The sequence below is a fragment of the Ranitomeya variabilis genome, chromosome 7 (assembly GCF_051348905.1).
Source record: "Ranitomeya variabilis isolate aRanVar5 chromosome 7, aRanVar5.hap1, whole genome shotgun sequence".
Classification (NCBI taxonomy): Eukaryota; Metazoa; Chordata; class Amphibia; order Anura; family Dendrobatidae; genus Ranitomeya; species Ranitomeya variabilis.
Window position 1 is genome coordinate 189,197,319 of NC_135238.1, and position 105,484 is coordinate 189,302,802.

The following is a 105,484-nucleotide window of genomic DNA, read 5'->3' on the forward strand; positions in this document are numbered from 1 at the left end:
GTCACATCTGGAGATCGGGGCACGTGTTCCAGCAGGTGGCTAATCTGATGTCAACTACCCCTACCCTTAAAGTTGTGAGGTTCGGGCTCCATGGATCAGACTCGTTTTTTCCTGCACGTCCCAAACACCCAATCTGATTGACATCCGGGAAGTTTGGAGCCCAAGTCATCACTTTGAACTTTTGTCATGTACCTGTCAAGTCCTCCTGGGAGATTTAGGGTTAGAAGATCCCTACGTATTGTGAATCGCAGATCTTCCATTTAGCCTGTGTATTTGTGTCCCATGTTAAATTAATTTGGTGCTGAAGAGGTTAACAACTTTTTCTATGTTGGTCAGAAACTTGCAAGCTCCATTTTCAGCTGCTTCTGATCTGGTCATTGCCTCTCCCTGTTAAACCTGGCCAGACCTTCTCTGCATTGCCAGTGAAATCTTTCCTTCCTAGCTCCTTGGAGACTCTGTGCTGAGTTGTAGATCGTTGTTGCTGCTGGAGATTGTTGCATGCTGTTTTTGGGTGTATGCTTTCCTCATTGTCCTATTCCCATTTGGTTGGTACATTCCTATTCTTCCCTATATGCCTCTTTACCTTTGGTGAGTGTTTGTATTTCTGTTGCTTAGGCTAGGTTCCCATTGCGTTAATGGGAGAGCGCTAACGGACAGCGTTGCACGGCGAAATTAACGCCGTGCACCGCGTCCGTTAGCGCTCCCATTGCCGGCAATGTTAAAGCGCATTGCTAGCGCGTGTCATTTTCGGCACGCGCTAGCGATGTGCCGGTCTTTTGTAGCGCGCCTCGGACGCTGCTTGCAGCGTTCGGCGCGCCAGAGGTCTGTTCCCCACTCTCGCAGATCGGGGATCTGCGAGAGCGGGGACGTTAACGCGACCCCTAAACGCGGCCCCGAAAAAGACATTGCGTTAGTGCAATCCGTTTAGCGCTAGCGGATTGCGCTAACGCAATCTGAACCTAGCCTAACTGTTATCCCTGTTTGGTCTTTGTGTCCTGTTTACCTTACATTTCTGTCCCAGAGTGGAGGAGGAGACAGAACAGAGTTTAACAGGAGCATAGTAAGGTTGGAGACTTCTACCTTCAAGAGTACCTCCGGGACAGGGAAAGTTAGGGTCCCAGTTACAGGGACAGTTTTAGGCCCCCCCTTCCTTACTGAAGACGTCACAACGTGACATGAAGTTTTTGCAGCGTGGTACGGGCATTATCCTGCTGAAAGAGGCCACTACTATTAGGAAATTCCATCACTGCAAAGGGGGCTACTTACTTTTGCTGTATAATGTTTAGTTTGATGGTACCTGTCACATCCACATCATATCATTGCTGGGATCTGAGGTTTCCCAGCTGAATGTTGCACATCACTCTGCCGGCCTGTCTTCTTACCATAGTGCATCCTGCACCATCCCTAGTAAGTGACGCTTGAGCCCGGCAGTCCACATAAGATATAAGAAAACATGAACCCTCAAACCAGGGCCCCTTCTTCCATTGCCTCATTGTATGGGTCTGATGCTGACATAACATGCCCAGTACTGATGCTTGCAGCAAAGGATGGGTGAGCTCGGGCACCATGACCTGTCTGTAGCCCCATACATACAGCTGTGCTGACTTAATCACAGCTGGAATTTACTTTTTTTTAGCAATTTTATCATTTTTGATCTTCTTGTGCACAACCATACCCCACGCCCCCCAAAAAACAAACCAAAACAAAACACCGACAAGTGTTTTCTTAAAGGTAATCTGTCATCAGAATTTTACTACCAATTTATATCCTCCTGTTTCGGGACGACCATAATGGTAAAATGTTGTGCTAGAGGTGTCACTAGTGAGCCTTTATCAAGTCTGATATTTTTTTTTTTTTCCCTGATTTTGGTTAAATTAACCCCTTCACCTCGAAGCCTGTTTTCACCTAAGTGACAGAGACAATTTTTACAATTCTGACCACTGTCACTTTATGAGGTCATAACTCTGAAACGCTTCAACGGATCCTGGTGATTCTGACATTGTTTTCTCGTGACATATTGTATTTTATGATAGTGGTAAAACTTCTTCGATATGACTTGCATTTAATTGTGAAAAAAACAGAAATTTGTCAAAAATTATGAAAATGTAGCATTTTTCATTTTTCTGCCCTCAAATTAGAGAGATATATCACATAATATAGTTAATAAACAACATTTCCCACATGTCTGCTTTACATCAGCACAATTTTGGAAACATAATTTTTTTTTGTTAGGGAGTTATAAGGGTTAAAAGTTGACCAGCGATTTTTCATTTTTGCAACAAAATTTGCAAAACCATTTTTTTTAGGGACCACCTCACACTTGAAGTGACTTTGAGGAGTCTATATGACAGAAAATGCCCAAAAGTGACACCATTCTAAAAACTGCACCCCTCAAGGCACTCAAAACCACATTCAAAAAGTTTATTAACCCTTCAGGTGCTTCACAGGAATTTTTGGAATGTTTAAAAAAAATTGAACATTAAACTTTTTTTTTTACAAAATTTTTACTTCAGATCCAATTTGTTTTATCTTACCAAGGGTAACAGGAGAAATTGGACCACAAAAGTCGTTGTACAATTTGTCCTGAGTACGCCGATACCCCACATGTTGGGGTAAACCAATGTTTGGGCACATGGCAGAGCTCGGAAGGGAAGGAGCGCCATTTGACTTTTCAATGCAAAATTGGCTGGAATTGAGATCGGAACCCATGTCGCGTTTGGAGAGCCCCTGACGTGCCTAAACAGTAGAAACCCCCCACAAGTGACCCCATTTTGGAAAGAAGACCCCCGAAGGATCTTATCTAGATGTGTGGTGAGCACTTTTAACCCCCAATTGTTTCACTAAAGTTTAGAATGTAGCGCCGTGAAAATTAAAAAATCATTTTTTCTTTCCACAAAATGATGTTTTAGCCCGCAATTTTTTTTTTCCCCAAGGGTAACAGGAGAAATTGGACCACAAAAGTTATTGTGCAATTTGTCCTGAGTACGTTGATACCCCATACATGGGGGGAAACCACTGTTTGGGCGCACGGCAGAGCTCGGAAGATAAGGAGCGCCGTTTGAAATGCAGATTTAGATGGATTGGTCTGCAGGCATCATGTTGCATTTGCAGAGTCCCTGATGTACCTAAACAGTAGAACCCCCCCACAAGTGACCCCATATTGGAAACTAGACCCCCCAAGGAACTTATCTAGATGTGTTGTGAGAACTTTGAACCAACAAGTGTTTCACTACAGTTTATAACGCGGAGCCGTGAAAATAAAAAATATTTTTTTTCCACGAAAATGATATTTTAGCCCCCACATTTTTTTTTCCCAAGGGAAACAGGAGAAATTGGACCACAAAAGTTGTTGTCCAATTTGAGCTGAGTACGCTGATACCCCATATATGGGGGGGGACCTGTTATGGTCTGGTGATTAAGGAGCGACATGCGACTAGCTCTGAGCAGGTGGTAACTATACTGACCGCAGTTCCTGATCTTAACACAGACACTAGCAGTAGCCGTGGGATGTTCCTGTCACTCCCTGGACACCTCGTCACAGCCGGAGAACTAGCTACCCCTAAAGGTAGAAGCAGGAAAGCTATCTTGCCTCAGAGAAAATCCCCAAAGGATAGGACAGCCCCCCACAAATAATGACTGTGAGAGGAGAAGGAAATGACATACGTAGTATGAAACAAGATTTAGCAAAGGAGGCCACTACTAGCTAGAAAGAATTAGTACAGGACAGAACACTGTGCGGTCAGTAATAAAAACTAGAAAAAGTCCACCGCAGAGAAATGCAAAAATCTCCACACCTGACTAAAGGTGTGGAGGGCAAACTCTGCTGCCCAGAGCTTCCAGCTTAGCTGACTAGATACATACTGATAAGCTGGACAAATGAGCAAAACATAGAAAGTGCAAAACAACAAAGTCCACAACAAGTGAACTGCAAAAAGACAAGCAAGGACTTAGCTTTGCTGAAATGGTCAGAGTGACAGGGAAATCCTCAGAGAGCCATGACTCCAAGCTCAACAATTGACAACTGGCATTGAATTAGGGAAAAGGCCAGACTAATATAGCAGAGCCAGAAAGACGATCAGTGAAAACGGCTGCTGATGCTAAATCCAAGAAGCAGCCATACCACTCAAAACCACAGGAGGGAGCCCAAGAGCAGAACTCACAAAAATGCTACTTATAACCACCGGAGGGAGCCCAAGAGCGGAATACACAACAGGGACCACTGTTTGGGCGCACGGCAGAGCTCGAAAGGGAAGGAGCGCTGTTTGAAATGTAGACTTAGATGGATTGGTCTGCAGGCGTCATGTTGCATTTGCAGAGTCCCTGATGTACCTAAACAGTAGAAACCCCCCACAAGTGACCCCATATTGGAAACTAGACCCCCCAAGGAACTTATCTAGATGTTTTGTGAGAACTTTGAACCAACAAGTGTTTCACTACAGTTTATAACGCAGAGCCGTGAAAATAAAAAATTTTTTTTTTTTCACGAAAATGATTTTTCACGTTTTTATTTTCCCAAGGGCATCAGGAGAAATTGGACCACAAAAGTTGTTATCCAACTTGTCCTAAGAACGTTGATACCCCATATGTTCGGGGGGACCACTGTTTGGGCGCACAGGAGAACTCGGAAGGGAAGGAGCACTGTTTTAGTTTTTCAAAGCAGAATTGGCTGGAATTGAGATCGGACACCATGTCGCGTATGGAAAGCCCCCTGATGTGCCTAAACAGTGGAAACCCCCAATCATAACTGAAACCCTAACCACAGCCCTAACCCTAGCCCTAACCCCGACCTTAACCCCAGCCCTAACCCTAGCCCTAACCCTTTTTTTACTTTTTTACTTTGCCCCAGGGGGGGACATCACAGATCGGTGATCTGACAGTGTGCACAGCACTCTGTCAGATCACCGATCTCACAGACAAGGGCAGAGGCTTGCCGGCGCCTGCTCTCAGCAGCTCTTGCAGGCGCCGGCAAGCCAGGTCAGTAAATGACCCGGAAGGAGTCCCGCAGCCATCTTGGATCCGGGGACTCCTTCCAGGTCACCGGAGCAGCGCGATCTCATCGCGTTGCTCCGGTGGTAGAGCGCAGGGAGCCCCCGTCCCTGCGCGATCCCCCTCTATGCCGCTGTCACTATTGACAGCGGCATCAGAGGGGTTAAATGCCCGTGATCGGCGATAGCGCCGATCGTGGGCATTGCTGCGGGGTGTCAGCTGTCATATACAGCTGACACCCGCACCCGATCACCGCGGCGCTCAGCGTGAGACCGCGGTGATCGGTCCGCCGTACTAGTACTGCGGCTGGCACAAATGCAGTGCCGGCAGCGCAGTACTAGTACGGCGGATGTCACAAAGGGGTTAATATCTGACATTCTTATCCCCCTGCCTTGTTAGCAAATAGTTTCAGACATGCTGTGTATTTACATCACATGGCCAAAGAAATTGGGTGGGAGCCACTGATTTACTATATATCTAACTCCAAGTGACTGTACATTTACTTAAAGTCATAGGAAAGGGTCTAATGCTCAAATGACTTTATACAATTGTTTTCTTTGCATCCACCCAAGAACTGGTTGCAAATTCATGACCACTAGGGGTCTCACTAATCCACTGTCCACAGTCTGCGAGGCGTGGTCCTTCTGGGCAGCAAAAACAGGAACTATGGGAGTGTCCTACACGATCTGATTCTGCAGGGGAAGTGCATGTCTTCAGTGCCATCTCACAGATCTGCGGAGCATCATTTCTCTCTGTACGATATACCTTGATTCAACTTGTCCAAGTGTTTTTGCAGTACCATTATATCTCCATCCATGATTTCTCAAGCACTTTTCCAAAATTGTGTAGTCAAGCTAAGTGAATTCACTATATACCTTTCTGTTATTTCATAAGCAGTTGCGATGATCGGCATCTTCTCTGAAGTACTGATGAAAACAGAATCATTTTACTTCTTTTCAAGAACAGTTTAGTGCTTCTATTGGTTTCTGTTCTATCTTGGCTTGTCCCATGACTTCTATCTCACTAAGGCCAGTCTCACACGTCCAGATAATTCCGGCACTGGAAAAATCGGTACCGGAGTTATCCGTGTCCGTGTGTCCATGAGCTCACGTGGCACATCAGTGTGGCACACGTGCGGCAGCCGTGTGCCGCCCGTGTGCCAACTGGGTACCACACGAACCGTGCAGGAGACAGCGCTACAGTAAGCGCTGTCCCCTGCTTTGGGTGCTGAAGCCGCTATTCATTTCTTCTCTCCAGCAGCGTTCGCTGGAGAGAAAGAATGAAAAATCATTGTTTTTTTATTTTTTTTTTCCGGTTAAAATAAAGTACCCTGTAACCAACCCCCTCCCACCTACTGTGCGCCCGCCCGCTGGAAATAAAATACTCACCCAGCTCCCTCGATGCGTCCTTTCAGCGCCGCAGCTTGTCCTGTATGAGCGGTCACATAGTGCTGCTCATTACAGTGATGAATATGCGGCTCCACCTCCCATAGGGACACACAGATGGCATACGGACAGCATCCGTGTGCGGTACGTGTTTTACACGGACCCATTGACTTTAATGATGTGTGATACGTGCGCTCCCACGAACACTGACATGTCTCCGTGTTTTTCAAACGGACACACGGTCCGTGAAAACACACTGACATGTGCAGAGACACATTGATTTTAATGTGTCTACGTGAGTCAGTGTCTCCGGTACGTGAGAAAGCTGTCACCACACGTACCGGAGCCACTGACGTGTGAAACCGGCCTAATGATACAAGGAGTTTTCCATTCTCTACCAATGATGTAGCAGCATGTCTCCCCAGTGTCAGACTGGGGTGTTTAGAGCCCAATAGACGAATGCGAAGGGTCACCCCACAGCTGCAAGAAAAGATTTTTTTTTTGATCTTATGCTCAAGGACCAAGTGTTCTACCATTCAGTACATGTGCAAAACAGGACCCTAATGTACATGCTCCAAGTTAAAAATTAGGTGTCCATCAAGCAATTAAAACCCTTTTTTAACAACTTCCACTGCCAATAATAATAATAATAATAATCTTTATTTATATAGCGCCAACATATTCCGCAGAGCTTTACAGTTTAACAGTTTCAAACACAGCAGTCATAGGTAACAACGTTAACAATACAGTAATAAAGCACAATAAGACGACCCTGCTCGTGAGAGCTTACAATCTACAATGAGGTGGGGAGATACAACGTACAGAAGCTTATTTACAATGATGGTCCAGCCATCTTCAGGGGGTGGGGGGTAGATGGAGATAGTGAATGGGCTACACACACACACAAACATAAAATGAGTTTGATTAGGGAACGTGACAGGCCGCTCTGAACAAATTTGTTTTGAGCGAGCGCTTAAAACTATGCAAGTTGTGGCTGGTCCTAATATCTTGGGGTAGAGCATTCCAGAGGATTGGCGCAGCACGGGAGAAGTCTTGGAGTCGGAAGTGGGAGGTACGGATTAGTGCAGAGGTTAGTCGAAAGTCATTTTGCAGAGCGCAGCGGTCGGTTAGGCCGATAATGGCAGGGAGTGCTGCTGTGTGCTGGAAAAAATCAAGGTAAAGTTTATTGTTACTGTTGTACAAATATGTATAAACCTAGATTTGCTATTTCTTTTAAAGTCTTTGCATACCCTTTCCACCTTTTTCATAACTCATCACAGTTTTCTCCTGTTAATTGTAATGTAGGCCAGCCTCTTGTCTCCGTACATTTCATAATACACTGTTGGGGGAACATTTATCAGGACCGTCATGTCATATGACGGTCTTGATATCTCCCTTGCAGGTGCAGGATGTCCCATAGGGTCACATGACTGATATTTTTGGTTCATGTTTTGGCAGTGTAGTGCGCAAGCTTCCTCCCTCCTTATTTTCTTCCTGACTTCTCGATGTATACATCCTGAATGCGCCCACTGGCATGAGGTACTGCACTATGTGTGTCTTACAACACAATGAGTGTTATAAAGAGTAAAAATACGCGTGGAAAATAAAATTGAGTTGAAAATATTGTTTGCATGCAGTTTCAGATCTATCCAATATATTTTTTTGCTGTGTTACACAAAAGCATTCCACCTCAAGCCACAAATATTAATTACTTTTAATAACATATTGTAAAGTAATATCTTATAAAATTAAAAAATGTATGTCTGTCTATCACCCTACCTGTTCCCTCTGTTCTGCTAATGACCTAAGGCCGACGTCACACTGGCATATTGCATCGGATGCGAGAGCACAGTCCTCTGCACAGTCAAAACACATGACCCAGTGTTATTGGGTTTTAGTAACGTCAGCTGATCCCCAGCTGTGTATGCGGCAATGTGTCCTGCAACCGCCACGCTGACACAACAACTGAAATTTAAGGGAACCTGTCCCCCCCCAAGCGTTTGTTACTGAAAGAGCCACCTTGTGCAGCAGTAATGCTGCACAAGGTACAGGTAGCTCTTTTAGTTTTGCTCCTTGCTCATGCTGAACTTAACACTTATACAATGTGTCCCCTGATGCCGTAAAACTGTCCCGGAGGTGGGACTTTCCTTCGTAACGGGACTTTCCCAGCCGTCATCCCTACCCCCTTGGCGCCGTGCGCCACCTCCTTAGCGTTGTTTGAATCTGTCTAGTAGCCTGTGCTGTTTTGTTCAACCTTGGCCATGCGCAGTCTGCGCTGCCCGTCTTCTGACATCATTTGGTGTCAGGCAGACTGGGCCTGTGAGGCCGCGCTGTTATGACCCCAATGGCGAGGGTCTCAGAGAAATATGTAAGTCTGCAAAGTACAAAATTCCAGCTCATAGGGCAGTGGTAACTGGGTTGACCATATATCTACTCCTAACGCCAACACTAGAAGTAGCCGGGGAACATGCCTACGTTGATCGCTATATGTCTCGCGCCAGCCGGAGGACTAACTACCCCTAGAAGAGGAAAACAAAGACCTCTCTTGCCTCTAGAGAAAGGACCCCAAAAGTAGGATACAAGCCCCCCACAAATAATAACGGTGAGGTAAGGGGAAATGACAAACACAGAAATGAACTAGGTTTAGCAAAGAGAGGCCCACTTACTAATAGCAGAAAGTAGTAAGATAACTTATATGGTCAACAAAAACCCTATCAAACATCCACGCTGGAAATTCAAGAACCCCCGAACCGTCTAACGGCCCGGGGGGAGAACACCAGCTCCCTAGAGCTTCCAGCAAGGTCAGGATACTGATTAAGTACAAGCTGGACAAAAATGCAAACAAAAAAAACAAATAGCAAAAAGCAAAAAGCAGACTTAGCTTAATTTAGCAGGAACCAGGATCAGTAGACCAGAGCACAGCAGATTAGCTCTGATTACAACGTTGCCAGGCATTGAACTGAAGGTCCAGGGAGCTTATATAGCAACACCCCTGAGCTAACGACCCAGGTGAACATACAAGGGATAACAGACATACCCAGAGTCAAATCACTAGTAGCCACTAGAGGGAGCCTAAAAACAAATTCACAACAGTACCCCCTCCTTAGTGAGGGGTCACCGAACCCTCACCAAGACCACCAGGGCGATCAGGATGAGCGGCGTGAAAGGCACGAACTAAATCGGCCGCATGCACATCAGAGGCGACCACCCAGGAATTATCCTCCTGACCATAGCCCTTCCACTTGACCAGGTACTGAAGCCTCCGCCTGGAGCGACGAGAATCTAAGATTTTCTCCACCACATACTCCAACTCGCCCTCAACCAACACCGGAGCAGGAGGCTCAGCAGAAGGAACCACAGGCACAACGTACCGCCGCAATAAGGACCTATGAAACACGTTGTGAATGGCAAACGACAACGGAAGATCCAGGCGAAAGGATACCGGATTCAGGATTTCCAATATCTTGTAAGGACCAATGAAGCGAGGCTTAAACTTGGGAGAGGAGACCTTCATAGGAACAAAGCGAGAAGAAAGCCACACCAAATCCCCAACACGAAGTCGGGGACCCACACCGCGGCGGCGGTTGGCAAAACGCTGAGCCTTCTCCTGTGACAACTTCAAGTTGTCCACCACATGATTCCAGATCTGCTGCAACCTATCCACCACAGAATCCACCCCAGGACAGTCAGAAGACTCCACATGTCTCGAGGAAAAACGAGGATGGAAACCAGAGTTGCAGAAAAATGGCGAAACCAAGGTGGCGGAACTAGCCCGATTATTAAGGGCAAATTCAGCCAACGGCAAGAAGGCCACCCAATCATCCTGATCAGCAGAGACAAAACACCTCAAATAAGCCTCCAGAGTCTGATTAGTTCGCTCCGTTTGTCCATTAGTCTGTGGATGAAAAGCGGACGAAAACGACAAATCAATGCCCATCCTACCACAAAAGGATCGCCAGAATCTGGACACAAACTGGGATCCTCTGTCTGACACAATATTCTCAGGAATGCCGTGTAAACGAACCACGTTCTGGAAAAACACAGGAACCAGATCGGAAGAGGAAGGCAGCTTAGGCAAAGGGACCAAATGGACCATCTTGGAAAAACGATCACATATAACCCAGATGACAGACATGCCCTGAGACACCGGAAGATCAGAAATGAAATCCATTGAGATGTGGGTCCAAGGTCTCTTCGGGACAGGCAAGGGCAAGAGCAACCCGCTGGCACGAGAACAGCAAGGCTTAGCTCGAGCACAAGTTCCACAGGACTGCACAAATGACCGCACATCCCTAGACAAGGAAGGCCACCAAAAGGACCTGGCCACCAGATCTCTGGTGCCAAAAATTCCCGGGTGCCCTGCCAACACCGAGGAATGCACCTCGGAAATGACTCTGCTGGTCCACTTATCAGGCACAAACAGTCTATCAGGTGGACAAGAGTCAGGCCTATCAGCCTGAAATCTCTGCAACACTCGTCGCAGATCCGGAGAAATAGCGGACAAGATAACTCCCTCCTTAAAGATACCAACAGGTTCAGCGACTCCAGGAGCATCAGGCACAAAGCTCCTAGAAAGAGCATCGGCCTTCACGTTCTTTGAACCTGGTAAATATGAGACCACAAAGTCAAAACGGGAGAAAAACAATGACCAGCGGGCCTGTCTAGGATTCAGGCGTTTAGCAGACTCGAGATACATCAGATTTTTGTGATCAGTCAAGACCACCACACGATGCTTAGCACCCTCGAGCCAATGACGCCACTCCTCAAATGCCCACTTCATGGCCAACAACTCCCGATTGCCCACATCATAATTTCGCTCTGCCGGCGAAAACTTCCTAGAGAAAAAGGCACAAGGTCTCATAGTAGAGCAACCAGGACCTCTCTGTGACAACACGGCCCCTGCCCCAATCTCCGAAGCATCCACCTCAACCTGAAAGGGAAGTGAGACGTCAGGCTGGCACAAAACAGGCGCCGAAGTAAACCGGCGCTTCAACTCCTGGAAAGCCTCCACGGCAGCAGGAGCCCAGTTAGCTACATCAGAGCCTTTCCTGGTCATATCCGTCAAAGGTTTAACAACGCTAGAAAAATTAGCGATAAAACGACGGTAGAAGTTAGCAAAACCCAAGAACTTCTGCAGACTCTTAACTGACGAGGGTTGAGTCCAATCATGAATAGCTCGGACCTTGACTGGGTCCATCTCCACAGCAGAAGGGGAAAAAATGAACCCTAAAAAAGGAACCTTCTGTACACCAAAGAGACACTTTGAGCCTTTAACAAACAAAGAATTTTCACGCAAAATCTTAAGGACCATCCTGACCTGCTCCACATGCGAGTCCCAATCATCAGAAAAAACCAGAATATCATCCAGATAAACGATCAAAAATGTATCCAGGTATTTCCGGAAAATGTCATGCATAAAGGACTGAAAAACTGAAGGCGCATTAGAAAGCCCAAAAGGCATCACCAAGTACTCAAAATGACCTTCGGGCGTATTGAATGCGGTTTTCCATTCATCACCTTGCTTAATGCGCACAAGGTTGTACGCACCACGAAGGTCTATCTTGGTGAACCACTTGGCACCTTTAATCCGGGCAAACAAGTCTGACAACAGTGGCAAAGGATACTGAAATTTGACAGTGATCTTATTTAAAAGCCGATAGTCAATACAAGGCCTCAAAGATCCGTCCTTTTTGGCCACAAAAAAGAATCCCGCACCAAGAGGGGAAGAAGAAGGACGGATATGCCCCTTCTCCAGAGACTCCTTAATATATGAACGCATAGCGGTATGTTCAGGTACCGACAGATTAAACAGTCTTCCCTTAGGAAACTTACTGCCTGGAATCAAATCTATTGCACAGTCACATTCCCTATGAGGAGGCATTGCACTGGACCTGGACTCGCTGAAGACATCCTGATAATCAGACAAATACTCCGGAACTTCCGAAGGCGTAGAAGAAGCAATAGACACGGGTAGGGAATCCCCATGAATCCCACGGCAACCCCAACTTGACACTGACATTGCCTTCCAGTCCAAGACTGGATTATGGGTCTGTAACCATGGCAACCCCAAAACAACTAAATCGTGCATTTTATGCAAAACAAGAAAACGTATCACCTCCCGATGTTCAGGAGTCATGCACATGGTGACCTGTGTCCAAAACTGCGGTTTATTTTCTGCCAACGGAGTAGCATCAATACCCCTGAGAGGGATAGGATTTTCTAATGGCTCAAGAACAAAACCACAGCGCTTGGCAAATGACAGATCCATAAGGCTCAGGGCAGCACCTGAATCCACAAACGCCATGACAGGATAGGACGATAGTGAACAAATCAAAGTTACAGATAGGATAAATTTAGGTTGCAAATTACCAATAGAGACAGGACTAACAACCTTGGTAAGACGTTTAGAGCATGCTGAGATAACATGTGTAGAATCACCACAGTAGTAACACAAGCCATTCTGGCGTCTATGAATTTTCCGCTCATTTCTAGTCAGGATTCTGTCACATTGCATTAAATCAGGTGCCTGTCCAGACAATACCATGAGGGGATTTGCGGTTTTGCGCTCCCGCAACCGCCGGTCTATTTGAATGGCCAGGGCCATGGAATCATTCAGACCTGTGGGAATGGGAAAACCCACCATAACATTCTTAATGTTTTCAGAAAGGCCGTTTCTAAAATTTGCAGCCAGTGCACACTCGTTCCACTGGGTCAGCACGGACCATTTCCGAAATTTTTGACAATACACTTCAGCCTCGTCCTGGCCCTGAGACATAGCCAGCAAGGTTTTTTCTGCCTGAATCTCAAGATTGGGTTCCTCATAAAGCAAACCCAGTGCCAGAAAAAACGCATCAATATCAGCCAATGCAGGATCTCCTGGCGCCAGCGAGAAGGCCCAATCCTGAGGGTCGCCCCGTAAAAAATAAATAACAATTTTTACTTGCTGAGCGGAGTCTCCAGATGAACAGGGTTTCAGGGAAAAAAACAATTTACAATTATTCCTGAAATTTCTAAATTTAAATCGGTCTCCGGAAAACAGTTCAGGAATCGGTATCTTAGGTTCTGACATAGGATGTCTGGTAACATAATCTTGTATGCCCTGCACCCGAGCAGCGAGCTGGTCCACACTTGTAATCAAGGTCTGGACATTCATGTCTGCAGCAAACTTAAGCCACTCAGATGTAAAGGGGAAAAGAAAAAAAAAAAATGAGAAAGAGGAAAAAAAACTCAGAATTTTTCTTTCTTATAATCCCGCTTCTGCAATGCATTAAACATTTAATACTGGCCTGGCAAACTGTTATGACCCCAATGGCGAGGGTCTCAGAGAAATATGTAAGTCTGCAAAGTACAAAATTCCAGCTCATAGGGCAGTGGTAACTGGGTTGACCATATATCTACTCCTAACGCCAACACTAGAAGTAGCCGGGGAACATGCCTACGTTGATCGCTATATGTCTCGCGCCAGCCGGAGGACTAACTACCCCTAGAAGAGGAAAACAAAGACCTCTCTTGCCTCTAGAGAAAGGACCCCAAAAGTAGGATACAAGCCCCCCACAAATAATAACGGTGAGGTAAGGGGAAATGACAAACACAGAAATGAACTAGGTTTAGCAAAGAGAGGCCCACTTACTAATAGCAGAAAGTAGTAAGATAACTTATATGGTCAACAAAAACCCTATCAAACATCCACGCTGGAAATTCAAGAACCCCCGAACCGTCTAACGGCCCGGGGGGAGAACACCAGCTCCCTAGAGCTTCCAGCAAGGTCAGGATACTGATTAAGTACAAGCTGGACAAAAATGCAAACAAAAAAAACATAGCAAAAAGCAAAAAGCAGACTTAGCTTAATTTAGCAGGAACCAGGATCAGTAGACCAGAGCACAGCAGATTAGCTCTGATTACAACGTTGCCAGGCATTGAACTGAAGGTCCAGGGAGCTTATATAGCAACACCCCTGAGCTAACGACCCAGGTGAACATACAAGGGATAACAGACATACCCAGAGTCAAATCACTAGTAGCCACTAGAGGGAGCCTAAAAACAAATTCACAACACCGCGCTGCCCGAGATCCCTCCTCGCAGTCTCTTCTGATTTAATCATACTGCGGGCCTGGGATCCATGGGCATGCGCAGTGCATATCTTCACCTCAGGCTCTCACTCATCTCCCTCCGCCTTCTTCAGACTGGGCCACTGCCGTGACGCGCGGTGCATATATTCGCCTCTCACTCATCTCCTTCCGCCTTCTTCAGACTGTGCGGCTTCACGGCCGTGGCATGTGATTAGGGATCAGCTACCGCCGCACAGTCTAAAGCAGGCGAAAGGACGTGAGTGAGAGGCGAACATATTTACTGCGCAAGGCCATGAATCCCAGCCCCACAGTGTGAATAAATCACAAGACACTGCGGGGCTGGGATTCATGGGCAGCGCGACCGCACAGGCTGACATCAAATGATGTCAGAAGACAGGCAGCGCTAACAGCGCATGGCCAAGGGATAACATAACAGCGCAGACTCCGGTACACAAAAAAGCAGCGCTCAGGAGGCTGCGCCCAGCGCCGAGGGGGTATTTTTAACAGCTGTGCTGCGTGTCATTAAGAAGGAAAGTCCCGCCTCCATGACGGTTTCACGGTATGAGTGGCACAATTTTAAAAGTGTTTCGTTCAGCGTGTGCAAGGAGCATAATTAAAAGAGCAACCTTTTCCTTGTGCAGCATTACTGTTGCACAAGCTGGCTCTTCTAGTTACTAAAGCCTGGGGGTTTAAAGGTTCACTTTCAATTTGCTCCAATTAGGCCTCAGCCTATACTCTGCTCCTCCTGCTGACCCTGGGCTCCAACACCGCTAGTTGCTGCCTGGAAGTGCTGAGAAAAACAATTGCTCCTGTGTTAGTGGGGTTCAGTAACGTCAGCTGCTCCCCTGCTGTGTAACCGACAATGTGTCCTGCGACCGCCATGCTGACACTCCATCAGATATTAAAGTGCCTCCAGTGCAGGCTTCGGCCTGCACTCTGCTCCTCCTGCTGACCCTGGGCTCCAACACCGCTAGGGGCTGTAGGATGACAATCTTGAATAGGCCCCCGTCCTGGTTCCAGTACTGTCAGCTGGTTCCAGGCAGAGCCTTTGGCTTAGGTGCCTCCTTCTGGGTATCCGAGTTCCACCAACGTCAGGTGGTCCTTGGTAGTGCTTTCTGGCACGGGTACATCCTGCTTACTAACCGGGTTCCAGTAACGTCAGCTGGTCCTCGGTAGTTCCATTGGCTCTTGGACCTTTGGGTAGCCATCCGGGTTCCAGTTCCATCAGCTGGTTCTCGGCATTTTCTCAGCCTTCATGTACCTTCTGCTACATTTCCAAGTTCAAGACCCTAAAGACGACGACCCTGAAGACCACCCCTAAGATGACAAGGACACCAGAGACAACAACCCCTGAGATGACGACCCTGGAGACGACGACCCTGAAGACCACCCCGATGGCAACGACGACCCCGGAGACGACGACCCTGGAGACGACGACACGGAAGACCGAGAAGCAGAAGAACAAGACGCTGCAGAACAAAGAGCAGAAGAACATTAAGCATAAGACTAAACATCAGAGCAAAAGATATTATCTAAATTATAAGCAGAAGAAGACTAAGCAGTGTATGGGGGTGAGTCCGTTCCTCCTCGTGGTGCCCCTGGATAAAGCCTGATGCTGCAGGCCTAACTGAACGCAGACAAATGTAACTCTTTTGTGACAGGCAGAACGGAAGGTGTAATCTTCAAACTTTTATAGACAACAACTACAGGAATGCCTGTCACAAATAAGAATATGATGAAGAAGTAGAATATGAAGAAGAATAATAGTTTAATAAAAAGAATATGAAGAATGTAACAAAAAAAATAATAGGTAGAAGATGAAGAAGAAGATGAATAAGGTGAAGAAGAAGTTGATGTCAAAGATGCTGCTGAGGATGATGAAGAAGAAAGTGTGGGAGAAGTAAAAAAGAAGGTGAAGGGCATGGAAGTAGTGAAAGATCAATATCTGACAAATTAAAAAAAATCTTAACATGGTCAATATCTTTGTAACTCCGAACGTCTTAAATTTTTTTTTTAAATTCCTGCTATTCTATTTGATTGGGCTAAACCTCTGTGCCTTTAATGTCTCCGCCACCTCCCCCAATACATCCTACATTATTCTTAGCTGTTTTCCTTCATGTAGAATGAACCTACAAGGAAAGAAAGGGTTTATTTTAATTCCGATATTTTGGTCCCATTGACTTGCATTGGTATCGGGTATCGGTATCGGCGATATCCGATATTTTTTGATTATCGGCCGATCCAATCCGATACTGATACTTTCCGATATCGGAAGGTATCGCTCAACACTAATTGCGACGTATTGCCACACGTCGCAACCGTCGTGCGACGGTTGCGTCGTGTTTTGGGGACCGCCGCAACAAAAAAATGTTACATGTAACATTTTTTTGTGCATCTAGTCCGCCATTTCCAACCGCGCATGCGCGGCCGAAACGCCGTGCCCTCCTCCCCGGACCTTGCAATGGGCCAGCGGAAGCGTCGTAAGACTGCTTCCGCTGCCACGTCGGGCATTTTTTTCACAGTATGCGTCGGTACGTCGGGCCTACGCAGTGCGACGACCCTGTACCGACGCTAGTGTGAAAGCAGCCTAATGCAACTGTTGCTGTATTGCAGGGTAGTCTGTAACCATGGAAATGAGAAGTGTATACTGCAATAGAAAGATGAGTCAACCCAACAAAGGAGGCAATGTGGACAATTACAAAATACTAGTAAGTGCCATAGATTTACTTTCTGTACACAGTCAATATCATTTATTAATGTGAAGCAGCCCGTTTAAGAAGCAAAAAAGGGACAAAGGAAGTTTGAGAAAAAAAGGGGAAAATAACAAAAGTTTATATTTTTGGTTTATCGCTTTCCACTCCCGCCATTCTCGCAGCCATAGCTTTATATATTCATATAGTTTTATGACCAGCTTATCTTTTTGCAGGACAATTTGTAAGTTCTAATGGCTGCACTTAATATTAGGTTCAAGTGGAAAGCAGAAAAAAAACAAAATGGGGTGCAATTTGAAAATTCAATTTTGTCACAATTTTATGGCTTTTATTTTAATGCCGTTCCCCACGTGCTCTGAGGAACCTGTCAGCAGGATTGTGTTCAGCAAACTACACACAGTGTCAGGTCGGCGCCGTTATACTGATTACAGTGAGACCTGGTGCTGAAATCCGTCTTGTGGTTGTTGTTTAATCTTTATTTTCAGTATTGAGTTAATGATATGCTTGTGCTTCGGGGCGGCCTGTGGGGGTCTTCATGTGATGCTCTGATTAGCTATTCATAATGCAAAATGCTGACAGGTCACTGATCCCTCACTGACCCGCCCCCTAGTTTCCATAATGAATACAATCACATAGTGAATAAAAAAAAGAAACGCTTTTGCAGGCAGATGCCAGCCTTGGCCCCTGCACTGCAGCATAATCGCATGGTTACTGTGCACTTAATCCCTTTTGCAGATTTCCTTGAGCAAAAATAAAATATCAATTTTGTCAGTGGCACTTGGGGCACCTGTGCAATAGCAGCTATCGGTTTGTATAGAGATCCGATAGCTGCAACTGCGCATGCGCCAGCGTCACCATCTTACTAGAGAAGATTTTAAAAATCCTCATCAAATATGGCGCCGCTCGCGCTTGCGCAGTAGCAGCTGTCGGGGATCGCCAAGGGATCAGTGACCTGTCAGCAGTCTGCATTATGAATACCTAATCAGAGCACCACATACATGAACCCCGTGTTAGGACTCGAGCATATCAGCACCACAAAACTGAGAATAAAGATTAAGAAACAACAAGATAGATTTCATCACCAGGTATCATTGTAATCAGTATGACGCCGCCGACCTGACACTGTGTGTCGGTTACTGTGCACAATCCTGCCGACAGGTTCCCTTTGACGTCCTTCTCCAGGTCAGTATGACTACAGCAGCACAACAATAAGTAGAGCTTTACTTGTGTTTACTAGAAAAAACTAAACGTGGGAACATTTTTATTCTGCTTGTTTCATTGCCATATTCTAATATATTTTTTTTATATTTCCGGATCTGTGTGAGAGCTCATTTTTTGGTGTCACAGCCTTTACTTTTTAATTATATGATTATATAGTGTGTATCACTTTTTGAATAATTTTGATTGGATATTTTCACAGATGTGACGTCACTAACCAAAAGGAGAATCAGCCATTTAGATTTCTTTTCTATTATGCTGTTTGCCGTATGGAATCCAAAAATATATTGTAATAGTGCAGGCAACTTCAGATGGTAGAACACTTGGTCCTTGAGCATAAGAGCAAAAAGAAAATCTTTTCTTGCAGCTGTGAGGTGACCCTTCGCATTCGTCTATTGGGCTCTAAACACCCCGGTCTGACACTGGGGAGACATGCTGCTACATCATTGGGAGAGAATGGAAAACCCCTTGTAGCATTAGTGAGATGGAAGTCATGGGACAAGCCAAGTTAGAACAGAAATCAAGAGAAGCACTAACCTGTTCTTGAAAAGAAGTAAAATGATTGTGTTTTCATCAGTACTTCAGAGAAGATGCCGATCATCGCAACTGCTTATGAAATAACAGAAAGGTAGATAGTGAATTCACTTAGCTTGACTACACAATTTTGGAAAAGTGCTTGAGAAATCATGGAAGGAGATATAATGGTACTGCAAAAACACTTGGCCAAGTTGAATCAAGGTATAACTTACAGAGAGAAATGATGCTCCGCAGATCTGTGAGATGGCACTGAAGACATGCACATCCCCGGCGAAAAAAAACGGATCCGGCGGAAAAAAACGGATCCGGCGGGAAAAAAACGGATCCGGCACAAAAAAAACCAGATCAGCAGGAAAAAACGGATCCGTCGGAAAAAACACGGATCTGGCTTGTCAAAAAAACAGATCCAGCGCAAAAAAAACCCCGATTGGCGGGAACAAAACGGATTCGGCAAAAAGAAAAAACGGATCGGCGGAAAAAAACGGATCTGGCGGAAAAAAACGGATCTGGCGTAAAAAAAACGGATTAGGTGGAAAAAAAGGATCGGCGAAAAAAAACGGATTAGGTAAAAAAAAACGGATCGGCGAAAAAAAAACGGATCTGGCTTGTAAAAAAATGGATCCGGCGCAAAAAAACCCCGATCGGCGGGAACAAAACGGATTCGGCAAAAAAAAAAACGGATCGGCGTAAAAAAAAAAACGGATCCGGCACAAAAAAAACGGATTGGCGGGATAAAAACAAAGTCGGCAAAAAAAACGGATCAGAAAAATAAAACGGATCCGGCGGAAAAAAAACGGATCTGGCTTGTAATAAAATGGATCCGGGGCAAAAAAAAACCGATCGGCGGAAAAACACGGATCCGGCGAAAAAAAAACGGATCTGGGGTAAAAAAAACCCGGATCCGGCGCAAAAACAAACCGATTGGCGGAAAAAAACGGATTCGGCAAAAAAACACAGATCGGCGGAAAAGAACGGATCCGGCGGAAAAACAAACAGATTGGCGGAAAAAAAAACGGATTCGGCAAAAAAAAACGGATCTGCGGAAAAAAAACGAATCCGGCGGAAAAAAAACCCGGATCCGGCGGAAAAACGGATCGGCGGAAAAATACGGATCCGGCGAAAAAAAACGGATCTGGTGTAAAAAAACGGATCCGGCGTAAAAACAAACCGATTGGCGGAAAAAAACAGATTCGGCAAAAAAACACGGATCGGCGGAAAAAATACGGATCCAGCGGAAAAACAAACAGATTGGCGGGAAAAAAAACGGATTTGGCAAAAAAAACCCGGATCTGCGGAAAAAAAATGAATCCGGCGGAAAAAAAAAACGGATCCGGCGGAAAAACGGATCGGCGGAAAAAACGGATCCGGCAGAAAGATAAAACCAATCCGGCGGAAAAAAAAAAGGATCCGGCCGACAAAAAATGGATCCTGCGTCTAGAGACTACAGCCGTCGGCCTTACCATTGCACCACAAGGTCAAGTGATCCCAGGTACTAATTTTTGCTAATTTTACTAATTTCCTGTATCAGAGTCAAGTATCAGACTCCGGTATCAGACAGAGTATTTCTGAGGTTTGACTTTCATTTGTGACTTTGATATGTGAAAGTCAGGTATCAGAATCAAGTATCAGACTCCGGTGTCAGAGTATTTCTGAGGTTATTTCTGATGTTACTGTGATTTGTGACCATGTTGCAGCGGTATACTGACTTATGTTACTGACTTTATGGCAGGTTCATCCTGCAGACACTAGATGGCGCTGTGGCTCCCGATGACGTCACGGCTCCTTGCAGCCTCTAGTCAGTAATAGCAGCACTAGACAATCGCCGGGCGCGGTGGCGTGCGCCTGTAATCCTAGTTACCAGGGAGGCTGAGTGCTGGAGCGCTTGAGTCCAGGTGTTCTGGGCTGCCCTGTGCTATGCCGATTGGGGTGTCAACATCAGGTCGGTATTTGTGACCCTGGGGGACCTCAGAACTAACCAGTGGTCCTGAAGTGGGAGGAGGCCGGACGCGGCCCAGGAGACCCCATGCCGATCAGCGGTGCGGATCGCCCCGTCCATAGCCCTCGTTGTAGAGTCTACAATGGGGAGCAGGCTGGACAACACAGCGTGACAACCACTTTTTATACACACAGAAAATATTCATTTTAGATCGGGAAATCATTATTAATGTAGAAAAGGATCCAATTTCTTAAAATTGTGATGTTTATTAGAAAATTCAATGCAAACATTCAAGACTGTCTATGTAAATACTATGCATTGAACTTTGTACTTAGTTTTCTAATAAACATCGACATTTTAAGACGCTGAATTGTTTCTACATTTGATCCCTTGGCTCCGTGCTACAATGCCCCTAGAGTCGGAGCTGTTTTTTCTTTTTTCACCAGATCATTATTAACCCTCAGTCACATCTGCAATAATTATTATTCGGTTGCTGCTTTGAAGGTAAAAATAATGAACTATGCAAAATATGAAAATGTAAATATATATATATATATATATATATTCCTCCTGTACTTTCTCACTATCTCCCCAGATTCTGATATTACGTCTCCTTATCTCTCTGTGATGCCGTTACACTGAGCGCTACTGACACCTACTGGCGAAACCAATAAAATGCTTCCATCTGTTGTGCAGTACTAGGTGTTACCAGCAGAGGCCACTCCAGCTCTAAACCTTCAGGACGAAACATGAATCACCTGCAAATATCACATTATAATGAGGTTACGCTGAAGGCCTCATGAGAAAATGACCTATTGTTTATATCAGGTTTTTTTTCTTCAATGTATTTTTTTCCATATAACAATCTGTATTAAAAATATAGTAGTAATATAATATATCAAAAATTATTAACACAAATAAATATATTAAAAAAATTACCAATAATAAGTATAAAATAAACAGACCACAAATCAACCCCCTAAAAACACAAGAAGATCCTAAGGGTGCGTGTCCACGTTCAGGATGGCCGGCGCTTTGGACGGAGCGGAAAACTCGCTCTGCCCTAAGCCCCGCCCCCTTCTGGAGACACGATGATGCCGGATGTGTTCATTGCACACATCCAAAAAAAAAAAAAAAAAAAAAAAAAAAAGAAAGCAGCAAAGGCCATAAAGAAAATGGGGATCACCAAACAGCAGGAATGTATACAAAAAATCACATTATTTTATTAAGGTATAACACAGGAAAACAATTTAAAAACATTTAAAAACAGTACATGCCCAGAATAGGGCCACATGCCTGAAAACAAAATACAAGGGGAACAATATATGAATAGGTGTACACCTGGTCCCAAGAATCCTATGTGGACAGCATATTGATGAGCAAATATGGTATGAAAAACACCCACATGGGCATAGTGGGAACCATAGATGGAAGCGTGGTGCTATAGAAGTATATATATAGATACATGCAAACCCAGCAAGTCACAAAAGGACGAATGATAAAACCTCAAAGATAGTAACAATAGAAGGTATGCCGGCAGTATTTAAAAGCACAACAATATATACATAGGTAGAACCCACAAACATATATATATATGCATCAATAAATAAATAGTCCTATTTCCAAGATGGTACACATGGACCAAGATTCAACCATCATTATTATCACACAGCTTACGCAAGCTGACATGAACACCGAGTCTATCACTCTAAGTGATCAAGCTGCCCATATACAGACCAGGCGAAAAAGTGGCACACCAAACAATCCCCCATAGACAAAAAGGATCAAATAGTCCTCAAATAACCACAAGCATGTAACAAAGTGAAAACCCGACGCGTGTCGCCATTAGGATGGCTTCATCAGGGGTATGATTTTCACTGACAATACCCATGTTTAAATACCTTACATAGTGGCATATTGATAGACGCAGCTGTAGAAGTTCTCCCACGTGTAACAAGGAGAAATCAGGCAGTGGCGTGCAACACGATCATTGCGCATGCTCCAGCTCATTCTGGCCGGAAAACACCGTTACCTAGCAGCAGTAAACATGAGCTAGGATAGGCTCACACTTCAAGTATACCAGCTGAAGATTGCCGTCAATAGTACACACATCGGCATCAAACAGCTCAGCAGATAGTAAACAGTAGGTTTTGTTTTACACATCTCTGAGTTTTCTGAATAAGACGCCGCCTATCCCTAGTAACAGTAGATCATAATTATACAGACATTTCGGCGGTAGAAAATGACATATTGCTCACCGCAGCCCAATGTGTGCAGGTATCGGCGTCCCAGCATAGAGCGATCAGCCCAGAGCACCAGTCTCTGGTAAATAATACCCACTGCGCAGGCGCCGGCGCCACCATGTTTAAACCGGGAAGCACAGTTTCTAAGCAACAGTAAACATAGGCGAAGATTCGCTCAGAGGTGAGGGCAGTATATAGTGATCACCCGCACAATGCTGCGCATGTATCAGTTTAAAGGTATAATGCACTGTATTCTGCTCATTCTGGCCGAAAAACCGTTACCTATCGGCAGTAAACATGAGCTAGGATAGGCTCACACTTCAAGTATACCAGCTGGAGATTGCCGTCAATAGTACACACATCGGCATCAGACAGCTAAGCAGATAGTGGACAGTAGGTTTTGTTTTACACATCTCTGAGTATTCTGAATAAGAAGCCGCCTATCCCTAGTAGCAGTATATCATAATTATACAGACATTTCGGCGATAGAGACTCACATATTACTCACCGCAGCCCAAATGTGTGCAGGTATCGGCGTCGCAGCATAGAGCAATCAGCCCATAACACCAGTCTCTGGTAAATAATACCCACTGCGCAGACGCCGGCACCAGCATGTTTAAACCGGGAAGCACAGTTGCTAAGCAACAATAAACATAGGCAGGAATTCACTCAGAGGTGAGGGCAGTGTATAATTATCACCCACACAATGCTGCGCATGTGTCAGTTTAGAGGTATAATACGCTGCATAGAACCGGATATTCCGGTACAAGCACCAAAAGAGATATGTAGGGGGCATAGAGGACATGATACCCATCAGGTTACGCGGTTGTCAGCCTTGCAGGGCTGCCACTAGAAATTTCGGGGCCCCATACTGGCAAAATTTTCGGGGCCCCCTTGAGACTCCGCCCAGGCTCCACCCCAGCCCCGCCTCCACTCTCCACCCCTCGAACTGTCCACGGTCCCACCGCTCTCTCTTGGAAAAACTCCACTTCTCACCAATCACACATTGAGGGTACGTATCCACCTTCAGGATGGCCGGCGGTTTCGTCAGAGCGGCAAACCCGCTCGGTGCTAAGCCCCGCCCCCTACTGTGACGCGATGATGCCGGATGTGTTCATTGCACACATCCGGGATCATCGCACCCCACACATAGGGCCCTGTGTTATAGCTTGCGGCGTCGCAGCTGCCGCAAGGAACACGGACATGCTGCGATCTTAAAAGAAGCACCGCATGTCCGGAGTCGCAGGCCCGCCGGGTGCGTGTTACCACGCATAGTGGAGACGAGATTTCCTAAAATCCCCTTCACTATGCTGGAACATCTGGACGCTGCGTGTTTGACGCTGTGGCCCCACGCAGCGTCAAACACGCAGCGTTTACTTAACGTGGACACATACCCTAACAGTTCCCATCACCAGATCACACATATAGCCGGCAGCTTTTGTAAGCCGCCACCATAACACGGTAGACTCTTTTGGCCGGGCACTACTCTGCTGTAACCTATTAAATATTTGTTAAAATATGCAAAACAATTTAGGTATATTTTTATTTATTTTTCAATTTTTAAAATGACCAATAATATCACATAAAAAGAACAAATACCGCTACACCATGACAAGATGACATATTACCACCACAGTGATCGAATAATATCACATACAAAGAACAAATACCGCTACACCATGACCAGACCGCATATTACCACCACAGTGATCGAATAATATCACATACAAGGGACAAATACCGCAACACCATGTCCAGACCACATATTACCACCACATAGTGACTGAATACTACAATTCTGATCAGTAATAAAAAAAAAGCACCACACTATCACCATAAGTGCCATTATACACAGGAGATCTCTACTTAGTATGCAGTGTCTGTGTACAGATAATACAGTGATCACTAGTGAAATTATACACAGGAGCTCTGTATATAGTATACAGTGTATAGTGTCAGTGTATAGGTAACACTGACTCACCAGTGACGTCTCTATGTGAAGTCCTTCATCTTTCATCCAGCACAGACCGCCATCATGTCTTCCAGCCAGGACTCGTTTCTGCAGGAAATAACAGTTATCTCGAGCTCTGCTTGTAGAACACATTACTTAATTTTTCCCAACTTCTACATTACACCACATAAAGAAAAAGAGGCGACATAGTGTCACTCTACACAGTAACAGGACCGCCCCCTCATTTAAAACACTGTCCTCAAAAAATAAATACATCACTGCAGTAATAATATCCCTTAATTAGTCCCTATGGTAATAATATTCCCCATCCTGGCCCCATGTGTCTCATTACTGGCGTCAGCCATATGTTCTCCCATCCTGTCCTCATGAGTATCCATCCTGCCCCATATGATCTCCCCATCCTGCCCCATCTGTCTCCATCGTATCCATCCTGCCCCATGATCCTGCACAACCTGTCTCCAATTCTGCCCCCAGTGTCTCCAGTCATGCCCCCATGTCTTTCATCATACCCCATATCTCCATTCTGCCCCTGTGTCCAGCATCTCTGCCCCTGTGTCCAGCATACTGCCCCTGTGTCCAGCATCTCTGCCCCTGTGTCCAGCATACTGCCCCTGTGTCCAGCATCTCTGCCCCTGTGTCCAGCATACTGCCCCTGTGTCCAGCATCTCTGCCCCTGTGTCCAGCATCTCTGCCCCTGTGTCCAGCATCTCTGCCCCTGTGTCCAGCATACTGCCCCTGTGTCCAGCATACTGCCCCTGTGTCCAGCATCTCTGCCCCTGTGTCCAGCATCTCTGCCCCTGTGTCCAGCATCTCTGCCCCTGTGTCCAGCATCTCTGCCCCTGTGTCCAGCATCTCTGCCCCTGTGTCCAGCATCTCTGCCCCTGTGTCCAGCATCTCTGCCCCTGTGTCCAGCATCTCTGCCCCTGTGTCCAGCATCTCTGCCCCTGTGTCCAGCATACTGCCCCTGTGTCCAGCATACTGCCCCTGTTTCCAGCATCTCTGCCCCTGTTTCCAGCATCTCTGCCCCTGTTTCCAGCATACTGCCCCTGTGTCCAGCATCTCTGCCCCTGTGTCCAGCATACTGCCCCTGTGTCCAGCATACTGCCCCTGTTTCCAGCATCTCTGCCCCTGTTTCCAGCATCTCTGCCCCCTGTGTCCAGCATCTCTGCCCCCTGTGTCCAGCATCTCTGCCCCCTGTGTCCAGCATCTCTGCCCCCTGTGTCCAGCATCTCTGCCCCCTGTGTCCAGCATCTCTGCCCCCTGTGTCCAGCATCTCTGCCCCCTGTGTCCAGCATCTCTGCCCCCTGTGTCCAGCATCTCTGCCCCCTGTGTCCAGCATCTCTGCCCCCTGTGTCCAGCATCTCTGCCCCCTGTGTCCAGCATCTCTGCCCCCTGTGTCCAGCATCTCTGCCCCCTGTGTCCAGCATCTCTGCCCCCTGTGTCCAGCATCTCTGCCCCCTGTGTCCAGCATCTCTGCCCCCTGTGTCCAGCATCTCTGCCCCCTGTGTCCAGCATCTCTGCCCCCTGTGTCCAGCATCTCTGCCCCCTGTGTCCAGCATCTCTGCCCCCTGTGTCCAGCATCTCTGCCCCCTGTGTCCAGCATCTCTGCCCCCTGTGTCCAGCATCTCTGCCCCCTGTGTCCAGCATCTCTGCCCCCTGTGTCCAGCATCTCTGCCCCCTGTGTCCAGCATCTCTGCCCCCTGTGTCCAGCATCTCTGCCCCCTGTGTCCAGCATCTCTGCCCCCTGTGTCCAGCATCTCTGCCCCCTGTGTCCAGCATCTCTGCCCCCTGTGTCCAGCATCTCTGCCCCCTGTGTCCAGCATCTCTGCCCCCTGTGTCCAGCATCTCTGCCCCCTGTGTCCAGCATCTCTGCCCCCTGTGTCCAGCATCTCTGCCCCCTGTGTCCAGCATCTCTGCCCCCTGTGTCCAGCATCTCTGCCCCTGTGTCCAGCATACTGCCCGTGTCCAGCTTTCTGCCCCAGCATGTCCAGCGTTCTGCCCCGGGCCCCACCCCCCTGGGATCGCCGCTCTGAAAAAAAAAAAAGCCGAGTTCTTACCTTGCCATGCTCCTGCGGCGGGGAACCTCACTTCCTCCACGCAGCCGCAGGTGAAGGACGCACTCGCCGGCGGCTGACAATGACATCAGACGCCGGCGAAGTGCGACTGCGCACTGCGGCCGCTGAAGTCAGCTGCCAGCCTCCGACTGGCTGGCGGCGACCGGCGGCTGTTAACTATTGACGTGCGGGCACGGGCCCGCACGTCAATAGTGTCCCGCAGCGCCGGCAGGGGGGGGCCCGCAGCGCCGGCAGGTGGGGGGCCCGCAGCGCCGGCAGGGGGGGGCCCGGTGAGCAGATTAGACGGGGCCCGATGCGGGCCCCCTCTGCTCACCGGGCCCCATACGCCAGTCATGGCTGTCATGCCCTGATGGCGGCCCTGCAGCCTTGCACTGAAGGACGCCAGAGCAAACCAATCGCTCCAGACTACCCAATGCAGAGAAAAGCATGCAACAGCCAGATTATGCCATAACCAAAAGTAATAATAATGATGAGTAAGTCCAAATAATACCTGTATTAAGACACCTAAATAAAGAAAACATTGCAGAGAAATCATCATTAAGTATGAGGCTTTTAATAGAGTCACACAACTCTCATGTTGTGAATTTATCCAATCAAGTTACTGTAAGGATCACAAAAAGAGATACCATTGAACAGTGTACATTTATACATAGTATGCCAAGGTGGATGATGAGGGCTTCCTCCATCCACATTAAGGAGGATAAGGGGTATACCGAAGAAAGAGAGTGAAACCACATAATTTCCAGGAATCACCCAGAAGTGGGGGGTATATCTCATTAAAGGCTTGGCAAACAAAGAGATTGTCCGCTAGCCCTATTAAAAATACCACGTCCCGAGGAAAGTAACATACTACTACTAAGGGACATGTATTAGGTGGAAAAATAGCATAGTGGGAATATCAGATAACTTATAGACACATCCTTTGAGAATCAGGCAAACCCCCAACACTCATTATAAAATCTCATCACTCAAGTAATGTATCATAATGGAGGTTATGCAAGCCGACCAAACAGATGGGAATGAAGGAACATTCTCTAAAATGAAGACCTCCTGCCTAAAAATGCAATATGCTGTCCATATAGGTAGAAAAAAACCTAAAGAGAAGGCCGTGTAGTATATACATAGCTCTCTTCCCTATAAAAGCAATATACTGACCATAAAGATATAAATAACAATAAGGACATCGTATAGGCATAAAATCAAGGCATGATCAAAAGTATGGAGACCAAATGCCCCAAATTGACAGAACTTGCACATAAACAAAAGATACAGATAAATGTATGTTATCCCTTCCCCCACACACGCATGGAGTCATATACATTTGTAAAAGCCAGTAAACAAAAGGTCCTCATTCAAGCCCATCGGGGCCACAGAGTTCATATTGAAAATCCATTTCGATTCCCGTCTGAGTAGTTCTGAAATTATGTTGCCACCTCTGATATTCACGGGGACCTTGTCCAAACCCAAAATCTTCGTTCCCTTCCATAGGGAGTTGTGCTCCACAAGGTAATGTGAGGCTACTGACGTGAGGGCCTTCCCTTTTATCTTGTCCTTCTTCGCCGTGGTGATGTTAGAGAAATGTTGTTGGATTCTCTTTCTTAGTTCCTGTGTTGTTTGCCCCACGTACACCTTTGGGCACGGACACACCAAAGCATACACAAGATTTTTAGTCTTACAATTGAAGTATGTTCTGGGGGCAACCTGAAATGGCAAAGAAGGTAATGTAACATCAGTATCTCCAGCCGTAAAAGGACATATGTTACAATTTCCACATGGGAAAGTGCCTCGGAGACGAAACCCACCATTGGTACTCACAGTAGGACGTTGGAAATGACTATGGCTGAGGCAATCTTTAAGATTCCTAGCTCTCCTTGCTATTAAATTAGGCCTGGACGAAAGATGTGGTACTAACTTAGATTCACTTAATAGTAATCCCCAGTACCTAGACAGAATATTTCGTACATCATGCCATTGATTGTTATAGGATGTAATTATCCCCAAAGGTCTACCAGGGGTCTTGACACGAGGGCATAATAACTTGGCCCTATCCTGATCCCTAGCATCTATATAGGCACGCGAGATTACCTTTTTAGGGTATCCTCTTTCTTTGAACCTTGATGTTAGTTCACGAGAGTGTTTCAAGAAGTCCTCCTGTCGGGTACAGTTTCTTTTGAGTCTATAGAACTGGCCCTTTGGTATCCCCTCTTTAAGGTGCTGTGGATGGAAGCTGTTAAAATGTAACAAACTATTCGTCGCGGTAGGCTTACGGTACAAACTTGTAGTGATCTTGGAATTCATCAAATTAAGTTTCAAGTCCAGAAATTCAATGTCCGTTTGTGACATATGTGAAGTAAGGCGGATATTCCACGGATTGTCATTCAGGATGCCGATGAAGTGTTGACATTGGTCCAGGGTGCCTGTCCAGAGGAATAAAATGTCGTCAATATAGCGTAACCATTTGACAATATAGGTGGAAAATCCCTCCAGACAGTACACCCTGGTTGCCTCCCACCAACCCAAAAATAGGTTGGCGTAAGATGGAGCACACCGGGCACCCATGGCAGTCCCCCTAACTTGCCTGTAATACGCACGGTCAAAGGTAAAGTAATTTTGGTCCAAGATGAACCGAAGAAGATCCAATAGAAAGGAATCATGTTTTCTATCCCCAGACGTGTTTTTATCGAGAAAATAGGATACGGCTTGTATCCCTAAATCATGTCCAATAGAGGTGTAGAGTGACTCTACATCGAGAGTCACTAACCACGTCCCAGCGGGGAGTGTCAAATCTTGGACTTGCTGTATCAGGAAGGTAGAGTCTCTGACAAAGGATTGAAGAGAGACGACCAGGGGCTGCAGAAAGAAATCAACATAAATACACGGTCTTTCCAGAAGTCCTCCTATCCCAGATATTATGGGCCTACCCGGTGGGGCTGCAAGGGACTTATGCACCTTCGGGAGCATATAGAAGGTGGGAAGTTTCGGATGACTATTGAACATAAAGTCCCTCTCCCGTTTGTTAATGATGTTATTCATGAAGGCGGCCTCTAGGAGGCGAAGCAATTTAGCCTGAAATATATTAGAGGGGTCAGAAGGAAGGGTCTGATAACACTCTTGATTTAGCAGTTGACATCTAGCTTCCTTCAGATATAAACCAATTGGCCAAATGACCAAATTACCCCCCTTATCCGCTTCCCGGATAACGAATTCCCGATTAGAACCTAATCTGGTGATAGCGGCCTGCTCAGCCTTACTGATGTTTCTATTTCTATTGGGGTCCAATCTCAACTGCTGTATATCACGAACCACAGCATTGAAGAAATTTTGTACCACTGGGAACAATGAAAAGGCTGGAGTGGCTTGTGAAAGCAACCTACCAGTAAATCTTTTTCTTCTAGGACAACTTTCGTCACCTTCCTCAAGTAAATCCAAGAGATCCCTAAGGACCAATCTATCAGCCATGGAATGTTCATCCAAAACGGAAGGTTGGTGGAATAGCAACTTAAAAGTGAGTTGTCTGCAAAAAAGATAGACATCTTTAATGACAGTAAATTTGTCGAGACTACTGGTAGGGCAGAAGGACAAGCCCTTCTCCAAGACGGTAATTTCCAATTCAGACAAAACATATTCAGATAAATTCAGAATTTGCAGCTTACCCGGGTCCACCCTTGACTCAACCGGAATATCCGTGGCTAGTATCTCTTGTTCGATCGGGTCTTCCTCCCATAACGAGGGGACCAAGCTCTGTAATTCCCGGACTGCTTTTTCCGTACCGTACCTCCTCCTGCGGCCCCTCCTATTGCGCCTTCGATGTCGCTTAGATCCGAAGATAAAAAATCGTCACTAGAGGGTTGTTCTGGTGGTGTATTGGTATTTCCTTCAATGGATGCTTTTTCACCAGTGGATCTGTTGTTGCCTCTGTGTACCCATTTAAAGGCCCGTCCTTGTTTGAAGTCAAGCTGATCCCTTCTAAATTTTAACTTTTTTCTATTAATCACATCTTTCTCAAAGATGTCAATAGTAGACTTCAACTGAGCCTGAAAAGGCTCCACCACGGATTTTTTATCAAATTTGTCCAATTTGCCTTCACATGTCTTGATCTTGTTCTTTAGGGAATCTAGAACTCCCCGATCATGTATCAACAACATGTCAATAATGATATTTGAACAAGTCAATAAACCATTTTCCCAAGTCCTCTGAAACTCCCCATCAGCCTCCCAGGCTGGGAAGATCTGTACTCTAAGTCCCCTAGGGACAATCCGTACCTTCTTATACTCTTCTAGTGTTTTTACATTCCACCATGATTTAGTGAGGGATTTATGTAAATTAGTCAACTCCCTAGCCACCTGTTGGAAATCACTCTCACCACCAGTATTACTTATCTCCTCAAAACCACCAGAGAAAATGCCACTGGCCTGGCTGCTCCATGCAGCCTCCCTAGCTGCCAAATCCATACTGTAAAAATTAAACAATCCAACTATATCAAATTACTAAGATAGAATACAAAGTATAGATCCGTGTGCCAACACCCTGAAAATGTAGTGAAAAAGAGCAACTACATATACAACAAGCACAAAATATATACATGTATGGGGGCACCACAGATATATAGTTTTGGGATCCAACCTAGGCCTTAGAATATGAAGATACAAAAAAAAAAAAAGAAAGCAGCAAAGGCCATAAAGAAAATGGGGATCACCAAACAGCAGGAATGTATACAAAAAATCACATTATTTTATTAAGGTATAACACAGGAAAACAATTTAAAAACATTTAAAAACAGTACATGCCCAGAATAGGGCCACATGCCTGAAAACAAAATACAAGGGGAACAATATATGAATAGGTGTACACCTGGTCCCAAGAATCCTATGTGGACAGCATATTGATGAGCAAATATGGTATGAAAAACACCCACATGGGCATAGTGGGAACCATAGATGGAAGCGTGGTGCTATAGAAGTATATATATAAATACATGCAAACCCAGCAAGTCACAAAAGGACGAATGATAAAACCTCAAAGATAGTAACAATAGAAGGTATGCCGGCAGTATTTAAAAGCACAACAATATATACATAGGTAGAACCCACAAACATATATATATATGCATCAATAAATAAATAGTCCTATTTCCAAGATGGTACACATGGACCAAGATTCAACCATCATTATTATCACACAGCTTACGCAAGCTGACATGAACACCGAGTCTATCACTCTAAGTGATCAAGCTGCCCATATACAGACCAGGCGAAAAAGTGGCACACCAAACAATCCCCCATAGACAAAAAGGATCAAATAGTCCTCAAATAACCACAAGCATGTAACAAAGTGAAAACCCGACGCGTGTCGCCATTAGGATGGCTTCATCAGGGGTATGATTTTCACTGACAATACCCATGTTTAAATACCTTACATAGTGGCATATTGATAGACGCAGCTGTAGAAGTTCTCCCACGTGTAACAAGGAGAAATCAGGCAGTGGCGTGCAACACGATCATTGCGCATGCTCCAGCTCATTCTGGCCGGAAAACACCGTTCTATATCCGGTTCTATGCAGCGTATTATACCTCTAAACTGACACATGCGCAGCATTGTGTGGGTGATAATTATACACTGCCCTCACCTCTGAGTGAATTCCTGCCTATGTTTATTGTTGCTTAGCAACTGTGCTTCCCGGTTTAAACATGCTGGTGCCGGCGTCTGCGCAGTGGGTATTATTTACCAGAGACTGGTGTTATGGGCTGATTGCTCTATGCTGCGACGCCGATACCTGCACACATTTGGGCTGCGGTGAGTAATATGTGAGTCTCTATCGCCGAAATGTCTGTATAATTATGATATACTGCTACTAGGGATAGGCGGCTTCTTATTCAGAATACTCAGAGATGTGTAAAACAAAACCTACTGTCCACTATCTGCTTAGCTGTCTGATGCCGATGTGTGTACTATTGACGGCAATCTCCAGCTGGTATACTTGAAGTGTGAGCCTATCCTAGCTCATGTTTACTGCCGATAGGTAACGGTTTTTCGGCCAGAATGAGCAGAATACAGTGCATTATACCTTTAAACTGATACATGCGCAGCATTGTGCGGGTGATCACTATATACTGCCCTCACCTCTGAGCGAATCTTCGCCTATGTTTACTGTTGCTTAGAAACTGTGCTTCCCGGTTTAAACATGCTGGCGCCGGCGCCTGCGCAGTGGGTATTATTTACCAGAGACTGGTGCTCTGGGCTGATCGCTCTATGCTGGGACGCCGATACCTGCACACATTGGGCTGCGGTGAGCAATATGTCATTTTCTACCGCCGAAATGTCTGTATAATTATGATCTACTGTTACTAGGGATAGGCGGCGTCTTATTCAGAAAACTCAGAGATGTGTAAAACAAAACCTACTGTTTACTATCTGCTGAGCTGTTTGATGCCGATGTGTGTACTATTGACGGCAATCTTCAGCTGGTATACTTGAAGTGTGAGCCTATCCTAGCTCATGTTTACTGCTGCTAGGTAACGGTGTTTTCCGGCCAGAATGAGCTGGAGCATGCGCAATGATCGTGTTGCACGCCACTGCCTGATTTCTCCTTGTTACACGTGGGAGAACTTCTACAGCTGCGTCTATCAATATGCCACTATGTAAGGTATTTAAACATGGGTATTGTCAGTGAAAATCATACCCCTGATGAAGCCATCCTAATGGCGACACGCGTCGGGTTTTCACTTTGTTACATGCTTGTGGTTATTTGAGGACTATTTGATCCTTTTTGTCTATGGGGGATTGTTTGGTGTGCCACTTTTTCGCCTGGTCTGTATATGGGCAGCTTGATCACTTAGAGTGATAGACTCGGTGTTCATGTCAGCTTGCGTAAGCTGTGTGATAATAATGATGGTTGAATCTTGGTCCATGTGTACCATCTTGGAAATAGGACTATTTATTTATTGATGCATATATATATATGTTTGTGGGTTCTACCTATGTATATATTGTTGTGCTTTTAAATACTGCCGGCATACCTTCTATTGTTACTATCTTTGAGGTTTTATCATTCGTCCTTTTGTGACTTGCTGGGTTTGCATGTATTTATATATATACTTCTATAGCACCACGCTTCCATCTATGGTTCCCACTATGCCCATGTGGGTGTTTTTCATACCATATTTGCTCATCAATATGCTGTCCACATAGGATTCTTGGGACCAGGTGTACACCTATTCATATATTGTTCCCCTTGTATTTTGTTTTCAGGCATGTGGCCCTATTCTGGGCATGTACTGTTTTTAAATGTTTTTAAATTGTTTTCCTGTGTTATACCTTAATAAAATAATGTGATTTTTTGTATACATTCCTGCTGTTTGGTGATCCCCATTTTCTTTATGGCCTTTGCTGCTTTCTTTTTTTTTTTTTTGTATCTTCATATTCTAAGGCCTAGGTTGGATCCCAAAACTATATATCTGTGGTGCCCCCATACATGTATATATTTTGTGCTTGTTGTATATGTAGTTGCTCTTTTTCACTACATTTTCAGGGTGTTGGCACACGGATCTATACTTTGTATTCTATCTTAGTAATTTGATATAGTTGGATTGTTTAATTTTTACAGTATGGATTTGGCAGCTAGGGAGGCTGCATGGAGCAGCCAGGCCAGTGGCATTTTCTCTGGTGGTTTTGAGGAGATAAGTAATACTGGTGGTGAGAGTGATTTGCTGATTTCCAACAGGTGGCTAGGGAGTTGACTAATTTACATAAATCCCTCACTAAATCATGGTGGAATGTAAAAACACTAGAAGAGTATAAGAAGGTACGGATTGTCCCTAGGGGACTTAGAGTACAGATCTTCCCAGCCTGGGAGGCTGATGGGGAGTTTCAGAGGACTTGGGAAAATGGTTTATTGACTTGTTCAAATATCATTATTGACATGTTGTTGATACATGATCGGGGAGTTCTAGATTCCCTAAAGAACAAGATCAAGACATGTGAAGGCAAATTGGACAAATTTGATAAAAAATCCGTGGTGGAGCCTTTTCAGGCTCAGTTGAAGTCTACTATTGACATCTTTGAGAAAGATGTGATTAATAGAAAAAAGTTAAAATTTAGAAGGGATCAGCTTGACTTCAAACAAGGACGGGCCTTTAAATGGGTACACAGAGGCAACAACAGATCCACTGGTGAAAAAGCATCCATTGAAGGAAATACCAATACACCACCAGAACAACCCTCTAGTGACGATTTTTTATCTTCGGATCTAAGCGACATCGAAGGCGCAATAGGAGGGGCCGCAGGAGGAGGTACGGTACGGAAAAAGCAGTCCGGGAATTACAGAGCTTGGTCCCCTCGTTATGGGAGGAAGACCCGATCGAACAAGAGATACTAGCCACGGATATTCCGGTTGAGTCAAGGGTGGACCCGGGTAAGCTGCAAATTCTGAATTTATCTGAATATGTTTTGTCTGAATTGGAAATTACCGTCTTGGAGAAGGGCTTGTCCTTCTGCCCTACCAGTAGTCTCGACAAATTTACTGTCATTAAAGATGTCTATCTTTTTTGCAGACAACTCACTTTTAAGTTGCTATTCCACCAACCTTCCGTTTTGGATGAACATTCCATGGCTGATAGATTGGTCCTTAGGGATCTCTTGGATTTACTTGAGGAAGGTGACGAAAGTTGTCCTAGAAGAAAAAGATTTACTGGTAGGTTGCTTTCACAAGCCACTCCAGCCTTTTCATTGTTCCCAGTGGTACAAAATTTCTTCAATGCTGTGGTTCGTGATATACAGCAGTTGAGATTGGACCCCAATAGAAATAGAAACATCAGTAAGGCTGAGCAGGCCGCTATCACCAGATTAGGTTCTAATCGGGAATTCGTTATCCGGGAAGCGGATAAGGGGGGTAATTTGGTCATTTGGCCAATTGGTTTATATCTGAAGGAAGCTAGATGTCAACTGCTAAATCAAGAGTGTTATCAGACCCTTCCTTCTGACCCCTCTAATATATTTCAGGCTAAATTGCTTCGCCTCCTAGAGGCCGCCTTCATGAATAACATCATTAACAAACGGGAGAGGGACTTTATGTTCAATAGTCATCCGAAACTTCCCACCTTCTATATGCTCCCGAAGGTGCATAAGTCCCTTGCAGCCCCACCGGGTAGGCCCATAATATCTGGGATAGGAGGACTTCTGGAAAGACCGTGTATTTATGTTGATTTCTTTCTGCAGCCCCTGGTCGTCTCTCTTCAATCCTTTGTCAGAGACTCTACCTTCCTGATACAGCAAGTCCAAGATTTGACACTCCCCGCTGGGACGTGGTTAGAGACTCTCGATGTAGAGTCACTCTACACCTCTATTGGACATGATTTAGGGATACAAGCCGTATCCTATTTTCTCGATAAAAACACGTCTGGGGATAGAAAACATGATTCCTTTCTATTGGATCTTCTTCGGTTCATCTTGGACCAAAATTACTTTACCTTTGACCGTGCGTATTACAGGCAAGTTAGGGGGACTGCCATGGGTGCCCGGTGTGCTCCATCTTACGCCAACCTATTTTTGGGTTGGTGGGAGGCAACCAGGGTGTACTGTCTGGAGGGATTTTCCACCTATATTGTCAAATGGTTACGCTATATTGACGACATTTTATTCCTCTGGACAGGCACCCTGGACCAATGTCAACACTTCATCGGCATCCTGAATGACAATCCGTGGAATATCCGCCTTACTTCACATATGTCACAAACGGACATTGAATTTCTGGACTTGAAACTTCATTTGATGAATTCCAAGATCACTACAAGTTTGTACCGTAAGCCTACCGCGACGAATAGTTTGTTACATTTTAACAGCTTCCATCCACAGCACCTTAAAGAGGGGATACCAAAGGGCCAGTTCTATAGACTCAAAAGAAACTGTACCCGACAGGAGGACTTCTTGAAACACTCTCGTGAACTAACATCAAGGTTCAAAGAAAGAGGATACCCTAAAAAGGTAATCTCGCGTGCCTATATAGATGCTAGGGATCAGGATAGGGCCAAGTTATTATGCCCTCGTGTCAAGACCCCTGGTAGACCTTTGGGGATAATTACATCCTATAACAATCAATGGCATGATGTACGAAATATTCTGTCTAGGTACTGGGGATTACTATTAAGTGAATCTAAGTTAGTACCACATCTTTCGTCCAGGCCTAATTTAATAGCAAGGAGAGCTAGGAATCTTAAAGATTGCCTCAGCCATAGTCATTTCCAACGTCCTACTGTGAGTACCAATGGTGGGTTTCGTCTCCGAGGCACTTTCCCATGTGGAAATTGTAACATATGTCCTTTTACGGCTGGAGATACTGATGTTACATTACCTTCTTTGCCATTTCAGGTTGCCCCCAGAACATACTTCAATTGTAAGACTAAAAATCTTGTGTATGCTTTGGTGGGTCCGTGCCCAAAGGTGTACGTGGGGCAAACAACACAGGAACTAAGAAAGAGAATCCAACAACATTTCTCTAACATCACCACGGCGAAGAAGGACAAGATAAAAGGGAAGGCCCTCACGTCAGTAGCCTCACATTACCTTGTGGAGCACAACTCCCTATGGAAGGGAACGAAGATTTTGGGTTTGGACAAGGTCCCCGTGAATATCAGAGGTGGCAACATAATTTCAGAACTACTCAGACGGGAATCGAAATGGATTTTCAATATGAACTCTGTGGCCCCGATGGGCTTGAATGAGGACCTTTTGTTTACTGGCTTTTACAAATGTATATGACTCCATGCGTGTGTGGGGGAAGGGATAACATACATTTATCTGTATCTTTTGTTTATGTGCAAGTTCTGTCAATTTGGGGCATTTGGTCTCCATACTTTTGATCATGCCTTGAGTTTATGCCTATACGATGTCCTTATTGTTATTTATATCTTTATGGTCAGTATATTGCTTTTATAGGGAAGAGAGCTATGTATATACTACACGGCCTTCTCTTTAGGTTTTTTTCTACCTATATGGACAGCATATTGCATTTTTAGGCAGGAGGTCTTCATTTTAGAGAATGTTCCTTCATTCCCATCTGTTTGGTCGGCTTGCATAACCTCCATTATGATACATTACTTGAGTGATGAGATTTTATAATGAGTGTTGGGGGTTTGCCTGATTCTCAAAGGATGTGTCTATAAGTTATCTGATATTCCCACTATGCTATTTTTCCACCTAATACATGTCCCTTAGTAGTAGTATGTTACTTTCCTCGGGACGTGGTATTTTTAATAGGGCTAGCGGACAATCTCTTTGTTTGCCAAGCCTTTAATGAGATATACCCCCCACTTCTGGGTGATTCCTGGAAATTATGTGGTTTCACTCTCTTTCTTCGGTATACCCCTTATCCTCCTTAATGTGGATGGAGGAAGCCCTCATCATCCACCTTGGCATACTATGTATAAATGTACACTGTTCAATGGTATCTCTTTTTGTGATCCTTACAGTAACTTGATTGGATAAATTCACAACATGAGAGTTGTGTGACTCTATTAAAAGCCTCATACTTAATGATGATTTCTCTGCAATGTTTTCTTTATTTAGGTGTCTTAATACAGGTATTATTTGGACTTACTCATCATTATTATTACTTTTGGTTATGGCATAATCTGGCTGTTGCATGCTTTTCTCTGCATTGGGTAGTCTGGAGCGATTGGTTTGCTCTGGCGTCCTTCAGTGCAAGGCTGACAACCGCGTAACCTGATGGGTATCATGTCCTCTATGCCCCCTACATATCTCTTTTGGTGCTTGTACCGGAATATCCGGTTCTATGCAGCGTATTATACCTCTAAACTGACACATGCGCAGCATTGTGTGGGTGATAATTATACACTGCCCTCACCTCTGAGTGAATTCCTGCCTATGTTTATTGTTGCTTAGCAACTGTGCTTCCCGGTTTAAACATGCTGGTGCCGGCGTCTGCGCAGTGGGTATTATTTACCAGAGACTGGTGTTATGGGCTGATTGCTCTATGCTGCGACGCCGATACCTGCACACATTTGGGCTGCGGTGAGTAATATGTGAGTCTCTATCGCCGAAATGTCTGTATAATTATGATATACTGCTACTAGGGATAGGCGGCTTCTTATTCAGAATACTCAGAGATGTGTAAAACAAAACCTACTGTCCACTATCTGCTTAGCTGTCTGATGCCGATGTGTGTACTATTGACGGCAATCTCCAGCTGGTATACTTGAAGTGTGAGCCTATCCTAGCTCATGTTTACTGCCGATAGGTAACGGTTTTTCGGCCAGAATGAGCAGAATACAGTGCATTATACCTTTAAACTGATACATGCGCAGCATTGTGCGGGTGATCACTATATACTGCCCTCACCTCTGAGCGAATCTTCGCCTATGTTTACTGTTGCTTAGAAACTGTGCTTCCCGGTTTAAACATGCTGGCGCCGGCGCCTGCGCAGTGGGTATTATTTACCAGAGACTGGTGCTCTGGGCTGATCGCTCTATGCTGGGACGCCGATACCTGCACACATTGGGCTGCGGTGAGCAATATGTCATTTTCTACCGCCGAAATGTCTGTATAATTATGATCTACTGTTACTAGGGATAGGCGGCGTCTTATTCAGAAAACTCAGAGATGTGTAAAACAAAACCTACTGTTTACTATCTGCTGAGCTGTTTGATGCCGATGTGTGTACTATTGACGGCAATCTTCAGCTGGTATACTTGAAGTGTGAGCCTATCCTAGCTCATGTTTACTGCTGCTAGGTAACGGTGTTTTCCGGCCAGAATGAGCTGGAGCATGCGCAATGATCGTGTTGCACGCCACTGCCTGATTTCTCCTTGTTACACGTGGGAGAACTTCTACAGCTGCGTCTATCAATATGCCACTATGTAAGGTATTTAAACATGGGTATTGTCAGTGAAAATCATACCCCTGATGAAGCCATCCTAATGGCGACACGCGTCGGGTTTTCACTTTGTTACATGCTTGTGGTTATTTGAGGACTATTTGATCCTTTTTGTCTATGGGGGATTGTTTGGTGTGCCACTTTTTCGCCTGGTCTGTATATGGGCAGCTTGATCACTTAGAGTGATAGACTCGGTGTTCATGTCAGCTTGCGTAAGCTGTGTGATAATAATGATGGTTGAATCTTGGTCCATGTGTACCATCTTGGAAATAGGACTATTTATTTATTGATGCATATATATATATGTTTGTGGGTTCTACCTATGTATATATTGTTGTGCTTTTAAATACTGCCGGCATACCTTCTATTGTTACTATCTTTGAGGTTTTATCATTCGTCCTTTTGTGACTTGCTGGGTTTGCATGTATTTATATATATACTTCTATAGCACCACGCTTCCATCTATGGTTCCCACTATGCCCATGTGGGTGTTTTTCATACCATATTTGCTCATCAATATGCTGTCCACATAGGATTCTTGGGACCAGGTGTACACCTATTCATATATTGTTCCCCTTGTATTTTGTTTTCAGGCATGTGGCCCTATTCTGGGCATGTACTGTTTTTAAATGTTTTTAAATTGTTTTCCTGTGTTATACCTTAATAAAATAATGTGATTTTTTGTATACATTCCTGCTGTTTGGTGATCCCCATTTTCTTTATGGCCTTTGCTGCTTTCTTTTTTTTTTTTTGTATCTTCATATTCTAAGGCCTAGGTTGGATCCCAAAACTATATATCTGTGGTGCCCCCATACATGTATATATTCATTGCACACATCCGGCATCATCGCACCCCACACATAGGGCCCTGTGATTTACCTTGCAGCGGCGCAGCAAGGTAAACGGACATGCTGCGATCTAAAAAGACGTGGCGCATGTCCGGAATCGCAGGGCCGCCGGGTGCGTATTAGCACGCATAGTGGAGAGACGGGATTTCATAAAATCCCCTCCACTATGCTGTAACATCTGGACGCGGCAGATTGAATGCTGCGGCTCTGCTCAGCGTTCAATCCGCTGCTATTCCGGATGTAAAACGGCCTGTGGACACATACCCTAAGACAAACACACTGACGAGCAAAAGAGTAACAATGTTTTGACCTTTTGACTTTCAGGCTCCATATCTCACCATCCACTACTGCTTCCAACGTGAGACTCCCATCATTTTATAGACAATCATCTTGGCTGTCTTATACACAAATGTATTGTTTATTGTTGATGCGTTTCAGATTCCACCGACTCCTTCCTCAGGATAACCATACAAAAATCAATCAATTGTCCTGCAGACGTTACACAAGTCTGGAAGCTGCAAATAAGGTGAGAGACTTCAACTTCACTATTGTGATGAGAAGCGTTGGCTTGAGTTTGCAAAAACGTATGACAAATGGACAGTATAAGATTGAAGATGGGTGATTTGGAGCGATGAGATGAAAGGCAACAGACTAGTCTCTGATGGGTGCAAATGGGTCTGGAAGAAACAAGGGAAAACGGGGCCAATGGCTGCAATCATTGAAGGAACTGTCAAGTTTTGGTAGAGGAAACCTGATCATATGGGGTTGTTTCAGGGTATGTACACACTTTCTGGATTTTTTGCGTTTTTTCGCTATAAAAACGCATACATATGCATCCCATCATTTAGAATGCATTCCGCAATTTTTGTGCATATGTCACTTTTTTTTCCCGCGAAAAAAATGCATCGCGGTAAAAAACGCAGCATGTTCATTAATTTTGCTGATTTTTTGCGGATTTCCCACCATATTATTGCATTTGGAACCCCCGGAAAAATCTGCAAAAAAATCCACACAAAAAATGCGAGAAAAACATGAAAAAACGCACAGGATTTCTTGCAGAAAATGTCCGGTTTTGGTCAGGAAATTTCTGCAAGAAATCCTGACGTGTGCACATAGCCTCACAGCCAAAGATGTTGGATACTTGACCAGGATCGATGGTGGTCTCACGGCTGAGCTATATGTGTATTTTGATCTGACGTTTAGATCGGACTCGGACATCACTAAGATGACAGTTCTGTTCGATTTTTACACAGACCCATAGACTTGCATTGACAATTTTGTTCTGACGTTTGGATCAGTATGGAACATATCTCCATGATTTTGTATGGACTACAAACAATCCCGGACATGTGAACTGCCCCATTCACTATTTTAGGCACAAGTGTTATCTGTGAAAAGCACGGATAGCACATCCCACCCTATTTCCTTATAGATTGTAGCTTGCGAGCAGGACCCTCACTCCTCCTGTACCTGCTGATCTGTGTCACTTTGTGATATATTTATTGTCTGTTCATGTCCCTGCTTAATTGTAAAGTGGTCAGAAAATGTTGGCGCTATAGAAATAAAAATATCATCATCACTAGTATAAGAAAATATAACGTGTGAATGAGCCGTTGATAATTATCAATTGTATTAATTAATTTAGTTCCAAGTTTATTAAGCTAATTTATAGATGAATGGGAAAGTGTCTAATATTTCTAGGGAAGACCACAAATGTATTACATAGGGCAAAAATGTGACGGGTTTGGCAGAGGTTTTAGGACAGTTAGGCCGGCGTCACACTAGCGAGTTTTACGGACGTATGAGCGCAAGAAAATACGTCCGTAAAATACGCATTACACACGGCCCAATGATTCTCTATGGCCCAGCTCCTATCAGCCGTATTTTACGGATCTGTATTATACGGCCGTAGAAAATCGCAGCATGCTGCGTTTGTCACCGTATTGCGCAAAAAAATCGCCAATGAAAGTCTATGGGGGCGAGAAAAATATGGATTACTCACGAACCAGCAGTGTGACTTGCAAGAAATACGCAGCGGTGTTATAGAGAAAAGCCGGCAATTCAATTGCCGGCTTTTGCTATCTCCTTCCCAAACCCGACAGGATATGAGACATGGTTTACATACAGTAAACCATCTCATATCCCTTTTTTTTTTGCATATTCCACACTAATAATGTTAGTAGTGTGTATGTGCAAAATATGGGCCCTCTAGCTATTAAATTAAAGGGTTAAATCACGGAAAAAATTGGCGTGGGCTCCCGCACAATTTTCTCCACCAGAGTGGTAAAGCCAGTGACTGAGGGCAGATATTAATAGCCTGGAGAGGGTCCATGGTTATTGGCCCCCCCCCTGGCTAAAAACATCTGCCCCCAGCCACCCCAGAAAAGGCACATCTGGAAGATGCGCCTATTCTGGCACTTGGCCACTCTCTTCCCACTCCCGTGTAGCAGTGGGATATGGGGTAATGAAGGGTTAATGTCACCTTGCTATTGTAAGGTGACATTAAGCCAGATTAATAACGGAGAGGCGTCAATTATGACACCTATCCATAATTAATCCAATAGTATGAAATGGTTAAGAAAACACACATTATTACAAAGTATTTTAATGAAATAAAGACAGATGTTGTTGTAATATTTTATTAGACTCTTAATCCACCTGAAGACCCTTGTCACCTGAAACAAAGTAAAAAAAAAAACAAACAACAATATTCCATACCTTCTGTCGTTCTGTCCCACGTTGCAAATCCATCTGAAAGGGTTAACTAATTTTACAAGCAGAAGCCTGTTAATGCAGCCGCACCTGCCTGTAAAAACCAGGGGAATGAATGGAAAGCAGGGTGACCTGTAGTTACCTTGAGTTGCGGTGATGCGCCCTCTGCTGGATGTCCTCATGAACTGGAGCCTGTGAAAAGTTCCCACGCTCGAGTTCATATGAGGACATCCAGCAGAGGGCTAGGTAGTAGGTAGGGATGTGAACGCTGTGTTCTGGGATGGGTGGGCGCAGAGGAGTCTGCGGGATGTGCCGTGGTGCTGTGCCTGGATTTGCCATTGTGCCGCGTCGGGATGTGCCGTGATGCTTGGATGTGCCGTGATGCTTGGATGTGCTGTGGTGCCGGCATGTGCCGGTGCCTGCGCCGGGATGTGTCGGCGCCGAGATGTGCCGTGGTGCCGGCATCTGCCGGTGCCTGCGCCGGCATGTGTCGGCGCCGGGATGTGCTGTGGGGCTACGCCGGGCGGTGCGGTGGGTCCGCTGGCCGTGCTGGGGTCTGCTGCAGGCGTCATTGCTGTGTGTGTCTCTGTGTGCAGGCGTCGTCCGATGGGACTACAAGTCCTATCGGACGATGCCTGCTACAGTGACAGTGAGTGACACATTAGCCAATGATGGGACAGTAGTAGTCCCATCATCCAGCTAATATGTTGAATGTAAAAAAAAACAACACACACACACACACACACGTACATACATACAGACATACAGTACATACAACATGCAGACACAGTACATACAGACATACAACATACACCATGTGACATGCAACATGTGGCGACATGAGAGGGAATGCGACATATGACATGCAAAATGTTACATGCAACATGCGACGACATGCAACATGCCACATGCAACATGCAACAACATGTGACGGCATGTGACATGCAACGACATGTGACATGCGTCAACATGCAACATGTGACAACATGCGACATGCGACATGTGACATGAGATGACATGCGAAATGCAACATGTGGCAGCATGCGACATATGACAACATGTGACATGCAACATGCGACGACATGCAGCATTCGATGACATGCAGCATTCGATGACATGCAACATGCGACGACATGCGACGACTTGCGACATGTGACATGCGGCGACATGCAACATTCGACAACATACGACGACATGCAATGACATGCAACATGTGACATGCGACGACATGCAACGACATGCAACATGCGACAACATGCAACATGCGACGGCATGCAACAACATGCAACATGTGACATGCGACGAAATGCGACATACAACATGCGAGGGCATGCGACATGTGACAACATGTAACATGCGACAACATGCAACATGAGACATGTGATATGCGACATGCACCATGCGACAACATGCAACATGCGAGAACATGCAACATGTGACGACATGCAACATGTGACATAAAACATGCAACATGCGACGACATGCAACATACGACATGCAACATGCCACATACAGTACATACATACAGTACATACATACAACATACATACAGACGTACAGTACATAAAACATAGAGTACATACTCACTATCACTTGTCACTTTGTTCCTCGAAGCCAGTGTTACCTGTAAAAAATATTAAAATAATAAACAAACACTATACTCCCTGATCCGCAGAAATCCAATTAAAACGAGTGTCCCTCGCCGATCTCCCGTGGAGAGCAGGAGCATCAGCTGATGCGACCGCTCTCCAGGGGCTCCAGGAATACAATGATGGAAGGTATCCTTCCACAATGTTTTCCCCACAATGTATTCCTACGCCCCTGTGAGAAAATAGTCCCTAGTCTCACTTTTGGCATTGCTGTGTGAGAAAGTTCCCACGCAGCTTTTTGCCATAAAGTGAGACCAGTGAACTATAGTAACCTCTCAGTGATGCACTGCAGGAGCCATTGTCTCCTGTCAGTGTGTCACATAGGGTCCTATAGAGCAGTGACATCACCCGATGTCACTGTTCTATAGGGGAGATCGTCATGGGACACTCGTTATTAATTGGACTACGGTGGACAGGTAGTATACGGTTTATTATTTTACATTTTTTGCAGGCGCCGAAGTATGGTAAGTATGCTTAAATGAAGAATATTAACCCCTTTCTGCCAGCTGACGGAATAGTACGTTAGCTGGCAGATCCCCTGCTTTAAGGTGGGCTCCGGCGGTGAGCCCACCTTAAAGCCGCAATATGTCAGCTGTTTTGTACAGCTGACATGTGTGCGCAATGAGCGCGAGCGGAATCGCGATCCGCCCGCCCCCATTAACTAGTTAAATGCCGCCGTCAAGCGCTGACAGCGGCATTTAACTAGCGCTCCCGGCTGCACGGCCGGAAGTGCTCACACCGCTGACCCCCGTCACATGATCAAGGGTCAGCGGTGCATTGCCATAACAACCAGAGGTCTCCTTGAGACCTCTATGGTTGTTGATGGCCGATTGCTTTGAGCGCCACCCTGTGGTCGGCGCTCAAAGTACACCACCATTTCTACTACATAGAGGTGATCTGTACTTCACCTCTATGTAGCAGAGCCGATCGTGTAGTGCATGCTTTTAGCCTCCTATGGAGGCTATTGAAGCATGCCAAAATAAAAAAAAAAAGTGTTTAAAAATATAAAAAATATATAAAAGTTTAAATCACCCCCCTTTCGCCCCAATCAAAATAAAACAATTAAAAAAAAAATCAAACCTACACATATTTGGTATCACCGCGTTCAGAATCGCCCGATCTATCAATAAAAACAAAGGATTAACCTGACCACTAAATGGCGTAGCGAGAAAAAAAATCAAAACGCCAAAATTACGGTTTTTTGGTCGCCGCGACATTGCATTAAAGTGCAATAACGGGCGATCAAAGAACGTATCTACACCAAAATGGTATCATTAAAAATGACAGCTTGGCATGCAAAAAAGAAGCGCTCACCTGACCCCAGATCACGAAAATTGGAGACGCTACGGGTATCGGAAAATCGCACACTTTTTTTTTTTTTTTTGCAAACTTTGGAATTTTTATCCACCACTTAGATAAAACATAAACTAGACATGTTAGGTGTCTATGAACTCGTAATGACCTGGAGAATCATAATGGCAGGTTAGTTTTAGCATTTAGTGAACCTAGCAAAAAAGCCAAACGAAAAACAAGTCTGAGATTGCACTTTTTTTGCAATTTCATCACACTTGGAATTTTTTTCCCATTTTCTGTTACATGGCATGGTAAAACCAATGGTATCGTTCAAAAGTACATCTCGTCCCGCAAAAAATAAGCCCTCATATGGCCATATTGACTGAAAAATAAAAAAGTTATGGTTCTGGGAAGTAGGGGAGCGAAAAACAAAAACGAAAAAACGGAAAAAGCTCTGGGGGTGAAGGGGTTAAAATACTTTTTTCCTAATGTGTGTGTGTTTTATTAATCCTTTAATACTATTGGATTAATAACGGATAGGCGTCTTATTGACGCCTCTCCGTTATTAACCCGGCTTAATGTCACCTTACAATAGCAAGGTGACATTAACCCCTTATTACCCCATATCCCACCGCTACACCGGAGTGGGAAGATAGGGGCTAAGTGCCGGAATTGGCGCATCTTACAGATGCGCCATTTCTGGGGCGGCTGCGGACTGGTATTTGTAGCTGGGGGGAGGGCCAATATCCATGGCCCCTCTCTAGGCTATGAATATCAGCCCGCAGCTGTCTGCGTAGCCTTTCTGGCTATGAAATATAGGGGGACCCCACGTCATTTTTTTGGGGGGTCCCCCTATTTTAATAGCCAGTAAAGGCTACGCAGACAGCTGCGGGCTGATATTCATAGCAGGCTACAAATATTGGCCCTCGGCTGTCGGCTTTCCCCCTCTGGTGCAGAAAATTTCGCGGGAGCCCACGCCATATTTTTTTTTCTTCGTTTTTTTTTAACTGAAACATATTGTTCATTAACCCCTTTCTGCCAGCTGACGGAATAGTACATCAGCTGGCATTATCCCCACGCTTTGAGGTGGGCTTCGGCGGTGAGCAACATGTCAGTTGTTTTCATTACAACAAAAAAAATTATGTTTTTTTGGTCGCCGCGACATTGCATCAAAATGCAATAATGGGCAATCAAAAGAACGTATCTGCACAAAAGTGGTATCATTAAAAACGTCAGCTCGGCGAGCAAAAAATTAGCCCTCACCCGACCCAATATCTCAGAAAATATAGACGCTACGGGTATCGGAAAACGGCGCAATTATTTTATTTCTTTTTAGCAAAGTTTTGAATTTTTTTTTACCACTTAGATAAAAAATAATCTACACGTGTTTGGTGTCTATGAACTCGTAATGACCTGGAAAATCATAATGGCAGGTCAATTTTATGCTGTGTGCACACGTTGCAGATTTGGGTGCAGAATTTTCTGCACAAAATCTGCATCTCCTTGCTGAAAACGCAGCTGCGTTTTTTATGCATTTTTTTCACGTTTTTTTCATATTTTTTGCGTGGTTTTCATGCGGGTTTTTTGTGTGGTTTTGATGCAGTTCTTGGTGCGGTTTTTGCGTGGTTTTGATTCAGTTTTTGCTGCAGTATTTGGTGCGGTTTTTTGCGTGGTTTTGATTCAGGTTTTTTATGCTTTTTTATGCAGTTTTTGGTGAAGTTTTGATGCAGTTTTTGATTCAGTTTTGATGCAGTTTTTGGTGCGGTTATGATGCAGTTTTTGGTGCGGTTATGATGCAGTTTTTGGTGCGGTTTTGATGGTGTTTTTGGTGCGGTTTTGATTCAGTTTTTGGTGCAGTTTTGATGCAGTATTTGGTGTGGTTTTGATGCAGTATTTGGTGCTGTTTTGATGCAGTTTTTGGTGCGGTTATGATGCAGTATTTGGTGCGGTTTTGATGCTGTTGTTGGTGCGGTTTTGATGCTGTTTTTGGTGCCGTTTTGCTGCAGTTTTTGATACAGTTCTTGGTGAGGGTTTGATGCATTTTTGATGCAATATTTGGAGCAGTTTTGATGCAGTTTTTGGTGCGGTTTTTGCGCGGTTTTGATTCAGTTTTTGCTGCAGTATTTGGTGCTTTTTTGCGTGGTTTTGATTCAGGTTTTTGATGCTTTTTTATGCAGTTTTTGGCGAACTTTTGATGCAGTATTTGGTGCGGTTTTGATGCAGTATTTGGTGTGGTTTTGATGCAGTTTTTGGTGCGGTTTTGAAGCAGTTTTTTGTGCGTTTAGGCCATGTGCCCACGCTGCGGATTCCGCTGCGGAATTTTCTGCAGCGGATTTGATAAATCCGCAGTGCAAAACCGCTGTGGTTATTACTGCGGATTTATCGCGGTTTCTATAGCGGTTTCCGCTGCGGATTTACACCTGCAGTTTTCTATTGGAGCAGGTTTAAACCCGCAGCGCAATCCGCACAAAGAAATGACATGCTGCGGAATATAAACCGATGCGTTTCCGCTCGTTTTTTCCGCAGCATGTACACTGCGGAATTCATTTCCCATAGGTTTATATTGTACTGTAAACTCATGGGAAACCGCTGCGGACCCGCAGCTGCGGAAACGCTGCGGTTCCGCAGCAAAATCCGCAGCGTGTGCACATACCCTTATGATGCCGTTTTTGGTGCGGTTTTGATGCAGTTTTTGGTACGGTTTTGATGCGGTTTTGATGCAGTTTTTGGTGCGGTTTTGATGCTGTTGTTGGTGGGGTTTTGATACAGTTTTTGGTGCAGTTTTGATGCTGTTGTTGGTGCGGTTTTGATGCAGTTTTTGCTGCAGTTTTGATGCAGTTTTTTGTGGAGTTTTTTCGCGCTTTTGTTGCATTTTTTATTTTTTTTTGGTGCGGTTTTTGCGTGTTTTTTGTGCGTTTTTGTATGCATTTTTGAAAGCTAAATAAAGATGTATTATTGAACAAAAAAAAGATTTGTGATGTCATTATTGTCCAACCTCCTCTTTTACATTTGTCCAACCCACACTCAATTACACACAGATAGATAGACATATAGATGATAGATGAAATGGATAGACAGAGCTACATATAGATAGATCAATAGATGCATACATCTATCTATTCCTATATCTATCTATAGATATATCTGGATAGATATATCTATTGATAGATGTATGGATAGTGTAGGGTGCGTGTCCACTGTCCAGATTACATCCAAATTAGCTGCAAATTGGATGCTGCGTACTTGTAGTCCCATCAGATGATGCCTGCACACACCCCAAAAGACCCCCCGCACAGCCCCGCACACACCCGAACAGTCCCGCACACACCCGAACAGTCCCGCAGACCCCGTCCGCACACACATACACGCACACCATCACCGCCCACACACTTCCCTCCTCCCGAACTGCAGCGTTTCTCGGACCCACATCCGCATCTAAACTGCAGCTCTTTTTTACATCTGCGGTTTTGCTGCAGATGTGCCCGACTCAATGAAAGTCTATGGGTACAGAAACGCTGCAGTTTGGCAAAAAAAGAAGTGATATGCTGCTGAAAAAAAAAAAGCTGCGTTTCGGTGTGTCTTTTTCCGCAGCATGTGCACAACAAGTCTGCTGCTCCCATAGACTTACATTGGTTGAGCACTACACTGCGGATTTGATGCAACTCTGGGCAGCAAAAAACCCTGCGGATCTGCAATCAAATCCGCAACGTGTGCACAGCCTTAGCATTTAGTGAACCTAGCAAAAAAGCCAAGCAAAAAACAAGTGTGGGATTGCACTTTTTTTGCAATTTCATCGCACTTTGACTTTTTTTTCACATTTTCTGTTACACGACATGGTAAAACCAATGGTGTCGTTCAAAAGTAGAACTTGTCCCGCAAAAGATAAGCCCTCACATGGCCATATTGATGGAAACATTATGGCTCTGGAAAGAAGGGGAGAGATAAACGAAAAAAGCTCCAGGGGTGAAGGGGGTTTAGAAACATGGATATGGACATATCTATGGAAATAGACATAGATATATAGATATATCTGTATGTATCTATCTATCCATCCTATATCTCTGTATCTATCTATCTATCTATCTATCTATCTATCTATCTATCTATCTATCTATCTATAATAATAATTTTTATTTATATAGCGCCAACATATTCCGCAGCGCTTTACAACTTATAGAGGGGACTTGTACAGACAATAGACATTACAGCATAACAGAAATCACAGTTCAAAACAGATACCAGGAGGAATGAGGGCCCTGCTCGCAAGCTTACAAACTATGAGGAAAAGGGGAGACACGAGAGGTGGATGGTAACAATTGCTTTAGTTGTTCGGACCAGCCATAGTGTAAGGCTCGGGTGTTCATGTAAAGCTGCATGAACCAGTTAACTGCCTAAGGCCGGCGTCACACTCAGCGTAAGACAATACGGTCCGTATTTTACGGCCGTAATACGGCCGTAATACGGAGAAATGTTCCCAAAATAGTGATCCGTAGTCAGGGTGTGTCAGCGTATTTTGCGCATGGCATCCTCCGTATGTAATCCGTATGGCATCCGTACTGCGAGATTTTCGCGCAGGCTTGCAAAACCGATATCTAATGGATTTATGTGCTCAAATGTTAGGGAAAACATATATACAGTATATATATATATATATATATATGTCATTGAGACACATATATATATATTCTGTATTTAGATTTCATTCAGCGCGATATCTGTGAACAGCCGGTAATTCAATTGCCGGCTTTTCATTTCTCCTGCACAAACCCGACATGATATGAGACATGGTTTACATACAGTAAACCATCTCATATCCCCTTTCTTTTTTTTTGCATATTCCACACTACTAATGTTAGTAGTGTGTATGTGCAAAATTTCAGCGCTGTAGCTGCTGAAATAAAGGGTTAAATGGCGGAAAAAATTGGCGTGGGCTCCCGCGCAATTTTCTCCGCCAGAGTGGTAAAGCCAGTGACTGACGGCAGATATTAATAGCCAGGAGAGGGTCCATGGTTATTGGCCCCCCCGTGGCTAAAAACATCTGCCCCCAGCCACCCCAGAAAAGGCACATCTGGAAGATGCGCCTATTCTGGCACTTGGCCACTCTCTTCCCACTCCCTGTAGCGGTGGGATATGGGGTAATGAAGGGTTAATGCCACCTTGCTATTGGAAGGTGACATTAAGCCAGATTAATAATGGAGAGGCGTCAATGATGACACCTATCCATTATTAATCCAATTGTTGGAAAGGGTTAAAAAACACACACACATGATTTAAAAGTAGTTTAATGAAATAAACACAGCGGTTGTTGTAATAATTTATTGTTCTCGCAATCCATCAGGAACACCCTCGCTTGGAAAAATAATAAACGCACAAGATACATACCTTCTGGTGAACCGTCTCGTCCCACGAAGTAATCCATCTGAAGGGGTTAACTAATATTACAGGCACGAGCTGCGATAAACCTCTCGCTCGTGCCTGTAATCCCCGGGTGCTGAAAGGAAAGCAGTGATCTGTACTTACATTGAGTCGCGGTGATGCGCCCCTGCTGGATGTTCTCATGAACTGCAGCCTGGGAACTTTTTCCCACGCTCCAGGTCATATGAGGACATCCACCAGGGGGCGCATCACCGCGACTGAAGGAAATGTAGGTCAATGACCTACATTTCATTCATTCGCCGGGGATTACAGGCACGGAGCACAGCTGCATTAGCAGGGCTCGTGCCTGTAATATTAGTTAACCCCTTCAGATGGATTACTTTGTGGGACGAGACGGTTCACCAGAAGGTATGTATATTGTGCGTTTATTATTTTTCCAAGCGAGGGTGTTCCTGATGGATTGCGAGAACAATAAATTATTACAACAACCGCTGTGTTTATTTCATTAAACTACTTTTAAATCATGTGTGTGTGTGTGTTTTTAACCCTTTCCAACAATTGGATTAATAATGGATAGGTGTCATAATTGACGCCTCTCCATTATTAATCTGGCTTAATGTCACCTTCCAATAGCAAGGTGGCATTAACCCTTCATTACCCCATATCCCACCGCTACAGGGAGTGGGAAGAGAGTGGCCAAGTGCCAGAATAGGCGCATCTTCCAGATGTGCCTTTTCTGGGGTGGCTGGGGGCAGATGTTTGTAGCCACGGGGGGGCCAATAACCATGGACCCTCTCCTGGCTATTAATATCTGCCCTCAGTCACTGGCTTTACCATTCTGGCGGAGAAAATTGCGCTGGAGCCCACGCCAATTTTTTCCGCTATTTAACCCTTTATTTCAGCAGCTACAGCGCTGAAATTTTGCACATACACACTACTAACAATAGTAGTGTGGAATATGCAAAAAAAAAGGGGATATGAGATGGTTTACTGTATGTAAACCATGTCTCATATCCTGTCGGGTTTGTGCAGGAGAAATGAAAAGCCGGCAATTGAATTACCGACTTTTCACTAACAGCGCTGCGTATTTCTCACAAGTCACACTGCAGGTCCGTGTGGAATCCGTATTTTTCTCGCCCCCATAGACTTTAATTGGCGAATTTTTTGCGCAATACGCTGACAAACGCAGCATGCTGCGATTTTGTACGGCCGTAGAAAGCCGTATAATACTGAACCGTAATATACGGCTGATAGGAGCAGCCCCATTGAGAATAATTGTGCCGTTTATTTTGCGAGTTTTACGGACGTAATTTCTGCGCTCTTACGTCCGTAAAACTCGCCAGTGTGACGCCGGCCTAAGTATGTAGCAGTACAGACACAGAGGGCTATTAACTGCATAAAGTGTATGAGAACATGATGAGAGGAACCTGATAATGTTTATTTTTATTTATTTTTTTATTTTTTTATTTTTTTTAGGCCACACAGGGATAGTTAGGTTAATGCGTTGAGGCGGTAGGCCAGTCTGAACAAATGCGTTTTTAGGGCACGCTTAAAACTGTGGGGATTGGGGATTAATCGTATTAACCTGGGTAGTGCATTCCAAAGAATTGGCGCAGCACGTGTAAAGTCTTGGAGACGGGAATGGGAGGTTCTGATTATTGAGGATGCTAACCTGAGGTCATTAGTGGAGCGGAGGGCACGGGTAGGGTGGTAGACTGAGACCAGAGAGGAGATGTAGGGTGGTGCTGAGCCATGGAGTGCTTTGTGGATGAGGGTAGTAGTTTTGTACTGGATTCTGGAGTGGATGGGTAGCCAGTGTAATGACTGGCACAAGGTAGAGGCATCGGTGTAATGGTTGGTGAGGCATATGATCCTGGCAGCAGCATTCAGGACAGATTGGAGCGGGGAGAGTTTGGTAAGAGGGAGGCCGATTAGTAGAGATTTACAATAGTCCAGACGAGAATGAATAAGTGAGACAGTAAGAGTTTTTGCAGAGTCGAAAGTAAAAAAAGGGCGAATTCTAGAAATGTTTTTGAGATGCAGATAGGAAGAGCGAGCCAGTGATCGGATGTGGGGGATGAATGAAAGCTCGGAATCAAGGATGACCCCAAGGCAGCGGGCATGTTGCTTTGGAGTAATGGTGGAACCGCACACGGAGATGGCAATGTCAGGCAAAGGTAGGTTAGTAGAGGGAGAGAACACGAGGAGTTCAGTTTTTGACAGGTTCAGTTTCAGATAGAGGGAGGACATGATGTTAGAGAGAGACATCTGTGTGTAATGGAGTGTGCGTTGGACAAATGTAAAAGAGGAGGTTGGACAGAAATGACATCACAAATCTTTTTGAAGCTAGAGGAGGTTCCTGCTTAGTGGCAGTGCAATGCATCATGGAACTTGTAGTATTAGAGCACAATAACTCAGGAGAAAGGAAGTTGTCGATTAACCCCATGAGAGCTAGATCCAGCACTGAAGATGTGCTGCTACAGCATGATAAAAGGTAATATTGCTAAAATAAAGACAGTGGATGTTTTCAGTAGCACATAATTGCAAGATTTATGGAAAAAAAAAAAATATTGTAGTGGACAACTTATTTAAGTCTGAAGTTCCAGCCTGGACTCACCGGACTCAAGTTAGTCTGCAGTTAGCTATTAGTTATTAGCTATTCGATTTTCATGTATGGCAGTTAGCTGTTAGTTATTAGTTAGCTATTCGATTTTCATATATGGCAGTTAGCTATTTGTTATTAGTTAGCTATTCGATTTTCATGTATGGTTAATTATGCATAGAGTGGATATTGTTTGGGTAAAATTTTGATCAGGACTTTGAGATGTTTATTTTGACTACTTGTGGTCCTGGGTTATTCACGTAAATCGCTTATGCCGCACATAATCAAACGCACTCAATCGTACGTAAATTCAATTTGAAAACAGGTACCCTTGACCACTAGTATTAAAAATGAACATATCAATGTCCTGAATAATATTTACCAAAAAAATTATCAACTCTGTGTAGTTCAGAAGTTATTCACGTAAATCGCTTATGTCGCGCATAATCAAACACACTCAATCATACGTAAGTTCAATTTGAAAACAGGTACTCTAGACCACTAGTACTCAAAATGACCAGCTCAATGTCCTGAACAATATTTGCCAAAAAAATTATCAACTCTATGTGTAGTTCAGAAGTTATTCACGTAAATCGCTTATTTTTGTATGTTAACAGAACCTTGGAAGAGTTTCACCAGTAACTTGCTAGAACTATCATCAAAATGTACTTCATGGCCAGAATGTTGTCAACTACATCCAGTAAGACATTAATTATTCACAGAATCAGCTTACCTTGAACCACAAGTAGTCAAATGAAACAAGTTCAAGTTCTGCACATAATCTGAAATAAAATATCAGAACTCTGTATAGTTCAGAAGCGAAAAGGAAAAATCACTTATTTCCATGTGTGAAAATAAACATGGTAAAATGTCGTTAATAATGTATTAGGTGTGTTTTCAAAATGTTTTATACCTTGTCAGTAAACAATGCAATCAGTTTGGGAGTTAGGCCGGAGTCACACACAACATATAAAAATACAGTCCGTTTTTGATGGCCGAGATAAGCAGAAAATTTCCTGAACAGTGATCCGTATTCAATGCGAGGATGCAATTTTTTCTCCTACAATTATCCGTGTGCCATCCGTGTGGCATCCGTATGGCGAAATTTTCTCGACGGCTTGCAAAATGGACATAGAATGGTTCCATGGCCTCAAATATTCCTTATAACATATATACAGTCTATATATACACTGTGTTCCAAATTATTATGCAAATAATATTTCCTCATATTTTCTCTAAATTACCTATCTGAATTGCAGTCATTGTTATTTTCCAGTCATCTACTATTCTAGTATAATTGCAATGTTTTGGAAAAAAACTGCCTATGAAAACAGTATCTTTTAAAAAAAAAATAAACACTCAAAATGCATGTTCCAAATTATTATGCACAGCAGAGTTTTCAACCTCTTTTTTTTATTTTGAACAAAAAAAGGTCAATTGTGAAGTTATAAGCATTATCAGCTTATTACAAAATGAAATCAAACAGTTTTCAAGTGAAAACTTTATTCTAGGTGATGTTACATTTGCACATAGGACCCCTTGTTCGAAAAAAGCTTCTGAACTCTCTCGTCCATTGAATTTGTCAGTTTTTGGATGGTTTCTGCTTCATTTGTTTTGCATGTGGACAGAATACCCTCCCAGAGCTGTTGCTTAGATGTGAACTGCCTCCCGCCATCATAGACACTCCTTTTGATGATGCTCCAGAGGTTCTCAATGGGGTTGAGGTCAGGGGAAGATGGTGGCCACACCATAAGTTTGTCCTCTTTTATGCCCATAGCAGCCAGAGATGCAGATGTGTTTTTTGCAGCATGAGATGGTGCATTATCATGCATGAAAATGATCTTGCTGCGGTTCTTCCTCTTGAACCATGGCAGGAAGTGTTGTTTTAGAAACTCCACATAGATTATGGAGTTCATCTTTACCCCTTCAGGGATCATAAAGGGGCCGACAATCTCTCTCCCCATGATTCCAGCCCAAAACATTACTCCACCTCCTTGTTGGCGCCTTAGCCGTGTTTTCATGGGGTGTCCATCAACCAGCCATCCTCCACTCCATCCATCTGGACCATCGAGCGTTGCGCGGCACTCATCGGTGAACAAAACAGTTTGGAAGTCAGTCTTCGTTTGTTTTAAGTTTCTTTTTATTAGTTTTACACAAATAACAGATAGGTAAATGGTAACATGTGGATTTGAGATACATCAGTATGACATATAACCCAATCTCGGGAAGGCTAGTTCAATAATAACATGTAACATTAGTGATGAACATGTAGATAAACATGTGGATAAACATAAGATTACAGTAAGATGCAATCATTAAGAAAGTTCAGATTTGAAGTCTTGTGACTTCCCGAAGGCTAGATCAGAAACCAAAAACAACTCCACATTAATGCGACATTTAACCAATACACACATACTGTAAATAGAAAGAAAGAAGAGGAGAAAGGGGGTAGGTGATAGATTCACTAGAAGGGGAGGGTTCGGCTTATCGTAAAATAGGTGCAAGGGATTTAGAGGGGGGACATCGACACGTTCATTTCTGGATTAGGAAGAGATCCAAACCTCTAAAGAGATTTCTAATTGTTAATGAGAGCCAAATACTCATCACTAGATCTGAAAGATTTCCAGGGGACCTATGTTGTGTGGAATTTCTCTTGTGAGAAAAAAGTGAAAGCAGAAATTTCTTCTATATAGTATAACTGGTCCACTTTGTTGACCCAATCCGAAATGCTCGGGCAGTTTTTAGTCAACCAGTGGACTGGAATAAGAAGCTTAGCTGCTGATAGAAGGAAAGCCAACAGGGATTTATTTTTATATTTCGAGTTGTCCCCCTTCCAGTTTAAAAAAATGAGTGTCAGGGAGGGTGGATGTAGTAATTTGCATATTTTAGTTATATGTTTTAATACTTCTTTCCAAAAAGTTTGTAGTATTTCACAAGACCACCACATATGCAGAAAAGTACCAACGTCTTTAGTACATCTCCAACAGGTTGGTGAAGAATTAGGATACCAAAGATGAGATAGAGTTGGGGTAGTGTACCATCTAGTGACTATTTTATACGAATTTTCCTGTACTCTTATACAACTAGATGGGCCATGCGAATTTTTGTAAATTTGATCTACCTCCCAGTCCTGAAATTCAGTATCAAGGTCTTTTTCCCAGTTATGTATGTAAGCTCTGTGATATATGTGATGCAGTAACCCCTGTAACAGGTAGGGGGCGCTGCATGGTCTCCCCGGAATCTGCACGGAGTTGTATTGAGGCTGTGAGAATTGACCTGCAGTGATGTCAGGATCACGTGACCAGTCCATGTGATCCATTACTGTGGGTGTGGTTACAGGTACATAACGTGACCAGAGTGTGGGTCACATGTTCCTGTGTGGTTCCAGTGTTTGGACCTGAAGGGTCCAAGTGCAAAATCCCTGAGGGAGTTCCTGAGGGCTCGGTGTGTTCCTGTGTTGGAAGCCTGGGAGGAGGCTTCCTGGAAAGCACCTGCTGGCGTGGGAGGTCCTAGTAGGAGGACCGGATCCCGGAGCCGTGCACAGTGGAACTGGGGAAGCTGGAGTCCTTCGGTGAGGTCTGGACTGACTAGTGTGTGCCGGCCAGGCAAGTTGGTGATCCCTGTAAGGCAGCTTACCCGGAGGTGTGGACTGGCGAGGAGTCAGCAGGTGGAGCCGGAGCTCCCGTCAGGTATCGTACAGGCCGTAGTGCTTGTGAAGTCTATGAACTATGTGGTCTCCCTTGGGAACTGGTTAAGGGAGGACCAGCGTGTTAGTGTCCGTGAGGCAAAGCCGTACACTGAAGTGTTAGAAGCTGCAAGTAAATATTACCAGTTGGTGCCTGTTGTGTTTCATGTTATGAACTGTGCGTAACCCGGTTTATGAGGCTTAATAAACCGCATGGACTGCTTTGTTTTATAAACCCGTGCCCGTGTGCTTGAATATCGCGGCCAAGTGAGTGTCCCCCAACACTCTCAGTGAGAGAAACCTTACAATTGGTGGATAATTTTGGCAACAATCCCGCTAGCACACGTGGAGTTAATTGCTGTGGCAGAGCCACGAAGGTGACAAGCGTCTAGCGGTAACTCGGCGGGGTTACGAAAGTGACAAGCGTCTGCTGTGACTCGGCGGGGTCACAAAGGTGACAAGCGGCAGCGGTGGAGCCGTGCAGAGCCGTGTGGAGAGTAGCCGTGGTTGCAGCGAGAGGTTCCACAGCAGGCGGAGCTGTAGTGGCTTGTGGTTGGCAGCACCTGGAGGTGCCGGTTGTGTGTGACTGCAGCGGGAGCTGTGGCGGTACCAGCAGGAGCTGGTGAAAGTGACATAGAGAAAAAAAAAAAAAAAATTCTTTTTGTGCAGACTCTTAAAAGGCCAGTACAAGCCCAGAGACATTGGGGTGTACTGTGTGAACTGGGGCCTGAGTGCCGTGGGGGAGTCCACGGGGTGTATCCCAGGGAGGGGAGTATCCCTAATAGTGAGCGGTGGCCCAAACGGGGATGGTTGCCCAAAAGGGGGCGGAGACCCAAAAAGGGGCGGTAACCCGAATAGGGGTAATGGCCCAAAAAGGGGTGGAATCCCGAAGGGGGGCTGAATCTCGAACCGGGGTGGTATCAAAAAGCGGAGCACTTGCCCAGAAAGGGGGCGGAGCCAAAAAAGGGGCGGCAATCAGTGAGGTGTCACGACTGTGTCCTTTTTGGCTGGATGGAAAGTGTGTGCAAGGGTTGATAGACCCGGGGAGAGAAGCGTCTGTGCTGGGAACCCGTCCAGGAGTTTCTGTGTCACCTGGCGACACTGAATATCTCCAGGTAGCCACTATCTACATTGTCGCAGCGGAGGTTTCCACATACCATGAGGTGGTTGTAGACCCGATCTTGCCGTATCCTATGGTAATAGGACAAGATTTGGTAGCACTGTGGGAAAAGGCTGAAGTGTTTGTGGATATAATGTGGATGTCAGTTAGTAATGTTGAGAAGGCAGGCCTGACCAGAGGGAAAGGTGCGACTGTCCAACTAACTGACCTGACGTCACCTGAAGTGTGCCACAATACGACTGATAGTGGTCTGCTGGATAAAACACGTGGAGCTGACACCCAGACAGAGAGTGACTTGCAGGGTCATCAGACTGTGGGGTGTTACACAGATTCTGGGGGTGACTGTGACAAATCATGGCCAGTAACAAGCGCATATGCCCTGGTGACAGGTGGAGGACGGGGTCCAGGACATGTGGTAACAATAATTAATAACAAGAATAATAATAATAATAATTAGTAACAATAACAATTCAATACAATTAAATGTCATAAGGACTTCAAAAATGGCGTTATTAGACGTAGGCGCCACGAGCTAAATTTCCAGCGCTTTGCCTTTTGCTGATTCGTCAGACCGCTCGCGGTCGGTGGCCAGTAGGAATCGCTGGGAGAATTTAGTTGTGATTTTTAAGAGTTTTAGACGTGTGTGAAAGAAATACTGCAAAGTTAGAATGCTTTAATAAATAGAAGTGTTGATACTTTATTATTATAAATGAACAAAATGCAAAGAGAATGAAAAAGAAGGAAATCAAATCAGGATTCGGCATCCTTCGAAATCGCATCAAAGAACGTATTCTTCTGTGTACACTCGCACAAAGTCATGGATGATGTAGGATTATAGCCGGGTGTATAAACCATTATACAAAGCGGGGGGGAATGATCATCATTTACATAGGAAGGTTAAAATACAGTCGTTGACTGAAACAGAAACAGCTGTGTAGGAGGCTTAATACTGGGCGAAGAACAGCCGAACTCTATACAAAGGTGAGGTTGTGGAAGACAGTTTCATGTTATAGATCTTTCACCATTAAAGTAGAGAGGAGTGCAGTGGATCCCGGGCGCTGCTGCTACTAAGGTTAATCCTCAGGTATGCTTAAGGGAGGAGTAGGTTCTACGCCAACATTTTTATTTATCCTCTGTTCCGGGATCCACCTCACTGATCTTTCCTTTCCTTGTTGTGTCCTCTTTCCATTTGGTCTGCATACGGCGGATATTGGATAATATCTAACTCTTTACATAGTTGTGCCGCACACAACCTGTTCAGATGAGCGACCAACCCTCTGACTTGCCCTGACTAGTGATGAGCGAATATACTGGTTACTCGAGATTTCTCGAGCACGCTCAGGGGTCCTCTGAGTATTTTTTAGTGCTCGGAGATTTAGTTTTTCGTGCCGCAGCTGAATGATTTACATCTCTTAACCAGCTTGATTACATGTGGGGATTCCCTAGCAACCAGGCAACCCCCACATGTACTTATGCTGGCTAACAGATGTAAATCATTCAGCTGAGGTGAGGAAAACTAAATCTCCGAGCACTAAAAAATACTCGGAGGACCCCCGAGCATGCTCGGGAAATCTCGAGTAACGAGTATATTCGCTCATCACTAGCCCTGACCTGTTGCCCACAGTGTTACACAGGGAGCACCTCTTGTATTTTCTCTCTTCAGGTCTTTCACCATAGGCAGACCGAGCCATGGTCTTCAGCTGAGGACCATAGTTGGATGTGAGACTAGTCTGACTCTTCTTGGTATTTTGCAGCACTGCATCAGGTGATTTGCAGTCGTGGGACCCGTCAATCACCTGCTGTGGCACTTGGACTTTCTGGACTTGGTTTCTCTATTGCTATGGTCCACGGCCGGATCTTTAAAGTATATTATCTCTGAAAAAAATATCACTGGCTGTAATCAGGCAGCCAGGCTCTGATTAATGCTGCCTATTGTTTGGGCAGCATAAATCAAGCGACAGGTTTCTTTTAATGGTAACCCGAAGAAAGCCAGCAAGGATTACTATAAATAAAATGGCTCAGTGCTTTCCTAGCATTCTGTAGGGGTCCCAGTGACTTCACCTCCAGGCAATCGGCATAGGTGACATATCCTAGTTATATACCACCACTGTATAAGGCGGGCTGATTATGATACTAAAGATCACTCTCCTTCTTACTGGGCAGAAGTGTAAGTTTAAGGCTTTAAACATTCCAAAGATATTGCATTATTCCTTCCCATAGCATGCTGGTCTTTGGGGTTCTAGGATCCCTGGCGATCCTGAGGATGGGGCTCTTGATAAAGGGAACGAGGCTTGGCATAGTCCAATCTCGAAATGAGCGGTAGGTGCACATGCTCAACCTCCGCACCATTCATTGTGTATGGGACTGCTGGAAATAGCTGAGTGCTAAGCTTGGTTTATAAGCTCCAGTGTTCTTTTTTGGAGATTTTTTTGGGGTATGAGAAGTTGGGACTCCAGCAGCCAGTAAGTCAACCCTTATCTTTAGAAGAGGGGACGATTTACTAAACTAGAAATCACCCTTTAAACTCACCATGTAATTACATGGATGAAATGGGTCTGACACGTTCTCCACCCGATCATTCAAAGGGAGGGTGGGGTGCGATCTTCTTTGATGTCCTTATGCCTCAATAGGTTTGTTTTTATCACCAGATGCTAAAAAATGCTCTGGACAAATAACTTTAAGCTTCATATTCTAATATACAGGGGTGCATATGCTGGCATAAATGTCTATTCATATTATTATTTTTATACTATGTGGATAGGTAGATGCTGTCCTGCCGGTTGCATGGCCAGAAGGGTCACCAGACCTTACCCAGATTGACTTGATTTTTATTTGGGAAGTTATAAAAAATGAGGTTTGTTTAAGAAAATCATGCACAATTGATAACATTCAACTATTATTTAAACTGTACACCGACTTCTGCACCCCCTGTATACCAATACCATATAATAAGTATGTTAAAATGCTGATTGTATAATCTGTATGTGGAAAGAACACAGCCTTACATATAAGTTGTGGGTCCACTATTATTATTATTCCTTTTTTATCTCTTCCTTTACAGATGGCTTTAATCAAAGTGTCTTATCATATCTTGAAGTAACAAGATCTTCTCCGGAGAGAGGAATATCCACTTTCTAAGAAGATGTTGGAAGAAAAGACATAGAATATTTTTATTTCTCTAAGGTCCTAAGCCTTTCGTACAGTCCAGACATGTTCTGCTGGAGGAGGGCTTTGCCTCTTTCTCTGCGCTTCTTTCAGATGCGTAGTATCAGTTCGGATCCGCTCCTGGATCAGTTGATGACTAGCACAAACCAATTCCAGATTTTTCAACTCGTTGGCATCCATAAGTCTAAGCTTACAGTACATCATGTGGGTTGCGCCATCAATACATTATGGGAGCTTCAGAAGGGGAAGCCGAGTGCAAACGCAAATCATGAAACCGTCCGAAATCACCCGGAATTTATTGCTCTTCGGATCCTGGCAGAAAATAAAATTGACTTTATGAGCGACACCACCCTGGTGAATACGCTGTATGCCGTTATAAGGTACGAGCCACTTGCTCCATTGCTCGGTCCTTATGTTGCATCTCGTTTACCATTGTTGTATTCTGTATTTCAAGGTTTAATGTGGAAGCGCACGACTCTTTGGTGCAGCAGCTGCTAATGGAAGGCTGGAGAAGACTGGAAAAGTAAGGCTGGTGGAATGTTTGATTACCAATCCCAGCAGCCATTTTGCCATTTAGTTGCCCAGCATTAGCTCTTTGGCTCTTGAGGTTCGTCATGCTGTGTGTTGCCCAAAGGTTTTCCGCATTGTATCCCTCTTCTCCCACTAGTATACACGTCATAGCATTTCATTGTAGCATCGTAAACATGAGACAAGATGCACAGCCAGGACAGTGGAGTCCTGCACTTTTGCAACTGCGGACTGGAAAAACGAAACCTAAAAAGTTAGATCAATAAATTACTTTTTTATAAAGAAATCTTTTGGATTTTATCCTATATAACTGTATGGCGCATTGTTTGTTATTTTGTATTTATATGATTGATTGTATGTTTTTACCTGTTTCAGGTTTGAACCGGAGACGTTGTCGAAATTCTCAGTTTGTTTGGAAAAACTAGATCTGGGCAGCAGTCCGTTAATGGGAAAGGTAGCCAATGCCCTGAACACGGGCCTGGAGAACATACAAAATATTAGGTAAGCGGTCACCAGTATCTAAGACTACTGGAAGTGATTTAAAGGGATCCTGTCAGGTCACAGTGGCTCTCTCAGAGCTGAAATAATTGTCTTCACAGTCCTTATGTTTCCAAAGGTAATTTATTCCTATTTACTTATATCTACTACTTCCCTATTGTAGTATAACCTGATATGTTTGGTGATGGGTCGACTCCAAAGGGGAAAACTCCTCCTCAGGATGTGAGTTATCTCTGACCAGAGGTGTTGTTTTCATAGAACTATCCGGATAGTGAATGAGGGCAATACAAATGTGGAGGATATGCATAACTTTATGCTACAGGAAGGGCATGATTTTATTGCTGGATTATGGCAAGTAAATCATCATGTCAGCAGTTTGCGAGTCCTGAGTGACCTGACAGGTTTCCTTTAAGAAGCTAACGAGGAGTGGTCCCCATTGACCCCTTAAAGTGGACGCATCACTGTCAAACATATCAAGTTATTTTACAGCGGAGAGATAGCACATATAACTAAATATACAATAAATTACCTTTGGAAGCAATAGGACTGTTAAACAGTCATTTTAGTTCCGCCAAAGTCGTGGTAAATACAGCTCATGGGAGCAGCCATCTTGGCTCCGTCAGCTCTGCCTCTGGTGTTCTAATAGGACACGCCCCCAAATTCCAGCCTTGTTGTTATTTTTCTACTGAATCTTGCATATGTATATTCGTTTTAATTTCTTTTTCACCCATGGATTTCTATAGGCAGAGACTGGTGCAACTATCCTTCAATGTCATCACCCCACACACTAAATAAAAAAAAAAAAACAACAAAAATAAAACATCATTTTTTAAATGTAAGGGTATGTATCCACGTTCAGGAAACGCTGCGTTTTTGACGCAGCGCTGAGCCGCAGCATCAAAAACGCAGCGTCCAGATGTTCCAGCATAGTGGAGGGGATTTAATGAAATCCCGTCTCCACTGTGCATTAAAAAACGCATGCGTTTTTCCTGCGAAAACGCACATGCGGAGCGTTTTTTCAGAACGCAGCATGTTGCTACTATGAGCAAAACACGCAGGAACACCGCAGGTGACCTGCCAGTGACCTCAGGTGCATTTTTGGTCAGGATTTTACCTGCATAAAATCCTGACCAAAGCCTGAAGCAAACCTGACCGTGGACACATACCCTAAGACTTCCATTTACTGTCTGATGTTAAAAATATTACTAATAAATGCGTAAGGCAAAATAGTACTTGTCTACAAAAATAAGACCATATTGACCTGTGGTGACACGCGAATGAAAACAATGAAAAAAAAATTCTAGAATGCTGAAAAGGGAAAAAAATTAACGTGCTTAACTGTTTTTTGTTTTTTTTTAAAAAGCCAAATCTGGAAATGCTGTAAAATAACAAAATAAGTATAACTTCCCTGCTGAAGCCAATGCCGATCCCGCGTTACCTCTCTGCTGATACTTAGAGCAGGGAGATTAATTTGATTAACTTGCTATTTGGGCTCGTGCATAAGACGTATTTTCTCAGATGAGTGCTATGTGTAGTTTTCACTTGTAGCGCTCGTAACTATGATATTCAATAGGGCTGTGCACATGTCCAAAATTTATTTAATCTTTTTATCGGACTCTGCGGGAAAAATGCGGGGAAAAAATGTGGGTTATGTCTGATTTTGACCCATCTGAGTGCAGTATGATGGAGGGGCAGAGACTCTGATTCCAGCGATGTGTCACTTACTGGGCTGCTTGCTGTAGTTTTGATAAAGTTCCTGTTTTCTCTGCTGCAGATCTTGCAGTGCTCTAAATACTGAGCTCTGTATAACCCGGCCCACACCTCTGATTGGCTGCTTTCTGCGTAGGGTGTCAGGATAAGCTCACTGATGGACTCTCAGTTAACTCATTTTGCAAGCCACTCTCTATATCACACACTTCATATGTGCTATAGATCACATTCATGATCCTTTTTAATCCTTTTCCAGATACCTGTCCAGCCTTATGATGAAGACATTCCCGGTCACCTCTAAGCGGTTGCAGCACCGACTGATCAGCAAGGCAGAATCCTTAATGGAGGGGGATAACTACATAGATGTGCACAGCGTGCGCCGGGTCGTCCAGTTTCTGTGCCTTATGAAGTATGACTACCAGCCCCTCTTGGATAAATGCAATCAGATTTTTGTGCGGGACAAGAATAAAATGAGCACGGACACCCTTAAAGGGATGTGATGAATCGGCCCCTTAAAGGGATACTACATATCAGCCCTGAACCAACAGAAAAAATCCCGTAATGCAATGATAATACTCAAATAGAACTCGTATTCCCTAATTAGAGGAAGCTCCTGATTATTTTGTAGTCTAATCTAGGAATTCAGTACTGGAAACAATTGCCAAATGTTGGATTTGTAAAGGTTTGAGCTCCTTTGTTCCCTCCAGGCTTGAAGACGACCTTGTCATACTGGCAGATAAGATCCATCACATCAGTCTGGTGTACGTCCTGGAGACCATGGCGGAGGCCGAGTGCAAGAACCCAATCCTCATTCAGAAGTAAGTGGATCCTCTAAGCCGTGAATGGTTTGGAGCTGGATCCTTCCTGTCCAATCTGACATTGTCCATATTATCACGGTCCGGGTACGGGCTGCACCCCGGCGAGGGTCTGCTGACCCAACTATACATGTGTGAGGCCAGGAGATCCTCGGCCAATTCGGTCCGTACCTGGATCATAATATATGGACGTCTGAATCCTGCTATATTTCCATTTACTGTTCAGATGGATGCTGTTGTTCCCTGTAATCAGCTATTTCAGACTCTTAGTATTCTCCTCCTAGCAAATAAGTACTGAGAGGTTTTATTTTTTTAATGTTTTTTTCCTGATCCCTTTGATGTACAGACCGATGAGTCCGATGGTGGATTTCTCCACTCCTCAATGCATGAGCCACCCTACTGAGCATTCATGTCCATGGGGGGAATAGAGTGAGAGCGAGCTGATGGCCAGATGAACGCTTGGCCGACCCTTACGGTATATGGGGCCTTTACAAACCTATGAGCCATTTTATATGGTGCACACTCGACGTTCATGCACATTCTTGAAGCATCTTTACACTGGAACAAGGAGCGTCCACCACTTATTAGAGACTCTGTCGGCCGTTTCCTAACCTATTGATGACACTGGCGCAGTGTGTTGTGTCGTTTTTGCCATCAAAGTTACAAAAACCCATATGTACATCAGTGGGGCTTGTGGTCTGGGTGAGATATGTTCTGCCACACACGACACCCTGCGTGGGAGCGTCCCTTCTGGATGAGGACGTGGCACGGCGGTGGATGGAGTCTCGTTATGTTGCTTGATGACGTGTGATCTTTTTCTCTCCGTTCAGGATCTGCTCCGCCATCCAGGACAATCTGGATCATTACCATCGCCTGTATCTATGTAAGCTCACAGATGCCGTGGTTTGCCTGCCCTGCCAAAACTATCAACTGTTTGCGGATCTACAGAAACGTCTAACTGCGTAAGTGCAATTTCCATGCATGTGTGGTGAGTAATCGGGTTAAAGGGACATGTGGACGGCCCTATTAGAATGGCGCTGGGTTTACCATGCGGGTAAGACAAGGTCACTATTAAGAATACAAACATATGACTGGTATACCGTGAGGGCCAGGAGCGGACACAGACAGCAGAGGCCCCTGTGCAAGAACAATATATGGACCATTTGCAGCCGGAGAGCTCCTTATAATGCACAATGCCACCTGGTTTGGGGAAAGCAGTGGCCCCCGGACCTCTCGGGCCCCTGTGCGGCTGCACTGGTTGCACCAATGGTATGTCCGCTACTGGTCAAGGTGACATTGGGGAGTCCTCCAGCGTGCATGCGCACAGTGTAACTGCAGAGGCCTGTGCGCGCTCACTGACCGCGCTCACTGACCTCTCTCCTCTGCTGTGGCTGCTCGCTCCACGGAAAGATGCAGAAGTGTGGCGAGCAAGAAGCGTTAAAGAAAGAAGAGGGAGGAAAATCGCATGGCCGCAGCAGAGAGGAGAGAGATCTGTGAGCGCGTGCGCTGGCTCCTGCTGCTACATTGTGTGCTTTCTCCAAGCGAGCGCTGTCAATCAACACAGGAGGCAAAAAAATATCTTGGCCGTGCCAACAACGGACACCCGGATTTTAACATAAATATGCTCAACAATAATAGTTTATTACTACAAACATATGGGTTGTATAAGGACTATTTTATAAGGCTTATTTTAATTAGTAATTTTGGAGTGACACTCATCACAAAGTGTTTTTTTTTTTTTGTTTGTTTTTAATAAATACGTGACATTTTTGTTCTATGGACCTTTTATTTTATCTTTTGCCTGGGGAAACCACAAAAATAAAGCCCACATTAATGTGTTTTGAGGGTTTTGGTGGCTTCTTTTTGTTCCCTTTGTCACATGTATAAATGATTTGATTCTGAGATGGTGACTTGTTTTTGGTGCCTGAAATGTCCCTTCCCGTAGCTTTATGAAGACGTCTCATGTCCCATCTATGGTGGTTATGATGACCAGGTCACTGTCGCTGCTGACCCTTACTAGAGTGGATGAAGCCGTCCTTAGAAAGATTGACGACGTCATTCCCCAGTGTGACCTCAGCGACCTGAATAGCATCGCGAACAGCGTCATCCGGTGGTTACAGCCCGCCCAGCTGTCCAGGCAGAATAAATCCGGGATGTATGAGAAACTCCTCCATAAAGTGAGCCGATACGGACTGGAGAGAGTGAAGAATATGGACGACATTGATCATCTGTTGAATGAGCTGACGTACGTGATGAACGGGCAGTGGCTGCAGAATATGCTGATAGACGACATCCTGCTCACCTGCCAGCGCCTGCTGCACCAGGTCACCTGGAGGAACGCACCGTTTCTGGCGCTGGTTATTAGTTACTGTAATACTCTGTGTCCTCCGGTTCTGGACAAGATCGCAGAAGTCACCATGGAGAATGTCACAAAGGTAGAAGCCCCGTGGAGAGCTCCTGTGTATAATTTCACTAGTGATCACTGTATTATCTGTACACAGACACTGCATACTAAGTAGAGATCTCCTGTGTATAATGGCACTTATGGTGATAGTGTGGTGCTTTTTTTTTATTACTGATCAGAATTGTAGTATTCAGTCACTATGTGGTGGTAATATGTGGTCTGGACATGGTGTTGCGGTATTTGTCCCTTGTATGTGATATTATTCGATCACTGTGGTGGTAATATGCGGTCTGGTCATGGTGTAGCGGTATTTGTTCTTTGTATGTGATATTATTCGATCACTGTGGTGGTAATATGTCATCTTGTCATGGTGTAGCGGTATTTGTTCTTTTTATGTGATATTATTGGTCATTTTAAAAATTGAAAAATAAATAAAAATATACCTAAATTGTTTTGCATATTTTAACAAATATTTAATAGGTTACAGCAGAGTAGTGCCCGGCCAAAAGAGTCTACCGTGTTATGGTGGCGGCTTACAAAAGCTGCCGGCTATATGTGTGATCTGGTGATGGGAACTGTTAGGGTATGTGTCCACGTTAAGTAAACGCTGCGTGTTTGACGCTGCGTGGGGCCACAGCGTCAAACACGCAGCGTCCAGATGTTCCAGCATAGTGAAGGGGATTTTAGGAAATCTCGTCTCCACTATGCGTGGTAACACGCACCCGGCGGGCCTGCGACTCCGGACATGCGGTGCTTCTTTTAAGATCGCAGCATGTCCGTGTTCCTTGCGGCAGCTGCGACGCCGCAAGCTATAACACAGGGCCCTATGTGTGGGGTGCGATGATCCCGGATGTGTGCAATGAACACATCCGGCATCATCGCGTCACAGTAGGGGGCGGGGCTTAGCACCGAGCGGGTTTGCCGCTCTGACGAAACCGCCGGCCATCCTGAAGGTGGATACGTACCCTCAATGTGTGATTGGTGAGAAGTGGAGTTTTTCCAAGAGAGAGCGGTGGGACCGTGGACAGTTCGAGGGGTGGAGAGTGGAGGCGGGGCTGGGGTGGAGCCTGGGCGGAGTCTCAAGGGGGCCCCGAAAATTTTGCCAGTATGGGGCCCCGAAATTTCTAGTGGCAGCCCTGCCCGTGGGTTCAGATTGGAAGGCCAGTCACTGGCCCAAACTAAACATCTGGTGGCCAAAGGTCTATTCAGTGCGTGCACCTGACAGCTGTCTAGGGGCGGCTTAAAGAGCACCAGTCCTGTGTGTTACACTATAGTACCCCCATGTAATAATTATTCTGGGGCATCTTTTCATTGTTGTTCCTCTGTTATTCCTCCAGGAAATCCTTAAAGGGATTCTCTCATCATGTATCTTTGGTAGCACCCATCTCCCCTGCCTCCCGATTTTTCGCTTGCAATGGGGTAAGGGGACAGGGGACAGTGGTGCGCTCCTAAGGTCCAGATGGCCTGCAGAGGCAGATGTGCATGCTGCTTGTCTGGGAAACTGGACACTTCTGACAAGCTGCAGGAGTGGCTGGTAACCTAGACAATGAGCAGTAAACTATAGAATTAAAACTCCTTCCATTATTGCAAACGGAGAGGATTTTAAAGTAAGAAGTAAATTGTTTTTACAAGCACTTTTGGCCACTATAGATGAGACAATTCCTTTAAATGAAGGATTTGGTGTTACTGTTCTACCAGTCAATACTTGTACTCTTAGGACACAATCAGATGACCGAATAAATTGGACTGTGATCGGACCACAATTCACAGACTGGCCGGCGGCTCTCCCGACCTGAGCGTGACCGCTTCATGTTTTCCTGTACAGCCATCATGCTCAGGTCGGTAGAGCCGCTGGACAGTCTTTGCATTGTGGTCCAATCACAGTCCAATTTATATGGTCGTCTGCGCCCTTAGGTCTCAGACGTCTGGTTTTTTTCATACATGTTCTCAGTGTTTCTCACAGATCAGGTACCTGTAAGAGGGTGAACTGTAGTCCCACTGAGAGGGCACTAGGACCCTGTGGTTTTTGCCTGCTGCAGCAGAGAACAGACCCTGGAAGACTCCGAGAGACAATGTGTGCTGGGGGGTGGGGTCTGGTATCTCGTGTGTAAAGTGAAACAAGGAAGTGAGAGGAGAGAGAGAAAGGCGGGAAGAGAGAGCAGAAGCTGCTGTGAATGTGATATAACCAAGAGACTGTGGATTTTACTGTGAGTTTTTTTGGAGAAAAAGAAGCTATTGAGAGACTTTGCATTGCTAACGTTGTCCTGGAGAAAAGCTAACCTTTTGTTCAACTCTGTGAGACACTTTTGTTGCTAACCTTTTATTTTGGAAGACTGAAACTTCACTGCAAACCCACTACGTATTTGAGAGTCTGTGGAATACCTGTGCATTGATTGGAGAACAAGTCTGACAGATTGCTGATACAGAGACGGACGGGTTGTCGTGGAAGCATTCCTAGGAGCTACAGAAGAAGAGACAATATCGTGAGGCCACTAACTAAGTCCCCGGCGTTTGGGCTCGGCATCCGCCGATCAGACAAGAGGAGCTTGCTGTAACTTATTGGCGCTGAAGATATAGACTGGGCTGCAGCCTGTGCGGATTCCTACCTGAGAGGAGATCCATCTTAAGATACGGTACCATAAGTTATAGATACCCGGGTATCCCTGCTCATAGTGTTTACTTGTTACTTAGAGGTGTATCTTATATTAGAGTTGTGTAAGTTATACTCAGTGTGCCATTCCAGGGGCTCCCTTTATAACACTACAATCAATTTACACTTGTTCCTGTTTAGTTGCCCTGTTAGGTAAATTTCTTACTAGTCTTTGTAGCATACAGTTCTCAGGAGACCTTGGAGTGGCACAGTGATTTCAGCTGCTGCTGAGCTGGTGTATCTTTGGGGTGCATATACTTAAATATTTTCCATATTACCTTTATTATTTTGCCTTTGAGTAAAAATACCGTTGGAGATTTCTGCCTTAGTCTTGGTTTGTGACTCACTGGATCTTATTCGGACCTCTGGTCATTACATACCTATTATAGTCTATGGGGCTGTTTACATGTATGTTTTGTTTTTTTGCAGTGCCTGCAAAAAACCAAACTGAGATATGGCCACTTTTGATCTGAATCATGGATCAAATTCTCTGATGCAAGTCTATTGGTCTGTGAAAAAAAAATACAAGAAAATAAAATGCCACAATGGAGGAAAAAGCAAAAAAACAACGGACTTACAGATTAAAAATGGATGAAAATCTGATCCAGCACATTAATGGCAAACAGACCATTTTCTCTGCGATCACTTTATCATTAGCTATCACTGATGACCCAGCAGTAGCAGATTGATGGGTGTAGTGCTCCTCTGAGCTGTGATTTGCACTGATGGGGTATCCTTAGGAAAGATCATCAATGCTGTGATTGCAGAAATCCCTCTCATTTACTGGACTATGTCATGTACACACTGTGTTAGTAAAGACTATTTGTCAGATTAATAATGTATTTTTTTGTTTGTTTTTTTAAGATCCATCCCACAGACTTGAACAGAGTTTTATTTGCCTTTGTCAATCTGGGCTATGATCCCCCGCGAGAAGAAGAATTCTTTACAATGTGTATTCAGCATATTCTCGCTAATTTAAGTAAGTATTCATTGTATTCTCAGTATAAGTGGAGATCTGGCCACGCTTCACCCCAGGAGTAATCACAGCCCTGGAAGATTAAAGAGACACATTTTTCTAACTGTGATTTCCGCCTCCGCGTTGCAAAAAGTGAAAATATGCAAAAAATTCCACATTATCATTAACAAGCTGCAGATTAGAAAACCTAAACCCCACAACTTTTTTTTATTATTTTTAGTACATTGTGGTTATTGTGCAGATAATCACATCAGAATTTCAGTGATGAATTTCCCATATTATAGACTGTGGTCACACGGGCAAGTGAAGAAAAGAGAAAAAAAAAGAATTGTCCCGTTTTCATCTAAAAAATGTAGCCCTAATGTTATAATTTCCTTATCTTTATGGATTGGGCCCTTGTCTAAAATAATTGTTAATAAAGTTGCTACGTCATCCCATATTATGATCCTGAGCTGCAGATTATTTCTTTTCCCTGCCGCTGTCCAACCTATCATCAGAATACAGGCTGCCACGTACAGCAGTCATTGCTCTACACCGCTTCCCCTTAAAAAAAAACAAACAAAAAAAAACATGTTCTGCACAAGAATTCTACCATTTTCTAATCTATTTCTTCCTTTTTCACAAAGAAAATGAAGGTATTGTAGCTGAGTGACATCGCCGCATTTACGCATTTTAAGCCCTAGGAAACAGACACATTCCATAAGGCTCCGTTCACCTCTGTGTCATCTGATCCCAGCGGCGGCTGTCATTTCCCATTGGTTTCTGACAGCAGTATCTTTTCCATTAAAGACTCCGTAACCAGTAGCCGAGCCGCCGGTGCAGATGTGAACAGATCCGTAAAAATGAATGGAATTTGCCCAGAGGGGTCGGGCTGATTCCTCCTCCTGCTAACATACCTTATTCTTAAAGAGTGACTGGCGATTTTGTAATATATTCTATGAGAGAAATGTGCTACTTCCCCTCCTTTCAATCTCCATTCTCTATATAGACAGATTTTCCCATTACTGTGAGATAGGTTGGTGCTTATAAAATTCTATGGAGAGGAGGTGGAGACGGACACAGACTTTCCGCTGTAAGTTCTTCTGAATCGTCAGTTACACTTCTCCATGGAACTTTATGAGCACCAGCTGTCTCCTATCTCAGTAATGGAAGATTTTACTCATGAACTGAGCGTGAAAGATCAGTCCAGGAGGAGAGGAAAAAAAAAGCCGATTTGTCTGATAAGACTTATTTTTATGAGTGCTATTGATTTATGAAATAAAAATGAAAACTCTTTAATACTTCAGCTTCGTCTAATATCAGATCAGGAATGAAAAAAAAAAATGTATAAGATAGTGGTTGTGTTATTTTACCTTCCAGACTCCTTCCCTCCTCATCTCTTGGTTCTGGTGGGCTTCACTCTTGCTGTTGCACAGTATTTCCCAGAAGATCTGATTAAAGCCATTTTCAATATTCATTTCCTAACTAAACTGGATTCCGAACTGGACAGTAAGTGTCATGTGAGCGAATGCTCCACCTTTATCCATTTAGGTTCTATATTGCTCATGTTGCCCCTAGGACTTAGGCTGGCCGTACATGAGAGGCTTTGTCTTCTCTGATCTCCCAGCACCATGTATGCTCGTGTCTTCTGAGCGTGCATCTTTATTTTAATGGGGTAAGGGATCACTTTGCAAATATGCCCCATCCTCATTTCCCCAACATCTGTCATCAGGGTCGGCTAATATAAATCGAATATTTCTTTGCAGCTTTACCTGCATTACCCATCCTGGTGCGAGACCCGGCACAAAAAGCCTAATACCCTATAAAATTTAATAAAGCTTTTATTTAACCCTTACACAACTGGGCAATTTTTTTTTGTTTTGTTTTTAATTATTATTTATTTTCTGTTATTTTTTTTATCATTCTACTTTCAATTTTCAATATTAATTTGTTATTTTTGCACAAGACAAATTGTAATGAATTCAGTTAACCGTATAATGCACACACAAAATTCCAAGAGCAGTGAAATGGTGAAAAAAAGACGCAATTCTGCCATTGTTGTTGTTTGTTTTTTTTTAAACAATAACCCAGCAGTGTGACTCTTCAAGTCGGAACGTTTATAGTTGTCTTGTTTGTTTTAGTTCCTTTTTCTTTTTTTTCACCAATGGTGGGGGTTAGGTTCTTTATATTTCAGTGGCAACAAGAAAATCAGAACTTTCTCTAGTCACCTTCCACGACGGCATATGGAGGTTGCCTCTTTGCCCTAATGGGGAACAGGAAATGGAGAGGTTAAAAGGCCCTCCCACCTCCCTCTCACCAGTGTCTTTCCTGTTCCCCATGGGACAGGAGAGGTTTACTTTCGTATGCAGTGGTGGCCGGTGACTGCTGCATCTAACAAGCGTCGGCTTGTGTGTAACTGGGCAGCATGGGGTCGTATCTTACCTCCCCGCTTATGCTGCTCCCGTCGCGCCGCGCTGCGGTGTCCTCGGGACCTGTGCCTAGCCTTCCCGCGCCCCCGTGAGGGCAAAGCAGGCTAGTGTTTCCTGACCGGAGTCCTCCTGGAGCTCTCCGGTCTCCTTCCCCTCCAACATGCTGCTGGCAACCCGGAAGTGATCGCGCGCGTCACTTCCGGTCCTTTCTGCGCTCCCTGGGGGCACTTCCGCCGGCGGTGTCTCGTGCAGGACGGCGTCCTCCACGCTGGACTATGGAGGGGAAGAGGTGTATCCACATCGCTGGGGGCAGGTGCATACCGCTGCGTATAAAACCTGCCAGAAAACGTCGCAGGTAAGACCGTTCCTATCATGGAGAGCAGTACCTGCCCTGCGCTTGCAGAGCCCAGCGCTGCCCCTGCCACAGTAAGTGCCGCAGGGACAGGGGTCCTTAGATAGTAACTTTGGGGTATCCTTGGTCACTCTCTCTCTCTCCCCTCTCATTGCAGGGAGAAAGGTCTACCCCAAAAACTACTGTTAAAAAGAAGTGTGCCATCTGTAATATTAAGCTGCCACCTTCATGGGAGAAAAAACTCTGCAGGACCTGTACTGACAAAGTTGTCAGGGCAGAGCAACCTTCTTTACTAGAGGAAATCCGGTCCCTAGTCAAGCAAGAGGTGCAATCCTCCCTAGCAGCCTTTACCCCTCCACCCCCTCCACCACCCCCTCCGCCACCCTCTCCAGCCAAAAAAAGGAAGATCCAGGAAGAGGATTCTGAATCTGAGTCAGACCTCTCTTATGCCTCATCCTCAGGTCGTCAGGAGGAATCTGCATCCTCTATTACATCTGAGGCCAGAAAATATCTCTTTTCTTCAGACTGGATTGAGGACTTAGTAGCCGCAGTACGCAGTACTATGGGGCTGGAGGAGGAGCCAGAACCCCAGTCCATACAGGACCAGATGTTTGGTGGCATAACTAAGGGTAAACGGGTGGGGTTTCCAATCCACCAGAATATTTCTGATATGATTGACCAAGAGTGGGAATTACCTGAAAAACGCCTCAGTACTCCATCCGAGATGAAGCGTAGATTCCCCTTAGAAGGCGAAATGACCAAATGGGATGTCCCTAAAGTTGACTCTCAGGTGGCAAGAGTGGCTAAAAGAACGGCTCTTCCATTCGAAGACTCGTCACAATTAAAGGATCCGATGGACAGGAAGATAGAGAGTCTATTAAAGAAATCATGGGAGACCTCCTCGGTAGCCCTCAAAGCTAATATCGCATCAACATGCGTGGCTAGAGCTCTATTCCGCTGGATAGGTGAACTGGAGTCTCACATATCCCAGGGCACTTCAAGAGCTGAATTATTAGACTCCCTTCCTAGTCTCCTTAGAGCCACGGGTTTCCTAGCAGATTCTTCGATGGAAACTATCAGAATTGCTGCAAGGTCGTTAGTACAGACTAACTCGTCCAGAAGGGCGCTGTGGTTAAAAATGTGGTCTGGTGATATCACCTCCAAAGCCAAGTTATGCGCCATACCATTTAAAGGTAACTACGTCTTCGGGCCTTCTCTTGATGACATCTTGGAGAAAGCAACCGATAAAAAGAAAGCCCTCCCAGAACAAAAAACCCCCAAAAAGAAGTTTTTTCGTCCCTTTCAGGCCCAAACCTCTCAGAGAGGGAAAGGCAAGTCCGGGAGGTGGAGTTACCCGAAGGGAGGGGGGAGAAACATCCTCATCCCTCAACAACAGCAGCAGCAGTCTCAACAGGAGAAACGGTGACTTCGATCCAGTGGGGGGGAGACTTTCAAATTTTTACTCCCAGTGGCAAAACATCACCTCTTGCCCCTGGATCCTCAATGTCATCAAAGAGGGTCTCCTAATAGAATTCATTTCCTCCCCCCCACGGGGTCTAAAAGTCACCTCCCTACCTTCTCTGAAAGATCAGTCAAAATTGGCGTCCGGTCTCAGAGCCCTAAAAATGTCAGGTGCGATATCCCAGATACCGGAATCGGAGAGGGATCGAGGCCACTACTCTCGCTTATTCCTGGTTCCCAAGCCATCGGGCGAGTCCCGTGTCATTATAAATCTAAAGAATCTCAATCGGCATATAAAGTACCGAAGATTCAAGATGGAATCAGTGAAGAATGCCATCCCCTTGATAGGTCCACACTCCTTCATGGCCACTCTCGATCTGAAAGATGCCTACTTTCACATCCCCATTCACCAAAGACATCGCCAATATCTCAAATTTGCTGTACAGAGAGGGCGTCTGATAGAGCACTATCAATTCAACGTCCTCCCATTTGGAATTTCCTCGGCTCCAAGGGTATTTTCCAAAATAATGGGGGAGGTAGTCTCCTTTATCCGGAAGCAAGGCGTCTGTATAGTGCCGTACCTAGACGACCTTCTGTTAATAGCTCCTTCCAAACAGGCCCTGGAGTCTCATGTATCCAAGACTCTCGAAATCCTGACATCTCTTGGATGGGTGCCGAATCTGGAAAAATCACACCTACGACCCTCCAAATGCAGGAAATTCCTGGGAGTTCTCCTGGACTCTGCAAAACAAATGTCCTTCCTCCCAGTGGAACACCGTCAAACCCTTTGATCAAAGGTCAAAACATTCAGGGACACCAGATCCCCTACAATCAGAGAAGGCATGTCTCTTGTAGGCTCGATGACAGCCTGCATTCAATCGGTACCATGGGCCCAGGCCCATTCCAGAATTCTTCAGGCACATATCCTGCAGAATTGGGATGGCCATCCCAGTTCTTTGAACAAAAGACTGTACACGTCGGGCCGTGTCAAAGCCTCCCTGGCATGGTGGATGTCCCCAAAAAATTTACAAAAAGGGGTCAGCTGGACGCAAGTCCCACTGACCACAGTAACAACAGACGCCAGCCAGAGAGGCTGGGGGGCCATGATAAATCACACCCCTTTCCAAGGTCTCTGGGACCAGTCAACAAGCAAGAAATCTTCCAACTACAGAGAGCTAAAGGCTGTAGAGGAAGCCCTACTAGTAGGAGGTCATCTGATCAAGGGACATCACGTTCGGATATATTCGGACAATGTGACCACGGTGGCCCACATCAGACATCAGGGCAGCTCAAAAAACAATTGCCTGAAGAATATATCTGCCCGGATATGCTCTTGGGCAGAAAGACATCTCTTATCTCTGACAGCGGTTCACCTGAAAGGCTCCTCCAACATTCAGGCAGACTATCTAAGTCGCCAAGACATACATCCAGGGGAATGGTGCCTGAGCAACCGAAGCTTCGAGATGCTGATGAACAAATGGGGTCTCCCAGAAATCGACCTCTTTGCATCCAGCCGAAATGCGAAAGTCGAAGCATTCTTCTCTCTGAACCCCAGGGACGGCTCCAAAGGAGTGGATGCACTGGTCCAGAAGTGGAATTTCCGGCTGGCTTATGCGTTTCCACCAATCCCAATACTGGCGAAGGTCTTACAGAAAGTGCGAGAAGAACAAACGCCTACCATATTGGTAGCTCCGCTGTGGCCCAAGAGGAGTTGGTACAACCTGATAGTGGACCTTCAGGTGGATGGGCCGCTCCACTTTCCGATAGAAGAAAACCTTCTTTCTCAAGGACCAATCCATCTCCTAGATGCCCACAAGTGGAATCTGGCGGCATGGCTACTGAAGCCCAAATATTAAGAGCCAGAGGACTATCAGAAGCAGTGGTTTCCACACTTCAAAAATCTAGGAAACCTGTAACCATTGCAATATATAATAAAATCTGGAAGAAATTCTCATCCTTTTGTCTCCCTGAGGTGCCGGATCCCTTCAACCCGAATATTTCAAAAATTCTAGACTTTTTGCAAAAGGGCTTAGAAATAGGCCTCAGGCCTAGCACCTTAAAAGTCCAGGTGTCCGCCCTCAGTTCAATATTTGATCAAGATCTGGCAAATCATCGCTGGATCAAGAGATTCATGATATCGGCTTCTAGAATGAACCCTAAGAAGCAAATAACAGTACCACTGTGGGATCTCAACCTAGTATTACAGGGGCTCACAGGTCCCCCCTTCGAACCATTATCCTCCTGCTCCCAGAAAAACCTAATCTACAAAACAATTTTTCTAGTGGCTATTACATCAGCAAGGAGAGTGGGAGAATTACAAGCTCTCTCAATAAGAGAACCATACCTAACCATTCGAGATGACTCTATAGTACTGCGCCTAGACCCTTCCTTTCTTCCAAAGGTCGTATCGGACTTCCACCGCTCCCAGGAAATTATTCTACCTTCTTTTTGCCAAAATCCTGCAAATTCCAAAGAAGAGAGATTCCATATGCTGGATGTCAGGCGCACTGTATTGTTTTACTTAGAACAAACCAGTTCTTACAGAATTGACCACAATCTATTTATCCATCCATCAGGACAAAATAAGGGAAAAAAGGTAGCCAAAAGTACTATTGCCAACTGGATAAAGAAAGCAATAGCAGAGGCATACCTTGCTCAAGACAAAACTCCTCCAGTGGGAATCAAGGCTCATTCGACTAGATCAACCTCAGTCTCCTGGGCAGAAAAAGCAGGTGCATCAGCAGAGCAAATCTGCAGGGCAGCCACATGGTCTTCATTGCATACTTTCTCCAGGCATTACAGATTGGATGTAATGCCCAACAAGGATTTAGCCTTCGGCCGGAAAGTACTCCAGGCCGTTGTCCCTCCCTAGCGCCAATCAGTTGGTATTCCTCCATATGCCGTCGTGGAAGGTGACTAGAGAAAATAGAATTATTCTTACCGTTAATTCGGTTTCTAGGAACCTTCCACGACGGCGCTAGTTCCCTCCCTATACTCCTGGATTTAAATCTGGGATTCAAGGTAAACCGGTGCTATGGTTTCAGTTATAAGTCACTGGTGAGAGGGAGGTGGGAGGGCCTTTTAACCTCTCCATTTCCTGTTCCCCATTAGGGCAAAGAGGCAACCTCCATATGCCGTCGTGGAAGGTTCCTAGAAACCGAATTAACGGTAAGAATAATTCTATTTTTTGTGCATGAACATTTTTAAGTTTGTGACTTTTTCTGAGATCTGGAAGATTTTTGTTTTGTTTTTCCCATTGTTCCATTATTGGAACCAATGTATTAGGCCTTGTTTTTTTTATCAAATGTTTGGGAAATGAGGATCTTTGATAGCAACCAACCTGATCCTTTACTCCATTGAAATAAAGATGCACGATCAGTTGACAAGGTCATACATGGTTCTGGGAGGTCAAACAAGATTGTCACCATTTTGGGGTACTTAAAACCTTTTATATAGAAGGGTTCACATATGTAAGAAAAAATATATATATATAATGTAATGTAATTTTTATTTTGGGATTTTTTTGTATTTTAAAACTGGATAGTAGTACAAAGTAAAAATCTCAGTCTCCTATGATGCCTAAAACTTTACAGGAGTACTAAACTGATGACAATAATAGCCTTTAATAGACCCCCACTGCACTAATAACCCATGGCCACCCCATGGTCTCTTGGGGGGTGGGGTACAGTGGGCAATCGAGGCTAGCGCCAGTCATAGTGTTACAGGCGGGTGCTGGCTGTGTAACGCCGCTGGCACCCGCTATGTACGGCGCAGGCTCAGTATCACATGTTGGGAACGCTTTTGATTTCTGTGTGTTGTAGATTTTCTCTTTCTTCACTAATTATATTATTTTTTAGCTTTTCTGCCTGACAAAAGTGCCAAGATACGAATGCGCCTGATGCAATTAAATCGGGCGGTTTGTCTCGAGTGCCCGGAATACCAAGCCCCATGGTTTCATGAAGAATACTGTCGACAGATGAAGCATAGAGGTGCGGGGCTCGTTTTATTCATTTAGTTGTTAGTTTGTTTTTGTATGCTTAAGAAAAAAAAAAAAAATTGAGTGACACATGATAAAAAAAAAAAAAAATCAGCGCTCAAATTCCAGTGCCGGCTCCCAGCTGAGGCTCTGGTCTCAGTGTTTTAACAGTGATGTTGCGTTGACAGTGCTCAGCACCACTGCAGCCAATCACTGAGCACAGAGGCTCTGCCGCCTACCTCGTTGAGCTTAGGCTGGTTTCACACTTGCGTTTTGATCTGCAGCGTTTTAGCGCTAAAAAACGCATGCGTTTTTTTTTCTGTACTTAACATTAAAAAAATGCATGCGTTTTTTAGCGTGCGTTTTGACGCGTTTTCGGCAACGCATGCGTTTTTTGACGCGTGCGTTCATTTGCAGAAATGCAACCTGCAGTAATTTCTAGCTGCGTTTTTTTCCCGCAAAAAACGCATGCGTTTATTCGCGGCAAAAAAATGCATTGCTGTCTACGCATGCGTTTTTAAGCACATGCGTTTGCTTGCATTAAAAACGCATGCGTTTTTATAGAAAAACACAAGAAAAAAAACAAGAAAACCCTAAACACAAGAAAAAACAAGAAAACCCTAACCCTAGGGTTACTAGGGATCCTAACCCTTAGGTTAGGATCCCTAGTAACCCTAGGGATCCTAACCCTAGGGATCCTAACCCTAACCCTAGGGATCCTAACCCTAACCCTTAGGGTTAGGGTTACGATCCTAACCCTTAGGGTTAGGATCCCTAGGGTTAGGGTTAGGGTTAGGATCCCTAGGGTTAGGGTTAGGATCCCTAGGGTTACTAGGGATCCTAACCCTAACCCTAGCTATTTCTGTTTTTAGTGGGTTTTCTAGTTGATTTTGATGATTGGCAGCTGTCACACACTTCTCAGCCTGCGTTTAAAAAACGCAAACGCAGGAAAAAACGCATGTAAATGCCGCAAAACACCGCGTTTTTTTTTCTGCATGCAAAAACGCATGCGTCTAAAAAACGTGGTGTTTTGCCGCGTTTACATGCGTTTTTTCACCACACGCGTTTTTTTTTAAAACGCTGCAGATCAAAACGCAAGTGTGAAACCAGCCTTAGTGATTGACTACAGCGGTGATTTGGGCTGTCGGACATAACGTCATCTCTGCAGCCCAAACTGAGACCGGAGCAGCGAGAGGGAACCGGCACTGAAACCGGGGAGGACATGTACCTGCTCTGTTTGTTATTTTAGAGTGTTTGGGGTCCACTTTTCTGAAAGTGAACAATCCCTTTAATATTCTCCACTGCAAAAGTATATTGTGCGATTTATGGATATGCAATAAGGAATAATCCTTAGAATATTAAAAAGTTGTTTTTTGTTTGTTTTCTTTTTTTGCTCAGAAGGTAACAGTAAGAGATCCATATACCATCAAATCCACTTATTTCTCGGAGATCTCTTTGGGGGAGTTAATTATGCCAAGATGTTTGTGACTACTCCATATTATTACACAGTAGGTAAGATTGTGAAATGTAAAAAAATATATATTTTGCTGCACTAAGAAATCACAAACGCCGCTCTGCTCTGGAAAGAAATGTTATAATTTAAAGATATGTAAAAATTCATCAAATATTGTGACTGTTTAATAACTTTTGTGCAAATAAAAGCAACACAGCCACAAGCAAAACACTGACATATGAGGCAATGGGAGATCCTGGGGGGATGTAATTCAGGGTGGGGACAGTTTGAGTTGCATTTTAGTATATGATATCACAGGATGACTTCCACACACATCTACTTCATATTATATCACGTTTCTTAGCGGAGGACCCACTGGTGATCGTTGTCTAAAAGCCCGCAGTTCCTTTATTTGTTTAGTTCTTCATACGGTTGTTGCCATAAAAAAAATTAAAACAAAAGTCTATACAGTCAATCAATATTCTGCACAGAATCGTAATTGAGCAGGGGTCGCCCACTCCTTTTTATTCTTTACCGGACTGCTTGAAATGGCTGAGTGCGGTCAGACACCCCCAAGAGATCAGTAACTTGCCTCCTGTTTTATAGAAAGGGGATAACTTTTAAAAACCCTTTTAAGCTGTGTGCACACGTTCCAGATTATTCGCAGATTTTTTGCACGTTTTTTCGCAACCAAAACGCTTAAAAAACGCATACATATGCATTCCATCATTTATAATGGTTTCCACAATTTTTGTGCACATGTTGCGTATTTTTCCGCGAAAAACGCATGCGGAAAAATACGCAGCATGTTCATTAATTTTGCGGATTTTAAGCGGGTTTCCCACTATATTATTACATTGGGAACCTCCGGAAAAAAAGCGAAAAATCCGCGCAAAATACGCGATAAAAACGCGTGCAGAATTCCTGCGGAAAACCTCAGGATTTTCTCAGGAAATTTCTGCATACTTTCCGGATGTGTGCACATACCCTTAAAGTGTTTTTCCGGCTTTTGAAAACAAGTGTCCAATTGATTGTAGTTTGTTTTAAAAACAAACAAAGTGCGCCTGGCTCACCCTCCCCAGGTCCAGCATTGAGCCTCTGCCGCTGTTGCCATTATGTTGACCATAAGTGAGCTCAGCGGCTCTGGTCAAGTTGATGACACTAATTGGCTGTTGATGTGACCTGAGCACTGCACACACCAGGAGCTCGCTGAGTGGACCCAGGGAGGGTTTTTGGAAGGTGTTGGACTGTGATTCTCCTAACATTTGATGCTTGCTTTCTATAGACCTCGAGTGCATCCTGAGCAAAAATAAAAAGCCTACCGCCTACATAGAGGAGAACAAGCTGTCCGCCAATGTGGCCGAAGTCCAGTGGGGCCAGGACAGTCAGATGTGTGATAACAAGTCTCTACCTCAAGGAGCCCAGAGGTCGGTGATTCTGTGTGTAGACATGTGGTGCTAGATCACGACGCAGCCTCATTCTCTTAAAAAATAGCCTTCATTTTAAGTTTTCTTACATAAATCCATAGAAGACATGCAAATAAGAAACTTTGTAATATGTCTGATCATAGAAATCTGCTTCTTTCTCCTCCTGAACTGATCGTTCATTCTCAAAATTCTCAACTTCCAAGTAAAATCTGTTTTCCGTGAATACAGATTTTCCCGTTACTGAGATAGGAGATGACAGTTAGTGCTCACAAAGTTCTATGGAGACTGATATAGCAGAATGTCTGTGTTCCGCTAGCTCCTCTCCCCCCCTCCATAGAATTTTAAAAGCACCAACTGTCATCTCCTATCTTAATCGAGGAGGAGAAAAGGGCGGTTTCTCCATTGAGGAACAGAGGAGCTAGAGAGATGAGCAGTAAAATCAGTATAATTTTTTTTTTTTACAAATGAATGGCTTTTTCCGGTTCAGAAAAATAGCGGTTTGGGCAAATGGATGTTTTTTTGGAAAAATTTGAGTAGAATTCAATTCCTCTTGATTTTGTTTGTTGGATTCTAACATATTATTTCTTTCATCTTTATAGAGTTGCCATTGACTTTCTTAATCCAGTGGCATTTTGCAGAAACTCTTCCAAGATTAAAGGCTTAAATGCCATGAAGAAGAGACATTTGGAGATCCTGGGGTACTATGTAGTTCAGGTTGGTTACAATTCGAGTTGTGTTTTAGGATATTATATCATGATTAGTGTTGAGCGATACCTTCCGATATCGGAAAGTATCGGTATCGGAAAGTATCGGCCGATACCGTCAAAATATCGGATCCAATCCGATACCGATACCCGATCCCAATGCAAGTCAATGGGACGAAAATATCGGAATTAAAATAAACCCTTTATAAACTTGTAGGTTCATTCTACATGAAGGAAAACAACTAAGAATAATGTAGGATGTATTGGGGGACGTGGCGGAGACATTAAAGGCACAGAGGTTTAGCCCAATGTAATAGAATAGCAGGATTTTTTTTTTTTTTATGACGTTCGGCGTTAGAAAGAATTTGACTGTTAATTTTTTTTTTTTTTATGTCAGATATTGATGTTTCACTACTTCCACGCCCTTCACCTTCTTTTTTACTTCTCCCACGCTTTCTTCTTCATTATCCTCATCATCAGCTTCTTTGACATCAACTTCTTCACCTTATTCATCTTCTTCTTCATCTTCTACCTATTATTTTTTTGGTTACATTGTTCATATTCTTTTTATTTTACTATTATCTTCATCATATTCTACTTCTTCATCATATTCTTATTTGTGACAGGCATTCCCGTAGTTGTTATCTATAAAAGTTTGAAGATTACACCTTCCGTTCTGCCTGTCACAAAACAGTTACATTTGTCCGCGTTCAGTTTGGCCTGCAGCATCAGGCTTTATCCAGGGGCACCACGAGGAGGAACGGACTCACCCCCATACACTGCTTAGTCTTCTTCTGCTTATAATTTAGATAATATTTTTTGCTCTGATATTTAGTGTTATGCTTAACCCCTTCATGACCCAGCCTATTTTGGCCTTAATGACCTTGCCGTTTTTTGAAATTCTGACCAGTGTCCCTTTATGAGGTAATAACTCAGGAACGCTTCAACAGATCCTAGCGATTCTGAGATTGTTTTTTCGTGACATATTGGGCTTCATGTTAGTGGTAAATTTAGGTCGATAATTTCTGAGTTTATTTGTGAAAAAAACGGAAATTTGGCAAAAAATTTGAAAATTTCGCAATTTTCACATTTTGAATTTTTATTCTGTTAAACCAGAGAGTTATGTGACACAAAATAGTTAATAAATAACGTTTCCCACATGTCTACTTTACATCAGCACAATTTTGGAAACAATTTTTTTTTTTGCTAGGAAGTTATAAGGGTTAAAATTTGACCAGTGATTTCTCATTTTTACAACAAAATTTACAAAACCATTTTTTTTAGGGACCACCTCACATTTGAAGTCATTTTGAGGGTTCTATATGGCTGAAAATACCCAAAAGTGACACCATTCTAAAAACCGCACCCCTCAAGGTGCTCAAAACCACATTCAAGAAGTTTATTAACCCTTCAGGTGTTTCACAGCAGCAGAAGCAACATGGAAGGAAAAAATGAACATTTAACTTTTTAGTCACAAAAATGATCTTTTAGCAACAATTTTTTTATTTTCCCAGCAGTAAAAGGAGAAACTGGACCACCGACGTTGTTGTCCAATTTGTCCTGAGTACGCTGATACCTCATATGTGGGGGTAAACCACTGTTTGGGCGCACGGCAGGGCTCGGAAGGGAAGGAGCGCCATTTGACTTTTTGAATGAAAAATTGGCTCCAATCTTTAGCGGACACCATGTCACGTTTGGAGAGCCCCCGTGTGCCTAAACATTGGAGCTCCCCCACAAGTGACCCCCATTTTGGAAACTAGACCCCCCCAAGGAACTTATCTAGAAGCATAGTGAGCACTTTAAACCCCCAGGTGCTTCACAAATTAATCCGTAAAAATGAAAAAGTACTTTTTTTTCACAAAAAAATTATTTTAGCCTCAATTTTTTCATTTTCTCATGGGCAACAGGATAAAATGGATCCTAAATTTTGTTGGGCAATTTCTCCTGAGTACACCAATACCTCACATGTGGGGGTAAACCACTGTTTGGGCACATGGTAAGGCTCGGAAGGGAAGGAGCGCCATTTGACTTTTTGAATGAAAAATTATCTCCATCGTTAGCGGACACCATGTCGCGTTTGGAAAGCCCCTGTGTGCCTAAACATTGGAGCTCCTCCACAAGTGACCCCATTTTGGAAACTAGACCCCCCAAGGAACTCATCTAGAGGCATAGTGAGCACTTTAAACCCCCAGGTGCTTCACAAATTGATCCGCAAAAATGAAAAAGTACTTTTTTTTCACACAAAATTTCTTTTAGCCTCAATTCTTTCATTTTCACATGGGCAACAGGATAAAATGGATCCTAAAATTTGTTGGGCAATTTCTCCTGAGTATGCCGATACCTCATATGTGGGGGTAAACCACTGTTTGGGTGCACGGCAAGGCTCGGAAGGGGAGGCGTGCCATTTGACTTTTTGAATGGAAAATTAGCTCCAATCGTTAGCGGACACCATGTCGCGTTTGGAGAGCCCCTGTGTGCCTAAACATTGGAGCTCCCCTACAAGTGACCCCATTTTGGAAACTAGACCCCCCAAGGAACTTATCTAGATGCATAGTGAGCACTTATAACCCCCAGGTGCTTCACAGAAGTTTATAACGCAGAGCCGTGAAAATAAAAAAATAATTTTTCTTTCCTCAAAAATGATTTTTAGCCCAGAATTTTTTATTTTCCCAAGGGTAATAGGAGAAATTGGACCCCAAATGTTGTTGTCCAGTTTGTCCTGAGTACGATGATACCCCATATGTGGGGGTAAACCACTGTTTGGGCGCACGGCAGGGCTCGGAAGGGAAGGCACGCCATTTGGCTTTTTGAATGGAAAATTAGCTCCAATCATTAGCGGACACCATGTCGCGTTTGGAGAGCCCCTGTGTGCCTAAACATTGGAGCTCCCGCACAAGTGACCCCATTTTGGAAACTAGACCTCCCAAGGAACTAATCTAGATGCGTGGTGAGCACTTTGAACCCCCAAGTGCTTCACAGAAGTTTATAACGCAGAGCCGTGAAAATAAAAAATGTTTCCTTTCCTCAAAAATATTTTTTTAGCCCAGAATTTTTTTATTTTTGCAAGAGTAACAGGAGAAATTGGACCCCAAAAGTTGTTGTCCAGTTTCTCCTGAGTACGCTGATACCCCATATGTGGGGGTAAACCACTGTTTTGGCACACGTCGGGGTTCGGAAGGGAAGTAGTGACGTTTTGAAATGCAGACTTTGATGGAATGCTCTGCGGGCATCAGGTTGCGTTTGCAGAGCCCCTGATGTGCCTAAACAGTAGGAACTCCCCACAAGTGACTCCATTTTGGAAACTAGACCCCCAAGGGAACTTATCTAGATGTGTGGTGAGCACTTTGAACCCCCAAGTGCTTCACAGAAGTTTATAACGCAGAGCCGTGAAAATAATAAATGTGTTTCCTTTCCTCAAAAATATTTTTTTAGCCCAGAATTTTTTATTTTTGCAAGAGTAACAGGAGAAATTGGACCCCAACAGTTGTTGTCCAGTTTCTCCTGAGTACACTGATACCCCATATGTGGGGGTAAACCACTGTTTGGGCACATGCCGGGGCTCGGAAGGGAAGTAGTGACGTTTTGGAATGCAGACTTTGATGGAATGGTCTGCGGGCATCATGTTACGTTTGCAGAGCCCCTGATATGCCTAAACAGTAGAAACCCCCCACAAGTGACCCCATTTTGGAAACTAGACCCCCCAAGGAACTTACCTAGATGTGTGGTGAGCACGTTCAACCCCCAAGTGCTTCACAGAAGTTTACAACGCAGAGCCGTGAAAATAAAAAATCATTATTCTTTCCTCAAAAAAGATGTTTTAGCAAGCAATTTTTTATTTTCACAAGGGTAACAGGAGAATTTGGACCCCAATATTTGTTGCCCAGTTTGTTGTGAGTACGCTGATACCCCATATGTGGGGGTAAACCACTGTTTGGGCGCACGTCAGGGCTCGGAAGGGAAGTAGTGACATTTGAAATGCAGACTTTGATGGAATGGTCTGCGGGCGTCACATTGCATTTGCAGAGCCCCTGATGTGCCTAAACAGTAGAAACCCCCCACAAGTGACCCCATTTTGGAAACTAGACCCCCGAAGGAACTTATCTAGATGTGTGGTGAGCACGTTCAACCCCCAAGTGCTTCACAGATGTTTACAACGCAGAGCTGTGAAAATAAAAAATAATTGTTCTTTCCTCAAAAATTATGTTTTAGCAAGTAATTTTTTATTTTTGCAAGGGTAACAGGAGAAATTGGACCCCAACAGTTGTTGCCCAGTTTGTCCTGAGTACGCTGGTACCCCAAATGTGGGGGTAAACCACTGTTTGGGCGCACGTCGGGGCTTGGAAGGGCGGGAGCACCATTTGACTTTTTGAACGCAAGATTGGCTGGAATCAATGGTGGCGCCATGTTGCGTTTGGAGACCCCTGATGTGCCTAAACAGTGGAAACCCCTCAATTCTAACTTCAACACTAACCCCAACACACCCCTAATCCTAATCCCAACTGTAGCCATAACCCTAATCACAACCCTAACCCCAACACACCCCTAACCACAACCCTAACCGCAACACACCCGTAACCCTAATTCCAACCCTAATCCTAACCCTAATCCCAACCGTAACCCTAATCCCAACCCTAACCACAACTGTAACCCCAACACACCCCTAACCCTATCCGTAACCCTAACCACAAGCCTAATCTTAACCCTATTTCAAACCCTAGCCCTAATTCCAACCCTAACTCTAATTCCAACCCTAACCCTAAGGCTATGTGCCCACGTTGCGGATTCGTGTGAGATTTTTCCGCACGATTTTTGAAAAATCTGCAGGTAAAAGGCACTGCGTTTTGCCTGCGGATTTACAGCAGATTTCCAGTGTTTTTTTGTGCGGATTTCACCTGCGGATTCCTATTGAGGAACAGGTGTAAAACGCTGCGGAATCCGCACAAAGAATTGACATGCTGCGGAAAATACAACGCAGCGTTTCTGCACGGAATTTTCCGCACCATGGGCACAGCGGATTTGGTTTTCCTTAGGTGTACATGGTACTGTAAACCTGATGGAAAACTGCTTCGAATTCGCAGCGGCCGATCCGCGGCCGATCCGCTGCGGATCCGCGGCCGATCCGCTGCGGAACCGCGGCCGATCCGCTGCGGATCCGCGGCCGATCCGCTGCGGATCCGCGGCCGATCCGCTGCCGATCCGCTGCGGATCCGCGGCCGATCCGCTGCGGATCCGCGGCCCATCCGCGGCCGATCCGCTGCGGATCCGCGGCCGATCCACTGCGGATCCGCGGCCGATCCGCTCTGTGTGCACATGCCATAACCCTACCCCTAACCCTACCCGTAACCCTAACCCTACCCCTAGTTCTAACCCTAACCCTAGTGGAAAAAAAAAAAAAAAATTCTTTATTTTATTATTGTCCCTATGGGGGTGATAAAGGGGGGGGGGGGTTATTTATTATTTTTTTTATTTTGATCGCTGTGGTAGAACCTACCACAGCGATCAAAATGTACTTGTAAGGAATCTGCCGACTGGCAGATTCGGCGGGCGCACTAAGCATGCGCCCGCCATTTTGGAAGATGGCGGCGCCCAGCGAGGAGGCGGACGGACACCGGGAGGATCGGTAAGTATGAAGGGGTGGTGGTGGGGGGGAATCGGAGCACAGGGGGGGGGGGGATCGGAGCACAGGGGGGGGTGGATATGAGCAAGGAGGGAGCGGACAGGAGGACGGGGGAGCCGGCAGGCGGACGGAGGGGACCGGACCCCATAACGGAGGACTGGGGGGGCGATCGGTGGGTGTGGGGGGGGTCACTTTAGTATTTCCAGCCATGGCCGATGATATTGCAGCATCGGCCATGGCTGGATTGTAATATTTCACCAGTTTTTCAGGTGAAATATTACAAATCGCTCTGATTGGCAGTTTCACTTTCAACAGCCAATCAGAGCGATCGTAGCCACGGGGGGGTGAAGCCACCCCCCCTGGGCTGAAGTACCACTCCCCCTCTCCCTGCAGATCGGGTAAAATAGGAGTTAACCCCTTCACCCGATCTGCAGGGACGCGATCATTCCATGACGCCACATAGGCGTCATGGGTCGGATTGGCACGGGTTTTCATGACGCCTACGTGGCGTCATGGGTCGGGAAGGGGTTAATGTTCTTCTGCTCTTTGTTCTGCAGCCTCTTGTTCTTCTGCTTCTCGGTCTTCCAGGTCGTCGTCGTCGTCGTCTCCAGGGTCGTCGTCTCCGGGGTCGTCGTCATCGGGGTGGTCTTCAGGGTCGTCGTCTCCGGGGTTGTCGTCATCGGGGTGGTCTTCAGGGTCATCGTCTCCAGGGTCGTCGTCATCACAGTGGTTGTCGTCTCTGGTGTCGTCGTCATCTTAGGGGTGGTCTTCCGGGTCATCGTGTTTAGTCTCTTGAACTTGGAAATGTAGCAGAAGGTACAAGAAGGCTGAGAAAATGCCGAGAACCAGCTGATGGAACTGGAACTCGGATGGCTACCCGAAGGTCCAAGAGCCAATGGAACTACCGAGGACCAGCTGACGTTACTGGAACCCGGTTAGTAAGCAGGAGGTACCCGTGCCTGAAAGCACTACCAAGGACCACCTGACGTTGGTGGAACTCGGATACCCAGAGGGAGGCACCTAAGCCAAAGGCTCTGCCCGGAACCAGCTGACGGTACTGGAACCAGGATGGGGAGCAGAAGGTACAAGAGCAAAAGACACTGCCGAGAACCAGCTGACGGTGCTGGAACCCGGATGGGTAGCCGAAGGTCCAAGAGCCAATGGAACTACCGAGGACCAGCTGACGTTACTGGAACCCGGTTACTAAGCAGGAGGTACCCGTGCCTGAAAGCACTACCAAGGACCACCTGACGTTGGTGGAACTCGGATACCCAGAGGGAGGCACCTAAGCCAAAGGCTCTGCCCGGAACCAGCTGACGGTACTGGAACCAGGATGGGGAGCAGAAGGTACAAGAGCAAGTGTCTGCGTGGCTTTTGCAGGACACGATGCCGGCTGCACAGCAGGGGAACAGCTGGCGGTGCTGAACCCCACTGACACATTGGCTGGTGTTTTTCTCTGTGCAGCTAGCAGTACCGGGCCCCAACTGGCGGTGTTAGAGCCCGGGGTCAGCAGGAGGAGGAGATGGAGCAGAGTGTAGGCCGAAGCCTGCACTGGCGGCAGCTTTGGGTCTGTTGTGCCTGCGTGGCAGTTGCAGGACACGTTGCCGGCTGCACAGCAGGAGAACAGCTGGTGGTGCTGAACCCCACTGACACATTGGCTGGTGTTTTTCTCTGTGCAGCTAGCAGTACCAGGCCCCAACTGGCGGTGTTGGAGCCCGGGCTCTGCAGGGGGAACAGAGTGTAGGCCGAAGCCTAATTGAACCAATTTCAAAGGTAACCTTTAACTCCCCCTCAGGTGTTACAAAGTAGAAAAGCCACAGCTTATGCAGCAGTAGTGCTGCACAAGTCAAAGGTTGCTCTTTTAATTTTTCTCCTTGCACACGCTGAATGAAACACGTATAACATTTAGCCCTTTATACAGTCAAACTGTTGGAGGCGCGAGTTCCCTTTGTAATGAGACGCAGCACAGATGTCAAGAATCCCACCTTGGTGCTTTGCGCGGCCTCCTGAGCATCGTTATTTGTTGCACAGGAGTCTGCGCTTTTGTGTTATCCCTTGGCCTTCCGCTGTTAGCGCTGACCATCCTCTGACATGTTATGTCGGCTGTTGCGGTTTGCGATGACCATGAATCCCAGCCCCCCAGTGTCTTAACATTGTTAAAACACTGCGGGGCTGGGATTCATGGCCTGGCGCAGTACATATGTTCGCCTCTCGCTTGGGTTCTTACATCCGCTTCAGACTATGCGGCGTCAGCTGATCCCTTATCGCATGCCACGGCCATGAAGACGCACAGTCCGAAGAAGGCGGAAGGAGATGAGGGACAGGCGAAGAAATGCACCGTTCATGCCCATCAATCACACCCTCGCAGTACAAATAAATAAGACACCGAGGGGCGTTGTGTGGGGCAAGGCGGCCGCAGAGGCGCAGCCAGCCAAACAATGATGCCAGAAGACGGGCAGCGCTACCAAGGAGCTTGTTGCGTGTGTCAATACAAAGGAAAATCACACCTGAGGGACGTTTTAATGGTCGCAGAGGACTCATTTTTAGACGTGTTCACTTCAACATGGGCAAGGAGAATAAGTTTCTGAGCCACCTTGAACACATGCAGCATTACTGCTGTTCAAGGTAGCTGTAAAACATAGAAACACCTGGGGGAGGGGGGACAGGTTCCCTTCAATTTCAGTTCTTGTGTCTGCGTGGCGGTCGCAGGACACGTTGCCGGCTACACAGCAGGGGAACAGCTGGCGGTGCTGAACCCCACTGACACATTGGCTGGTGTTTTTCTCTGTGCAGCTAGCACATCTGGGCCAAAACTGGCGGTGTTAGAGCCCAGGGTCAGCAGGAGGAGCAGGGGGAGCGGAGTGTAGGCCGAAGCCTGCACTCGAGCAAGTTGAAAGGAAACCTTTAACCCCCCCCCCCCAGGCGTTTGTAGCTGAAAGAGCCATTGTGTACAGCACTAATGCTGGAAAAGGTAAACTTAGCTCTTTTAATTATGGTCCTTGCACATGCGGAACCTAACAGTTATGAAATGTGTCCCCTCACAGCGTTAAACCGTCCGGTAGGTGGAACTTTCCTTTGTCGTGTGACGCAGCACAGCCATCATTTTTACCCCCTTGGCGCCGTGCGCCGCCTCCTCAGCGTTGTTTGAATCTGTCCCGGAGCCTGCGCTGTTAGGTTAGCCCTTGGCCATGCACACATGTTGCGCTGCCCGTCTTCTGACATCATTTGGTGTCAGGCTGGCTGCGCCTGTGCGGGTGCGCTGGCCGAGATCCCGCCTCGCAGTGTCGTCTAATGTAATCCCACCGCGGGCCTGTGATCCGTGCCCATGCGCAGTGCATATCCTCGCCTCTCACTCCCCTCCCTACGGCTTTTTCAGACTGTGCGGTGTCACGGCCGTGGCATGCTATTAGGGATCAGCTGACATCGCACAGTCTGAAGAAGCCGTAGGGAGGGGAGTGAGAGGCGAGGATATGCACTGCGCATGGGCACGGATCACAGGCCCGCGGTGGGATTACATTAGACGACACTGCGAGGCGGGATCTCGGCCAGCGCACCCACACAGGCGCAGCCAGCCTGACACCAAATGATGTCAGAAGACGGGCAGCGCAACATGTGTGCATGGCCAAGGGCTAACCTAACAGCGCAGGCTCCGGGACAGATTCAAACAACGCTGAGGAGTCGGCGCACGGCGCCAAGGGGGTAAAAATGATGGCTGTGCTGCGTCACACGACAAAGGAAAGTTCCACCTACCGGACGGTTTAACGCTGTGTGGGGACACATTTCATAAGTGTTAGGTTCAGCATGTGCAAGGAGCACCACGAAAAGAGGCACTTTTTCCCTTTGCATCATTACTGCTGCACAAGGTGGCTCCTTCAGTAACAAACGCCTGGGGGGGGGGGGCAGGTTCCCTTAAATTTAACTTGTTGTGCCTGCGTGGCGGTCGCAGTACACGTTGCCGTATACACAGCAGGGGAACAGCTGGCGGTGCTGAACCCCACTAACACATTGGCGAGGTGTTTGGCTCTGTGCGTACAGCACTTCTGGACGGCAACTGGCGGTGTTGGAGCCCAGGGACAGGTGGAGGAGGAGGAGGTAGGAGGGATTGCCACACACACAGCAGGGGAACAGCTGACGTTACTGAACCCCAATAACAGAGGAGGGACTGTTGACTGTGCGTACAGCACTTCTGGATGGCAACTGGCGGTGTTGGAGCCCAGGGACAGGTGGAGGAGGAGGAGGTAGGAGGAGGTAGGAGGGATTGCCACACACACAGCAGGGGAACAGCTGACGTTACTGAACCCCAATAACAGAGGAGGGACTGTTGACTGTGCGTACAGCACTTCTGGATGGCAACTGGCGGTGTTGGAGCCCAGGGACAGGTGGAGGAGGACGAGGTAGGAGGAGGTAGGAGGGATTGCCACACACACAGCAGGGGAACAGCTGACGTTACTGAACCCCAATAACAGAGGAGGGACTGTTGACTGTGCGTACAGCACTTCTGGACGGCAACTGGCGGTGTTGGAGCCCAGGGGCAGGTGGAGGTGGAGGAGGTAGGAGGGATTGCCACACACACAGCAGGGGAACAGCTGACGTTACTGAACCCCAATAACAGAGGAGGGACTGTTGACTGTGCGTACAGCACTTCTGGACGGCAACTGGCGGTGTTGGAGCCCAGGGACAGGTGGAGGAGGAGCAGGTAGGAGGAGGTAGGAGGGATTGCCACACACACAGCAGGGGAACAGCTGACGTTACTGAACCCCAATAACAGAGGAGGGACTGTTGACTGTGCGTACATCACTTCTGGACGGCAACTGGCGGGGTTGGAGCCCAGGCACAGGTGGAGGAGGAGGAGGTAGGAGGAGGTAGGAGGGATTGCCACACACACAGCAGGGGAACAGCTGACGTTACTGAACCCCAATAACAGAGGAGGGACTGTTGACTGTGCGTACAGCACTTCTGGATGGCAACTGGCGGTGTTGGAGCCCAGGGACAGGTGGAGGAGGAGGAGGTAGGAGGAGGTAGGAGGGATTGCCACACACACAGCAGGGGAACAGCTGACGTTACTGAACCCCAATAACAGAGGAGGGACTGTTGACTGTGCATACAGCACTTCTGGACGGCAACTGGCGGTGTTGGAGCCCAGGGACAGGTGGAGGTGGAGGAGGTAGGAGGGATTGCCACACACACAGCAGGGGAACAGCTGACGTTACTGAACCCCAATAACAGAGGAGGGACTGTTGACTGTGCGTACAGCACTTCTGGACGGCAACTGGCGGTGTTGGAGCCCAGGGACAGGTGGAGGAGGAGGAGGTAGGAGGAGGTAGGAGGGATTGCCACACACACAGCAGGGGAACAGCTGACGTTACTGAACCCCAATAACAGAGGAGGGACTGTTGACTGTGCGTACAGCACTTCTGGACGGCAACTGGCGGTGTTGGAGCCCAGGGACAGGTGGAGGAGAAGGAGGTAGGAGGAGGTAGGAGGGATTGCCACACACACAGCAGGGGAACAGCTGACGTTACTGAACCCCAATAACAGAGGAGGGACTGTTGACTGTGCGTACAGCACTTCTGGACGGCAACTGGCGGTGTTGGAGCCCAGGGACAGGTGGAGGAGGAGGAGGTAGGAGGAGGTAGGAGGGATTGCCACACACACAGCAGGGGAACAGCTGACGTTACTGAACCCCAATAACAGAGGAGGGACTGTTGACTGTGCGTACAGCACTTCTGGACGGCAACTGGTGGTGTTGGAGCCCAGGGACAGGAGGAGGAGGAGGTAGGAGGAGGTAGGAGGGATTGCCACACACACAGCAGGGGAACAGCTGACGTTACTGAACCCCAATAACAGAGGATGGACTGTTGACTGTGCGTACAGCACTTCTGGACGGCAACTGGCGGTGTTGGAGCCCAGGGGCAGGTGGAAAAGCAGAGGAACACAATGTAGGCCGAAGCCTGAGAAAGTCGAAAGGGAACCTTTAACCCCCCCCCCAAGGCGTTTGTAGCTGAAAGAGCCAGCTTGTGCAGCACAAAAGATGCAAAAGGAAAAGGTGGCTCTTTTCATCATGCTCCTTGCAAACACAGAACTAAACACTTATAAAATGTGTCCCCTGAAACCGTGAAACCGTCCCGGAGGTGGGACTTTCCTTCGTAATATGACGCAGCACAGCCGTCATTCCTACCCCCCCGGCGCCGTGCCCCGGCTCCTCAGCGTTGTTTGATTCCGTCCCGGAGCCTGCGCTGTTATGTTATCCCGTGGCCAGGCACACTTAGCGCTGCCCGTCTTCTGGCATCATTTGGTGTCAGGCTGGCTGCGCCTGTGCGGCCGCGCTGGCCGAGAGCCCGCCTCGCAGTGTCTTCTGATTTAATCCCACTGGGGGCCTGGGATCCATGGCCATGCGCAGTGCATATCCTCGCCTCTCACTCCCCTCCCTACGGCTTCTTAAGACTGTGCGGTGTCACGGCCGTGGCATGCTATTAGGGACCAGCTGACACCGAACAGTCTGAAGAAGCCATAGGGAGATGAGTGAGAGGTGGAGGTTCAGATATGCACTGCGCATGTCCATGGATCCCAGGCCCCCAGTGAGATTAAATCAGAAGACACTGCGAGGCGGGCTCTCGGCCAGCGCGGCCGCACAGGCGCAGCCAGCCTGACACCAAATGATGCCAGAAGACGGGCAGCGCTAAGTGTGCCTGGCCACGGGATAACATAACAGCGCAGGCTCCGGGACGGAATCAAACAACGCTGATGAGCCGGGGCGCGGCGCCGGGGGGGTAGGAATGACGGCTGTGCTGCGTCATATTACGAAGGAAAGTCCCACCTCCGGGACGGTTTTACGGTATCAGTGAACACATTTAATAAGTGTTACGTTTTGCGTGTGCAAGGAGCAAAACCAAAATAGCTACCTTTTTCCTTGTGCAGCATTACTGCTGCACAAGGTGGCTCTTTCAGTAACAAACGCCTTGGGGGGGGGGGGGGACAGATTCCCTTACATTTCAGTTGTTGTGTCAGCGTGGCGGTCGCATGACACATTGCCGGCTACACAGCTGGGGATCAGCTGACGTTACTGAAACCCAATAACACTGGGTCGTATGTTTTGACTGTGCAGACGGCACTTCTGAGCCTCAACTGGCGGTGTTGGAGCCCAGGAATTTAAGTTCAGGTGGTAGAAAGATGAACACAACAGGAGACGTGGATAACGTATACAGTGACCTAATTATTTAATCAGGAGGAGGAGTGGCAAATTCCTGCGAGATCCAGGCCTTGTTCATTTTCAGGAAAGTAAGCCGGTCAACGTTATCGGAGGATAGTCGCATGCGACGGTCAGTTAGAACACCACCTGCAGCACTAAAGACACGTTCCGATAATACACTGGCCGCAGGGCAAGACAGCACCTCCAATGCATACTGGCTTAGCTCTGGCCATGTATCCAGCTTTGAGACCCAAAACTTGAAAGGGGAAGAGCCGTCTGGGAGTACAGCAAGAGGGCAAGACATGTAGTCTGTCACCATCTGACGGAACCGTTGCCTCCTGCTGACTGGAGCCGTCTGTGATGGTGTAGACTTTTGTGGCGGGCACAGAAAACTGTGCCACAGTTGGGCCATACTGGTCTTGCCTTGGGCAGAGGCACTGCTTCTGCTCCCTCTTTGTGCAGAGCCTCCACCACTGCCTGGACGCACTGAGCTGCTTTGGAATGCACTAGCAGCACTTCTCTCAGTTGGAATGGAGAAGATGATGGAATTGACCAGTGTGTCTTGGTACTCCCGCATTTTTCGCTCCCGGTTCAACGGTGTGATGAGGCTTTCTACGTTGTCCCGGTAGCGAGGATCGAGGAGGGTGAACACCCAATAATCAGACATGTTGAGAATGTGGGCGATGCGGCGGTCATTTCTCAGGCACTGCAGCATGTAATCCACCATGTGCTGCAGACTGCCAACTGCCCAAGAAACGCTGTCCCCTGCTGGAGGCGTGATCTCTGCCCGCTCGTCATCACCCCACCCTCGCTGTACACACTGAGTACTGGACAATTCGGTAACTCCCTCCTCTGGACGGATGTCTTCCTCCTCCATTGACTCCTCCTCATCCTCCTCACAAACTGTCCCCTGCCTACGCGTTTGTGAGGAACCCCGTGGCGCTGACTGTCCAGAAGATGATGGAAATGGTGAATCCTCATCCTCCACCTCTTCCACAACATCATCCCTTAGCGCTTGCAGTGATTTTTCAAGCAGGCCGATAAGGGGGACAGTCATGCTGACTAGTGCATCATCTGCACTCGCCATCCGCGTGGAATAATCAAAGGGACGCAAAACCTGGCAGACGTCATTCATAGTGGCCCACTCTGTGGTTGTGAAGTCTGTACGGCGCTGACTGCGACTTCTTTGCGCCTGAAGCAGCTGGTACTCCATTACAGCTTGCTGCTGCTCACACAACCGCTCCAACATATGTAACGTGGAATTCCACCTGGTAGGTAGGTCACATATGATGCGATGTTCCGGCAGGCGGTGTCGGCGCTGCAGAGCCGCAATGCGCGCTTTTGCCGTGCTGGAACGCCGCAAGTGAGCACACTCTAGGCGGACCTTGTGCAGCAGTGCATCAAGATTCGGATAGTCCCTCAAAAAGCTCTGCACGACCAAATTGAGCACATGTGCCAGACATGGGATGTGAGTGAGTGAGGTTGCCGAGGCCCAGAGCTGCCACCAGATTTCGGCCATTATCACACACTACCATGCCTGGCTGGAGATTCGCTGGCACAAACCACACATCGCTCTCCTGCTTGATGGCATTCCAGAGCTCCTGCGCTGTGTGGCTACGATTCCCCCAAAAAATTAATTTCAAGACGGCCTGTTGACGTTTGGCCACGGCTGTGCTCATGTCGGTCGTAACAGGTACACGTTCATCACGGGTCCATGTGGAGGTGGACTGTGACGGCTCCTGCAGCGATGATTCTGAGGAACTGGTGTAAGAGGAGGAGTCAATGCGTACAGAATGGATTCCTGCAATCCTTGGAGTGGGCAGGACACGTCCTGCGCCACTCGCACGGTCTGTACCCGGCTCAACGACATTAACCCAATGGGCAGTGAGGGAAAGGTATCGCCCCTGTCCATGTTGACTGGTCCACGCATCGGTGGTGAGGTGGACCTTGCTACTGACGGCGTTCAGTAGCGCGTGTTTTATGTGTCCCTCCACATGCTTGTGCAGGGCAGGGACGGCTTGCCTGCTGAAGTAAAAGCGGCTGGGCACATTGTACTGTGGGACTGCCAATGACATCAAGTCACGGAAGCTGTCAGTCTCCACCAGCCTGAATGACAGCATTTCCAGTGACAGAAGTTTGGCAATGCCTGCAGTCAGAGCCTGTGCTCGTGGGTGGTTTGACGAGAAAGGCCGCCTTTTCTCCCATGCCTGTACTACCGATGGCTGTAGACTGGGCTGGGAGTGTGTGGATAACTGGGAAAGTGGTGCTGCGGGTGGAATTACAGCGGGTCTCTGGACAACAGGGCCAGAGGTTCTTCCACGGCGATCCTGGGAGGAAGCCGAACCAGCTGCGTGTGAGCTAGAGGAAGAGGCAACACGAGCTGAAGAGGTGGTAGCTGCCGCTGTTGGTTGGCCTACCTCTTCAGTGTGTTTTTCTAACTCCGCCGGGTGCCTGTTGCGCACATGTTTCCACATGTTGGAGGTATTGAGGTTGCTGACATTTCTACCTCTTTTGACTTTTTGATGACACACCTTGCATCTGACATAGCAAATGTCATCTGCAACTGTGTCAAAAAAGGACCAGGCACTGCAAGTCTTGGGAGCGCCCTTTTTTGCTTTTGGAAGAGACATGCTCCTAACGGGTGCCAAAGCGGAGGCTGCAGGATCCGCAGTCTTCCCCCTCCCTCTCCCTCTTTGGGCCGTACGGGGAATCTCTTCCTCAGAGCTGCTCCCACCACCTTCCTGTCCCTCACGCCAAGATGGGTCAAGGACCTCATCATCTACACTACCCTCTGCCCCCAACTGCTCCTCCTGGGTAGTCTCAGCAGCAGAGCACGCACCAGTAAGTGGCACCTGAGTGTCATCATCAGCTGATGCGGCCTGCGATGTGGTGACCGGAGCCACTGGCCCACCCGCCTCTTCAGAGGAAGACAGAAAAAGCTTTTGGGCATCACTGCACCCTGCCTCTTCTTCCATTTCTCCAATGCTGCTTGGCTGGCCCCCTGTTTCCAAGCCAAGAGATTCAGAGAACAGAAGTAGAGACGGCTCCTGTCCTGGGCTCTCTGTCTGCCTGGGCAATTTGGCAGGTGGTGAAGAGACAGATGGCTGCTCTCCAGTGCTCTGTGTCTGAGAGGATGTGGCACTAATGGAAGTTGATGCATTAGCTGCCATCCATCCGACAACAGCTTCAATTTGTTCTTCACGCAGCAGCGGTGTACGGCGCTCTGACACAAAGCTGCGCATGAATGACTGTTGCCTGGTGAAAGTGGGTGCTGATGAGTCACCGGTGCCCGCAGCAGGCACAGAATCCCCACGTCCCCTCCCTGCTCCGCGCCGGCTCCCACGCCCACGTGCCTTACTCACTGCCTTCTTCATCTTGGTTGACTGATAAAGATAAGCAGAAAAGTACTAACGGATTTGTGTGCTTATTCCTGAGCAACTCCTCCTAACAGGTATAAGAAACACTAATTTTCTAAAGTGTGGACTAGACTTTAATATGAGCTAATGTGGCCTACACAAATGTAAAGTGGTGTAACTGGTGTGTTTGGTGAACTTTATTATTTATTTCTTTTTTTGGGGGCTGAACTGACAACAGATAGAGCTGCAGTCACACGGAGACCGTGCAGACAGACGTAAACGGCGCTGCAAGGCCCAAAAACCCTCCTCTACGTTATCCTATGTAGTGTTTTTCCACAAGTTAGCTGGAGACGGGTGGAAAGACACTAATAGGATTTTTTGGAAAAAATGTGCAGCAGCCTGCACTACTTAAAACAAAATGAAAATTGATTTGGCGGTATGACGCAGTGAAGAACCCTGAGCTGGAGACAACCAGGCTATGGCTGCTCACAGACTACAGGGCGAGCTGCAGTCACACGGAGACCATGCAGACAGCCGTAAACGGCGCTGCAAGGCCCAAAAACCCTCCTCTACGTTATCCTATGTAGTGTTTTTCCACAAATTAGCTGGAGACGGGTGGAAAGACACTAATAGGAATTTTTTGAATAAATTAGCAGCAGACTACACTACTTGAAAAAAAAAAAAAAAAAAAAAGAACAGTATGAGGCAATGAACCACCCTCCCTGAACTGAATACAACCAGCTATGGATGGCCTATGTGGCTGCACTCAGACTAGAGAGTGGGCTGCACTCACACACACGCACACACACATACCTTGCAGATCGCTGTGAAAACAGCGCTACAAGGCAAAAGCAAGGTGAATAGTAGGTGAACACAGCGGTTGCTAAATTAGCCTTTGGAAAGCACAAAGAAGCAAATCGCTATCTCTAAACTGTCCCTCAGTCAGCAAACAGCGTCCTGTCACTAACTGAATTCACAGCAGAGTGATCGCAAAATGGCGCCAGCGACTTTTAAACTGCATCATGACATCATTTCAGCAGCCAATCACAGCCTTGCCAGTAGTTTCATGCCCTCCATGCTAAACAGGATGTGCCCACACTTGGAATCATTCTCATTGGCTGAATTTCTGCATTTTGAATCTTGGAACTTCCGATTCCGGTATCCGATACGCGGCAAGTATCGGAATCCCGGTATCGGAATTCCGATACCGCAAGTATCGGCCGATACTTGCGGTATCGGAATGCTCAACACTAATCATGATGGGTTCCTCATGTCTGTATAATAGTATCTTCTCCTATGTCAGTCTGTGTGTTTTATATATATATATAGTGCCTTGCGAAAGTATTCAGGCCCCTTTTCAACCTTTTCCCACATATGCTTCAAATCATGTTTGAAGCATGATATGTGGGAAAAGGTTGAAAAGTTCCAGGGGGCCGAATACTTTAGCAAGGCACTATATATATATATATATATATATATATATATATATATATATATATATATATATTTTCTCTGAGACAATTTCTATAGATGACTTCCCGCAGTTACATGTTAGTTCTCTATTACAGATCCCTAGTTTTGAATGGAATTCAATGGACCTTGGAACAAAGGAAACGTGGATTAACTACCTCCGGAAGAAGATTTTTGCTAGTGAACTGTGAAATGTTTTGTGCCACCCTGTAAATAAAGTATATTTTTTATTCATTCATATATGTGTGTTCTCTTACAAAGGAGCAGTACTTGCACAACATGATTTTTGGCGAAAGGTCAATAAACATAGCTGTATAACGTAAGAAAAACATGGCTGGCATCTGGCACCAAGATATTATCAGCAGATTGGGTTCGTTCTGCTCCGTTCACTGTCGAATTGAGAAGCAAGCGGAGCAGGTGACGTCACATCTGGAGATCGGGGCACGTGTTCCAGCAGGTGGCTAATCTGATGTCAACTACCCCTACCCTTAAAGTTGTGAGGTTCGGGCTCCATGGATCAGACTCGTTTTTTCCTGCACGTCCCAAACACCCAATCTGATTGACATCCGGGAAGTTTGGAGCCCAAGTCATCACTTTGAACTTTTGTCATGTACCTGTCAAGTCCTCCTGGGAGATTTAGGGTTAGAAGATCCCTACGTATTGTGAATCGCAGATCTTCCATTTAGCCTGTGTATTTGTGTCCCATGTTAAATTAATTTGGTGCTGAAGAGGTTAACAACTTTTTCTATGTTGGTCAGAAACTTGCAAGCTCCATTTTCAGCTGCTTCTGATCTGGTCATTGCCTCTCCCTGTTAAACCTGGCCAGACCTTCTCTGCATTGCCAGTGAAATCTTTCCTTCCTAGCTCCTTGGAGACTCTGTGCTGAGTTGTAGATCGTTGTTGCTGCTGGAGATTGTTGCATGCTGTTTTTGGGTGTATGCTTTCCTCATTGTCCTATTCCCATTTGGTTGGTACATTCCTATTCTTCCCTATATGCCTCTTTACCTTTGGTGAGTGTTTGTATTTCTGTTGCTTAGGCTAGGTTCCCATTGCGTTAATGGGAGAGCGCTAACGGACAGCGTTGCACGGCGAAATTAACGCCGTGCACCGCGTCCGTTAGCGCTCCCATTGCCGGCAATGTTAAAGCGCATTGCTAGCGCGTGTCATTTTCGGCACGCGCTAGCGATGTGCCGGTCTTTTGTAGCGCGCCTCGGACGCTGCTTGCAGCGTTCGTGGCGCGCCAGAGGTCCGTTCCCGCGCTCTCGCAGATCGGGGATCTGCGAGAGCGGGGACGTTAACGCGACCCCTAAACGCGGCCCCGAAAAAGACATTGCGTTAGCGCAATCCGCTAGCGCTAAACGGATTGCACTAACGCAACCTGAACCTAGCCTAACTGTTATCCCTGTTTGGTCTTTGTGTCCTGTTTACCTTACATTTCTGTCCCAGAGTGGAGGAGGAGACAGAACAGAGTTTAACAGGAGCATAGTAAGGTTGGAGACTTCTACCTTCAAGAGTACCTCCGGGACAGGGAAAGTTAGGGTCCCAGTTACAGGGACAGTTTTAGGCCCCCCCTTCCTTACTGAAGACGTCACAACGTGACATGAAGTTTTTGCAGCGTGGTACGGGCATTATCCTGCTGAAAGAGGCCACTACTATTAGGAAATTCCATCACTGCAAAGGGGGCTACTTACTTTTGCTGTATAATGTTTAGTTTGATGGTACCTGTCACATCCACATCATATCATTGCTGGGATCTGAGGTTTCCCAGCTGAATGTTGCACATCACTCTGCCGGCCTGTCTTCTTACCATAGTGCATCCTGCACCATCCCTAGTAAGTGACGCTTGAGGCCGGCAGTCCACATAAGATATAAGAAAACATGAACCCTCAAACCAGGGCCCCTTCTTCCATTGCCTCATTGTATGGGTCTGATGCTGACATAACATGCCCAGTACTGATGCTTGCAGCAAAGGACGGGTGAGCTCGGGCACCATGACCTGTCTGTAGCCCCATACATACAGCTGTGCTGACTTAATCACAGCCGGAATTTACTTTTTTTTTAGCAATTTTATCATTTTTGATCTTCTTGTGCACAACCATACCCCACGCCCCCCAAAAAACAAACCAAAACAAAACACCGACAAGTGTTTTCTTAAAGGTAATCTGTCATCAGAATTTTACTACCAATTTATATCCTCCTGTTTCGGGACGACCATAATGGTAAAATGTTGTGCTAGAGGTGTCACTAGTGAGCCTTTATCAAGTCTGATATTTTTTTTTTTTCCCTGATTTTGGTTAAATTAACCCCTTCACCTCGAAGCCTGTTTTCACCTAAGTGACAGAGCCAATTTTTACAATTCTGACCACTGTCACTTTATGAGGTCATAACTCTGAAACGCTTCAACGGATCCTGGTGATTCTGACATTGTTTTCTCGTGACATATTGTATTTTATGATAGTGGTAAAACTTCTTCGATATGACTTGCATTTAATTGTGAAAAAAAACAGAAATTTGTCGAAAATTATGAAAATTTAGCAATTTTCAAATTTTTCATTTTTCTGCCCTCAAATTAGAGAGATATATCACATAATATAGTTAATAAACAACATTTCCCACATGTCTGCTTTACATCAGCACAATTTTGGAAACATAATTTTTTTTTGTTAGGGAGTTATAAGGGTTAAAAGTTGACCAGCGATTTTTCATTTTTGCAACAAAATTTGCAAAACCATTTTTTTTAGGGACCACCTCACACTTGAAGTGACTTTGAGGGGTCTATATGACAGAAAATGCCCAAAAGTGACACCATTCTAAAAACTGCACCCCTCAAGGCACTCAAAACCACATTCAAAAAGTTTATTAACCCTTCAGGTGCTTCACAGGAATTTTTGGAATGTTTAAAAAAAATTGAACATTAAACTTTTTTTTTACAAAATTTTTACTTCAGATCCAATTTGTTTTATCTTACCAAGGGTAACAGGAGAAATTGGACCACAAAAGTCGTTGTACAATTTGTCCTGAGTACGCCGATACCCCACATGTTGGGGTAAACCAATGTTTGGGCACATGGCAGAGCTCGGAAGGGAAGGAGCGCCATTTGACTTTTCAATGCAAAATTGGCTGGAATTGAGATCAGAACCCATGTCGCGTTTGGAGAGCCCCTGACGTGCCTAAACAGTAGAAACCCCCCACAAGTGACCCCATTTTGGAAAGAAGACCCCCTAAGGATCTTATCTAGATGTGTGGTGAGCACTTTTAACCCCCAATTGTTTCACTAAAGTTTAGAATGTAGCGCCGTGAAAATTTGTCCTGAGTACACTGATACCCCATACATGGGGGGAAACCACTGTTTGGGCGCACGGCAGAGCTCGGAAGATAAGGAGCGCCGTTTGAAATGCAGATTTAGATGGATTGGTCTGCAGGCATCATGTTGCATTTGCAGAGTCCCTGATGTACCTAAACAGTAGAACCCCCCCACAAGTGACCCCATATTGGAAACTAGACCCCCCAAGGAACTTATCTAGATGTGTTGTGAGAACTTTGAACCAACAAGTGTTTCACTACAGTTTATAACGCGGAGCCGTGAAAATAAAAAATATTTTTTTTCCACGAAAATGATATTTTAGCCCCCACATTTTTTTTTCCCAAGGGAAACAGGAGAAATTGGACCACAAAAGTTGTTGTCCAATTTGAGCTGAGTACGCTGATACCCCATATATGGGGGGGGGACCTGTTATGGTCTGGTGATTAAGGAGCGACATGCGACTAGCTCTGAGCAGGTGGTAACTATACCGACCGCAGTTCCTGATCTTAACACAGACACTAGCAGTAGCCGTGGGATGTTCCTGTCACTCCCTGGACACCTCGTCACAGCCGGAGAACTAGCTACCCCTAAAGGTAGAAGCAGGAAAGCTATCTTGCCTCAGAGAAAATCCCCAAAGGATAGGACAGCCCCCCACAAATAATGACTGTGAGAGGAGAAGGAAATGACATACGTAGTATGAAACAAGATTTAGCAAAGG

At 45.6% G+C, this 105,484-nt stretch overlaps 1 protein-coding gene and 1 long non-coding RNA gene across 2 annotated transcripts; one reads left to right on the plus strand and one right to left on the minus strand.

Moving 5' to 3' along the window:
- Positions 1-25,065: 25,065 nt before the first annotated feature.
- Positions 25,066-27,249, minus strand: LOC143785854 (uncharacterized). The gene is made up of 2 exons (XR_013218116.1): positions 27,115-27,249; positions 25,066-25,144 (listed from the first exon to the last, which is right to left on the minus strand). It is a non-coding gene; the product is annotated as an uncharacterized LOC143785854 (long non-coding RNA).
- A 13,907-nt stretch (positions 27,250-41,156) lies between these two features.
- LOC143785855 (FAST kinase domain-containing protein 1, mitochondrial-like) lies at positions 41,157-101,700 on the plus strand. The gene is made up of 15 exons (XM_077274992.1): positions 41,157-41,392; positions 62,365-62,848; positions 62,923-62,991; positions 63,372-63,497; positions 65,461-65,613; positions 65,912-66,022; positions 66,850-66,981; positions 67,965-68,454; positions 71,938-72,052; positions 73,409-73,537; positions 80,128-80,259; positions 81,645-81,758; positions 82,985-83,126; positions 83,726-83,840; positions 101,561-101,700. The coding sequence occupies exons 2-15, from the start codon at positions 62,514-62,516 to the stop codon at positions 101,651-101,653; spliced, it is 2,256 nt and encodes a 751-aa protein (XP_077131107.1). The 5' UTR covers positions 41,157-41,392; positions 62,365-62,513; the 3' UTR covers positions 101,654-101,700.
- Positions 101,701-105,484: the final 3,784 nt, after the last annotated feature.

Bases quoted from the DNA above. Each gene is read 5' to 3' on its own strand.
- LOC143785855 (XM_077274992.1), top strand. From the start codon at position 62,514: ATGTTCTGCTGGAGGAGGGCTTTGCCTCTTTCTCTGCGCTTCTTTCAG. The intron at 62,992-63,371 runs GTAAGGCTGGTG...TACCTGTTTCAG, and splicing joins GGCTGGAGAAGACTGGAAAA to GTTTGAACCGGAGACGTTGT. The intron at 73,538-80,127 runs GTAAGTGTCATG...ATTATTTTTTAG, and splicing joins ACTGGATTCCGAACTGGACA to CTTTTCTGCCTGACAAAAGT.